Raw genomic sequence first — 144,179 nt, forward strand, 5'->3', positions numbered from 1 at the left:
CCTCTCTTTGGAAGTCACACCTACTCTCCTACATACATACTTGGTCTTACACTTTGGACATTGCAAGTACACCTCAGATTCATTTACATTCCATCCAACTCTAGGTCTTCCATACTTTTTCCATTTTCATCTAGTCTCACACATCTCGGTCAATACCTAGTTCATGGTTGAAACCCGTCTTCAAAAATCTAGGAGAGAAACTAAAGAGGCTCAAGAGTCTGCAAACATGAGTGTCTATGAGTATGACAATGATGTCTTTTTCAATACTGATCATAACACATTACCTGACATGGATGCCTATAGAAACATTCCAAATGTTGAGAAGATGGACACTACAAACAACAATGATACACACAATGATGATATGGACAACTTTTCAGTACATTTAGCAGATGTGGAAGAATCCACTATGGACCCCCACTTCAATCGATTGATTGACGAAATAATGAGGAGGGATAGACAATACTTCTTACAAATGATGGCACAAAGTGGAGCCAAGATACCTCATGATTTTGACATGTCTCAAATAATGGAAAATCGACCTTTGCAACAACCTTAATCCAACATGGATCAAAGGAGGCCTAATAGTGGAGGCAATAGACGACCACATCTTGTGCTTGAATCACCATCATCTTTGTTTCAAAAACCAGAGGTCCCACATACACATGGTCAAGCATATGATACTCACCTTCGCAGACCATTATGGAAGCCTTATGCAGAGAAATATGCTTAATCACATATCAATGCTCTAGACCAACCACCAAAGCAATTGGATATTCAAAGGCATGCTCAAAATTTGGACACAAGGAAACCCCGTGTCAAATTTGGGGGCAACACATTAGAACATGACATGCCTGTAGAGTATGGTATACATGGACAAAATAGATATTGTGTTCCTCAACATGAATCTATACCAAGTGGTCCATATATGCAGCATCACTATAGACCTCCTCCATATGAACATGTGTATGATCAATATAATCCATATATGCAACATGCTCCTCCAATTGGTGCCTCAAGTATAGGGTATGGTCTAAGAAGTTGATCTCCACCTAAGAACAATTTGGAGAAACAAATCAGGGACTTACAAAAGAAAATGGAGGACATAAATACACCGAAGCCAACATACACAATGAGAGACATATGTCCTTATCCATTTGACAAGAGCATTCCAATGCCTCAATTTCCTACACACTTTGTGATGCCTAAGTTTTATAAGTATAGAGGAAAAGGGGATCCTAAGGCACACATAAGATAGTTTTTCACAGCTTGCATTGAGGTAGCAGCAGAAGAGACATATTTGATGAGATTATTCCCACAAAGCCTAGGTGATCAATCTATGGAATGGTTCTCCCAATTCCCACCTGGTATTAAGTCATGGGGTGACTTAGCAGAGGCATTTATTCAACATTTCTCCTACAATATAGAGACAGACATATCAGTCACTACTTTGTGCAACACCAAGCAAAAAGAGGGAGAGTCTTTTGCATCATTTTTACAAAGATGGAGAAATCTAGCCAACAGATGCTCTTGTGAAATTCCACAAAAACAAATGGTAGAGATGTTCACCCAAAATGTTAACAAAAACATTGGCTATGATCTAAGGAAAGCTTGTTTGTCCACCTTCAAGGACGTCATTGAAAAAGGCTTAGCAACAGAGAAGGTCCTAATTGAACAAGGAGTTATTAAGATATCAAGGAAAACAAAGATGACTTTAAAGGAAAAGACAAGCCAAGATTTTGGAATAAAAACAAGAACACAGTCAATGATGGTGTTGTTGATGCCAACACAATGTGACCCAAATTCATCTTTTTGGGATCAAGTTCTACAAACAATCAAGTGAATACTCAAACAACTTCCAGATCACGAAGGAAGTACACCCCATTGGGAGAACCACTTGAGTCAGTTTTCAAAAAGCTAGTGGCAAACAAGGTAATCACTATTCCAGATTTTCCTCCATATGAGCCAAAGGTCAAACCAAATTGGTGGAATGATGATGAATATTGTGAATTTCATAAGAGCAAGGGTCATAAGACAGGAAATTGCCATCAACTGAAGAACATCATACAAGATCTTATTGATAGAGGTGACATTGAGATTGAAGAACACTCATCCAATCAAGAACATGAGATGTTTAAGGAACCATTCCCAAAACATGACAAGGGAAAAGCTAAAGCCACAAATAACCAAACCAACTATACTAGAGCAACCTATAACTATGATTCAAATATCAATCACATTTCGATGGACAATTACGTCTCTACCATTATCATCAAGGACAAAAACCCTGAGAATTCTACCCGGAGACCCAGGATTGTCCTAAAAGGTGTTGGATCTTCTTCCGAACCTACCTCTGAATGTCATGTTACAACCCGTCGAGGTAAATTCACTTTGCAAGATGCTCCGGCCAAAAACACCATCTCTTCATCAACCAAGCCTAAGTACGACGTTGTAGAACAGTTAGGGAAGACACCCGCGTTCATCTTCATCCTTGAGCTCTTACGCATATCCCCCGCACATAAAGCTATTCTTGACAAAATCTTGAGAGACATTGTCGTTCCTACTGATCTAAACGTGGACCAGTTTCAAGCCATGGTGGGATACCTTTCCATTCCACACTCTCTTACATTCACAGAAGTTGATGACACCTCCGCGAGCCAACCACATAATGCACCATTACACATTGAAGCCTTCATACACAAACATCGAATAAAATGAGTCCTGATAGATGGAGGAGCTGGTCTAAACATTTGTACATTGAGCACAATTAAACAATTGGGATATTCTGATAAAGTTGTGAATTCTACAAATAAAATCACCATCAAGGCATATGATGATGAAGAGCATTCATCCAAAGGCACAGTGACCTTGCCTCTCAGAGTTGGGCTGGTTACGAAGGATGTGGTTTGTCAAGTCCTAGACCTAGATCTCACATACAACATATTGCTATGACGTCCTTGGATTAGTGAAATGAGGGCAGTCCCGTCTACATATCACCAATGCATTAAGTTTCCTCAAAATGGAGTTGAGACAACAGTTAATGGTGATCCTAATCCATTCATATACTTCAATAACCTGAGATCAAAAACTGAGACCATCATTCCCAGTAATTGCGAAGTTGTTCCTTCTTCGGCATATATTGATCCTGAGTCATTAAAACCTTCGACATCAAAACAAGGTGAGCTTAAAGGCAAATTTCAGGACAAGGGCATGGAGGAATACACTTTAAATCAAACCATGTACTTATAACAAGTCATGAGTTCACCAAAAGAATATGAAAGACCACATCCTAACAAGCAAGTATCCATCATGGTACTCAAATGGGACCCTACTACCTTTCAAAGATGGGGCGAACTGGAAGAGGAAGACTTATACAAAATGCTTTACAAAGATCTTGAAGATGATACACAAGATCATATCATTCTACCATGTGAGAAATATGGCAAAGGTTTCAAGATTCTGCAAAAATTCGGGTATGATGGAAAAAGCCCTCTTGGGTTACGAAAGGAAGGCATCATTGAACCTTTACAACCTAAATTGACATTCCAAAGGGAACGCTCGAAGGGACTTGGTTTCCTGACTTCCAAGGTACACACTAAAATGACAAAAGAAGCCTTACAAATCAAAGCTGCCAAAATTCAACAGGAGGATCGCTATTCCACAGACTCCAACGAATGGGAATGGGGTTCAGATAAATCCTCTAGTGACTACGAGCTTACCAAGACATTCAGAGAGCCAGATGAACCCACAGAAGAAGAGGAATTTTATAAAAGATTCAAAGTTGGTCAAGAAACAACCCATGAGGATTCCACACAGTCCTTGTCTCAAGGTCCTAGGTTGAAATCACATAGGATGAGAACACCTGTCCCAGAATGCGCAACTAGTGATGATAATTTGGATTCATTCGCGATCGAGACTGATCAGGAGAGTGCCATCAATGACCTCGATAATTACCTTGACATACCCGAATATAACTGCATCATCACTCTTAGTCCCGCTAACTTTGAAGACATTAAAGGCCTTCCCCTTGTTCACCACCAACTCATTGACTGGGATCATGAAGGACCTACACAATTTGACACATTCCAAAATGATGAAGCTTTTATTGACTATCTTGGCATACGAGATGATCTTCCCCCTGGGGACCATAAAGCTGGATACACTATATAAGTCAATAGTGTGGCATATTTTGGTGAGGGCGTCGAGCCTTCCAGTCGCAAAAATGTGAAAATAAGAACAAACCAAGGGTCTTATGGCGAAAACCACACTGTGGCGCTGTCTGACCCCAAAAAAGTAAAAACAAAGGACGTATCTGAGGGCGAAAACCTCTCTGAGGCACCTGAAGATGGAAGGCTCGACATTCCCCCAGCATCATATGAGGAAAAGTCATCCATGTTGGTAGAGGAGACTATCAAAACAAACATTGGTACAGAAGAAGTTCCACACAACATATTCCTAGCCCAATCGTTGACGGAGTCAGAAAGGTCAAAATTCATAAGTTTCTTCAAAGAACGACAAATCAATTTGCATGGTCATACGCTAATATGCCTAGATTGGATCCGGATTTGGTAATGCATCATTTGACAGTTAAACCGGGGGCAAAACCAGTGAAACAGAAATTAAGAAAGATGCATCCACAAGTGGCATTACTAGTCAAAACAGAACTTGAAAAATTATTGGATGTTGGATTCATACGCCCAATTGATTATCCTGAATGGATCTCCAACTTAGTGCCTGTCGGTAAACCAGATCGCAGCATGAGAATATGTACAGATTTGAGAGACATCAATAAAGCTTGTCCTAAGGATGACTTCCCATTACCAAACATAGGTTTGATTGTAGATCTTACAACAGGCCATGAAATGTTATCGTTGATGGATGGATTCTCTGGTTATAATCAAATAAAGATCACATCTGAAGATCAACACAAAACATCATTCACTTGTCCTTGGGGAACTTTCTGTTGGAATGTCATGCCCTTTGGGCTAAAAAATGCAGGCGCTACATATCAAAGAGCCATGACTACTATCTTTCACGATCTCATGCACGTAACTGTGGAAGATTATTTCGACGACCTCTTGGGCAAATCAATAGACAGAAATACACATTTGGACATACTTTCAGTCATCTTTGATTGGTTGGAAAAATACAAAGTAAGATTAAACCCCAAGAAATGTGTCTTTGGAGTAACCTCCGGGAAGCTTTTGGATTCATTGTATCAAAAAGAGGAATCGAAGCTGATCCAGCAAAAGTCAAGGCCATCCTGGAGATGCAATCACCAAGAAATATCAGTCAACTTCGGTCTTTACAAGGGAGACTCTAGTCCATATGAAGATTCATAGCGCAACTTGCAGATAAGTGTAATCCTTTTCAGCACTTACTAAATAAAAACATCAAATTCAAATGGGATGATAACTGTCAACAGGCTTTCCAGACACTCAAAGATCATCTTCTGAATCCGCCAGTTTTGATGCCACCAGTTCCAGATCAGCCTCTGTTACTATACATATCAGCTACTCCAACAACACTGAGGGCACTCTTAGCACAACAAATTGCTGAGGGCAAAGAAAAAGCAGTATACTATATCAGTCGCACATTAGTGTGATATGAGCTAAACTACACACCAATTGAGCGTGCATGTCTCGCTGTGGTCTTTGCTTCGCAGAAATTATGACATTACATGCTAACTCATAAGACTAAGTTGGTTGCAAGGATAGATCCATTGAAATACCTTCTCAATAAAGCAATGCTTACTGGGCAACTAGCCAAATGGGTAATGATCCTGAGTGAATTCGACATCGAGTATGTGGACAGAAAAGCAATAAAAGGACAAGCCATCGCAGATCAATTAGCAGATGCTCCCATGATAGATGATGTTCCTCTAAGTTCAGAATTTCCAGATGAATCCATTTTAACAATGTCACATGCGAAGCCATGGCAACTGTACTTCAACGACTCATACACATAGCATGGGGCAGGAGCTGGTATCCTCTTTATAACTCCTCAAGGGGATTCTATACCAAAATCATACTGCTTATCATTTCCTTGCACTAATAATATAGCGGAATATGAGGCATTAACAACTGGATTACGGATTGCAGTTCAATTGAAGATCTAGGAACTTCGTGTTTTTGGGGACTCTCAACTTGTAATCCATCAAGCAACTGATGATTACCAAACAAAAGATGAAAAATTAATGCCTTAGAAAAAAATGGTGGATGACTTGAAACAACATTTCACAAAGATAGACTTTGAGCAGATACCAAGAGAGCAGAATCGAGCCGCAGATGCCATGGCTACAATTGCTTCACTGATCGATCTACCTCCAATTGAGACCCGCTATGATTTCTTGGTGGATAACCTGTTGGTTCCTTCATATGAAATCATTCCTACTGATATGATATGTGTCGTCGATCTTGAGTCCCAGTTATATGGTTTCATCTTCACATACCTTCGTGACAATACCCTACCTCCTAATTTATCCAATAACCAACGTCGCACTTTCATTCGCCAATCTTCTCGATACATCATTTTAGCTGATATCCTATACCGGCGAGGTCTAGATGGCACTCTTCTTAGATGTTTAGAAAGTGACAAAGCTCAGATTGCGTTACGTGAAGTACATGAAGGGATATGTGGTCCACATTCTAGTGGTCCTACCTTAGCCAAGAAACTCATCAGGACTGGATATTACTGGCCCAATATGGAAAAAGACTCATATCAATTTGTCAAGAAATGTAAGCAATGTCAAATTCATGGAGACCTCATACATGCGCCAGTGCAAGAACTTCAACCAATTGTGTCTCCTTGGCCCTTTTGTCAGTGGGGACTCGATCTCATAGGCAAGATTCACCCCCCTTCTTCCAATGGTCATAAATTCAGTATCACTGCCACAGAGTATTTCACAAAATGGATTGAAGTCGTGCCTCTCACACAAGTCACTGGAAAATAGATTGCTACGTTCATCCTCAACTATATCATTTGTCGATACGGTATTCTTGTTTCCATTATCACTGATAACGGGCGTCCCTTCAAAAATCAGGATGTTCGTGAACTTTGTGACCACTTCCATATTTCCCATCGTTTCTCCACACCATATTACCCCCAAGGTAATGGTCAAGCTGAGGCGTCTAATAAGACAATCCTTAAAATCCTAAAAAAGACAGTCGACGATGCTGGTCGTAATTGGCATATCCAACTTAATCCTGCACTTTGGGCATACCGCACAAATGTCCGCACACCTACAGGAGCTACACCCTATTCACTTGTCTACGGCGGTGAAGCCATCTTGCCTATTGAGGTTGAGCTACCCTCTTTACGAGTCTCTTTGCAAAAAATTATCAGTGATGAAGACTATAGGGTCTCTCGCTTACAAGAACTTGAACTACTGGATGAACGAAGACAAACTGCTTTTAATCATCTCAAGGCTTATCAACAACGAATGAGTCGCAGCTACAATCACAAGGTCAAGCCTTGCACATTTGAGGTAGGTGATTTGGTTCTCAGAGAAAATCCTAAAAATCAGCAAGACAGAGAAAAGAAGGGCAAGTTCGAACCAAATTGGCTTGGTCCTTACATCATTACAGCAGCATATGGATCTGGGGTATATCAGCTCTCAAGTACAGAAGGTGAACCTTTGGAGGATCCTATCAACAGCATGCACCTTCACAAGTTTTACACATAGCTCCTCAAAGTATCCTAATTCAAAAATACAAAAAAATCAAAAAATTCAAAAATACAAAAAAAAATTATAAAATAAAAAATCGTTACTTGGTGAAAACCTGGCAAACAGGCGCCTTGTGACACAAAAAACATTGAAAAAATCAAAAAAGTAAAGAGAAATAATTTCGTCCAACAGTGAAAACCACTTCGGTGGCACCCTGGGCAAGTACCATGGTGAAAACTGGGTCACCAGCACCATGCGTAGAGACATTGCTCCTCCCTCCTTCAGGATTCACTTTCATCCTTTCACTTTGCACACACTCACAACCTATTCGTTCATAATAAACTTACCCATTCCCATCATGGCTTGTTATTGATCTACCCAAGATTGGTTCGCCATTCATAATAAACCTCCCTTTTCACATCCCTTTCCATCCATAATAAATCAGATCCTATCTTTGGCTAAGGCAAATCCTACGTCTAGTGATGGGTGTGGAACTAAGAACATCACATGTTTCAAGGAGTACAATTTCTTCCAGCTTCCTTCAGTCTATCCGCACACAATCCGCAATAAAGCAACATTTGCATCACAGATCCGCAATAAAGTATCAGTTTCATGGATTCAGACAGTTTCAGATGAGACACAGCAGCAACAATGGGCTTCAACAAATCAAATCTTTCAACATACTCAGACAACATATGGTTCAGTGCTATCTATCCTTTCTGTGAAAGTAAACATTGTGACCACAATCAAATAAGACTTGTAAAAGTGACAAGAGACACCAAACTTGAGGACTACAGTGGATGTTGGTGTCGAGTCTTGGTTTTCTTTTGATTTTATCTTTTGGTGACATGCATTTTAGCTTTTCCGGGATGTCTCTGACTAGAGATTCTATCTCCAGGATGTCTTTGACTAGAAAAGTGAGGATGGGGTATTGTCACCTATTTTCTTTGTTGTCTGTGGATTGACTCTTAGTAATGCTATGACTTGTCCAAGGATATGAGGACACTGTGAGTCTAGTATGAACTGGGGCATTCCTTGTTTGTGACTGTCTTATCTCCATTCAAATGGGTACAATGACTTTCTGGGTCGAACATATGCCTCGATTGTCATAACCTACTTGCCATAATAAAGCTCAATGATGATAACGCACAAGAATCTCTTTCACTTTCATATCTTCTGTCTTTCATCCCCCTTTCTTGATTGACCTTCATCATCCTTCTTGAGTCCGTGTAGCCTGCTATCACATGACTAAGTATAATGACACACCAAAAACATTTGCATTTCATGTAGTTGCACTTGCATTACCACATGTTAGCATTTCATACATACATATAGATATCGCATTTGCATTTTCATCATGAAAATAGTCATTTGCATTATCATATTCATCTGCATTACATACATTCACATTTACATCATGCATACACATATAAAACATAAAAGAGCAACAATATTGCATTTCATTATGTACATATTTGCATCCATATCATAAGCATCACATAAGAACATCTCATCACATAGGTACACATGCATATAGCTGCCGCAAAGATGAATCATCTCATATATATAATCATAAGTGTCATGATACAATGATGTCAAAATCATATGGCTACAATCACCCAAAGGTGTCTACATCATCATACAAAATGGTACAAAACTGATACAGAGGAACCCACTGATCACTCCTGCCAACACTGTTGGTAGTGCTAATCCTGTCCATGTCATGGTATCCCATGCCACATATCCCACCCTCATCTCCAGTCTCGGATCCTAGAACACTTGTCTAAGGGCATCCCTGTCTCCGTCTCGATCGTACGAAATCAACTCCCCATCGATCGGTATCCGCAGAATCCTGTATACATCCTCCAGGGTGACTATCATCTCACCCATCGGCAAATGAAATGTGCAAGTCTCGGAGTGCCACCTCTCCGCCAGTGCAGTCAGCAGTCCCATGTTCGCCCAAAACTCAGGCACATACAGAATATGTCTCAGACCCATAGCCTCAATAGCAGCTCTGTCCTCGAAGGTCAGCTCAGGTCGCAACCTCTGCGTCGATGGGAATCTCTCTTGTGACTCCAGCATAGGCAAATACTCCTGCAGTCAGGCAAATCAATCACGTCAGTCATAGTGGCATTCACTGTTCATCACAAAATGCTACTTTTTATCTAAGTGCATACGGTACTCTATCCTAGTGACACTCATTGTTCATCACAAAGTGTTGCTTCTATCCTAGTGACACTCACTGTTCATCACAAAGTATTGCTTCTATCCTAGTGGTACTCCCTGTTCATCACAAAGTACTACGTGTTTGGCACTCCCTGTTCATCACAAAGTGTTGCTCACATTTGCACTCACTGTTCATCACAAAGTGCTGCTCATATTTTAGTACTCCCTATTCATCACAAAGTACTATATCTTGGTACTCACTGTTCATCACAAAGTGCCTAGATCTATCCTATCCTAGGGCCTCTGCTTGAGTGAATCATTTTGAGTAGTTTCCTGATTGGCAACGTATGTTCTATCACAGAATTGTCAATCCTACCCCTATTTGCAATCCTAGTCTTCCCTAGAAGACCTGCTTGAGTGTATCCTCTCAGCAGCTTATCCAATCGACAGCGTATGTTCATCACAGAACTGCCGATTTGACCTAGAAGACATAAATTCACATTTTTTGACACAAATGCGCTTTCCTGACATAAATGTGCTTAGAGACTGCATAAATGTGTTTGTTTTATACAGACGCGCCTAAAGCACACAGACGTGCCTATGCTCTGCATAAACGGGCCTGGATGACACAAACATTCCTGCCTAGCACAGACGCGCCTGCACAGTGCAGACGCGGCCGCATTCTGCACAGACGCCTTTTCCCGCACAGATGTGCCTGGCACAAACACAGACACGCCTAACAAGCACAGACGTGCTTGGCACCAACACAGACGCGCCTAGACGTTTTTGACATTTTTTGGACCCTAACCTAAAGCGCATTTATTACCCTATCTAGCATGCATTAATGACAACAATAAATGCAACAAAGTATGAGGAGGTTTTGTGGTACTTACCGACTCTTCTGCCTCTGCTGGCCTCTGATATCGCCGAACGCGATCAAATCTATGAATCAAAGCCATCGTTGTTGACTGTTGCTGCTCTATTTCGCTCTGCACTCTGGTCTCGTGGAGGTGTAGATGACAATGAGGATATATTTCTCTCATTGTCTATCTTATAGACTGCCCTAGCCCTCTTTTCCCGAGTCAGTTTTCTTTATCCCGTGACTTTGTCACTTTATCCGGTTAGTCCATTCTATCCCGTCTTTCTTATCAAGAGATTGTCTGCGATCTTTTCAGACATTTTTTCATCCAATCTCTCGAGGGGGCATATCATCCCCATCTTGGGGCAACTCTGTATCAATTCATCTTATCTTCTTTGAAACAACGCGACAAGCCGCATTGTCTCAAAGAGGGGCAAAATGTAGACACCTAAAATTGTCATGTCTAATTAAATAAATATTTTATTTATTTATTTAATTATCTAAGCTTAATTCTTCTATTAATTAAATAAATCTTTATTTATTTAATTAATTCATTTATCCTCTTCTAGCCTTATTTCTCATTTAAATAAATTCATTTATTTATTTAAATTATCATTTTCCTAAATTAAATAAATATTTTATTTATTTAATTGATCTCACTTCTTCTATTAATTAAAGAAATCTTTATTTATTTAATTAATTCATTAACCTTTTCTACCCATGACACATGTCATTCATCTCTTAATTCATACACTACCTACCCCTTTCATTATTTTATTATTTCTTTTACCTACCCTCTAATCATAGCCAACCTCCTTTTACACCTCTCAATCTTATCCCTCAATTTCATATAGTGTCTTCTATATAAGGAGATGCTTCCTTCATTATCAAACCCTAATCAATCATCCTAACTACCCAACTACTTGATCAATTTGACTACTTGGCATATGCGATCCTACTTGCAACCACATTTCGTTCTTTGTTGAGCTCTTGTGCACATAAAATCTGAGAGCAAATATATCAAGCAAGATCAATGGAGATAGGAAGAATGGAGATCCAAACCCTATTAGACATGTGATGGTATAATTTTTGTGATTTCATTTGATTTGCATTGTCTTAGGTAATCTTCATATGTTATGGTGGATCTTTGTTGTTGTTAGGCTAGGGTTTTGTGGTTGAATTCATTTAGCCTTTCAATATCGTTATTATTGTTATCCATTTTCACCATATACAATAGCAATATCATATTTTGACTTGTTGTGGAAAATACCTCCTACTTATCAATTGATGAGCTAAAGGGGCTCTGTAATGAATGTTTTATAAGGCACAACACTAGCTAAATGTTTTTCAAATGGGGTTGCAAGCTAAGTGGGTTTAACGTTGGAGGGAACTCTGTGGTTAAGCGTGCTTGAGCAGGAGTAGTAATGGGATGGGTGACCTCTCGGGAAGTCCCAGTGCTTCACCCATGTGAGCATCACCTAAATGCAATGAGTGCTAAGTGGACCATTCATTCTCATGAGAGATGGGTTCTTGTGAACCACTACTTGTGAAATATGGGTCAATGAGTTTGACTCAAAAACTACACAGTTGAACCCTAATAGCAATATCATAGTTTGACTTGTTATGGAAAATACCTCCTACTTATCAATTGATGAGCTAAAGGGGCTCTATAATGAATGGGTCATAAGGCACAACAGTTGTTGAAGGTTTTACAAATGGGGTTGCAAGCTAAGTGGGTTTAACCTTGGAGGGAACTATGTGGTTAAGTGCACTTGAGCTAGAGTAGTACTGGGATGGGTGACCTCTCGGGAAGTCCCAGTGCTTCACTCCTGTGAGCATCACTTAGATGCAATGAGTGCTAAGTGGACCATTAATTCTCATAAGAGATGGGTTCTTGTGAACCACTACTCGTGAAAATGGGTCAATGAGTTTGACTCAAAAACTACACAGTTGAACCTTGATAGCAATATCATAGTTTGACTTGTTGTGGAAAATACCTCCTACTTATCAATTGATGAGATAAAGGAGCTCTATAATGAATGGTTCATAAGGCACAACACTTTCTTAAGGTTTAACTTGGAGGGAACTTCATGGTTAAGCGCACTTGAGCTGGAGTAGTACTGGGATGGGTGACCTCGCAGGAAGTCCCAATGCTTCACCCCTGCGAGCATCACCTAGATGCAATAAATGATAAGTGGACCATTCATTCTCATGAGAGATGGGTTCTTGTAAACCACTACTCGTGAAATGTGGGTCAATGAGTTTGACTCAAAAACTACACAGTTGAACCCTGATAGCAATATCATAGTTTGACTTGTTGTGGTAAATACCTCCTACTTATCAATTGATGAGCTAAAGGGGCTCTATAATGAATGATTCATAAGGCACAACACTTGTTGAAGGTTTTTCAAATGGGGTTGCAAGCTAAGTGGGTTTAACCTTGGAGGGAACTTCGTGGTTACGCGGGCTTGAGCTAGAGTAGTACTGGCATGGGTGACCTCCCAGGAAGTCTCATTGCTTCACCCCCATGAGCATCACCTAGATACAATGAGTGCTAAGTGGACCATTCATGCTCATGAGATATGGATTCTTGTGAACCACTACTCATGAAATATGGGTCAATGAGTTTGACTCAAAAACTACACTGTTGAACCCTGATAGCAATATCATAGTTTGACTTGTTGTGGAAAATACCTCCTACTTATTAATTGATGAGCTAAAGGGGCTCTATAATAAATGGTTCATAAGGTACAACACTTGTTGAATGTTTTGCAAATGGGGTTGCAAGATAAGTGGGTTTAACCTTGGAGGGAACTCTATGGTTAAGCATGCTTGTGCTAGAGTAGTACTAGGATGGGTGACCTCTCGGGAAGTCCTAGTGCTTCACCCCTGTGAGCATCACCTAGATGCAATGAGTGCTAAGTGGACCATTAATTATAATGAGAGATGGGTTCTTGTTAACCACTACTTGTGAAATATGGGTCAATGAGTTTGACTCAAAAACTACACAGTTGAACCTTGATAGCAATATCATAGGTTGACTTGTTGTGGAAAATACCTCCTACTTATCAATTGATGAGCTAAAGGGGCTCTATAATAAATGGTTCATAAGGCACAACACTTGTTGAAGGTTTTGCAAATGGGGTTTCAAGATAAGTGGGTTTAACCTTGGAGGAAACTTTGTGGTTAAGCGCGCTTGAGCTGGAGAAGTACTGGGATGGGTGACCTCCCGGGAAGTCCCAGTGCTTCACCCTCGTGAGCATCACCTAGATGCAATGAGTGCTAAGTGGACCATTCATTCTCATGAGAGATGGGTTCTTGTGAACGACTACTCGTGAAATCTAGGTCAATGAGTTTGACTCAAAAACTACATTGTTGAACCCTGATAGCAATATCATAGTTTGTCTTGTTGTGGAAAATACCTTCTACTTATCTAGTTTTTAAGCTGGCAAGGCGATCCCAATGGACAAATGGACAAGGATGGTGGCACATGACCTTTGATGACGTGATGGAAGGCACCATTTGTCTCGTTGAGTTGCATAGGCCATGATTTTTTATATTACAGATCTAAGACACACTCTTCTAACAAACCAAAATTCCTTTGGGATGAAGCTATAAATACAACTATGTATATTTTAACTAGAGTTTCTGCAATTGTTTTGCATCTTTCAACTCCCTTAAAAATTGTCAAATCATAAACCTTATATCTCTCATCTTGGAATATTTGTGAGTCTAACATATGTTCATATCCCTAAACAAAAGAGACAAAAACTTGACTCCACATCTACTCAATGTATATTTTTTGGGTATGGGATAAATACAAAAGGATTTATACTTTATGATCCCTCAAAGAGAGATATTATTATAAGTCAAAATTTTCACATTTTAGAATCCCCCTGGTCTAACTCAATTAATAGTATTGAAGAAACTTCCAACTTATGACAAAAATAACCAATTAACATTTGATGCTCATCTTGATCCTCCTAAAAGACCTAAGCGGGTGCAATCCTTAATTTAAGATTTATATATAGATTCATCTCTTCCTAAAATGGCGAGAAGTCAAACCACATATTTTAACTTAATGACACTATATGAAATTGAACCCAAAAATTTCGAAGAAGCAAATGAAAACCAAAATTGGAAAAATCTCATGCGATTAGAATAAATGCTTTCTTTAAAAATAAAAAATCGGAACTTGTTCCTCTTCCCTCTAATTGCAACATTATTAACTATCGTGTTGGCTTTATAGAATTAAATATGATGCCAAAGGAAACATTATTAATAATAAAGCCAGATTAGTGGCTAAAGATTTCTCTCAAAATGGGCAACCCTAAACCTAACATATTATCCTATGAGAACCAACTGCATAGGTTAAAGGTCTACCAACTCAACTAGTTAGGAAGGGAACATTGCAATCCAACCCTCCCAAAATTGCTTGTCCTCAAGCAATCTTAACTCTAGATTTTGCAAAATCTATTCATTGTTCTACGTGACATCCTATACTAGCAAGTTCTTCTATTTGACAAAAATTTCTTTGATGACCCTCTTCCGGAGAGTTTGCTCTTTGGTATCAATGATGTTCTCTAGATTCAATATCAACTTCCCTTCTTTATCCAATGGTGGCAACTCAGATGAAGGAATCACATTATTCTTGAGTGCCTTCTTGAGCTTGGATACACGAAGAAAATTGTGAACTCTATTACTAGATGGCAACTCAAGCTCATAGGCAACCTCTCCTACCCATTGACACATTTTGAATGGACCATAAATTTTGGGTTTGAGCTTCTCTACTCCACTCTTATTAAGAGTATAATGTATGTACAAGTGTAATCTCAAATAAATCATTTCCCCATCCTCAAAACGAGGCTTTGTTCGATGTTGGTTAGCATAAAACTCCAGATTTTGTGTATGTTGTAAGTTTTCTTTGAATGAATTCATGATGTCCTAAATCTCTTGTAGTAAATCCTTTGCCTTAGGCACTCTCATATCCCCAAATAATATATCTATGAATTTGGGAGCCTCATATCCATATAAAGCCATGAATGACAACATCTTGATAGACATGTATTAAGTAGTATTATAACAATACTCACCAAGGTGTAGCCATTCAATCCAAGCTCTCGAATGCCTGGAAACGTAGTTCGTGAGATATCTTTCCACTCATTTGTTCACTATTTCTATTTATCCATTTGTTTATGGGTGGTATCTAGTGCTAGGAGTGAGCTCAATCCCACTCAATCTGGAGATATCCCACCAAAAGATACTTAGGCACTTGTTATCCCTATCACTAACAAATTCTTAGGCATTCCATGCAACCTAAAAATCTTTCCTACTTGTGTCATTATGGAAGTCATTGAAATGGAAAATAAGTGTGCAAATTTGGTTAACCTATCAACCACCACATAAATGCAATCTTTACCCTATACCTTAGGTAGCCTTGTGATGAAATCCTAGAGATAGATTCCCATTTCTAATTAGGAATGGATAGGGTTTGAAGTAGACTAGCTGGATAAGTATGACCATTCTTGTTCTGCTAGCAAGTGGGAAACTCTCTAAATACTTAAGGACTTCCTTTTAAGCCCCTTCCAAGTAAACATCTCTCGGATTTTCCTTTAGGTGTTAAATAACCATGGGTGACCAGCCATAGGTGCATCGTGGAAAGTCCTCATTATTGCCATCTTAAATTGTGAAGAAGGCACCAAATAGATCATATCCTTGTATATGATCAACTCATTAATCATTGTGTACCTATCATCATGAAATGTGCCTTCTATAACTCCTACAACCCATGAATCTTTAGCATACTTTACTGCAATTAATTTTCTCCAATCAATAAAAATCTCTATCAAAGAACATTTGTAAGGTCTCTTCAGAAAGTGCATCAACAACTTTATTCTTCTTTTCCTTAATATAAAGAATGTCAAAATCATATGCTTGCAATCTGATGACCCACTTATGCTTCCTATTATTTAGATACTTTCAATTCATGAAGTACAATGCAAGAGGTACTCCTTCCTACAAACTCACAAAACTCACAAATAAATAATAAAGGGTGCAACAAAACGAACCAATTTATTTATTCATTAAATGTGATAAAATCTATAACATCTTCTCTTTGTGTTCACTCTCACACACCTAGATATCTTCTCATTCCAATTCATCCTCGTTAACTCTATCTTCTCTCTATTATACACCTTTTTGTTTACTCTTCCTCTTCTCTTTTCTTCCAACCTCAAAACTTAGACTTGCCTCCCTCCCCCTTAGTCTTCTTTTCATTCTTTCAAGCTATGCCCCTATCCTCTCCACACCAATTCTAGTGCAACATAAGGTATCTATATGTGTTTTGTCTTGCTAATTAAATGTGTAAGTTTGTTGATTTGATTCTTCTTTCCTATCTATTGGTAGCCCTACTATACATTTTACTTCTCCTTAGCTCACCCTTTCCCTTTGAGTTTTGATCTACAAAAATTTAATTTTCCTCTTCTCTCCACCTACGCATAATAGTCCCCCTTTTTTCTCTTCTATGCACTCACCATCCATTCTCTCATTTCCTTGTGCACCCAATATCTTTATTTTTGCATTTTCCCACATTTCACATTGTTCTTTTCTCTTGACTATGTTCTTGTTTTGTCCTATTGTTGCTTTTCTCTCTTTCCACCATTTTTTTCGTCCTTCTCCTATTGTGCATCTACACCTCTTCCAACCCTTCACTTCTACACAATACATAAATTGATCTCTCATTCTTTTCTACAGTCAATGCTTCAAATTCCATTTGGTGTTATAGTTTCTCCTCCCTAATTGGCATTTTTCTTCTCTTACACTCTCTATACAACCCAATACCATGGCTCAACTTTTCCAATTAACTTTCTAATATTCCTCATATGGTATCCAAGTCTTCTTACCTACATGGCCTTTATCATTTCCAAAACTCTTCAAGCTGCTATGTACTTTGCTTTAAACTTTCATCTCACATATGTCCATCATTCTCTATGTTGCATTCACTTTCATTGAAACCTCATTATGCCATGAGTTTCATTTTATTGCAAATAGTGTTTATATATCTTTTACCATGACCATAATATCATAACAACCTTTAGAAATGAAGCTCTAGAGTAAGTAACAAAGAGACATTTTGTCAATGAAATGACAATAATGTTCGATCGTATTACCAACTGAACACTAAAAAAGAAATTCAAAAAATCAAATCAAAATCAAACCGTTTTGGTTGATGCCAATTGTTGTTTACTTGGGATTCTCCTATGTCAAAACATCAGGTAGGAAAATTTTGTGAGTAGAACTCAAAAAATGGAGTTAGGTAATTGAACTACCCTTTCAAGTTGTAAACAACCTGCAAGAAACTCCATCGTTGTGTAAGGTGAATGCATGCAAATGTATTAAATGGAATATGCATAGAAACTTAGCCTATTCAAAAAAGCACATGCAAACCTCAAAACTATAAGTATGTTGATGATTGGTTTGATGTGGTTGCTCATTGATCCAATGACATGATGGTGTGATAAGGGTGATTGAGTAATGAAATGGACAACATAATGATAATGTATGAAGAGATCCTGAAAAATGGGAGAAAATGCCTCAATTTGTAGATTTTTCATGAGTAAAATCAATGGACAAGATTCAATGTCAAATGGATAATTAGGATTGAATGGAGTGTAGTACTAGATTTGGAAGCTTAGCGTTCTGACAAGTTGTCACAAGGAGAAGTGAGGTGTAAGGACTATGTGTGCTTGAACACATGTCTAAGCATACATGGGGAAGCCCGTGAAAGCGACATGTCTATGACATGTGTAAGAGAAAGGTTGACTTGTGAAAGTGACATGTGTAAGAGTTAGAGAGCTTGTGAAAATGACATGTAAGAGGAAGGGTGGCTATAAGGGAACTTTGTAGGGACACTTGTCAAATGATGACAAGTTTAGATATTGATCCATGTAAATGGATTCAAGGGCTAGGATTGAATGGACAAAGATTGAGGTGAGGTGGAATTTAATATTAGGAAAAATGGTAATGAGGGTTAATAAGATTATATTAAGTAATTAAGTAGGTGTTAATTAATTGATCTAGTAGGAGGATTTGTGGGATAAGGTTAAGCATAATTAAATAAATGTAAATTTACTTAATTAAAAGTGAAGGTTATTATTAATTAAATAAATATAAATTTATTTAATTAAGGGTGGGGGTAAAGATAAAAATATAATTAAATAAAAAATAAATATTTAGTTAATTGACTAGAATGGGATAAAGGTCAAGTGTGGACAAATTTAGGTGTCTAGACTTTTTCCCTCTTTGATATAGCATCATGAAATTATGTTATATCAAAGAAGAATAAAACATAGTGCATAGAGGCTTGTTCATGGGCAGTCTAAGGTTAAACTTAGTGTAGAGAGAGACAAGGTTGATGTTTGGACAAAACCGGAGCACGGGTGCATAAAAATTAATTTTGATGGAGCTTCGAGGGGTAATCTGGGCATCTCAAGTGCAGGGTGTGTTGTGTGTAATGAGGAAGGCAAAATCCTATTCAAGGGTGCACTTGCAAAATGGAAGGAATGATGAATTCAAGGGTGCGCTTGCAAAATGGAAGGAATGATGAAGCAGAAGTGCAAGCAACACTGCTTGCGGTAGATCTGGCCAAGAATTTGAAGGCCCCGAAGGTTCGTGTAGAAGGGGATTCACAAGTCGTTGTTGATGCAATTGCTAAGGGGTCCTCCCCATGTTGGTGAATCAATAAGTTCATGTCTATCATATGCTCAAAATTACGTATATTTTCAAATTTTGCATATTAAAAGAGTAGGAAATGGGGTGGTGGATTACTTGTCCAACATGGCATGTGAGCTAAACCATTATGTAACCAAGTGGTGGGGGAATGTAGATGAAAAGGTACATTGCGTTGCTTAGGTGATCGTCAATGATTCGATTGAAATTTTATAGAGAAGATGTTGAAGTATTGGAATTTGTAACAATTGAATTGTACGAACACTACTTGCCAAGGAAGTGGCATTTATGGGGAGATTTGTGAAAACTGTCTATTGGCATGTTTCCTTCCTAGCGCAAGTACAAGCTTTTAATGCAGGCTCCTTTTTAACTCCTTGGGAAGCATGTGAACATTCCTATCGTGCTTGAAAGGTGACGCTCTGAGCATAGGGCATTTATGGCTTTAAATGACCATTATTCTATTTGTTGTGATTTGGTTTTCATCTTCTCTGTTTCATTTGAGAGTGTGCATTTTATTTTGTGGCAAGTTTTGTAGCTAGACCAGGTAGCCATGGAAGCTAATTTCACATTGAAGACTAAAAAGCAACTTTTCCCATTCCTTGGGTTGTTCTCAGAGAGGAGATTGAATGGTATGTTTTTGTACAGAGCTGAGAGACTGGTAAAATGCATCAAGAGGTTATGTGTGAGAATATTGGGGTGGTGGAGCATCAGTACAAGAGAAACATGGACACATATTCCCTTATTGTGGCATGGGGTTTAGAATTGGAGCACTCATTGAAGTCGGTTAAAAAGGTGGTGGAAGCCATTATCCCAAAGGACTACAACTTATGGCTAGAAACCGTGTATGAATGGGTTGTTCCTGGCATGGGATTTGATCTTTGCAAAGGAATTTTGAATTTCCATCGAATCTTAGGACAAAAATACACCTTTTTTAAGGTGGCCAGATTATCGACCAAGAGATAACTTTGGGGAAGAGGCTCGAATTGGGTGGGAGGTGTTAAAAATCTGTGTTGATTTAATGGAGGTGGAGGATCTCCAGTGAGCCATTGAAGAGGCCCGAGCCATGGAAGAGGGAGCAAATGATGATGCAGAATGTCGAACAAGGAAGAGGGAGCACACGGACCCTTGCTCTTCATCTGGGTAGTTCCTTTCCTGGATTTTTTCACTATGTTTCTAGTTTGAGGGGTTAATCCCTAATCTTGGTCTTTGAATTTCTATGCTTTAAGTAGTTTGTATTACTTAGACTTCATAATTTGGCTACTAAAATGAGTCAGTTTTGAGTGCTCGAACTATAATTTGCATGGCGGTTTGCATAGATGGGTTAGTGGTTTTGTAAAATAGGATGGTTTGTAGTTTTTTGGATGGTGTTTTGGTACTTTATGGACAGTCAAGAATGTAAATTTTCTTTAATTTAATAAAAATAATACTATTACCGATGAAAAAAACATAGTGGATAGAAAAGGATAAGGACTATTAGCATTATGTGCCAATCATTGGTAAGATGAGGAAGGATGACAAGGAGCTAGTAGTATGCCCCCTCAAGAGGACATGTGGGTTCCAAGAACACAGACCTATGCTCTCAAAATGGATAGGAGGACTATAGGATAAAAGGGAAAAGTGTAGGGATGATGAAGGTGCAAATGAGAGGTGAAATGGAGGAGAATCATGTTGCAATGATACGAGCAAACTAGATTCGATATTGTACTTGAGATTACGCACCAAGGTATAAGGAACTGAGGTGACGATCAAAAAGGTCAAGTGCAAATATCGGTCTTATGACACCACGATATGGAAGACCATGATGCCTTTATGGCAATAGGATGCAAAGACCATGATAAATGCAAACAATGATAACAAACACAAGAAACAAGTAAGAGTGCACAACAAACCAAAAGCAAACCAAAATTTTCCCCTAGTCAAGCTAAAACCCAATTGATTAATTGAAGAGGATAGCAATGTTGATGATAAGAACAATGTATACCCCAAGGATTGGGAATGATACATCCCATGATGATTATTGGATTGAATATGATCAATAGATTCTCAGCTGATTTGGATCAAGATGATGGATTGATTAAAGATGGGATTGATTACAAGATTGGATTGCATGGATTAGGATTGATTGTATTTAAGTGGTTGGACTGATTTGGGATTTTTTTATTACAGGGGTAAAAGGAGGATAAATTGATTGGATAGGATGGGAGGAGGCTAATTGGCTATAATAGGATTAGATGGTAGATAGAATGGGAACCAATGACAAGGGAGAACCAAGGCTTGGTAAAAGGATGGGAGAATGGGGAGATTGCTTGGATAGGATATGGATGGATTAAGTGGATGAATAGTGATATGATATGGAGGAATAAAGCATGAAGGATAGGTAGATGAGGATCCAAGGACTATGTTACAAATGAGTAAAATGCCCCACTCTAAGAGTAGTGCAATTAAGGATGGAAGGACTATGATTAAAGGTGTATGGGATGGAAGGATAATGTGCAAGGGATGTGGATGTTTGAGGAATTAAGGCTTGTATTGTCCAAAGCATGCATGGATATTATTTTGCCTCTAGCTTAATCAAGATCATATGTAGGAATGGAGTATAGATTTAGATAGGATGAGGGATATGATATGGAGGATATGGATAGGCTAGTCAAAATCAAATATAGGAAATGAGAATGGAATTATATAGGATGATGGATGAAGGATAAGGGATATAGAGAATGTGGATGGTAGGATGGCATGGATGAAGCTTTCCCCCAAGTATAGAGTGTAGGAATGGAGTATAGATTTAGATAGGATGAGGGATATGGTATGGAGGATATGGATAGGATAGTCAAGATCAAATATAGGAAATGAGAATGGAATTATATAGGATGATGGATGAAGGATGAGGGATATAGAGAATGTGGATGGTAGGATGGCATGGATGAAGCTTTCCCCAAGTATAGAGTGCAAGAGGATGGTGGATTGCACATGATGAATTTGGCTTCTTACTGAACCATGAGACTAATCTTGCCTCTTATCGAACCATGAGACTAATCTTGCTTCTTACCGAACCATGAAACTAATCCTACTTCTTGCTTCTTACTGAACCATGAGGCTAAGTTTCCAAAGTACAAAGCTTAGGTGAGGCTTGATGGCAAGTTGATGGCAAGTTGGGTGCAACAAACAAGAAGGGTGACACTTATCATAAGGAACGAATTTTGAATAAGATCAATGCTTAAGAGCTCCTCAAATTTCCTTCCACATGACATGTGGCACAACTTTGACTTATCCTTAAACACTAATTTGAAAAGATTCTCAATGGAACCAAATATTCCACCCAAATAGACTTGGGAGTAAAATAAATAGTTCTAAATTGTCAAGAGGCTTGTTTATCTCATCTTCGACGCCTTGAGCAAAAGGAAGTTAATAATTACATTCGTAGGAACATTGAAAATATACGCTTTTGAGAAGTTGCTCCTTTTGGCATTGTAAACTCTACAAATATAGGGATTGCTAGAGGATTTGTATGAGAGGAATTCATTTCACGAATGATATGTTGTTTTTCTCTATGATGAAGCAAAATGTAAATCTCTATGTAAATGTCTAAATGGATAGAACTTGTGATTCTATTGTAACCATTGTCTGTTTTTGGAATGAAGATTTTTACCTAAAATTGTTTTCCCCGCGTAAATTTTGTGTTCTTGTTCTTTTGTATTATTCTTTCATATTTTAAGGATTTGTTAATTGAATCTAAATGTATACATGTTGAAACTGTTTAATCTAACAAGATTAAAAATTGCAATCACTTTCCAATAGTGGACATAGCTAACTTTGTACACATAGAACTCTCAAACCGTATGTCGGATTTCAATTTTTTTTGTCTCCGTATACAACTTAGGCAATAGTAATGATGCGCACTGTGGAAATCATCATATGCATAAAGGTCAAAAAATGGTCCTTTTGATATGCTTTAATAGTCTTTGGTTTGAGTAGTTCTTCCTGTTTTTCTTTTTCTACAAAGAATATATCCATGCATCTATTGTTTCCTCAGAGACTTCTTTTACTCTACTTTCCTTTGCTGATGATAAGGAAAGCATTGAGAACAGTGTAATTTTACACTTAGATATATACAAGAAATTTTTGATGGAAGTAGTTCATTAAATTCCAAATGATCTGTATAGGAGACTTGAAGCTAAAAGGTTAGCCATTGTTGAGCTGGACAAGAAAATTAAGATTGAAAAACTACTTGCAGTACATCTGGACAACCAGACAGTATTCTCCTAATGGACAAATGCCCCAATAGTTATACACAAATGCCCTAATAGTGGTGCACAAATGGGCCAATAATGGTGCACAAATGAATTAATAAAAGACAAAAAAGCTGAAAAATTATCGACTATTGGTACATGTGATATTCATTAATGAACTTTTCATTATCAATTTTTTAGGCTCCTTTACAATCTACTACGGGAAGTTGGGTTGACAGAAAGGTGTCCACTATTGGAACTATATCCACTACTCTATATATTATGGAAATGGATATGCATCTCAATCTGGAAAACAAATCGTATCTCGCAGTTGGATACTCCAGTGAGCCCAACCAAGTCCAGTGAACCGAACTCGATGCATCTGCTCCGTGCCAACTATCTATTCTCGGCCCAGGCATAGCCTATCCTTCAGAGCTAACATTAGGTCCCTCCGGTTGGCAGGATAGGGATAGCGGAAGGAAGTTAAAATTCTCTTACAATTCTCTATCTGTTTAGTGAGCACCACCTTCACGAACACTACCCATTGAGGTTTTAACAAGATTCGCCAAAACTTTATAGTTGCTTTTTTAGATGCCCAATTTCCCTCACGCTCCTATCTGAAAGCGGTTTCTCAATTGGCGTATATACTATTCATTTTATTACAAATATTACAAATCGTATGTTCTCTGAAGTGCGAGACTCCTGGTGTGGCGTATGAAACTCCTCAAGACGTCGTCCCTTTCCCTTTCTCTAACGTGGGACATCCACGCTTGGACATTGCCTGTGGTGTGGTTCTTATTTATTCTAGTGAATCATGGCGGGAGCTTCAATTTGTTCTAGTGAATCATGGCGGGAGCTTCAATTTGCTAAGTGTTGGCCTCTAATTATATCACTCATTGAAGGACGATTTCTCTGAAGAATCCTTATCCTAACTCGAGCATCCTTGCTTTGGTAGATACCATATCATTTTCGGTGTAGTGCTCTGTTTTGAGGTCGAATCCTTATCCTAACTCGAGCATCCTTGCTTTGGTAGATATCATATCATTATCGATGTAGTGCTCTTTTTTGAGGCGATCTCCCTACGCTTTTAGCAAGCATTTTTGTCGTTCTGTGTTAGTCTCCCGTTATGGTGCAAACCGATAATTTCTTGGTACGGGAAATGTAAGATTGCCGATGGTCTCTAAGATAATGTTTAAAAAGGATCGATTCAGTGAACAAGAAATCTTTCTATTTGGCTTATAGGATTTCTGAAATTGGCGTTCAATACCGACTATTGGTGTTCCTGAAGATTATTGGCATAATTGAAGATTACTGCCGGCTGCCTGGAGAGTCAGAAGGTTCGTGTTTGAAGACAGTAACATGAGTTTGGGGAGGATTGTGTTGGGAAAAGCATCATAAGGAACCAAGCTTGTGAAAGGATAGACTTTCTATGACATCTGGAACTCAGCACTCGACAGTGTCTTCCTTGAAAGAGCTGTGGATTAGTTGTTGCCACGATTCTTATTTTATATGGGTTCTACTGACATATGAACTATTGGAGTTTGTGAGGTCGATTAATACTACATAGCTCCATCTTTGCTAATGATAGACTAAGGAGATATTCAGAAATTATATTTGTTGTAAGCAGACTGGTATTTGAATAATGTCACTCTATTTTATTCCAATCAGTAATATATTTTCCATACACATTTGGATGCCAAGACATTTAAAACTCTATTGTACAATGAATGTTTCTGCATTTCAAAATCAATCTATTTGAAAGAAATTATGTTCACTGAGTTTTGAAAGTAAAGTGCAATTAAAACTGGTGCAAAAATTAGGCAAGGCACTTTACAGAAACCCTATCGTACAAAAATACCAATTAGTAACAACAATTATAGATCTCCCAATAAGTAACAATAATGATTTGCTTACCATCTTTACACAAATTTAGGGCAAAATGAACGAACTCGGTACTTTTAGATTTATTTAATATTTGACCCTTCATGGTGGAACACTACAGCCAAAGTATTTAGAATTATTTTAAAAGAACTATGACCAAAGATAAGATTAGAAAATGACCAAAGGTGGTAATACAACCGTATTTTAAAAGAATTATGACCAAAGATAAAATTGGTAAATGCCCAAAGGTCGAAATACAAAGCGTATGATGGATGGAGACAATAGCATGGAGACGACCAAAAAAGAAAAAAAAAACCCGTAACATATGGCACCCAAATTCTTAATTAGAAATCGGAACCCAATTCTGAAAATAAGGATCCACAAGGTAAATATAACATATTCCTTCCATCTACAATAATTTTTTTATAATCCACTCACAAACTTGGGCAGAGTCCATTTTGACTTCATTATTTCCCTTCATTTATACTATCAAATCCTAGTTAAAAATCCAACAGCCCAAAAATGAGTCCACTAAACATTCTATCATAAGCTCATCATAATCCAATCACCAACTTGAAAAATCCATTTTGGTTTTCATTTTCATTTTTTCAAAGATGTCTTATAACATAACACGAGACATAACACGTCATATGTTGGTCAACAAGTGTAATTCATTTACAACTCTTATCAACCAAACATGAACACTATAGAAAACCCCTATAATTTATATAGTATGCCTGAGAGAAACCTTTGTAGGAGTTCTCCAATTTTCAAGTGATGCTTCTATGAATGATATAGAGAAGCAACCCTATAATTTATATAGTATGCCTGAGAAAAACCTTTGTAGGAGTTCCCCAATTTTCTAAGTGATGCTTCTATGAATGATATGGAGAAGCAATTTAAATATCTCTAGACTCCAAATGTTTGGGGACATCCCTGTATGGGTTTCTAAGATTAGGTGTACCTATAATTAGTTTGAGCACGAGCCTTCATTATAGAAAATAATTTTATAAAGAGAAATTTTCTTTGGAATCTAATGGTTTCTTAATCTACCTTGGATGGATAGTATTCGAGATAGTTGATTGTTCTGTAAGTTGAAATGAATCTTTCATTTCTGCACTAACTATGAGATTTGCTATATAATAACAGCATTTCTGCGCTATGAGATTTACTATATATTAACAGTCGATTCAAGTTGTTTTCCTTCACATCTATACCAAGGAACAAACAAAAAAACCTTGAAAAGTTGAATAAATACACAAAAAGAAAAAGGGCAAAACTGGTGCATCCAGAGGAATTTGCAACAGAACTTCACTTACACACTTGTCCATATGTTGATCCTAGTTGAGAAAAAATGGCCACTGCACAAAATTCAATTTAACCAACGATGATAAACTAGAACTTCTGAAAAATGACTCCGACCACAAACCAGAAAAAATATTCATGACTAGAACAACCAATACTATTCTTGTCTTTGGTAAGGACGAACCTCAAGATAGGTACTGGTTGATCAGTGTATCATAGAGATACGAAGACATTAGGAGTGGAAACTAAATAACATAATTCCAAAAGGCGACAAAACATACAGATTCGAGATTGTAGATTGTTCTTTAAGTTGAAAGAGTAAAAACAAGCCACTGTGTTAAAAAATTATTCACTTGAAAGTTGGAACAGTACACATTAATAGCAACGAATTATTAGTTACAAAGATAAGTACAACAAATACTCAGAGTAAAGAAATTTGGTAGTGCATGGCATTACATTAACTCAATTGCCCACGTACTCACAGGAAATGCAGAATGAAAGAGAATCGAAATTGCCCACGTATTCACAGAGAACATGAAAAAGAATCGAACAGCCCACACAACTCAAAATTCATTTACTTCAGAGAGTGCAAAGTTACAAACTCAATCAGTCCTAGCTAAAACAAACCAATTATTGAATACAAAAATATCAACAAATGCTGAAGAAATTTTATGGTGAAGGACATTACATTGCCCAGATCAAGTTGTAAAGAAGAAACAAAAGGATAGACATTTCAATTGTCGTGTGTTCACCTCCATATGACTCATTTGCCCACATAATCACAGAAAATGCAGAATAAACCCACTTGAGAAAGAATGAACATGACATAAAATAGTACACTATCATTGATGACCATACTTCAAGACTCCAAGATTCTTTGAAGGAAGCCACTTATGTCAAAAATTTCAAGAAAAAAACAAAAGCTCAAGAAAACACATCTCATTAAACCTAATGATATACAGAGAGATCAGAGCCATTCCTTGAACAGGTTTCTATTAGTGCTCATCTTCACCTCCCAGATTTTTCTCCTCAGCGGCAGCAGCCATTAATTCATCAAATTTGTCAGCTTTTGCTAAAATTATTTCAACCTAACCAGTCAAACAAAACGAAATACTTAGCACATTTCAATTGTTATTGAAAAAAAATTTCCCCACAAATCTATAAAAATACCTTGGCTTTCTGGATGGGTCTTTCCCTTGTTTCATCTTTCATGTCAACAGTAGATGTCAAGATCCCTGAAAAGAAAACAAAGAAAAACACACATTGTGAAAGTAATACTTTTTAGTTTTTAGTCATGAGTATGATGTTCGAGAGGATCAATTCGTCTATCTTATGAACCAAACTCAAACTGCATACAGATAATTTTATTTACAGGACTAACAGAAGGTAATATGTCAGACGACATATGTATGCCAAAGTAATTCAAGCACCACACGCACATTATTGGCTTCTAGTGACATGCAGAAACATTTATGAACTTTGAATCTTGAAGCAGTTCGATCCAGTTGCGATGTGCTCATGACATGATTTAATTAATATACAGGTGTACCAATGGCAGGCTATGCCCTAACATGTCAAGGCAGATTTTGGGAAACCGGCATCTCAGTCATAGTTGAAAAACTCGGACTCGCCACGGACTCGGCAAACCAAAAATTTGGACTCGGACTCGGACTCGTGAAAGACTCGTGAAAGACTCGGCAAGGACTCGGCAAAAAAAAAAACCGTAGTTTTACAAAAAAACATAAAGAAATTAATGCATTTAGAGAACATAAGAGCCATAATTGAAACATTACACATGTCACATACTCATAGTTTCAAACTTTCAACTCTAAAATGTATAATACCAAGATTTCTTCAATGCTAATTATGCTTTTATATGGAGCCTAATCAGACTCGGAGGTTAAATTTTCCCTACTTCCATCGGCGCAATTTCCCCCCATATTTTTCGACGGGGGTTTCGGGGCAACGCCCCCAAGTTGGGGTCAAGGGGCATCGCCGAAAGATCCTAAAATTTGACTAAGTCTGGAAAATTGAAGAATCCTCCAAAAACTAGATTTTGCATTATAACTCCTGGAGGTTCGAAACCACTCTCAAACATCCTGACAGTATGTATGGAATATAACTTAAAGTCTGGAATGTCATCTTGATCTTCAAATGCCCTGAAATTTGGCTAAGTCTGGAATGTCTTCCTGATCCTGAAATCTGACTAAGTCTGGAAAATTGAAGAATCCTCCAAAAACTAGATTTTGCATTATAACTCCTGGAGGTCCGAAACCACTCTCAAACATCCTGACAGTATATATGGAATATAACTTAAAGTATAAGAAAGAAGAAAGATAAAAGGAAAAGGAAATGTCACTTATACTTAAATGTTATATTCCATATATGAATCCTGACGGAGAGACCTAATTTTTTCACATGTTAAACTCAATTTTAAAGCTTGCATGACATTTTCTCTGGGTCGCACGAGTCCATCTGAAAGACTCGCGAGTCCATGCAAAAGACTCGCGCGAGTCCTTGCAAAAAACTCGCGAGTCTTTCAGATGGACTCGCCTCGGCGAGTCTTGGCGAGTCGACTCGTGGCTCCCATGGACTCGCGAGTCCGTGGCGAGTCCGTGGCGAGTCCACGAGTTTTAAAACTATGATCTCAGTCAAACGTATAGTCATTCAAGAAGAACCCAAAAACATGATTCTAAGGAAATTTTATAATTAAAAATGAGATTCAAGGTACAGCTAATGGGTGAGGTCAGAAGATTAAATTAATTTGGATAGAAAATGGATGGGAATTAAAGCTCAAGAATTTCTACAATGATGATTTAGTGGCGTACATAAATAGCCTAGGCTTATGCTTTTATCCAAAAGAATTTTTATGTAAACAAATAAAACCATTACAAGCAATTACTATAATGTATTTCCTCACCAAAATCCATTGAAGGTTTTACAAATGTCATAATCGAAGAAGCGTACGGTTGTATGGCAAGAACTTTGAGTCCAAAGAATATAGTCCCTTGCAAGAGAAAAAAGGCAGCAAGAAATATACCCATGCAAAGAGGGTCAATGCTAACACAATCTTAAATATAGCAGAAAGCACTAGCATAGATATTACATCATCTTTTGTTTGTTAGCTTATTATTAGAAATATTGTTTGTTCAAGCTATAACAGCTAGTATTATATTTAGATTTTCTAAAATCAAATTGATTGTGCATAATAACGAGTATGATGTCTAAATAAGACTGTCTTCTATAATGAAAATAGAAGAAGCTATAATTTCAACATATAGCATTAGAGCATGCATTTTGAGGGTAGAACCAATTATTGATGACGCAAAGTTCAACCATTGGATGCCAGTAGATATAATATATGCATTAGCTAGTTAACTTGGTGCAAACTTTATGATTGCATTTGTTAGGATATTTTTTTGTGAATAAAAGCTCAAGAATTTCTACAATGATGGGTGGGTGACCTAGTTTGGGAGACACTTTCTCTTCCTTAATTAGACATAATTAAGTACCCTTCATCCTCATTAGGTCAGCCCAAGGAAATAAAAAAAAATAACAATTGGAAATATTAAGGTTAAGCAAGCAAGCCACAAGTGCTTAACATTTAACACATGCAATTCTAGCTAGATTAAAGACCACTTCAAGGAGGTGTCCACCTAGTTTGGGAGAGCCTTTCTCTTCCTCATTTATAAACATAACTAAGTAGAGATACACCCTTCATCCTGATTATGTCGGCCTAAGGAAATAACTAGCAACAAATAGAAATATTAAGGTTAAGCATGCCACAAATGCTTAACCTTATTAAACTAATGACGATAAAATATTAAGGGCATAGCATGCCCATCCCCTTCAAAAAAGAAGGGCCCTCAACTCAAGATGCTTCTATATGAATTCTTCATCTTACCATGTTGAATATTCAGCTGGCAAATTCTTCCACTTCGATTAAAAATTCAGAAACAACTCATTTTCACAACTACTTCACTCGTTTCTCAGTCACTACCTCATGTTTCGAAATAAACTTCCTTCATTTAGCTCACACAATTCTAACTTGGGAATACTTCAGCATTCAGACACAAAATAATTTTTTTACCTCTAAATGAATTCGATTCCAAATGCCCCTCTAATTTATAAAGATTTTGTTACAAGTGGTTTCAACGAACAATATGTTTAAGTTGGGGACTTAACAAACAATAAAACCCAAATATGCTAAGAGACCTAAAACAAATTAACAAACTCATTTAACGGGCAATAAATTCCCCATAAATAGTGGGAGAAATTACACATTTCAACGGTCCCCCATAACTGCATCCACAATGCCCAAATTATCTCTTAGATATTCAAAATGATATTTTGGTAATGCCTTTGTGAAAATGCGAAAATATCTGCCGGTTGATCTTCTGATCTGCAAAATTGCAGGTAGAATTATCCATTGTTTACTAATTCTCTGATGAAATGGCATATTTGTTGATATTCTCCTTTTGTGAAAAACATGGTTCTTTGACAATGCAATTGCTGATTTGTTATCAGCATATAATGGAGTTGGTCCTTCAAGGTTATGCAATAAATCTGTAATAACTCACCTCATCCAGACTGCTTGGCATGTTGCTAATCTTGCTGCTACACAATCTGCTTTGACTGATGAAATTGCCACTATAGGTTGTTTCTTTGATGCCCACGAGACGACACCTGATCCACAATGGAAGACATATCCAGAAGTACTCTTCCTGTCATCAGCGCTAACTACAAAATCACTGTCAATATACCCAATCAAATAAAATAAAAAACTGTTGTGGAATACAATATTCCATGTCCTGTTGTTCCTGCTACATATCACAAAAATACTTTTCCCAACTTGACAACTTGATATTAGATTGACATCATACATGAAATCTGGCCCCGTGGCTGTGAGATGCATCAGACTTCCTACAAGTCTTTTGTACAATGTTGGATCAACATTGGATCCCTTGTCTTCTTTACTGATTTTGGTTCTTGTTGTGACGGGATGGTGCTGGTTTGCAAATCAACATCCTAAATCGTTTCAACACATCCTTAGCATACTAAGTTTGACCAAACAACTTCAATGCCTAAGAAATATCCCATCAATCCTAAATCTGTTGTTTCATATTCTTTCTTCATGGCTGATTTAAACATACCTATGGTCAAATCTCCAATAAAAATCAAATATTTGACATATAATGTGGACTCACTGATAGTTCTGCAAAATCCATTATTAATCATGTGTGAATCAATTTGCCTATACCATGCTCTTGGTGCTTGCTTGAGACCATAAAGAGTCTTCTTCAATTTATATACCTTGTCTTAATGCCCACAAACTTCATATCTAGGTGGTTGTTGCACATAAATTTCTTCCTCTAAAAAACCATTCAAAAATGTTGATTTGACATCCATCTGATAAACCTACCGATTATTTTGTGCTGCTATGGCTAGAACCATTCTAACTGTATCAGACCTTACCACAGATGCAAATGATTCATTGTAATCAATTCCATATTATTGTACAAAACCTTTTTGCTACTTACCTGGCCTTGTGTTTCTCCACTTTACCTTATGCGTTGAACTTGGGTCTCATAGACCCATTTGACTCCTATGCATTATTTACCTTCAAGAAAATCTACTAGTTCCCATATTTTATCTCTTTTAATAAAACCAATCTCTTCATGCATAGCCTTAGACCCGATTTTCTTACTTCATTGAATCTTCAAAATATACAGGATCATGAGTAAATAAACAAAAAAATTGCACATAAATCCAAGTTACCTTATCTGTTTTCTCCGTGCTCATTAATCTACTTCGAGCTTCTTGTTTTCCTTAATCTTCCTCTACATTGATTTCTTAGCTGGGCTAGAGTAGGATCGGAATCTTCACTTAGTTGTGAGTCAGATGATTCACCTTGTAACAAATTTCTTGGTGTTCTCTACTCTTCCAAGTCATCTCCTTGGACATTCCTTGTTGGGGGATCGGAGCTTCTTGTTTTCCTTAATCTTCCTCTACATTGATTTCTTAGCTGGGCTAGAGTAGGATCAGAATCATCACTTAGTTGTTAGTCAGATGATTCACCTTGTACCAAATTTCTTGGTGTTCTCTACTCTTCCACGTCATCTACTTGGACATTTCTTGTTGGGGAACCGGGTGTACTTGTGTTTGTGTTTGTGTACTTGGTTGATTACTTGCACATGATGATCTTCATATATTCTTCTTCATCTTGTGGTATTATGATTGTGACAGTGATTGACTTCTTCCATCTCATGCTTTTAAAATGAAAATCTCTATTGATGATAGGATTATACAATTTATAGGCTTTTGATTCCTCACTATAACCAATAAAAATACATTTCTCACCTTTGTCACCTAGTTTTCTTCTCAATTCATCGTACAAGTACATATGCTACACATCCAAAAATTCTTAAATGAGAAACACTATGTTTCCTGCCACTCCACACTTCTTGTGGAACTCTATCTTTGACACTATTTGTAGGACATCTATTCACATTACAATACATGCTACTGCACATAGATCAGTATGAACTTGTTGGCAGCTTATTAAAATCTTTATCTATGTTGCTTCGCCAAAATACAGCTTTCACATGAACTAGTTGGCAGCTCAAGCAGCGGTCATCCTTTTACTATCTGCTGCTTCTACAATAAACTCAAACCTATTAAATGAAAGTGACCAGACCTTAGATGCCAAAGCCATGTTTGGTCTAAGTTTGCTGTCTTGTATGCAACTGAAACACTTCTGACTTTCACTCCTAATTCTTGAGTGGCAACATTTGGCAATAAATTGTTCGCTAGGTGTATCTAATGTGGTACAAATATTATCTTCAGAAGATACTCTATAACCCTTTTGTACAATCTGTCCAACACTCATCAAATTATGTTTTACGCTAGGCACAAAGTAAACATCTGGAATAAATCTTTTTTCACCATGTTTTCTCAAAACATTAATGACACCCTTGCCTACTACACACACTTTATAATCATTTCCCAATTTAACTTCTGACTTCATATAACTATCTAAAGCAGCAAACAAATCTATATTTCTTGTCATGTGATTACTACATCCACTATCTAAAAACCAAATTTCACTTGAACTCTCTTGAGAAACATGGCAAGTGATGAATAAAAATTTATTAAAATATTTATGTTTCTTTAATGGTCATCTTAGTTGCTTTAGGAAGTTTCATTTTCTGTCTTCAGTTCACGATTGTTTCATTTAGAAACATCGTCTTTGTAAATCTATTTAAGGAGTCTCTGTCTCCTTTGTTTAATATACATTGATCTACCATAACATGGTATCAAAACGGGTCAATGAGGTTTTTATTTGTAGCCTCTTCGTACGTGGAAAAATATTCCAGAATTTTTTTTTAAGTGTTTTTTTTCAATGAAAAAAATCTGGTTGTTGATTCCAAATCCAAAGGTTTTGTTTGGTTTGTGGCTCAGAGGCAAGGGTTTCTGCAGGCATTTGAGGCATCAGTTTGTCTCTGTGCTGCTCGCATTTTGGCAAAACCTACGTCCTCCATTCTGCATTTTTGGCCCACGCGTCTATGCATTGGACGTTTTTTTTTTTTGCGTTGTCTCTACATTTTCAACGGATTTGTAGATTTTTGTGCACCGTTTTTTGGGAGTTTGGTAGCGCCTCTGGTCAAGGGTTTCTGCACCTGCAACGACATCGATGGCGACAACTTTATTTCTCTACAACTACAACTCAAGTTACTCACGATTTTTGCTCACATTATGGTTGTTTTGTTACTCGCGCGATCTGGTTCATGGTTTCTGCTCCTGATCCCGCTGCATCTAAGGCTCGCGTTTTTCCTTCCACGCGTTTTTAAGTTTTGGCCACTAATGGAGGTTTGGTTTCCACAATTCGGGAGAGCTCTCTAGTTTTTTGGTTTTCTAATTTTTGTCTTAAAAAAATTATTGTTCGGTTTTTTAATTTTTCTCCATAAAAAATTAGTGATGGGTTTTTATAATTTTTTTTTTGCTCGGTAATGATGGGTTTTTATAATTGTTTTCTCCTTAAAAAAACAATTTTTGGGTTTTATAAATTTTGTCCTTAAAAAATTTTCTGTTTTTTAATAATTTTTTCCAGAAAGAAAAAAAATCATTGGAGGGGTTTTATAATTCTTTTTTATAAAAAAATATTTTTGGGTTTTGTACTTTTTTTTCCACAAAAATCGTTTTGTGTGAGGGTTTTACCATTTTTCCTTAAAAGAAATGAGGTTTTCTATCCTAATCCATGTCTCGGATTTTGTGCCAACTACTCTTCGATATTTCAATGTCTAGGTTTTCACAATTTCACAATTTTTTCCTAAAAAAATTGTCTGTGGGTTTTAACTGATTTTTTTCCGTGTTTGATTTTGATCGATTTTTCTCCTCAAAAATTGTGTTTGGTTTTGATCGATTTTTTCGGATCGCACCTAAAGTTGCTAGGGCAACAATCCGCAAAGCTGTTCTCAATATCTTTGGCAGAAGCAAAGAGGATCTCAACAAGAAGCTCATTTTGCAAAGCGTTCTAAAGAGAAGGGGACAAGTTTCTATATGCATTCGTATTTGTGACCAAAAGACCTACGGATTGTCTTTTGTAGGGTAGTTAGAACGATGACCATTAAGGGAGGGTATTAAAATATTGTAATGTTTCTTTAATGGTCATCTTAGTTGCTTTAGGAAGTTTCCTTTTCTGTCTTCAGTTTCATTTACAAACATCGTCTTTGTCGTCTCCTTTGTTTAATACATCAATTTACCATAACAAAATTAAGATTTATTTTCAGACATTTGTATAATTAGCATTCTATTTGTTGAAGGCTTTTTTGACATTCATTTGCATAATGACAAAAAATTTACAATTATAACATTTAACACCAACCAAACCTATGAGAATGTTGTTGAAACTGATTGTTGTCATGCCCTCTTTTAGTGTAATTTTGGTTCATTTGTTCTCCTTGATCGGAAACCTGTGATTTGAAAGCATTCTCTAAAAAAGAATTGTTATTTCTATTCACTCATCTACAAATAGCTATGACATCCTTGCATTCTTCAATGGCAACTACAATTGCATCAAAATTTGCTAGTTAAACTTCAAAGCACATTTTCTACAATTTTTTATCAGTTAACTGATCTCCAAAGAGATCTAATTTGTTGGTGTAAATAATTATTCATCATGGATATTATTACACTTACTTAAGTTTACTTAGGATAATGCATTTCATAGTAATTTGGATATGAGACACTTGGGTGTTTGTGCCACATTGGGATAGTGTGTGTAGGAGAAATTCCACCTCTTATGGTGTTGATCTTGCTATTACACTATCATATCCACTTATTGTGGAGTGATAATTCCACCTTCGGTGGGTGATCCACCTCATGTGGAATATTATATTATCACACCTATTTCCTACCTACCCTTGTTTCTTATTGAGCCACATGTCATGTTTGTGTGCTCATACATATCCCTAGCCTTGCCTATATAAGCAGGCTCATCTACATTGTATGTAATAACGATAATCCAGTTGATTATTGATCATTTTCTATTGATGAGAATACAGTTTATTCTTATCCCATATTATGTCTCTATCTTGTACATTTCAATGACCTCTTGATCTTGGCAAAATCCAACATGGTATCAGAGCTATTGGAGCTTCATTGATTCGTCTTGAAGAGACATTATTGTGACGTCAAGAGGCAGATCTGAGGAGCATCGTCATTTGGAGGCGTCCTAGACCAGATCCGACCTCACCATTGCGTCCGGAAGGCCATTTCCATGAATTTTGGTTATAAAGTTGGCCTATTTTGGTGAGAAAAAAATTTTCTCCATTTTTGCCTATATCGTACGGATTTCGAAATTTTTTTAATTAATATTCAGAAAAAATTTATTTTTCTTTCTGAAAAATGTTTTGAAAAATTTAAAAATCAAAAAAAAAATCAAAAAAAATTGAAAAGCAGAAAAAGATCAAAAGTTTTGAAAAAGAAATCAAAAAAATTATATTTGTTGGGGGGTCCGCAGACCCCCCGTACCATCCGTACCCCCGTTTCCGCAGGTTGCAGGTTTCCCGCAGAGAACGTCCCTGACCGCTGTGCCATCGTACTCTATCAGCGCCTCCGTGCCAGGTCCTCCACGCCGCGCGTACCCGTTCCGCAGAAAGTACCTGTCGCAAACTGTACCTTCTGCCGCTGACACCCGCAGTGCACCGAAACCCCGTCCGCCGCTCCGCCAGCGCCGCAGCTCCTCCGGCAGCTCCCGTCTCCGGCGCTCGCAGCGGCCTTGGCTCCCTCCGCCGGCGCCTCCCCGCCTCCTCCCAGCCGCGCCGCTCGTCTCTGGCTCCTCCGTCTGCAGCATCCGCCGGACAGAGTTTCGCCACGTCCGCCCTCCGCTCCGGCTCCTCCCTCGCGCTCCGGCTCCGCCCATCCGCCAGTTCCCGCAGACAATCTCCGCCCAGTCAAGTCGATCAGACAGCGCCACGTGGCAAGACACAGAAAACCGTACGACACATCGTTTGCCACGTCAACAGTACGAACGATACAGTCAGCATGACCAGTCATCAATTCCGTACGGTACGGACGTACAGTCAGCACGCCACGCCACCTGTCCGTACGATACGGACGCCCAGCCAGCCAGAGAGGTGAAGTTTTGATGACGGTCATACGGCCGTCAAATTTAACACAGTGTTTTACTGACGTGAGCGCCACATCAGCAGGGTTTGAAAATTTTTGGACCCCCTCTCATTTGCATTTTTGATTTTGCAGTTCAACTTCAAATGGCCATAAATGGCCATAACTTGCTCATTTTTGCTCCTTTTTGGGTGCAATTTTTTTTGAAATGGGCTAGAATTTCGTGCTCTCCGCAGTGGTGAAAGAATTTTTTGATTTTGATGCACGGATTTTTCAGAAAATGCAGTTTTTGGTGACTGTCCCTGAGTAATCCCAATTTTTGCAACTTCAAAGGCTTCGTTTGGGGTCATACGACCTCCTTTTTAGGTGCCGTTTTTTTTGAAAGTGCGTATTTTTTCGTCTACTTTCACATGATGCTATCAGATTGATGTCATTGTAAGTAGAAATTGTACTTTCAGATCTTGGCCTTTTATGGCTCTTTTGGTACTTGTATATTTGCTTGAATCTCAATTAGATTCATTGCACTATTGATTGAAGTCTCTTGTATCTCATTTGAGAAGTTGTAAAATTTGCATCATAAGCCCACTTTGCCTTGTTTTGCAAGTGGCTCATTGTAATCGCACTAAGTATAAAGTGCCAAAATCATCACTTTTGGGGGGGTACTTTGATTGATTGAATTTGGGGGGTGTCTCTTGTGTTTTTGTGCTCTTGTGTTCTTTCCTTTTTGCTGCTATGGGTTCTTCTAAGTTTCCTCTCTTAACTCCACATAATTATGCTACTTGGAAAATTGATGCATGGAGTAAACTTATGGAAAAAGGACTCACTCATTACATTGATGGAACTATTGTTGCTCCAGCTGATCCTAAGGCTGATCCAGTTAGTCACTTAGATTGGCTCACTAAAAATATCATGGCAATTGGTACCTTAAGAAAGTATGTATCAAAGGATCTCATTTTTCATATTGAGAAATGTACTCTAATCAAGGATGCTTGGCAAAAGTTTCAAGACTTGTATGGTCAAGTTGATGAGATTAGGGGATATCAAATTGATAGTGATCTCACCATGTTAGATCCCAAGAACTTTGATACTATACAAGATTATGTCACTAAGGCAAATGAGTTGAGGGCACAACTCAAAGATTGTGGCATTGATAAGAAGGATACTCAATTGATATTCAACTTGATAGGGAAGCTTCCACAAGAATATGCAGCATTTGTTTCTAGTTTCCAAACTCATAGGATGACAATGGGTTCAAGCTACAAAATGCCTACATTTGATGCTTTCAATGAAATGTTGATGATGGAACAAACTAAGTTGATAAGCATGGGCATTCTTAAGGCTTCTTCTAAGTCTCAAGCATTAGTAGCAAATCAAGGGAACAAAGGAAATCAAGGAAAGGACAACTCAAACAAGAAGAAATGGCAATCAAAACCTAAGGACAAAGCACCATCTTCTCCACAACAAGGAGATTCATCTTCTTCCAAGAAAGATAATTCACCAAAGAGAGAGAGACCTACTTGTGCTTATTGTAAAAAGATTGGTCATGAGGAACATCGTTGCCATACTAAGAAGATTGATGAGCTCACACATATCATCAAAAAGCATAACATTGATTTGCCTAAAGTCTACAAGAAGGATGATTCATCAACTTCCACTTCCTCACATTCAAAAGGAAAAGGGCAAGCATTCATGGCTTCTACAAGTGGAAAAACTCACTCTTTTGGAACAAGAAAAGGAAAAGCTCTATGTGCTACAACAAATCATACTTCAGAGAGATGGCTTCTAGATTCAGGGGCTTCTCATCATATGGCATCTTCACAGTCTATGTTCTCTACATTTGAGCCTTGCACCATGCCACAGATTTTGATGGGCAATCATACATACATGGATGTGATTGGGAAAGGATCTATTGACATTGGGGATAACTCCTTCAATGATGTGTTGTGTGTACCCCACTTGACAAACAATCTCCTTTCTATCTATCAAATCACACATGGCGCAACTAAGAAAGTTGTGGAGTTCACACCTGACTCAGTTTTTATTAGAGACATGGAGACTAGAGCTATCATTGCAACTGGGGTGGTTGATCATGCATCTCGGTTATACTCCTTTTCAGATTTTGTTGATGATGATGATTTCACATTTGATGATTCTACACATGTTGATCACACTTATTGTGATGATTCAGATTTTGAGGAGAACTTTGGACACTTGAACATGGGGATTCTCACATGTAACCCCATTCTTGAGTCTTGTACTTCATCTCCTCATATTGATATCACATCACCTATTGCACCTGATGATGCAGATAGTGCGACAGTTTTGCCTTCATGTGATTCAGTGCAGCAGGATATTCATTGTCTTCCAGCTTCAGATTCATGGGATGATTACTTGCCAGATATTGCAGGTTTGTTTGTGGAATCCTACATTGCAGATTTGGGAGACATCATTGATGACATACATCTTCTCTTTGATGAAGATGATCCTTCTTCGATTGTTGCGAGGGCACAGTCTGACCCTCTTGTTCATTCTCTACATGATCATTCTTTCGAGGTTGACATGATTGTGGATACTTATGTACAGCAGTTGGAGGAGGTCTCTTTATTCTTTGAGGAGACACATGAGTCTTTGGACATTGTTCTACATTCATCTTCACTAGATGTTGGAGTTACTTTTTCAGCAGTGTGGCACAGTTTACCATCTTTGGAAGGGGTATCTTTCAGCATCGACATGGGGACACGTGAGCAGTTTTCAGAGATTCCTTTCATCATGAGTTTTCTTCATACATCTTCCCTTCATGATTGGGGAGACTTCATGGATACACCTTTGGTTTTGTTTCTTCCTAAGGGGAGGAATGTTGTTCGACGTTCGTGGAGCAGTTTCTTCATACATCGAGCTTCTATCATTGGTGCAGATTCTTCATTGAGGGAGGATCACAGTTTGACTTCTCTTCTTCTCTCATATGGGGGGGACTTTTTCCTCACATGGGGTTTTGTTCCTCACATACTTCTTTGAGAGTTCTCTTGTATAGCTTTCATCTCTCTTTTGGGGGAGGGTTTTTTCCCATTGGGTTTTTCTCTCTTTCCCCACTTTGTGAGAGATTTCATTGCATTGGTTTGCATGCATTTGCATTTGTGCATGGGTACCTAACATGGCCTCGTAGCCGGGACCCATCTTGCATTGCTTAGTTGCATTGTAGACTTAAGTGCATTCCCCTAAGTTGCACTTAAGGGGGGGTGTTGGTGTAAATAATTATTCATCATGGATATTATTACACTTACTTAAGTTTACTTAGGATAATGCATTTCATAGTAATTTGGATATGAGACACTTGGGTGTTTGTGCCACATTGGGATAGTGTGTGTAGGAGAAATTCCACCTCTTATGGTGTTGATCTTGCTATTACACTATCATATCCACTTATTGTGGAGTGATAATTCCACCTTCGGTGGGTGATCCACCTCATGTGGAATATTATATTATTTCTCCTACCTACCCACACCTATTTCCTACCTACCCTTGTTTCTTATTGAGCCACATGTCATGTTTGTGTGCTCATACATATCCCTAGCCTTGCCTATATAAGCAGGCTCATCTACATTGTATGTAATAACGATAATCCAGTTGATTATTGATCATTTTCTATTGATGAGAATACAGTTTATTCTTATCCCATATTATGTCTCTATCTTGTACATTTCAATGACCTCTTGATCTTGGCAAAATCCAACAGATTACCAACATTCATGACTGATTAATTTGCTAGTTAAACTTCAAAGCAACATTCATGACTGATTAATTTGCTAGTTAAACTTCAAAGCACATTTTCTACAATTTTTTATCAATTAATTGTTCTCCAAAGAGATCTAATTTGATTACCAACATTCATGACTGATTTATAATCTATTTTGATTACCAACATTCATGACTGATTTATAATCTAATCTATGGACTCTGAATCCTTTATTTGTAAATTTTCTAAATTTCTCCTAAGAGTTTGTAATTTAGCTATTTTGACCTTAAACGTTCCCTGATAGACTGTTTCTAGAATCTCCCATGCTTGTTTAGATGTGATTGCTGCTGCAATTGTTGGAAATATAGATTCATCTGCTGCTTGTTGAATTAAAAGCAAAGTTTTTGCATCCTTTTTCCTATTTTCTTTGAGATCATCTTTCCAATTTCTTGATAAGGCTTGATAAGCTGCCTAATCCGGGGATTCTGCAAATCCATTTCTTACGAGATCCCAAACTTCTAACCAGCAAAATAATGTTTTCATTTTTATTGACCAAAACTCATAATTCTTGCCCATAAAAATAGGAATTTGAGGCTAAGGAATTGCTACTGGATGCCATAATCCACTACAGAAATTAAGTCTTCTACTTACAGCAGCTGCATGTGCCTCCTTATCTGCTTCAATGGCCTCCTTTCCATAATCTCCCTTGTTTGGCAGATTTTCCTTGGAGCAACAAATTCTACTTGACTATTACGACAGAAATGATGGTTGGACAGATTTCTTTCAATGACCTTGTTCTCAAATCACCGACTGAAAAGGAAATATTAAAATGTTTGTTTTGAAAGCACCTTGATGTAGACTAATTGAAGTATCATGAGTGAGTGCTTATTTTCAATTCAGCTGGAGTTCTTACCTGAAGCGTTTACTGTCCATGATTGTTGCTCCCATTTGTTTCTATTCCATTGTTTATTTGTGCTAGTTAGTTTGCAATCGTTAATGGTCTATTAAACTAAGATTTAAATCTATTGTTAATGAACAAGCGTGCAGAATATCCTTCCAGTCTACAGATCATGTATAGTTCACAAATTATAAGCAAGTCATCTCAAAAACAATCTGGATTTGTAGAAGTTAATAAAGCGAGGGTTGCAGATTTGCTAAAGATACTAAAAATTGGAAGTACAGTCCAGGTTGGGAAATCTAAATGTGTGCTGAATGGTGCAGTTGTCCTCCTTAGTTGACCCAGTTCCAATCTGGGCTGAACTCAAAGTGATATAGATGACAAATTGCTTGATTATGTCTGTTGTGGCAATGCCAATGACATTGGGCATGTGATGCCCCATTGGATGAGATGGTTTGGAAATATTAAGTAATTAATTTGGTCAGATTAGAATGCCCCCTAATACCTCTAGACTGATTTCACAAAGCAGTCTGACTAGGAGATTCTGGGTAAAATTGACTGATAACCGACCCCTCTAAAGTTTGTGTAGTGTCCAATGATTATGCCAAATGTAAAATGTAATGAAGTGTCCAATTATTATGTCAACTGTAGAATGCAATAAAGTGTCCAATGATTACACCAACCGTACAACTCATACAAACTATAATCAACTTCAAGGACACATTAAGGTAAAGAAATAAATTTTAGAAAATTAGTTATGAAAAATTCTAATTGGCAAAGCTATCATCACATTTGGCTCACTATAATCTATTGTTGATATCATCACCCTTCCAATTGGTTTTTGTCCATGGATACACAAGGACACATTTCTAGCTGCCATCACTACTCTCTAATACTTGACCAGACTGTATTAACCAATATCTCCATTACAAGCCCACAAATGTCCAGATGAATGTCAGTACAATTCGTCTCAGCAAAATTCAATATCACAAACCCATAAATGTCCAGATAGTTTCTACACGCCAATGCCAATACAAATTCACTAAGCAAAACTTAATTCACTTTTGTTCAATAAAGGAACAAGAGCCTAAAATTTGATATGAGAGACTTGAACACCTCCAAATCAATAGAATGATCAAAATCTAACATTGAAAATTTGAAAGAGTTATGTGCACTTTCAATCTCTCCACTCATTCTACAGTAACATACATACTGAAAAATGAAGAGAATAGGAAACAATGGCAAAATTCAGAAAGAACTTCTAGATGCAGAAGAACAAAATTGATTAATCTCAAATTCGATGCACCCGATGATGCGTAAGAATTGACTTGTCTGAGAAAATGATTTTGAAAAGTTGCCTACAGAAACAAAGGAGATAAATAGAGAACGAACTGTTAAGCAATATTTTCTAGAACTAAACAAGATTGAGTAGCCACAGGTGTTATGATAGATGGAGACTAGTACAATTCAAATAACCATTCAATCAAAGATCTGGAGGTTAAGAATAAAATATTAACACTAACAAAACCTGTAAAGATTTTTACGGTTAAAAGGACCAAGAACTAGGAAATGTAAAACAGAAAAATATTTCCCAAAGATCATTGTAAACCATCCCTAAATATTTCCTCACTCAAAAGAAACAGTCAGATGTGTTTTACTTCTTTTTAAGTAGTAAAAGTGAAAACAGAAAATTTATTTATTGGCAATATATATCTGATATACTATGACATACCATAAGACAGATATAGCAGTATTCAACACAAACAAATAGGGTCAATGTAAAGAAGAAACCTAAATAGCCAAGATCTATAAATGAATTAGATTGTAACATTCCAATCATAGACAGTTCCAGGCAAACGTACCATGCCACCTATTCCAATTGATATTCATCAAATGCTTTCTTCAATGCTTTTTGTTTACTATATTATCATGAACCATCTAGGATTGCCATAATCAAAGGTCGTTCTTAACACAGATTGGGAGGAGCCAAATAATTTAGTCTTACTTTTAACATCTGTTGTTATTAAGACTACTGCATATGTATGCGAAAACAATCTCAACCAAAAACAATAATGTCATTTCACCTAAAATATATTCTACTCAAAACTAATGCACTGTATATATCAATATATATGAGAGAATATATACAAAAAACTAACATATATAAAACAAATAAAACTTACTCTTCTCTATGGCCAGACCATTGTTCTTTAATATTTCAGCAACTGTGACAACTGTAGCAATAGCTGTAGCAAATATACGGAAAATTAGTAATGTTCTACTTTTAAGCATTCTGATTACAAATGAAAGTTCAATTTTGAAACACTAATTCAAGAAATATTAACTACTTCACTTTGAATGATGGAAAGAAATGCATTAAATGTACTTAAATCTTATTACTATGATAGTATAAATCTCATTTCATCAAAGATAAGAAGTACATGATAGAGAATTTACAATGCAACTGATCCAATTTGCATTGAGCTTACCCACTTAGGAGGCTTTTGGCATCATTTCGATAAGATGAAAGAACAGCTCTCCAATATTCTACTTGGAGTACGCCTTTTTTCTGCATGGAAGTTGTTCCTCCTCTCTAACCTACTACAGATGTTATTTTGTCCTTGTATTCCTCACTCTCTACAAATGTCCCAAGTCTTCTAGCATAGGGGACACAAAATTTGCATTTTCTTCATCCAACATGGAAGGCTCAAACAAATGTAAGTTCTAGACAAGGATTCTCATATACAGTCTCGTGAAAAAAAACTTACTTCCTTAAACAAATGTAACTTCATTACTATGGAACCTTATCCTTATGATCCTCACTTAAAAGAAGAAAATGACAAAGAACAAGAAAGAAGTTTGATATTACTCTATTTTAGAAGATTATTCAACTTGTCAATCTATTTTGTATATCATTGATGTTCATCATTGCCCTAATCTTTCGCAATATGCATATGAGGGCTTCTCCTTAGATGAATCCCCTTTTGAGGAAGATGTTTAATAAAAATTTGCTCAAATGATGATTGTGTGTTATCTTTTATACGGTGTTTTATTTTTCTTTATTTCTTTTTAGAATTCTCTATTTCTATCTACCCCTTACGTTGACTAGTCATTAATGTGTGTGGCTCAGAAAACTTCATGATTTGCATTTGAATCAATTTGAAGACTGGTCAGTTTTGTGACAGTTAGCCTATTTCTTGATTTCCCGTAGGCTAGGGAGAGGGGACTCCAAAGTTCTTGGAGAATGCACGTTCAGCATTTCAGGATTCCTATTTATAATTTATAACAATGAGCTTTGTGGGCAGGATGGATCGCAATAAAACTTTTAATGTTTTATGGCATTTGGGGTAATCACAAGCTTCTTGCGGAGAAGTTCAAGTTGGCTCAAGTCATCACCCCACTTCCTCAATTTCATCATGGTGCGATCAAAATGAAATATTTAAAATATGCACTTAAGTTTCTAATGTTGAATTGATTAAATATTTGCCTAAGTGTTATATTTTAATAAAGAGATTATGCATCCCCTCAAAAGTGGAGGCCTGGGGAAAAGGACGGAGTTTGCACATGAAAAGCTATTTTATGATTCAAAAAGAACTTTTGAAAGATAGATGCATTACTTTGAATTCGCAATTGGTTATTTCCCTTCCAAAAGCTATAAAAGTAGGTTGAGAGGGCTCATTTGCACATATGCTGATGAATGTTACTATTATGTGAAAGATAGATGCATTACTTTGAATTCGCAATTGGTTATTTTCCTTCCAAAAGCTATAAAAGTAGGTTGAGAGGGCTCATTTGCACATATGCTGATGAATGTTACTGTTATGTTGTCGGATTGAACTTGGGTTCTTCCACAATATTCTAAAAACAAAAACCCTCTTAAGATTTATAGTTTCAAGTTTGAAAGATAATCCCTAGCTAGACAGGTGTGATTTCAATTTCAATTCAGCAAACGGAGTTTCGAATTTTGGTTTCCAAACATGGAGGTATTTGATGTTTTCTAGTTGCAAATATATGGGTGTGATTGAAGATTTTGCTGAGTTATTGGAAGATTTGTGGGTGATTGAAGAAGGGCTCATTTGCTGGGTCATACCACTTCTATTTATAGGCCATACCATAGTTGAAAAACTCGGACTCGGCAGGCCCAATTTTTTTTAAAAACTCGGCAATAACTCAGCAACTTTATCAAACATTTGAAAATACATTTTTTTTAAATATTAATCAAAAACACACATTTACACCAAATTTATAGAACATATACTAATTTCCATGATATATAAATCAAAGTTTGAATTCAATACATAGCATAAACCAAAAAACAAGTGGATTATGCATAAAAAATTAAAAATGACTATTATATTTTGTTTAAAATTTTAATTATAAAAAAATGACTGTCAATATTAAGCAAGAAATGGCTGTACATTATTCTTATGAAATAAATCGATGCTATTAATGAGAAGTATATAGTTATTGGGTGTTGCGCTAAACACCCAAAAGTGTCTCTGTAACGGGTTGAAAAGTGGGTTAAAGATTAGGTTTTCGCAAGTTTGTTTTTTTTCCATTTTTTACTGACAAGTTTTACCCCAATTTCATGCAAGTTTTGGCAATTTAAAGCACAAAAAATTGCAGTGAGTTTCAGAATAACTCGTCTGCGAGTTATTGGGCGATTGACTAGCGGTGATGAAAGACTTGCGAGTCTTTGAAAAAAGCACAGATTTTTTCATCTATGGGCCATACCATCTCTTTGGATGCCATTGAGGGTTCGGGAAGTGTTTATTGCTACTGTTCAGTCCTGAAAGTCATGATTTCATGCCAGTCGTACAGTTTATGGGCAGACTTGTGAGTTTTTCCTTAAGGCCGTACCTTGTCTGCTCGGAGTGAGGATTTGAGGAAGATCCGCTACTGCTCTGGGGGGCACCCATCATTGGTAAGTGACACCTTGGCTTGGCGTATGCATTTTGGCCCTTTTGGGAGTGGACATTTGGTTTGCTGTTAGGCTTGGAGTTGTAGATGTCTCTGCCATAAGTGCTCCAGCTGCAAATATATTCATTTTCGAACCTGTACTTAAGTTCTCAGACACCATTCTGATATAACTCCTTTTACAAGGCATTCTGGAGTAGTTTGGGTAAATTTTGGAGGTGGCATTACAAGCCTATATTCACATTGTGTGTGTTGGATGTAGGCTGGCGGTGTTGCTAGGTGTTTTCATTGCATATCAGACATGTTAGCAGCAAGCTACAGTTGTTTCCAGACCTGCAACTTACTTTATTTCATCTATCTGAGGTATATGTGATGATGAGTGTCTGCATGACTGCTATATCTTTGTCATTTAGTTCAATTTTGGATTGTTGCAGCATTCGTTTATGATATCACAACTTTGTATAAGCAATCAATCCTCTTATTTCGTGTCTGTAATGCATATGAGCTGCCTTGTAATAATTCGGATGGTTATACCGCCAAAAGTTTGTAATTTCATGCATATCATATTGTAAAACTAGATGGTTTACCACCAGTTCTTGTTCCATTTCATGATCCACCATTTTAGTGTTGATAGTTGATACAGACCCTTTTGGCATTGAACAAGCTGGCATATCAATCAATTTGGTTAGAGTCAAGCTCAAACATTCTGCCAATGGCTTTGATTGATTGTATTCATGCACTCCACCCAAAAGGTGTAGATAAGTTCGGCTATGTTGCCTGTGTGCTTTGATTGGCTTGATGCCAATACTTTGTAATTCCATACTTTGAATAGTTGTGTGGTTGGAAGCACCGCATGCTCTCAACTTGCCCATTTGGGACCTAGGCGACCAGAAAAATGTGGTAGGCATTGCATTGTATCTCACTTTCACTTGATGCAATTTTCAAAAAAAGAAAAAGGGGTGGTTACTACAAAAAGCAGATGTAACATGTGCAGCTCCTATACTCAAAAATTGAATATTCACAACCAAGCTTAGATAGCAGATTCAAAATCAATTGTAAATCTTCTTTATCAAGGTTGCAAGCACTTCGTTCCCCTTAAATAATACCATATCGCTGCTTTCTAGGTTAAATAATTGTATGTAATTAGGATATCAACACTAATTTTCCCATTGCAAGAACACACAAGTAGAAAGTACTGAAATCAAAACAAAAAAACTGAAAAAGGTGACTGTTGCTGGACCAATTCTACCCTAGTTGATCAAGCACCAAGTCAAGAAATCAAGAAAATGTTTAAGTGTTCTCTTGTCATGAGGCGTACTTCGGGCCTACTCCCTTTGTCCTTGCATCTTGCCTTCATACCTTGGAGTCCATTGGTCCTTTCTCCTTCGCTTTTCAATCTTAGAAATTCCAAATTTCAGGATTCGGGGAACTAGTCTACTCCTTCCCTCTTTCGGAAGAGGTATCCCGTCTCCCAGAACCCTGGACCTTGAAGCCCGAACTTCCCTTCATTTTCGTATTTCGGGATTCGAGGAACTAATCTACCCCTTCCCTCTTTAGGAAGAGGTATCCTATCTCCCTGAACCCCGAAATCCGAACTTGCCTTCCTTTGCAGATTTCGAGATTCAAGGAACTAATCAACCCCTTACCTCTTTGGGAGGAGGTATCATGTCTCCCCAAACCCGGAAACCTGAACTCCCCTTCCTTTCCAGATTTCAAGATTCGGGGAACCAATCTACCCCTTCCCTTTTGGGAAGAGGTATCATGTCTCCCCGAACCCCAAACTTCCCTTCCTTATCAGATTTTGGGATTCAAGGAACCAATCTACCCTTTCCCTCTTTGGGAAGAGGTATCATGTCTCTGTAAACCCCGAAACCCGGACTTCCTTTCCGAATTTCAAGATTCGGGGAACCAATCTACCCCTTCCCTCTTTGGGAAGAGGAGAGGGAAGGGGAATCCTATCTCCCTAAACCCCGAAACTCGAACTTCCCTTCCTTTCCAGATTTCAGGATTTGGGAAACCAGTCTACCCCTTCCCTTTATAGGAAGAGGTATCTCGTCTCCCCAAACCCCGGAATCTAAAGTCCTCCCTCTCATCCCTTCAGACTCTGGGATTCCCAACTCCTCTCCCTTTGCCGCAATTTCTTGAGGGCTCGATCTTCAATGACAACACTTCCAGATGGCGTGATCAACACTCAAGGCTCTTAATGCTCCACCAACTCTTGCGACTTGCCTACTTTCATTCATGGAGCTACAGGGGCACATTTAATGTTTTTTGCAAGATTGTCATCAAGTATCCAAGGCCATGCTTATTTATGGTTACTTGATGGCCTTCGTGTCAAGTATGCATGCTTTGACTTTGGAGTGTTAGGCAATCTACCTTCTAGTACCTTTCTTCTTGGGATTGCCTTTTCAAGGTATGGATGGGTTTCTTGCACGCACAACCATGTCAAATCTGTGCACTTCCCTACCCCGAACTGACATTCTCTACGCCAGGGTCAAGGTTTCCCCTTCTTCACCATTGGTCTCTTCTCTACGACCAATTTGCTATATATAGGTTGTTAAGCCTCATTGTAAAGAGTTCTCTCCCTGCTAGCTTGAGCTACTTTCTGCTCTTTCATTTCTCCCTACCCCAAATTGACATTCTCTACGCCAGGGTCAAGGTTTCCCCTTCTTCACCATTGGTCTCTTCTCTACGACCAATTTGCTATATATAGGTTGTTAAGCCTCATTGTAAAGAGTTCTCTCCCTGCTAGCTTGAGCTACTTTCTGCTCTTTCATTTCTCCCTACCCCAAATTGACATTCTCTACGCCAGGGTCAAGGTTTCCCCTTCTTCACCATTGGTCTCTTCTCTACGACCAATTTGCTATATATAGGTTGTTAAGCCTCATTGTAAAGAGTTCTCTCCCTGGTAGCTTGAGCTACTTTCTGCTCTTTTATTTCTCTTGGAGCTACTTTCTGCTCTTTCACTTCTCTTGGAGATTTGAATATTTTCTTGCATCTCAGCAACTGTAAGTTTGGCCATTGGCCTGTGAATGAATTAAAATTATCCTTCTTGCCTCTCTTCAACTTATGCATGTTGTGTATGTTTTTTTACCTCATCATAAGTGTATGTCTTGTGGCTTTCTCTCACATATATGTTGTGTTAACTTGTTTTGTGAGTGTGACTTGTGGGAAACTTCTCTTTTGACATTCAGCAAATTCTAACCTCCATTCATGTGTTTGGAGTCATTCATGCAACTTAAGTTTGTGCATCTCCAGAGTATTTCGATTGATTCTTTGTGCCATTTCGAGGTGGGGAGAGGAACGTCTCTTATCTTGGTGCATCACCTCCTTTCATTTTAGGATTTTCGTCTTCCCTTTTCCTTGTAAGTTGTTAGAATAGTTCTAGAAGTAGAATTCAAAGTGTTGGGTTGGTTTAACCAAAGATGAAAAACTCTTAATCGGCAATAAATCTTTTGACCGAAAATTTTTTTAAAATGGGAATTGGGAAAAAATCGGGCAATAAATCGGCAAATTTATCGAACATTTGAAAATATATAATTTCTTAAAATATTCTAAAAAGCACACATATACATTAAATTTATAAATGTTATTTTAGAGTCTATGCTTTGTGACATTTATATTTGTTCAACAAAATGGAGATTATTTTATCTTTATATTAGTCAGGTCTGGGTCTTACGACCTCCATGCTTTGTGAGGAATAAATTTGAAAGACCTAAAACCAAATTGCGTTCGACTATCAAAATCAAAACTCCTGGGGTATTGGCCCCATTGTCCTAGGCTAAGTCACAAAAATCGAATTCCAGTTTGAGTTTGGCAAACAATAAATTCAAATGAAGCTCAATAAGGGTAAAAAAATCAGAAAAAAAATTGGATTTAAATTCGACTTATATAAATTTTATTTTTTAAATATAAAAAATATATTCACAAAATAATGAAAATAGTTTAAAATTGATAAATAGGTTTAGATTTGTTCATACCAAAACATATAAAATTAGTGTAAGATTAAAAATTAATTTAATATCACATACATAATATATATTATATAGTTAACAAACAAATTCACCATAAAAAATAAATTCATAATATATAAATTAAATAATATTAATTTTAAATATATATAATATTATATTTGTTAATTACAAATATTAAAATTTACATATATTAATTTTGGACATAAATAATATTATATTAATAAATTAGAAATATTTAACTATAAATATAATTATATTAAATTTTGAATTATCCCCTACTGTGCAAACTTTGTCATATCCCTGAATCAGTATACCACATTTTTTTTAATGTCATTTTGCCAAAGAAGTTTGGAATTTGTTTGGTATCTCACTTGATAACAATTGTTTTTTTGTTGAAGAGATGGTATTTGGTTATGTTAGAGGTGGCAAGAAATATGCTAATCTTTTCTGGTCTGCTCTCTCCTTGGAAATTTTGTGGATCATTTGGAAATCTAGGAATGATGATGTGTTTAATGGAAAGAGTAGGAACCTCGCCGAGTCTCTTAGGAGACTCATCTGCTACCTTGTTGCTATGCAGGTCACAGTGGTACTAAGATTGGAGGAAGACAAATTTGACAGGTGGCTAAAGAATGAAACTACCCTAGTATTCATTAGAGAGCTCTCACATGGCTTCACTTGGGATCGCATGGGAAGCAACAAGACTCATTTTGAACAAGAAGCCTTCATTGAGCTGGAGCTGGAAGGACTACCCTCCCACCCCTTCAGAGATCAGTTTGCCGAAGGAAGTGTGCTGGTTTGGTGCGAGGGAGAGCTAGGTTGGACTGCATGGCTCCCCCTCGTGGGCGACAACAATGACCCAGATTCCTCCTTTGTGTTTAGCTAGCTGTATACCCCATGATGCATTTTGATGTCTCTCATTTTGTGTAATTTTGTAACTCAGGGCCAATGCATATGATCTTATATCATGACTCGTGATCCCGCCTAATATAGCTCCTGCAATTTATGTTTTAACTCTCTAGCTGGTATCCAGCCAAGACTCTCGAATTTTGTAACTGCTGTTTATATGATGCTTAATACAAAAAATTCAATTTTAATAATTTCATAATCTAATAATAATAAAACTATCGCTTAACATAAAGTTCGAAGCTACATCAAAAGTAAAACTGTCAAATCACTCAATCAATCTAGATCATTGTAGAATCCTTTGCTCCCATATCCCAAATCGTCGAAAGATCACTAGGAAAGCCTGCTGCATAATATCAAAATGCTATTCGGCACAAAATTGAAGACATAATAATTTTAAACTTAGACGGAACCCTAAAACGGTAGAAGATTATCGCAAACTCAGGCGGAACCCTACTGAAATTGCTTTAAAGGCGTTTTTTTTGTGTGTCTCGCTATTTTAACACATAAAAAGTACGTGATTTGAAATCGCTTTGAAGGCGATTTTTTTTTTTCGCATCTCGCAATTTTAACACAAAAAGTTCGCGATTTTAATGGAGATTAAATCATTTGCCCTAATGACTCGCGAAAAATCGAGAATCAAACGATTTTTTCACAATTTTTTCATCTATGGGTTTAACACTTGCACCTTGATGAGAAGAAAGTCGGCCTTCTCCAAAGATTCAACCCCTTGCGCAAGGTCCTACACTTCAAGGTTGTTTCCATGTTTCACAAGGTTGTTGGGTTGATAGCTCAGCAAGAGTGCAAACTTTTGTGACAACAATATAAAAAAATAAAATTCAAATCTTCATTTCTCAATTGCTCGAAATGCAATGGTGAGCTCTAATTTGATTCAAAAAGCACCAAAAGCGGATCTCTCCATTGAAGCTTCAATCTTGAAACCCTCAATCTTTAGAGGACACAACAAAGCTCCAATACCATGTAACATTCAATGAGAATTCAAACACGAGCCAAAATTTAAGTGAATGAAAACAAGTTACAAAGGATACAAACAAACACAAACAATATAGAATGGAAATATCAATATTCTAAGATTGAGGGCATGAAAAGATGCAATACCTTGTATTGTACACAAAAATAAATAAGCATCTTGGATGCATGAATCAAGGAGATGACATGTCCACAAGGTCATGAATTTAACCCAACCACTCCCACCAAGAGGTGAGTTAATTCAGTCTAAGTGAGAGGCAAAGAGTTGAGCCACCAATTGTAGATCGATTTAACTCAATCTAATTAAGACAAGTGATGCTAAACTACCATTAATCAAGGATTGATGAGGTAGTGATGGCACTCGTGTACCTGAAGTCAAGGTGAACACATGAGTCAATGGGGTTTGCCACCAATAATGGAGATGGAGCTTGGGATACAATTGCTACCCAAATATCCTCTGCCAAACGCAGGTAGAGAATTAATTACAGAGAGAAATGTAAGACAAGAAACAACTTCAAGAATGACATTTATTATATTGTAATATATGTAAGATAAGTATACAACATTATAAAAAAATGGCACAAAATTAGTGCAACGCAAAACAAAAGGGATGGCAGAAATTGGTAATCCATAAAAAGTTGCGCAACTCCGAACATAAAACAACTGCAGATATATTTGGCGGTTGTGTCCAATGTGCATCTCCTTGTGATATTGGTGTGTCATCTTTTGTCGATAATGTGGCTGAAGCGTTTGAGAAGACTACAGTTATTGGTAAGGTAATTGGAAGACTCGTGGAAGACTCGTAAGCAACAGCAAATCAAAGATTGGATGGAGGCAAAGAAGATGAATGCAATGCAAATCATTGGTATACATTAAAAAGTGGACAAAAAAATTTAACCCTAGAAATATGACTCCTTGCAAACAACCCTTCTAGATCAGACTATATAATTTACCATTTATTGGTTTGGGGAAACTATTAGGAAGATAGATTCACGTTTAGGGCAAATTCTTGGAATTGACATGGGCAAGGACGATTGGCATTATTCGTCTAAGTTAAAATGATATCAATCCATCCCATTTTCACACATCGCCCCATTGCAAATGGGGACCCCCACTTTTTCCCTTTGCTTAGGGTTTTAGATTAGTTGTCTTGGCTTAGTGTAAGTCTCTTTGTCGTTAGCCTTTGCTTGTTAGGAGGTTGGATTCTATTAGTCACCAAGGTTTCCTTTGAAAGCATGGATAGGTCCTAGGGTTTTGGTATGGCAAAGGTCAGAATTGAGAAATCGATGTCAAGAATTGTTTTCAATAATGTGAAATATTCAAATGATGAAGTGTAAAAAAAATTAGGCTTATCAAAATCTTGGAGGTGAACATTTGACTAAGTCTCAATTTTGCTCAAGTCATGCCCCTTTAAGTGCTTCCTCATCAAACAAGCTGATCTTGTGCAAATGAAAGGGAAAATTCCACCAAGGTTGTGCAAACCAAGCATGAAATGTCGAACAGCTTGTACACATGAGACATTTCCTTTAAGTGCTTCCTCATCAAACAAGCTGATCTTGTGCAAATGAAAGGGAAAATTCCACCAAGGTTGTGCAAACCAAGCATGAAATGTCGAACAGCTTGTACACATGAGACCTAAAATGTCGACATCCTTGTGCAATCAAGGTCTAAATGCCGCCCTATTTTGTGTAAATGAAAGCTTAAATGCCGCCCAACCAAGTTGTGTAATTAAACATAGGAAATGTGCCCTCCTTGTGCAATCAAGCATGAAATTTGCACCTAGGTTTGTGCAATTCAAGGCATGAAAACTCACCCAAGCAAATAGGGCAGGCCTAATTCAAACGTGTAGGCCTAAAATGCAACGAAGGGGCCCTAATTTGAGGCGTGTGAAGGAGAAACAAGCATGAAACATGTGGGGAGAGTAGATAAGTCTTGACCTAAATCATGGCATGTTGATGGATACGTCTTGGCTTAAGTCAAGCGTGTAGACTCAAAGCTGAAGCATGTGGACTTAAATCAAGGCATGAAGGCCTAAGTAAAACATGTAGACTTAAAAGCTAAATCGTGTAAACCTAAATGCTAAAGATGTGACCCAAATCAAAACGTATAAGGTAAGGTCCTGGCCTAAAAATCTGACACGTGTGGATCTAAAGGAGGTTATAAAACGTGACAGATAAGGAGGTCCTAAAGGAAATTCGAATTAAGGGAAGCCCAAGTTGAAGCGTGTAGATCCTAATTTAGGCCTTGACCTATATTCAACATGTTTGTGCATGAAGAGGGGTAAATACAACTTGTGCAAATGAAACATCAAAAGCCGATCAGGTTGTGCAAATGAAGCACAAAATCCCACCTGACCTAATGGAAAAAAGTGATAAAGAGGTTGACCAAGCAAGTTATGCCTGTGCAAATGAAGCCCAAAATACCAAAATCATTGTGCAAATGAAGAGTTTAAAGCCAAATTTATTGTGCGAATGAAGGGTTTGAAGCTGCCTTCATTGTGCAAACCAAGGGCTAAATGCCAAATTAATTGTGCAAATGGAGCACTAAATGCCGACCTCTCCAAGACATTTTCAAGCATCAATGCTAAGTCGGCTATCATAAATGAGGATGAAGCGCTTAAGGAGAGGAAACAAAACATTTTGTTTGCTGAGTCAAGTCAGCCTAGGACTTGAAAAGACACCTCCCTCCTATCAGCACCTATATAAGAGGAGTGCTTTACCTCATTTCAAGCATCAATTTCAAACAACAGGCGATTTTGATTTAGGATAAAAAGCAGAGCAGAGCGAAGTTGAAGGCAGCAATTTTGATCATTTCATTGATCAAAATTTACCCTAAGGTGTTGCGATTTTGTTTAAGGCTTGGACTTGACTTGGACGCATTTTTCATCCACTCTTTGAGGGTGATCTGGGCAGACTTGCACGAACCTTCATACACCATCAGACCTGTAGCACTATCAAGGACAAGGTTAATCAAGATCAGTTCTAAGATCAAACCCAGAAAATCAGCAATCAGACTTCAATCGAACCTTGAAACATCATTTGATCAGACAAAATCAGACATATAGAGATGAAGGACAGGTAAAATTAATATGTACTTTATGATGTTTGATATCCTCTTGGTTGTTTTGCAGGTGAAAATAGGAAGGACTAAAGTGAAGATTGGAAAACTCACCCAAAACATCAAATGCAGATCCTTCAATGCGAATTTAGTACACAGAGCAGAAAAGTGTGAATTTTAGCAAATCCTTGTAGCAGACAATACACAAAAGGGCTGACCTGCGAATTAAGGAGCAGACCTAAGGTTTTCATCAGCACACCTGTGCGAATTGGAAGGGCAGACTTGCGGATCAGATTAAGGAGCTGAGGGTCAGACTATCTGATTTTGGCAATTTTGTATCAGAAATTCAGATTAGGTTAAGGGCCAGCCGTAGGATAAATGGAATAAAGAGGTAAACTCATCAATATGAAAGGCTTGAGGCAACAAAAATTTACACCAAGGTCATTACAACTTCAGTTGTGTGGAGTGGGCAAGCAGCAATGATGACGAATTCAAAGATCATTATCAAGACAATGTTCACATCTCAGCAAGAATTCAAGAGAAACACACCTACATTATAAGGTGCAAACCTGACTGTGTATGAGGTGCAATCAGCTAGTTTACTAAAGAAGATCTGAGCAAGTCAAGGGGTAGGTTCGCCCTCAGGCTTGTGCATAACCACCTACCAGATAGGCCGTGCAGAACTGAGCTTTATATTCACTCAAAGTGAAAGAGTTTAATTTAGAGCAAAAAACAGATCAAAGAAGATGAAAATTGAACCTGGGAGCATTAGAAATCAGAAATCAGACATGTAAACAATTAAGGCTCAGTCCTAAAGGCATAAAAAAATGCGGCCTTAAACACAAAACTTAGACTTGTAATCAGCAATCAGTCAGACCTTAAAGAGACTTGGGAATCAGAAATTTGGCCTAAAGAATGCAAGGATCAGGTCTATTAAAGGAAAAGAAAGTGGATGATAGACAACAATGCAAGGAAAGGAAGGCATTCACACTTCACAAGAAAGAAACACAAGGAGATGAATCAAGCAAAGTCAAGGGCTTGAGAAGCAATTACTAAAGAAAGCAAGAGTTTATTAACAAGCAAGATGACATCATGAAATCAAGAGTTTAGCAAGAGAAATCACCAATGAAGGAGGTGAGTCAGCATCACAAGGAACACTTCAGCAAAGCAAGGGCAAATCAACATAAGGCAAGACAAGCAAGGAAGGATAAGATTTGACTTGACCAAGGTGATGCCTTCATCATCATCACACCAAGCTTGGAGATGCTGAATATCAAGTCTACAATGAGGTGGCATCTTGTCACCACTCAACCGATCAAAGGATTCCATGTCAGCATATCCAGATGCAATGTACCTAATTCACCCATGGAGGCACAAAATTCAAGATACCTAATCTCATTTTCTATTGATTCACATTCAATGAGGAACACATGTCAAATCAAATGTAATTTTCTGATTGGCCAAAAGGAGTTTGTTGTTACAAACCCTAACTAGGGTTTTATTGTTGAATCTTGGCCATTGATTGTGAATCAATCTGAGCCATTGAATTGTATTGAGAGCACTATAAAAGGCTCAGTTTTCTCATTTGTAAAGGGGAATAAGACAAGAAGACAATAGGAGAAGACAATAGTTAGAAAGCAATTAGCTGATAGTTAGAGTAGGAGGAGGAAAACTTGAAGTTGTTGCAAAGGGCTTGTTGGAGTAATACTTAATTTCATCGAAGTTATGGTAAATTTAGTGTTATTTCCACTTGTGGCATGGTTTCTTGTCTACTTCTCATAGTTTAATTGAAGCTCATTGATTATAATATGTGCTTATGAAGATATTTTGATGAACTCCTTGGTTCATACTTTTTGTCTGTAGCTTGCTGATTATATGCTACAGTGCAAAGTTGCAAAGTTAGCCTGAACCTTACACTTCTGTTTAGTTCAATTGTGGTTGCTTATTCAAGTCGCGTCATGTATGGGTATTTGCATGAGTATTCATGATATGAAAACCTTTCTCATCCTTAGAAGATCGCATCAATCTTGTGTAGTTGTTGTTATCATGGCGAAGCAAGACTTGATATGAAGGAGTTTGTCTATCCAAGTAAAATTCAATATTATCTTTGATCTTAGGAGTAGCGTAGTCTTCTTAAACCCTATCTCTTTTGCCCTTTATTTCTAAATCAAGTTAATTTCCACGTTCCAGCAACATCCAAACGTTCAACATTCAAGCATTCAACGTAAGTCCCTTGAATCCAAACCATTGAGTTATGCATACGTCAACACCTGACTATAGAAACCTTGAAGTCATCATGGTTGATCACATCATTTAGCATCCAAGGAGATTTTGATCAAGAGAGGATAGAATATATTTTGTTTAAGATGTGGAAGCAAAAATCACATAGAAGGATGCCCTAAACCTCCGACCAAAAAATGGGTTCGAAAAGAAAAATCTGACAATGCATTACCGGAGCCTATCACAATGCTAGATCAACCGATCTCCCCTCCAAATGACCGGAGCCAGTCACAACGCTAGATCAACTGATCTCCCCTCCAAATGTTGTTGAAGGAAAGCACACATGTTCTTCTAGCATTAAAAAAGGAGAACAATGTGCAAATCGGGTTGAGAGTAAAAGTGGAGAACAAAGACGATGGGAAGTTAACCAGGAGAGATATGGATGCAACACAAGGTCGGGTGAACCAAAAAGTTGCAAAAGAATAAAGGAATGAGATGGAGGGTGAAAATATGGAAGTAAAAGGTGTGCATGGGAGATTCATTGAGGAAGATAATGATTCAGACAATTAGGGTCAGGAAGGCAAATCAGATCCAAACAAACGGGGAATCATAGATCAAAGGAGCATTAGCCAATCAGCTTCAAAGGCTATTGGCAAAATGAAGAGAGGTAAAGGTGAAGGTATGAAATAAGAAAAACAAAAAAAGAGGGGAGGAAGCTATCGAGAAAGGATTCACAAGTATCAATAAGTATATGACAAAACCCAAGGGAGGAAAGCCCTCCCTTGGAGAGAAATGAATTTGTATCATGGAAAATCGAGGGCCTAAACACCCCTGACAAAAGATGCTTGATTAAGCATCACTTAGAAAAAATGTCAATAGATATAGTAATGATGCAAGAAACCAAAATAAGTTTGGAGGATGCGAAAAAAGTTAAGTTTGTTAGATATTGAAAGAGATGTGGTTGGGCCTTTTTCATGATGCTATTGGCTCAATAGACGGAATTAGCATTCTATGCAAAGGTTATAGTGTATCGATAAAATTGGTGTAGTATCAAGCAAATTGGATGGTGTGTCACGTGCTAAGCTTATATTCTAACATTGCTTTCTATTTGTTAATATATATGGACCAATCAAAACCGGGGAGAAATTAGAAACATGGATAGCAATAAGTAACAAATTGAAGGTCATGAGTGGTCAACCTTACATATTGGGTGGAGATTTCAATGTGATCATTGATTTGAACGAAAAAAGCGAAGGACTCAATAAGTTTGATAGGACAATCCAAGATTTCAAGAACTTTGTGGACGAACTAGGTGTAGTAGATTGTGCCACAACAAATGGACTGTACACGAGACTAATAGACATATTGAGTATACAAATATATCGAAAAGACTCTATAGGTTTTTGATCTCTTCGGATTGGCTAGAGAGCTCAACGATAGTGGAGGCAAAGATACTTCCTATTTTTGTTTCTAACCATTTCCCAATCCCTAGAGAACAAAATGGGAGAAAAGCCAACAAATAGCATCTTCAAATTCGAAAGCATGTGGTGGAGACAAGGAAATCTGGTGAATGTCTTGAAGGAATGGTGGAAAGAATGTCAGACAACTAGTACAATAGCTACCAGTTCACTAAACATTGTGATTTCTAAAAGCAAAACTAAAAGTGTGGAGTAAAGAAGTATTTAAAAACATCTTTCAAGAAAAAGAAAGGATAGGGAGCAAGATAGAAACATTAGACAATAAAGTCATTCAGTTTCAAATATATAAGAAAGATTTCAAACTTGAACAATTGAAGCATAACCACAAAGAAGTTCTAGCATGCAAAGAATTGTATTGGAGGATAAGGTGAGAGAAACGTATCTGAAATTAGGTGATGCAGAAATGAAATACTTTCATGCATCCACAAAAGAGAGGCAGGCACAAAACAGAATAGAGGAGATTGTCAGAAATGATGGCACAATGGCTAAAGGTAGAGAGGAAGATGAAAAGGAAGCTATTGCGTTTTTCAGTTCATTGCTAGGAACAAAACCAACGTTAGATCTAAAGCATGTGTTCCGATTCTTTCATGCATACTAGAATGATTACGGAGGCAGTTAATCAAATGTTAAATGCTCCAATCACTTTAGAGGAAGTGAGAACAGCCACCTTTCAACTTCATACAAAAAAATCCCCAGGATCAGATGGATTCCCAACTCTCTTCTACCAAAAATGTTGATCATTTATTGGGTTGGATGTCTAGAAGGTGGTGGAGGATTTCAAAGCTAACAAAAAAATTGTAAAGGATATCAACGTGGCAATAGCCCTCATCCCAAAAAAAACAGTCTGCAACTATTTTGGCAAACACAAAACAATATCTCTATGCAACACAATATACAAAATCATTGCAAAGGTGTTGACCAACCGTCTAAAGAAGACGCTCAACTCGATCATCTCAAAGGAACAAAAAGAATTCACCCGAGGTTGAGAAATAATTGACAACATAATTGTGACTAATGAAATCATTCATATTATGGTTTTAAAAATGATAAAAAGGCATGTGAATATTTTGTCACCAGTGTACCGATGACAAAATATGTATTTCACACACAGCTATGATAAGACAAAGTCTTTCCTCTCATCAAGAGGAGGTTCCCTATTGGAATTTTGGGTGCTTCAACAACTTATAAAAACAAAATTTGGGTGTAAGCTTAGGGCATGTAATTCTCTTTTTTCAGAATTAATGTATTTTCCCTTCACTTGATGATATTTCTTATAACTCAATAAACTTAACACTTAAATAGAACTTCTTGACAAAGATTCTTAATATCTAAACAATCATGTAATCTCAAAGTCTTACGTGAGTGTAATTACTTTGCTAAGCATAATAAAAGATAAATATTTACAAATGAGGTTCCTCCTTTTATAGGAAAAGAAGTTGAGAAAAAGATGGGCACAATTGACTAATTCAACTGCACAGTCCCACTTGACTACACTTCATCAACTCGCTACTCACCTCTCTTGGGAAAGACAGTTTGGGCCTGGGGTTTACTTCGCCCAGCTCCTCGCCTACTGCATAAAATAAAAATGCAACTGCAAGAAAATCATTTTCATCCCTCTGGATTTACTTGGAAAAGGATCAGTCATCCGCCAGAATCTGCAACATTTTCATCATGTAAATCAATATTCACCATCAAATTGTCGGCTTCAAAGACCCAGAATGATGTCTGCAAGATCAAAATTACAATTAGAAAGAAAAATCAGCAGTTCGGGTTTTAAAACTTGATTTGCACTTGGGCAGGCCAAGACTAAACCCGACTTGCATATGAAAGTCTCTTGCAAGTCGGGTTTTAAAATCCGATTTGCAGTTGGGCAAAACCTAGGTTGCATGCAGAAAATGACCTGCACGTCGGGTTTTAAAACCCAACCCGACCTGCAACTAGGGAAGACCTGCAGGTCAGGAAAAATTTCTCGACCTGCCAATAGATAGACCTGCAGGTCGGGTTTTAAAACCCGACTTGCACTTAGGAAAACTTGTAGGTTGGGAAAAATTTCCTGACCTGCAAGAAACTGACATGACTTACGAGATAAGTCAACCGACCTTAGAGGACATGGGCTACGAAACGGACAAATTTCGTAGGGGTTGTCTCACGATTCACGCTAGTTGAAATCGATGACAACAGTAAGCAAGGCATATGACATGGTGGACTAGGGATTTTTAAAGGCAATAATGAAATAGTTTGGATTCAACAATCCCTAGCTAGAAATGATATATTTTTGTATCTTGTCCACTAGAAACTCTTGTTTGGTAAATGGCTCTTTTTGTGGCTTCTTTGAAGCCACAAGTGGACTACATCAAGGAGATCCCATCTCACCATTCTTATTTGTGATTATGGCCAAGGTGATGGGAAGATCTTTTACACAATGGAGGGAAAGAAACATGTGTAGAGGCATTAAGGTGGCTGAGAATGTTAATCCAATCACGCATGCCCAATTTGTAGACGACGCTATGTTATTTGGTGAAGCCAACGTGAAGGAGGCTGAAATTATAAAAGAGGCACTTGAGGAACATTCAAGCTTGTCAAGAAAAATCGGAAATCATTTTCTTTAACACAAAATGGGTAGTTCAAAAAGAATTGCAAACTATCTAAGCTTCCCTATAGCCTCAGTCCCTTCAAAGCATCTAGGAGCACCACTCTTTTTTGAGGCATGCAACTCAAATCACTGGGAAGAAATTATTGAGAATTGCAAAAATAAAGTATCCACCTAGAAGGGCAAATGGCTCTCCTTGGCGAGGAGAATAAGGATGATAAGGTATGTCCTATCTATTGTCCCAATATATGTTATGTCATGTTATCAGTTAACACATAAGACAAAGATCAATCTAGAAAGCTTCCTTAAAAAATTCTTGTCGGAAGGATCAAACAAGGAAAAAAGGATACCTTTAATACATTGGGAAAAAGCATGCTTAACTAAAGTCGTTATATTCCAAAGCAAATACTGACTACAATTTATCCTAGCCAAATTCTGACCATTAGCGATACAGGAGGTTCGACTATGTGGCAATTCCTTTGGAAAAAGAGGAAACTAACTACAACGAACCTCACATGGAAGATTGGTTGATTTTTGGGTAGAATCTTGGAATGGTCATAAGCCCCTTAAAGACATTGAAGGTATTGGGATCCATGTAGAAACCATCCAAGCATTATGTGCATCAAAGGTTGCAGATTACATTACTGAAGTATTGAATGTCGTGGGAGGAGCAATATGAGTGGATTGATGTGACTAAGTTACTGATCCTGGATACACCAAAAATGACAATGCGAGCAGAGCTCAATTAGAGGATATACTCATCATTTCGCAGGAAGATGATATAGTTTGGTGTGGGTCTAAAATGGAAGAATATCAAAATCAAGTATGCAATACAAACAAACCAAAAATGGCCATCAATCCTATATTGGTGTTCCTCAAAATTGCCCAAAACTAGAGCAATCCTACGGATAACACTTTGCAAACGTGTCCTCACAACAGATAGACTTGTGACATTCGGTATCATTGGACCAACAAGATACCCACCATGTTGTGCAGATGGCAAAACAATCAACAACTTACTTTTGCAATGTTCCTTCACAATGAAATGTTCAGAATGGCTTCAAATGTCATCGGGCTAGAAAGGGCCATCACAAGATCTTTTGGAATTCATGACCAGATGGCCAAAGATACAAGCTTTATGGGTAGACATCTAGATTGTTGCTCCCTCTCTATTAGTATGGCAAATATGGAAAAAGAGGAACAGGATCTTCAATGATTCCCAATTGCAAGTCGAGGAAGTTAGTAGGAAAACCAAGAACATATGCTAAGTGTCGAATGCAAATTGTCACTTGAACACTGGGCCAATATTCTAAGGATAATTTGAGGACGTACAAAAAAACTAGATGGAGCTCAGAAGGCCTAAGGCAGATCTAAAAGATAAAAGGTAGAATAGGCCAGGCGCAAGATGGAATGCTCCACAACACAAGAGACTAAACTAAATTTTGATGGGGCTGCAAAAGGCAATCCCAATCCTATTGGTGCTGATTGCATAATCAAAGACAATAATGGGAAATGTGTCTGAGCCCTCTCAATAAAGGTTGATTTTCTACAAACAATGAAGCAAAAATGGAGGCGCTAGCTCTTGGTTTAGGTCTATGCAAAGAAAAAAAAATCTAAGAAATGTTGATACAGAAGCAGATTTGAAGCTTTGTAACCAAGCAATTATCAAGAAGGATACACCCAACTGGAAACTCAAAAGTCGGGTTCAAAAAATATGGGCATGTCTGGACATTGTAGGAAACTTTACAATTTCACATGTTCAGAGAGGCCAATAGGGCGGCAAATAAGTTATCATATTTCTAATGCCAACATTCTTTGTACACATAATATTTGTTGTCCTCAAAAAGGATTTTGGCCTTCATATCGGCCATCTTTTGAGTCAAAATCAAGCCTTTTATCTCCTCATCATTAGGGATTTGAATGTTGCATCACAAACTATAATGGCACTATTACATTTTCTACTAAAGAGACTTAAAATAAAGAAAATAAACAAAATAAATATTTTACACTTGAAATTTAATTTGTAAAAACTCCTAAACTTAAAAATTCAAGAGACAAAAATATCAATAAATGTATTATAAAACAATCAAAAAAATTAATTTCTTAGTTGTGTGAAATATTATGGAACTATAGAAACAAGAGTCTATGATTGCACTTTTTGTTGCATTATGCTTGACCTTGTTTCAACCCATGCTCTAAGTATTGGTAATGAACCTAGCGTACTCCATAGTACAGCAATATATGAATCCAATCTCAATTCATGAACTCGAGGCCCGACACTAGCACCGCCAATACCAATGCAAGTAGTGCTTGAAGATCCAAGGAATGGAGGAACAACAAGAGTCTCCATGAATGGCTGTCATCTCTTCTCTTTGTCTTTCTTTTTAGTTCCTTTTTCTAGTCAAACTGTGTACCTAATGCATAACATTAATATATGCATTTTAACACTGAAGGAAGATCTTGGCACATTTGTGCCAATTAAAAATTTGAATTTATTAATGTTTCCCTCAATAATTTTCATTTTGCAAAATTTGCAAAGCAACTCCCTTTGTTTAGGCATGTTTCCAACAAGAGTACTTTCTAACTGGGCACAAACATTAAAACAATGCCTAAAATTGAAGTACGCTGCTTAAATAAATATTAGGCTTTCTAAACATTTAGGATTTCTAGATAAAACAAGATTTAAAAAATCAGAAAAAAGTGAATAAACATTAAGGTTTGTAGCCAAAAAATAGATTAAAATTTTAGGGAAAAAAGCAAGGCACAAGAAAAATGAATTTCTTCAACAAGCACATAAAGAATATATTCTTATCTAATCCTACACAACCCTTTCAAGATGCAACCATCAAATAACGTTAGGACTCTGTCTTTGATGTTATTTTATGTTATTTATTACAATTTTAGCAATATTCATGTCTTTGATATTCTACAACAGTAGAAAAACTATCTAGCCTCACTGCATCTTTGTATTGTACATTATGTTGTATGACATCAAAAGAAGTACCACCTCCTTCCTCACACAAACAAAAGATAATTGAGAACCAATGCCTGAATTTGCACAAGAACACCATAAGGTCCTCCCTCTATTTGCATCAGCCCAATTGATGTATCAGGTTCAGAACAAAACCTGAAACCCTGATTACACTGCTTATAGACAAGATGTCTTTGGTACCTTGCAACCCAAAGACCATCTTATATTTTACAGTTGAACCTATAGACCCTATAACTCTCTTCAGTAATGCTACTTTTTCCTATAAATTTATTGAGAGGATGATGACTCTTCTTGCCTACACCACACCCAAGCCCTATTGCATCTGGACTTTAAAGCTTGCAGTCCCCTCAAGGCAAATGCAGAGAACTTAGCTCCAAGCACTAGCACCTGTACTTTATCTAGACTTGCTCCACCTCACCTTCGGGAGCAATTGCAGGCTCATCTAAGACACAATTTGCAATTTCTCACCACTGTGATCAGCCATAAAAGTGCCAAAACCCCAATAAATAATGCTTTTGTAAAACTTTGTTCTACCTCCAAAGCACATTCCTTGGCCCTTCCACATGGATCATTTTTTTTCTATGCTAATCAAAGAAATGTGGGTATCAGAATCCCTGTCGCTGCCAAACCATTCTTTTTACATCTCATTTTAAACCCTTCCTAAGTTCTGCAGCCTTCGGTAGCATACTCAATGAGACAATAAGCAGCAGTCATTAGCTTCTTAGGCCCAAGGCCTCAAACAGGCTCTGATACAGTATAGGATTACTTGATGGGCATAACTCATAAATAGCTAGGCAAATAGTAAAACATCGTTCTACTCATATCACGTGAATATCCAAATCCTAGAATAACCTAGTTGTAACAAACTAGCAATTTGCCACATTCTAGATTCTAACAATGACATATATAACACTTGAATAAATTTTAATATATCTACAATAATTAAAACAAACTTTTGTACAAAATAATTAACCACTGATGGAACAAAGAATTATACTCTTTTCAACAAAACCAAACGAGCAATAAAAAATCAATGCATACCCATTCCCAAAGCAGACAGCTCAACTTCATCATGCTGCTGCAGATATCTCTGCCAAAACAAAGCATTGAAGAGTATGTGAAACATAAAACCTTAAAAATTTTAACCAAATGAGCTTGCTTCAAATATTAGAAATTTAAAATCATGTCTAAAAATTAGAGACTGAACTTAACATATATGATTGATCCAATTAAACTGAACTTAACATGTACGATTGATCCAATTACATGTATGTACTTAGTAGAATTGATAGTTCCAAATGGATATTTCAGAACCCAATTTTATAATATCTAAAATCAGCTGAACAAAAATATATCCTTAAATCTAAATTAGATCCGTGGAAGTGCTGTTAAATTAATAAAGTTCCAAATGGATATTTCAGAAACCCAATTTTATAATATCTAAAATCAGCTGAACAAAAATATATCCTTAAATCTAAATTTGATCCGTGGAAGTGCTGTTAAATTAATAAGACTCCATTAATTGTCGCAAGTCAATCGGTTAAATTGAAGGTTTAAGTTAGTATTCCTTGACAAAGTAACAAACTTATATATTCACTCATTAATTGTTGGAAATCTAAAAAGAGACTGGTATCACAGGTTCAAGTCAATCAGCCCAAAAGTTTTATGTGTAATCAAATTTACATATGAAATGGTGGTTATGTTGCCCAGAAATATACTTCTACATAACCAATGTTGTATAAATAAGCTAAATCTATTCTTTAGAATATTCAATATTTATTAAGTTTACTGGAAATATTTGGTCCTTATCTTTGCTGCATTAAATAAGTTGAATCAATTCTTAGAAAATTAAGTCCTCTATCAATGCTGTGAAAGGGAAAATTAGAACAACCACAATAGCTCTTTAGAATGCAAGCCTACTAACCATTAGAAATGAATTAATTAATTGCTACATATATTAATTTATTTGTCATTACTGCAACATAAATAGAAATACATATGTATATACATACATGCATATGTATAGACACATGAATACACATCCGTATATATGTATGTATGTGTGTGTGTGTAGATATATACATGTTTATGTATGTATATATATATATATATACACACATGTACATCTATATATATACAAGTACATGTACATGTACATATGCGTATGTGAACATGTATATTATATATATGTATATATATATATATATATATATGTTTGTTTTTATGTATGTATATACATGTCTATATATCTACATATATATCTATGCATATCTATGTATATACATATATATGTAAATATATATATACACACATACACATTCACACAATAGCATAACTATCTTAGAGGAATATATGTAAGGTATGCCAGAAGATATTGTATTTAAAAATTTATTATATTATTATATTATAATTAATATTAAATTATTATAATATTGTGGTATTGTTGATCTCTAAAATTGCTTCTAGAAACACAGCCTTATGTAACCTTCGAGGTTTTAGAAGCCGTCTCTTCATTCATTAAGACGGGAATGAGAAAGAAGGAACATAAAAAACTATCTAATCTAAGGCTATACGCACAACGAACTTCAAATACACGCAATTCTATGGCCCATTCAACAATCTACATGCCTTACGAACATTTCTCAAGATACATTTTGTTGGTTAACGGATTTATCACTTACTCTATATTCTCACGCCCACAAAGGTGACAAATGTAACCACAGTTGAACCAATCCAAATAAACTAATTACTGACTGATTCTCTGCTTATTTGGGATGATATTCAAAGAATAGAAATTAACTAAAATGCTTTTAACCAGAAAGCAAATAAGGAAAGAGCTTTTAACCAGAAAGCTTTGAAAAGGCATGCATAAAATACAAATACTTTTTAGGTTTTCCAAGATTTTGAGACAACTAGGTTGCTACAAAATACCATTCAAAGACAATATTTTTGTAGCAATAGAAAATTGAAACCATAAACCATCTCAAATATAGATGCATCCATTGATAACCATTCAAAAGAACAGAAAGCATTCACACACCATAATTCAAAGATTACGAATATCTGAAGCCACCAACAAATTTTCTATATTCAAAATAGTAAATAGAAATATGCTTAAAGAAGTTTTGCTCTTAAGAGTAAAACAAAGTTTGCCCAAAAGATCCCTCAAGATCAACTAATCTACTTATTTCGTTTTCAAGAAACGGTTACTAAAGTAACGGTCTTGAAAGCGACCATTTCAAAACAGAATTCCATACAGCATCAAAATATAAACCATTTCACAACAGATAAGGCTATAGAGTCACCGAACTCAGGCTCTAGCATCGGGCATCGAGTTCTACTCTGCAATCCATCTATCGATCCCATCTACCTTATCTTCTTCTTCAATTAGCGTCAACGGGATATCTTCAAATTCTTCCTCATCAAAAACAATAGCTCAGAAAAAGTCAGGCAGGTCCAAAAGAATATGTCCCTGCAATGTCTCAACATCTAGTTGTACCAGAGGACCTTTCTTAGCTTGGAGCACCATTTTGTCGAAGTTAATTATTCTGGTTCCTTCCTACTGTGAGCTCGCTCTGTAAGCGTTGTTCGTGATTTTCAGCTTGTTCTGCAATCTTATCTAATATGGTGACGGCCTTCCTATATTCACTGAAATCAGTTAGTGCTTTCCATGCAAAAGACAATAACTGTCGGACTATATCCTCCTCTTTCTCCGGCCAATTCAAATCTGGGTTGTGAAACGGCATCTCACCGTCATGAGGCAAAACCATTCTGATACGTGCAAAATCATGACAATTTCCTCCTTTAACTATCTTTAATGTTCTCTGCAAAAATATGGCTTCATCAAACGTAGTAACGCATGCCACCATCTTTTTCGTATCCTTGGTTGCTTAATGGCCATTAATGACAGTACTTCGTAAATCTTCCCTTGATTTATTCCTTGGAAACAGTACATAACGTGGCAATGGACGCGGCAGAGAGGAGAAAGGCAAGAAGCCATTACTCTTATCGGTCGGACAGACTCATTTAATTCCGTCAACGCCCAAGCATGACCTATCTTTACCACAACTCATGTGTCACCTCAATAGGGTACTGAAATAACTTGAAATTACATCACCAGAATGTCCTTACTTGGAATTGGAGATGTCCCTTAAAATCTCGAGGAAGCTCAACATTAACGACAACATGAGGGATGCCGGAAAGTCGGGAGATCAGGCAAATTCACAACCAACAAACTCTTTCAAAAGCAACCGCAAGTCCGACTTCCTAAGGGCATCGACTTTAGGCAAACTTCCCTAAGTTGGTCGGGTGATCAAGCAGTTCTAAAAGTTAAGAATCCCACAACAAAGGTTAAGACTCAGACAAGCCACGACAAGGGAGGAAAAGGAGAAGAGTCAATAAGGATTTACTCCCTACCCAAAGTTTAAAATTTTATGGGTAACACATTCAAAGATCCTTAAAACATGAAGCAAAGCACACATGAAACGTCTACTAGAATGAAAGAGTATATAACATGATTCAATTAGTAGAGTTTAGGCATACATTACTAGAGTTAAGACCGAATATGAAATTGCACAGAAAAACTATTAATGCGCACTGAACAAAAATAGCCCAAAAGGCCTAAAGCACAGTATGATTATTCTAATTTAGAAGAACAATAACAGTTGAGGCTAAAATCCTATCTAAAAAATCTTCTTTGTATTCTCTCGAATCCCCCAATTCAAAACCTTTGCTCTTACAAACATTTCCCCTTCTTAAAGAGAAAGGCCTAACTGCCCGCTACATGAGAAAACAAGAAAGCATCATGAAAAACGCCAGCTAGCACCAAGTCATCATTCTGCAAAGTGATCAAAAACCGTGAAAGTGATGATTGCTTCCGCCTATAGCTCAAAACGAGCCCACCTTTTTGTTAATTGGATCAAAAAGGCAGTTGCTTTGGAGTGACACGCGGCGGCAGGACAGGGAACCTCGCCTTGCAATAAAACTGCAACCTCAAAACATCCTGCGAGGCTACCACGTGTCCCTAAACATTTATTCCTTCAAACTGAAGATGAGCTCGCGAGGAAAAAGAAAACGATGCCATGTGGCGCTCAAGCAGGGCTTCGCGGCTTAGAGAAAAAGAGGCCAACAAAAAGGCGCGGTGTGCCAACACGTGGCGGGCACAGGCGAATTGCAACCCAAAACATCCCCGACCGAAAGGAAAGCCGCGGACTTGGACAAAATGACAAGGGGAAAACTTAAAGAAGCAATGTGAATTATAAATCCAAAGATATTGTAATTAATATTAAATTATTATTAAGATATGATTATATTATTATCATTATATTACCAAATTATTATTATATGTTTATTTTATATTCCTTCTTATCCTTATACTTTGACAAAAAAAGTGGACTTTATATAGGTACACCTTCAATCCCCCTTAATGCTATTAGATTGAGATAATTATGAAATTAACTGATTGCATGATGGAGATACATAAATTGATTGATTAGTTAAACTCACAATGAGTGGTAGTTGAGAGGTGTGTTGCTAAACAAATTTGTCACTGCGATCAATTCTCCAAATATGACCCTCTTCGCCCAAAGAGCAGTGACAACAGTTCCAAGAGTTGGAGAGATTGCAATCAAACAGCAATTTTCCTCTGCGTTTGAAAGGGATGGGAGTATTTGATATTTTTGTGTACTTTTTACCTGAAAGTACAAAAAGGAGACAAAACTAAACTAAAGAAAGATGAATAACAAAAACCCCAATGGTAGACATACTAACACCAAATAGGATTTCACAAATGATGATAGATACAAAGGGGGTTTAAGCACAAAACAAGTTTTAACTTGCAATGATGATGAAAGAAGGGTAACATATCTCAACATACGAAGAGATGGGTGACTCTAGCACATCCAAACCAAGATACCAGAGCTTGATTGTGTTCCATTACATCAATTGCGTGAATTATAAGCATTCCAATAGATGACTAATGATTTGCACATAGACAAAACATATCACCAATTTGACACACGAAAAACAGTGATAATAACTCAAGAAGCACATCTAGAACATACGAGCTAAATGCATCCTTTATTATTTCCATAAAAATATACAATCTCAAGAACTCTTCTATACAAAGTGTAAACACAAAAGTCATCAAACTATTTCATTAAGAGTTTCTCCATAGTCCCCCCTCTATAAGAGTCCCCCCTTTACAATAAAAAAGAGCCTTGTATTTATAGGCTTGAGAGAATAACCACCACATAACCACTTAGCCTAACTACTTAGGATAACTAACTAGTGTAATCACTTAGATAACTACCTAAGTTAATTGCTTAAAATAACTACCTTTTTGAAGACAAGTTAGGATTAACCTAACTTTTACAAAAAAAAAGCCCAAATTCAAACTTTAATTACATGAGTGACATAAGTCACTTTTATGAAAAGATAATTTGGAGCCTTGTAACTTTCCAGTCAGGATTTACATTGCTTATCTAGAAATAAGGTCCATTCTAACTTTCACTTACAATGAGTGACATAAGTCACTTTTTAAAAAAGTGTAACTAACAACTTCTAACTTAACGGAAGGACCAAATCATTGACATTGTTGAGGTAGTTTTTGATATCCATCTGCTCCATTTGTCTTTGTAACCATCTCACCATCAACTCTATGAACAAATGATCTTGAAGCTTTTCATAAGGATGAAAAAGTTCTTTGCTTGCACCACAAAGTGTCCTCATATATTGAAACATTTAGGCCAACAACCTTCAGTTCTCTTTCTTCTTCCTTTGAAAGCATCATAAACCGCAGGCTTGAAAGCTATCATATTGGAGATTGCATCATGAAATGATCCAGTTGTAAGGATATTGTTTGGCTATCGTAAATTTTACCACACCCACACTTTGAATAGCAAATTCAAGTCCACCAAGCTTGTTATGCTCCTCCTAAGGAGAAATGCAAAGCAATATTCAATTGATCAAAAAGAAGTCATCATATACAAAATTTATCACCATCCCATTCAACATCTCGATCGATAACCTATTATCATTCTCATGTGTTTCTTTCTCTGCTTTTGTCATGGTTGGTTTCACTCGTTTGATATCAACTTCTATTCTCCAACATCCTTCATTTGTGTCGATGCCTTCTTAGTAACAACCTACCATGTAACCTTGATGTTGGCTTCGAGAGTGCTTCATTAATTCCAAAATTTTGAGAGTTTCCTCGCAAAATCATTCTGCAATCATTTCATGACATCCATGAGAGGATCTATTATGCGCATATCCTTCTTTCATTGCAGGTTGCGAGATGGTATTCATCTAAAGGCATCTATCAAATGGTTTGCATGTCGTCTATGCCTCCATTTCTTGCTTTCGAACGTGCAAGGAGGATGTTGATGAATCTATCCTTACACTTGCGAATGGCATTTCTTTGTACATTTCTAAAGATTTTTCAACGAATCTACCCTTCGGTGTGATGATATCTCATTGAAGTATTTGACAAACAATTTGCATGCCTTTGTGTAAGCTTCCACATTTTACATTCATATCTAGCAACACATTTTCAACTATAATATCTAACATTTGTGTTAAAGCGTTTAGAGCAATTTTCAACAATTCCATTTAGTGCAACTTTTGCACCTATGCTGCAATCATGGCATTCCATGAGATGAAGTCGCTTTGAGGCATTTTGTAAATTGTTTGAAATGCCTTGCTAATGCTTCAATGCATGTCTTCACGAGCAATTGCAACTCATATTCAACAGAAATCTCAACTTCTATAATACTTTGATGATGTCCATACCGTTCCAAAGTTCTTAAAATCATTGCCCACTGGGATGACATCTTTTCATTTGGTGGTGGAATCATCTTTATGTCAGCCATTGCATTTGATTGAAAATTTATGAAAGCCATTTCGCCATTTTGTTTTTCCTTGTGTATATCCCATAGTCATTGCACCCTATCTATGCTTGCATCTGCACAAGAGTTTCTAAAGTCTTTTCAACGCGAATCTTGAAATCATTGAAATGCATGAGATGATATCTCTTTTGACGCGGTCTCTCAAACAATTCGGTGTTACTGGCTAAGACTCTTGTGTGTGTCTACCCACACAATTGTTGTGTGTGTCTACCCACACAATTGCATTTCATGAGATAACGTCTCTGCAACACATTCTCTCAAAGTGTACATCTTGTGCATTCATGTTGTGCAGACTGTAATTGTGGCATCGATGAGACCATTTCTCTTCAAAGCAATTTGTCCAAACCTCACGTCCCTTGTACATTTTGCATGCATAATCATAACCTGTATGAAAGTTTTGTTTCGTGTCAGTAGGGAGGATGTTCACAAAGGTTTATGGAATTTGATTTTGCTCCTACTAATTACATCAGGCCGAAGATTTTTGTAACCTTTTCAACAAACTTCCTTTGTGCAGCATGGAATGCCATTTTCTGAGGCAACGTGTTAATCTTTCTATTGATTTTTTTATGTTAGTTATGATAACTAACATTCCTCCTTTGATGCTATTGCCTTTTTGCTAAACTTTCACAACTCACCAATAGATTACGAGCTAAATATATCGGTCACTTTGGAAACTAACATAACTTATCGAATGATCACTGTATGGCAACTTTGAAGTCTAAGGCATTGATTTCTGTAACCATTCGTGCTCATTCACCACCAACTTGAGTTAGTGTAAGAAGTTTCTAATTTGACCTTTTCGGCTAGTCTGCATTCTTGCCAGTCGCTTTGTAAAGTGACCCAACTAACTTACTGATAATGCCAAGAGATTGAATATACCAGTATCTTTCAAAACATGCCCAACTTGCCGATACATAAATCATGATAGTTGGCTCTTTCATTCGGTGATTGAACTTGTGAACTTCTACAAACTTGCTGACAAATGACGGCCATCAACTTTGACTCAATGAAGTCTTTTTACATGAAACCGTATGACAACCAATCTTGAATGTTCTTGAGAAACATAAGTATTTGACTAGCCAAGTGATAAATTTAATTCAAAAGTTCAAATTTTGACTAGTTTAGAAATAGGGCTAACAAGGTGGAAGTGAAGATTTAATTAGCATTGACCCGTTCATGGGTTTTCAAGGGTTAATCCTTCGGGTGGGGTGCATAGGCAGGAGGAGAAGAAGTGGTCTAAGTCGGAGCCGGGGTGGGTTAAGATAAATTTTGATGGGGCAGCTAGGGGCAACCCGGGTGTTTTTGGGGCGGGTTGTGTTGCGAGGGATGAAAACAAGGTGATCCTTTTCAAGGGAGCGAAGAGACTGCAAGACGGGACTAATAATGAAGCGGAGGTGCAGGCTGCATTATTAGCCGTTGAATTGGTCGTTAACACGAAGACCCCGAAGGTGCACTTGGAAGGAGATTCTAAGGTTGTAGTGAATGCAATCATGAAAGGAGTAACCCCGAGCTGGTGATTAAATAAATTTATAGCTCTGATTTGTTCGAAATTGAACAATTTTCAAGATTTTTGGATATCTCACATTAAGAGGGGTGGAAACAATTCAGTCGATGCCTTATCAAACATGGCATGTGAACTGGATAAAGGAGTGATGAGGTGGTGGGATAAAGATGACGTCTTAACACAATGGCATTTTTGAAATGTCTTGTACCATATGGTACCAATGAGAAATTTGAAGTGTGTGAGAGCATGTTTTCATTCTTTGCTCGCAAGCCTAGGCTAGTTCGGCTGACATGGGCAATTAATGTCGATGAACTCTGTAGTGATGGTGCAGACAGAGTTAGACTCATTAATAGAAATAATGAGAAAGAATGGCCATTTAATGCGGATGGGAGTTTTCTGAGGACTACGAGAGTGGTTTTTGACAGAGAAAGATGGTTTTGTGATTGGCAAGAGTAATGGAAGCCAATTTCATGCTGAAAACAAACAAAATGATGTCAGCATTTTGGGGGCCGATTCCAGAGAGACGATTGAAGACCATGTTTAGGTCGCAGGAGCCTTTGTTTCTGAAGGCAGTGCAATTGGTTCTGGGAGAAGAGGTGGCGGTTATTAGCCATAGGTATAGAACAAGGGCAGACATCTATTCTCTGATGATGGCATGGGGGCTCGAATTGGATTCCTCATGCACAAAGGTTCGGAGAGTTATGCAGGCAATAGTGCCACACGAATACTTGGAGAATATGGAGTCTTTGTTGGAGTGGGCGGTGTTGGGTTGGGGTTTCGATATGTTGGAAGGAATTCTGGAGCAGCAGATTGAACTTAGGGGTCGACATATGCACATTCCCTTCCTTAGACGAAGAGAAGAAGTGAAGACTCAATTTCAAGAGACGGCGTAACAAGGATGGGAGGCTTTGAAGTTGTACGTTCAAATTATGGAGCTAGAGGAGGTCATCAGGCAGGCGCGGACAAAAGCAGGGGATGAAGAAGTGGATGGAAGGAGGTTGCGGCCAACGACCAGGCATTTATCTACAGAATTGGCAGAGAAAAATGTGCCTTTAGCAATTCTCCCGAATGATGGAGGTGCGTGATGCAGTAAGCCCTACGGTTGTGCAGGTGGCAGAGGCAGAACAAGAATGACCTGGTTGTGGCCCCGGGTACCTCTGTTTTTTCATCTTAGTCTGTTAATTTGAAAACTTCATGTTTTATGGTTTATTTCAAAAGTGTCGTTTGAACTTCGAATTGCCAGTTAATTTTTTTGTATGGCAATGATGTAACGAGCGATTTTTTGCACTCGATAACTATTTTTTGGGTGTGGGATGATGGTTTGGTGGGTTTATGGTTGGTGGGATTGATTTCTGGGTTTTGACGAGTAGTATGGTGGTTCTGGTAGGTGGTTTTGGGTGGTTGATGTGTAAAACCTTTGTTGAAACTGTACTATTTATTTTATAATATAATAAACATACACATTACCGATCAAAAAAAAATTAATTAGCATTAAATAATTAAAAATTAGTTAATTGAGTGCATTGGAGGAATAAATAAATTAAATTAAAAACATAATAATAAAATATTTTTTTGCTCTTCATGCATTTAAGTGTCACAAACACATCAAATTAAATGATTCTAGTTTTCATAGAAGAACGTTTTTCATCCATATGTGAGTATAATATGCCTTTAGCATAATTATATATCAATGTTCGTGTAACCTTTGGACTTGCCTCGACTCGACGAGCTGATTTTTGACTCTGACTCTGACTCAACACCTAGACTCAGCTAAAGACTCAACAAATTGAAAAACCTAAGAAATTCAAAGATTTTAAGGATTTAAAACTTGTTTCATGCACAATTTAATAGATAAGACATAATAAACTCATCAAATAGAAGCTACTTTGGCTGATTTTTTACTCTGACTCAAACTCAGCACCTTGTTGGTAAACAGATTTGCCATTGCGGTCGTTTATCCGAACTGACCCTGTTTGCCCGATGAGCAGTGTCAAACGTTCCAACAGTTGGAGAGATTGGAGTGAAACCACAATCTTCCTCTACGTTTGAGAGGGGCAGCTCCCTTGTATGATAGGGGTATTTAGGATTTGTGTACTTTTAACCTGAAAGTACATAAAGGAGAAAACATAGAACTTAAACAAGATTAATAACAGAAACCCTACTAGAAGACATACGAACACCAAGTAGGATTCCATAAATGATAACAATCACAAAAGGGGTTACATCAATAAGCCTCGACACACGAAGAGATAGGTTGTACTAGCACATGCAAGACAAGATACCATGAAATGATGTGTTTCATCAATAGATTTCACCATTACATAAAGGGATTACTAATTCAACATACGAGAAATTAGTAATAATAACTCATGAATACATTCAAGACACACGAACTCAATGCATTCTTCATTATTCTTTTTGAAAATATACAAGTTCAAAAACCCCTTAGTACAAAGGTATGAACATCAAAAGATCTCACTTAGTTTCTCTACAAAATTCTGCAGAGTTTTCCCCCTCTGTAAGAGTCTCCCTTTACATTACAAATAGCCTTGTATTTATAGGCTTCCCAGAATAACCACCTTAGTAACTAACTTTGGATAGGTTAATAACTAACTCATTCTTATGCAACAAGAGCTTAGTTAGAAACTACTTCACTTTTGCGTGAATAAGGTCCACTTTCTAACCTTTAGTTACAATGAGTAACATAAGTCACCTTTACAAAAATACAAATTCAAACTTGTAATATCGATGAAGAACCAAGTCATAAGCTATGTTGAGGCACTTCTCCATCTTTATCCACTTCATCTGAAGTTGTCATCATCTCGCCATCTAACCATTTGAAATCACAACATGTCCATACATCCTTTCGAGAAAGAGACCAATGAAATGATCTAAATGAAGTAGGCACGGAGCCTTCTCTCGGTCTAAGAACCATTGGTTTACCAACAACCTAACCTTCAGGAACATGTTCTTCAATTGTATTTAATAACCATCATTCCATTCCACAACCCTTTACAATAATGCGTAATGGCATTCACATCCTCAGGAATGGCCGATTGAAATAATCATGCATACCATCTAAAGTTGTCTTCACATATAAGGAGTGTATGAAAGGCGCAACAAAATCTAAATGTGCAATAATTTGATATAAACTTTTGAATAGAGGAAACAACTCCATTTAGATGATCCTACAAAAGATTTTCATCATCATAGAGTCATGATCATTTACAACTTTGTATACACATTAAATCTTTAAGTGTCAAATTACTCTCATGGTAAGCGATCAATATAACTTGAGTCTCCACTCTTGTGCACATGTTCGCTAGTGTCATCAGTAGAGAATCATATTGAATAATCCATGCCATAATTAAAGATTCCAAGCTTCTCCAAAATTTGGTACTCAAGTGAAATTCGCTTATCAAAGAATAAAGAAATTTTATAAATCAACCACTCCATTTCTTTCTTGTATCTTCCTTCTTAATTATAAAGACTAGAGTGTCCTCAAGATAGCCATGACAGTCCGTGAGAATGTTGGAAGAGGTTGTCGAGTCAGATTGCATCTGGAAATCGTATTTGCTTGGAAGATTCCAAAGTGTTTTTAACCGATCTGTCAAACACATTGTGCATATGCCGCAATCATTACATACAATGGGATGGCGTTGTTTGAGGTATTCTGCTGAACAGTGAACATGTGGCACATTACTATGCCTCCACATTCTGCATACATGTCTACCAGAGCAGTGGCAATCACGACATCTGAAGAAATTCCTCTATATTTATGATTTGATGAATGTCTATACCCTGATCTAAAGCTCCCATTTTGACACGGACGGAAAGGATGCTTGTAAAGGTTGTGAAGGATGCTTGTAAAGGTTGTGAAATTTGGTCGTACACCTGCCAATTACATTCCATAAGGCGACATTCTCTTTGAAGTATTCTGTCAAACAATTCACTTGTCGTGACTATGCTCCACGATGCATATAAGTCTACCAAAGCAGTTGCAGCTACATGACTGACAAAATTCCTCTATCCTCTACGCTTTGCTGAATACCGTGACTGGTTTTGTGCATATTCTGTGACCATTGCATTAAATGAGACCACATTTCTTTAAGGCATTCATACGTTTTTGGATTCATTGTGACAGGGGCTCCTACTCATAGAGCCTCGGGGATCGGGGTCCGGAACGGACTGGGGATGATTAGCAGGAATGGGCATAAGGGAGAGATCAATTTTGATATCTCACCCAAGTCAGTTCATTTGGGTTGGGTGGGGCTTGATAGTTCCCCGGAACTTTCAAAGAGTGATCCAACGTTACGCTCCCGTCTGTCCGGAGATCCGCTCGATGGATGCAATCTGCCTGCCCATGGTAAGGCCTGTCGGTCCCGGTGTACCCTTATCCCCAGCAGATGATCCTGCACTTGATGCAGGTGCGGCGGGTTGGTCAAGTGCTATCAATGATGATGGAAATTCACTTTTTCTTACGATAAGACCTAGGGGCTAATTCATCACATTATCGCTCCGGGTTCTTTTTTCACAACCGCCTCCTCGGATGAGTCCCGATTGAGCATTTCTCTCTCGAGATTCTAGGCCAATGGTGCCTAATGATCAATACAATAGATTCTGTCAAACAATTCACTTGCCGTGTCTAAGCCTCCACTATTGTGTACATCTCCCACAACCATGGCATCCTGTTAAACAACTCAATGTGCTTTGTCTATGCTTGCATATTCTGCAACATTGCAAATGAATCCAAACAGCTCATGTGCATTGTCTATGAAATCACATTCTTTGAAACGTTCTGTCAGCCAATCCACTTGCCTTGGCTACGCCTTCCACATTTTGCATACATTTTAACAACTCATGGCATGTCTATGCTTCCATAATCTACAGTGCAGTTATGTTTACCAGGGCAATTGAAATTAACTCCCTCAATTCTTTAATGCCTTGATGAATGTCCGTACTGTTGTTTGAAGCATTTTTTTTTAAATAACTCTTATGGAGGAGGTTAAGAATGCTCCAGAACGGAGCATTTCTAACCTTCTTGAGAAAGCGGGCCCACACAAGGTTAGGAAATAAGGTTAGAAATGCTTCGTTTTGGAGCATTCTTAACCTTTTTCTTTTAGAGATTATGAATATGGGTTAAAAATGCTCGAAAACGAAGCATCTTTAACCATTTCTTTCAAAGACTATGACCTTGACCTTTAGAAACCATCGATCACGGAGGAGAATAAAGGAGAAATGAAAATGACGTTTTTAAACAATTTTTTCCCACAAATGACCACAATATTAAAACAATTTAAAATATTAAATTATTTTTTTGAAAAATAATTTAAAATATTAAATTATTTTTTTGAAAAATAATTTAAATATTTTCAATTTAATGCCCAAACTTGGGAAAAATGGCCATAACTTTCAAACGATAAAGAATTAAGCTTTGAAATTCGAAACACATGTTCATGGTAGGGAAACGAGACAACATCATTATTTATTCTTCATGACAATACCTAGGATGAGAGATTTTAATCATTTTCGGGCGAGGGACATGAAAATTTGAAAGTTTAATATATGATAAACTATGAACTGGGTTCAGGCAAAAATTGGCCACATGACACAAAATGATGCTAAGAACATGTCTATCAAATGATTTCTCTCAATTCTTGGTAATTTCCAAAATTCATCCATTTTTCATATTTTGATTGGCAACGACCTTGGATCACGTGCTCATTCGTTATGCATAGACACACATTTGGGCCTTCATTCAACATTGGGACCAATTTCAAGTTCAAATTTTGGGTATGTCAAATATGGGACAACACACCTAAACTCATCAAATAGAAGCTAATTACCTGAGTATACATTGATCACACAAGGATAAATGCAAATTTTAGTTGAAGGAATAACACATTTAGATATATAAATATTGTCAAATGTATATAAAACTCGAGGAACATGAAATCCATGGCATCAAATGTTAGACAGTTCAAATAATTGGAGGACAACTGAGAGGGGGGGTGAATCACGAGGAACATGAAATCCATGGCATCAAATGTTAGACAGTTCAAATAACCGGAGGACAACTGAGAGGGGGGGGTGAATCAGTTGTCACCAGATTACCGGAACCTTAAGCAATTAAAAATTTAATAGCGGAACCCAAAAGATCAATACCGAAATACATAAACCAATTACCGAAATAGCAAATATACCAATTAAGCATAAACAACAATTAGAGAATAGATACCATCCACGACACAAAGATTTGTACGTGGAAAACCCGATAAAGGGAAAAACCACGGTAGGAAGCCTACCCACGGTCAGATAGTACTTCTACAGTAAGTATGTGATTACAAATTGAAGGGCCTGCACTTGCAAGAAGGCCAACAGCCTAGAGCACACTGCTCATTACAAAAGAAGTCTCACTGACTACATAAAAATCCAAACTACAAACCGGAAGGAAGAATGAACTGCAATAATAGCATCTCCTATGCCTGAGTACAATTCCAGTTAAGCTCGGTACCAGAGGACTTAAACCTCTTGCATAAACCCAACTCGATAACCTATGATTGACCAAATCCTCAGCATGAATGATTATTACATTATTTGCTTGCATACCATACCCATCATTGATTGATTGATCTACAATGAGATCATACACATATATATACAAACCCTAAACCTTAAACAATAAGGTCGGCTACCAGACAATAAATCAATTACATAATTATAAAACATGTCGGCCTGAGACCAAACAAATATCATCCAACCCATAAGTCATCTTGGAAACGCATCGAGAAGACCAATCAACACGTTACATTAAGCTGGTCCATAACCTAGATAGTACCGTACCCAATTTAGGTCCACACATGCTAAAGCAATGATCTCAATCAGTCGAGGCTCGAACACGATCACCATCAGCATCCTGAACCCCTACTAGAAGCCACACCAACACCACTTATGCATAATATCAAAAGATCTTCAACAAAGCTTTGTCGGTGAAACCCTCACCAGATCAACAAACCAGGCTTACCAGCATATAGGATAGCATCCGATCACCAGATCGATACCAACTGATTGAACATATATCTCAATAGCATGAGTAGCAAATCTAAGCCAAAGCATACCGGAGTATACCAGATCATACCAACCAGAAACCAAACATCCTACCGGGACCAAACAGATCCCGGTAAACAACCAAAGCAGCTAGTGTTGACATCAATACAACACATAATCAATTCCATCAAATTGCCAACAATCTCCCCCTTTGGCATTGATGGCAACACTAGATGTGAAAACCATCCAAGTGCCAAGAAATGCCAAACAAATCTCCCTCACAAGAATATAGCAATGAAGTTTTGATACATACTCTCCCTGTAGATGATATCTCAGTTAAGTTCTGCAAATTTCTCCCCCTAATGTATATAACCCTTGAGTTTTTCACATGAATATCTCTCCCCCTTTGACATCAATGCCAAGAATCTGACATAAATATCAAAGCAAAATCATAAACCACTAAATCACAAGGCTAACTACTCCCCATGTGTAGTAGCATCACCACATCAATCCGGAATGAATAATAGCTTTGATAATGCATACCGGACTGATGCCAAATAGCATCAATTAGGTCTCTACCAGAGGGGCAGAAACCCCTAATCTGTCTCTAAGGTACTCAAATGATTCTTTAGGCAAAGGTTTAGTGAAGATGTCTGCAATATGCTCTTTAGTGTTCACATAAACCAATCTTACTTCATTTTCTTCCACCTCCTTCAAAAAGTTATACTTGATAGATATGTGCTTTGTCTTAGAGTGAAATACTAAATTCTTTGATATGTCTATAGCAGCAGAGTTATCACAGTGAATAACAATCGGTCCATTGCAATGCACTTTTATGTCCTTTAACATTTGCTTCATCCATAGAACTTGTGTACAGTTAGTAGCAACAGCAACATACTCAGCTTCAGCAGTAGACAAAGAAGTACATGACTGTTTCTTGCTGATCCATGAAATAAGTTTCTTTCCAAGAAAGAAAGCTCCACCAGAAGTACTCTTCCCGTCATCAACATCACCTGCCCAATCTGCATCTGTATATGCACATAAAGTAAAGTCATCATCTTTAGGATACCACAAACCATATTCAAATGTACCTTATAAGTATCTAAAAATCCTTTTCGCCGCACTCTCATGATTTTCTCTGAGATCACTTTGATATCTTGATGCCATGCAAACTGCATTCATTATATTTGGTCTAGTCTGAGTCAAATATAGCAAACCTCCAATCATAGATTTGTATCTTGTAGGATTTACCGGTGCAGATTCATCTTTCTTTGACAATTTATCACTTGTAACCATAGGAGTACTAACCGGTTTAGAATTTTCAAGACCAAATTTCTTCAACAACTCCCTAACATACTTAGTTTGACAGATGAAAATACCTTTATCAGTCTGAGCAATTTGCAAACCTAAGAAAAATTTAATTTCCCCAATCATAGACATTTCAAATTCATTCTCCATATTTTTAAAAAATTTCATGCACAACTTATCTTCACCTTCAAAAATGATGTCATCAACAAAGACCTCAATAATCAGTATATCATCATCAATGACTTTATAATATAAATTACTATCAGCATTACCTTTAGTGAAACCAAGTTTTAAAAGATATTTGTCCAATCTTGCATACCAAACTTTAGGTGCCTGTTTCAATCCATATAAAGCGCTTTCTTTAACCTGCAAACCATGTTTTTATCATCTGAAAGTGAAAAACCATCAGGTTGCTCAATATAAACTTCCTCATCAAGATCCCCATTTAGAAAAGCACACTTAACATCCATCTGATAAACCTTGTAGTTTTTATGCGCAGCATATGCAAGAAATAATCTTACAGCTTCAATCCTAGCTACAAGTGCAAAAATTTCACCATAATCAATTCCTTCCTTCTGAGAATATCCTTTACAAACCAATCTAGCTTTATTCCTCACAACTTGTCCATCTTCATTTAATTTATTCCTAAAAACCCATTTAGTTCCAATAACATTCTTATTTTTAGGTCGGGGAGCTAAAATCCATGTGTTATTCTTTTCTATCTGATCTAATTATTTTTCCATAGCTTTCATCCAACATTCATTTTTACATGCTTCAGTTACTAATACCGGTTCAATTTGAGAAATTAAACATACCTCATTAGCTGCCAATCTTCTTCTTGTCATCACTCCTTTGTTCGTATCCCCAATGATCTGATCTTCTGAATGATTCAACCTTACATACCTAGGAGTCTTTTGACTCTCTGTTCCTCTTTCATGTTCTTCAATTACTGTTGAATTTTCTGATACTGCCGGAGTAACTGGTTTTGCATTCTGTTTCGGTAAAGGTGTTACCGGTTCAGTTATGATCATTTCCACTGTCAATTCTTGCTCATAAACTCTAATTTGACTTCTATTCAGCTCATCCACCTTGACATTAACGCTCTCCACAATTCTCTGCAATCTTTTGTTATAACATCTATATGCTTTGCTTTCATTAGAATAACCAAGAAATATTCCTTCATCACATCTAGAATATAACATTTATTACCAAAGATTCTGAAGTACTTAATTGTAGGTGTATTGCCAAACCATAACTCATAAGGTGTCTTACCGGTTTCTCCTTTGATATGAATTTTGTTGAATGTATAAACTGTTGTGCTCATTGCTTCTCTCCAGTAGATATGAAGTAGATTAGCTTATATCATCATGGTTCTAGCAACATCCAAAATAGTTATGTTCTTTCTTTCCACAACTCCATTCTATTGAGTTGTCCGGGGAGCAGAAAATTGTCTCCTTATGCCATGCTTCTCACAAAAGTTATTAAACTCACCGGAAGTGAATTTTCCACCATGATCTGACCTTAAGCACTTAATCTTCAATCTTGTCTCAATTTCAACCTTAGCTTTAAAGATTTTAAACTTTTCAAAAGCCTCAGATTTCTCCCTTAGAAAAGTAACCCACATCATTCTAGAATAATCATCAATGATTAGCATAAAATATCTATCACCATGAAAACTTTTGATTCTAGCTGTACCACACAAATCAGTATGAATAAAATCAAGAACATCATTAGATTTGTCTTGTATACTCTTAAAAGAGGTTCTAACCTGTTTTCCCATTTGACACCTATTTTCCCATTTGACATTTTTTACATATCGGATTATATGGCTTCACAATCTTAGGTATATCTCTAACTGCCTTAGTTGAATTGATCTTCACCATGCAATCAAAATTCACACGACATAGCCTTTTGTGCCAAAGCCAACTCTCATCAATTTGTGCAATCAAACATGTCTTCTCACCGGAATTCAAATGAAATATATTACCTTTTGTCTGAGTACCGATTGCAATCTCCAATCCAGATCTATTAATGATCTTGCATTTTCCATCCTTGAATTGTAATTGAAATCCCTTATCCACCAACTGTCCTACACTCAAAAGATTATGCTTTAAACCTTCAACATAATAAACATTATCAGTATTGTGCTTACCATGTAATGAAATAGTTCCTCTTCCTTTGATCATACATGCTTTGTCATCTCCAAATCTAACCATACCGCCATCAAATTCTTGTAAAGATAGAAACTTCATTTTATCTCCAGTCATTTGATGTGAACATCCACTGTCAATTACCCATTCATCCTTATCTTCAATTTTAGCAGCAAGGGCCTTTTCTTCAAGTACATTCTCTTCCAGTGTCGGATCATCTTTCTTGATAGCCAAGAACACCCATTTCTTTCCATTGCCGGAACAACTAGCAGAGTCTTTTGCCGGTTCATCATCAGAATCAGTCACACCTTCCTCATCCGCAAAGTAACATGATTTGTATTTGTTTCTCCTATTCTTATGCTTGTTTTGATATCCAGGGTTAGGCTTAAAAGATCTTCTAGCTCTTTCTCCAAATCTTGAATTCCTTTCAAGACATCTAGATGCAAAATGACCTATCTTATTACATGCAAAACATTTAAAAGGTGATTTTCCTTTATACTTACTTCCTACCGGTCCTTTAGGTACTCTTCTAGCAAATAGGGCTTCAAGGTGCTCAAATTCTTCATCTTCTCTCTTCATATCATCCAATTCCTTTGCATACAAAGCTTTCCAATCTTGCTTGTCGATTGATGATGTAAATGCATGAAAAGCAGGTTCAAACTTCACAGCTCCAGAAGGTCCAAATTCTTCAAGTTCAAAAGCAGATAATTTCCCAACCAAGGTATCTCTATTGACAAAAGTATTAGCCATTGTTCTCAATTCATTAATTGCAGTAGCCTTCATCTTACAAGTCAGTGGTAAAGCTCTCTGAACTTTAGAAACTATTTCATCTTCACTCTGAGATCCACCACAACATTGAATTCCCATGACAATTTCATTTACCCTTTCCATAAATGCAGTAATCTTTTCATCTTCTTCCATCTTCAAATTTTCATATCTCACCCGATAACCATCAAGTTTAGCAATCTTAACAGTAGGGTCACCTTCATTTAGAGTCTCCAACTTGTCCCATATAGCCTTTGTTGATGATTTGTCAATTAATCCCATCAGAAAGTGGACACAAGAGGGCTTCTCTAGCTCTACAATCATTCTCAAGCTCCTTACCCAAGTTTGTCGAAGGAGGATTGCCAGATGCCGGATTAAAAGGAATAACCGCATTCTCAGTGATCTCTCAGATTTCCTCACCAAGACATTTCAGATGAGTCTCCATCCGAATCTTCCATACTCTGTAATTTGTTTCATCAAGCCTAGGAATTTCTCTCCGAAAGACAGTTGCAGATGAACTAGATGAACTTGAACTGTTAGATGTCACAGGATCTTCCTCAAGCGGTTAAGCTTCTGCAGAGAGGACCAGAGCTCTAATACTAATTGTTAGACAGTTCAAATAACCGAAAGACAACTCAGAGGGGGGTGAATCAGTTGTCACCAGATTAACGGAACTTTAAGCAATTAAAACTTTAATACTGGAACCCAAAAGATCAATACTGGAATACATAAACCAATTCCAAAATAGTAGATATACCAATTAAGCATAAACAACAATTAGAGAATAGATACCATCCACATGGCACCAAGATTTGTACGTGGAAAACCCGGTAAAGGGAAAAACCACGGTGGGAAGCCTACCCACAGTCAAATAATACTTCTGCAGTAAGTATGTGATTACAAATTGAAGGGCCTGCACTTGTACGAAGGCCAACAGCCTAGAGCACACTGCTCATTACAAAAGGAGTCTCACTGACTACATAAAAATCCAGACTACAATCCGGAAGTAAGAATGAACTGCAATAATAGCATCTCCTATGCCTGAGTACAATTTCGGTTAAGCTCAATACCGGAGGACTTAAACCTCTTGCATAAACCCAACTCGAAAGTAAGAATGAACTGCAATAATAGCATCTCCTATGCCTGAGTACAATTCCGGTTAAGCTCAATACCGGAGGACTTAAACCTCTTGCATAAACCCAACTCGATCACCTATGATCGACCAAATCCTCTGCATGAATGATTATTACATTATTCGCTTGCATACCATACCCATCATTGATTGATTGATCTACAATGAGATCATACACACATATATATAAACCCTAAACCTTAAACAATAAGGTCGGCCACCAGACAATAAACCAATTACATAATTATAAAACATGTCGGCCTGAGACCAAACAAATATCATCAAACCCATAAGTCATCCTAGAAACACATCGAGAAGACCAATCAACACGTTACATTAAGCCGGACCCAATCAATCAAGGCTCGAACACGATCACCATCAGCATCCTAAATCCCTACCAGAAGCCAGACCAACACCACTTATGCATAATATCAAAAGATCTTCAACAAAGCTTTGTTGGTGAAACCCTCACCGTATCAACAAACCAAGCTTACCAGCATATAGGATAGCATCCGATCACCAGATCAATACCAACTGACTGAACATATATCTGAGTAGCATGAGTAGCAAATCTAAGCCAAAGCATACCGGAGTATACCGGATCATACCAAACAGAAACGAAACATCCTACCGGGACCAAACGGATACCAATAAACAGCCAAAGCAGCTAGTGTTGACATCAATGCAACACATAATCAATTCCATCAAATTGCCAACATCAAAACAAATTTCAAAACTGAACATATAATTCCATGGCTCAGAGGAGCATGCATTACTCATCCCAACATCATGGCAAGTCATATTCCTTGGCATCTAATAGGTCCATTGACTGAACATATATGCATACTGGAGTATACCGGATCATACCAACCAGAAACCAAACATCCTACCGAGACCAAACAGATACCGGTAAACAGCCAAAGCAGCTAGTGTTGACATCAATGCAACACATAATCAATTCCATCAAATTGCCAACATCAAAACAAATTTCAAAATTGAACATATAAGTCCATGGCTCAGAGGAGCATGCATTACTCATCCCAACATCATGGCAAGTCATATTTGCATGTGTCTTAGTGACTGGTGTGTATATTCAAGCAAGGATTGGAATTTATTATTAAAGTTTTCTTCAAGCCTAAGAATACATGTTTTGTTGTCAAGAATCATTTTTTCATTCTGAAAATCACATTTCTTACCAACTATGAATTAGCTTGTAATCAATAGTACAATGACAATTGCATGCCAACTCTGCCTATGGCATTCCTTGTTTACTAAACAAGTTGTCCAATGTATGAAACAAGATAATTCTTGATTGTGACTTTGACTATGAAACAAGGGATATGTAGTTTGTAGATTTTGCAATCATGATTCATCATTGGCCTAGTACTTACTTAGACTTATAGCTTGATGGGAGTTCATTGGCCTAGTACTTGCTTAGACTTATAGTTTGATGGGGGTTTAGGGGCAACATCCCATTGTGGGGGTTTGGGGGCAATGAGGCTGAGGGATATGGGGGCAATGAGGCTGAGGGATATGGGGGCAATGCCCTTTGTGGGGGTTTGGGGGCAATGACACCTATTTATACTACTTATAATGAGATGCATGAAAATAAATAAAAAAATTCAACTAGTACTTCTTCTATCCTAGGAATAGTTTATAGCATGAATGCAAGTTTTATCATAAATTAACCATAGCCACTAAAAACAATTCTAAAACAAGCAAAATATCAACTAAATTGATAATTGAATTTTTTACAAAATTAATAAATTATTATCCAAAAGTTTGATAAAATTTGCATGAAAGGAAATCTAAGAAAAGATTTGCTTCAAAGATAGGAATCTATAAATTAGACATTCCTTAAAATAGTCAACTTTTTGGTTTCTTTTTATAATTGATTTAGAAGGAGGTGGAAGTGTCTTTCCTATTGGTCGCTCTATAACTAGGGTTCTTATCATTTAGGACCTCCAAAAGAACTTGATATGTTTCAAAACAATATCATCGATCAGCCTTCTCAAAGAAGGAACAATTTCTAGCCATCTAAGAATGATTATAGGCCACGGTTGAACTTCACCAAATAGACCAACTATTGAAGTTCCTTCAATAGCCACATATTATTGTACTTTACATGTGATGCAATACTCATAAATGGAAAAGCATACCTAAGCCTGAAAAATTGATTGCTCAAAATAATCGGATCATCTATTCAACGATATACAACCATATATAAAGAGTTTACAAGACAACGTTCTAAATTAAGAACTAGTCATTTAAGTGAAAACTAAAAAGCTAAAAAGCTAAATAAAGCTGAAAAGCTTAAAACTAAAAAGCAAACTATGCATTCTTATAAAAGAATGCAATAGTTGACTAATGACTAACTAAATGACCATTAATAGAACCTAACCAATAGTTGACTAATGACTAACTAAATGACCATTAACAGAACCACAAAAGAAGGTAACTGACTAAAAGAATTAATTATTCTAATAAAGCCATGGTCAACGCTATCAAGAACTTTAGTGTATGCATCTTGAATTCTTGCAACAAGTTTTAGTGCCAAATTTGTCAATAAAAACCATTCTTGCTGCACATTCGATGGGCTCCAAAAGGGTAACTGGATTAAAAGGGTTGAAGGAATACAATCTTAAATGCAGGAGAGGATTTTGTCAGTTTTTGTCAATTAATAATTAAGAATGGAGGAAAAAGCAAAGAAGACACTATTGATTTCATTAAAGAGGAAACCCCTTTTGGCATAGGGACATAGCATACTACTTGATCTATGGCAATTGTCCAAGCCACACGGATAAACAACAAAGAACTTTGAAGTTAAGAGCTCTCAAGTATCTACTATGGAAAGATGTATAAACATGGTGTCAATGGTAACTTGGTGCGTGACTAAACAGCAGCAACAAAATTTGCTAGGAGGCATTCATGACAAAACCTCTAGTGGTCACTTTTCGTCATGAATTATAGCTTTCAAGAATTTGAGATCAATAGTATTAGTCAACCATGTTTCATGATGCATAAAAGTGGATGCAAAAATGGCGTGTTTGTCAAAATTTCATTGGAAAGCTTAAGTTGTCAGCCATTCCACTAAGACTGATTATTATTGCAGCCCCTTTTCAGAATGTGGACTATATCGAACCTCTCAATCTGAATTTTATTAAAGGACATGTGTATGTTGTTCCTGCTACAGATTTTTTCATAAAGTGGGCTGAGATCATTCCTTCAAAGTCGGCTACTTCAAAGTTCATGTGTGACTTCCTAAAAGAACACTCTTTCACAATTCAGAGTACCCCACAAGATGGTGGCAAATAATGCTTCAAATTTCCCTTTAGAAATTCTTTTCGAATATGAGATTATCTTGTCTCTCTCATCAAAATTGAAATAAATAATAATAATAAATTAAAATACAAAGAATAAAAATAAAAATTAAATTAAAATATAAAAACAATATAATTAAATATAAAATTTGATTAAAGTTGATGAATGGTCAAAAGGCATTAAATTATAAATTGTGACTCCCCAAATATGAGGTATAAAAGGGAGAAAAGAACTCATTTGAAGGGGGGATACTTTTGGCAATCAGAAGTGCAGATCTGATTTTGAAAGGTTGTATCGCAAAGGGGCAGAAATATTGAAGAGTTGCACTCTTTCGAAGGGTGCTAATGGTGAAAGGGTGAGTCTCTTGCCAAAGGGCATATGTGATGAAGAGGTGTGACCTCTCCCTCACATTGAGTGATATAAAGGAAAGGAATCAAAAGCATCCACGGGGATCACCATCGATCAGGTCAGATCAGAACTGTTATTAATGTTACAGGCAGTAACATCCTTGTTCTTGGTGGTATGCATGGGGATGTGCTTAATATGTATGCTTAATATATGAGCCTGATAATGTTCTTATGCAGAATTTAATAGTAATATTAATATAGACTGCAATATGTATGACAGTAAGAAGAGGTGTGGTGTTGTTAGGGAGAGGCGGAGTAAATCCATCACAAATTAGGTGAGCCCCAGGGGTGGTCTGGGCGGATGTTCCTGAAACCTGGGCCCAATTATGGAGGTGGTGTCATCACACCCTTGCCAAGTATATCCCATCCAAGCTTGAGGATTAGAAAGGAAGTCAAAATTGGGGCTTGAAAATAGCCACTATCAATAGTACTATGAATAAATATGGTTATCTAGTTTAATAAATTAATTTAAGGCATGATAATATTAAGTAATAGGTGTTGAATATTGGGAAATTAGCAGCCTACAAAGATTACTCCAAAGAGGTGTTGGGTCATTACATTAATTAGATAATTTTTACATATGTTAGTTTAAGTTTATAGAATAAATAAATAAATGTTTAGTAATAAATAGAAGTAAATTATGAACAATTACAAGACAATAGGGGAGGGAACTTGGATTTCTTGAAGACAGTTATTTGCAGTGGAAACGTATAAATATGGCATGCCAAACCGTTGTTATTTCTATGCTTCCTAGGGTTGAATCTCTAGAAGAAAAAAAATGTATTCTTTGATCTTCACAGAATTATCAAGAGAAGATGTATTTTGAGGAGTAAATGGGATGGGATTGAATCTCAGTTTGGTTTATTCAATGATTTTTAAAATGGGATACTGTTTTTGAGGGTTTGGATATTGGAGAATCGAATCTGAGTAAGATTATTTGTGTGAAGTTTACAGATTCAATCATGACAGAAATGCATGTTTAAGTTGGAGGCATTGGAGGATTAAAATACAGTAGCGAAAAAGGTGTTTAAGCCAGACAGCCAGGGATTAGATATCATTGGATCCAATTGAGATTACACATGGATCTTCTTTAATCACACCAAGTTAATATTACATTTTCTATAGTTTGTTGCAGTCCAACTAATAACAAGCAACATGTTCACTATCTTGGTAAGTAGAAAGTTTATGCTTGGTGGTTAGCATGTGACAACCGCTTACATTGAGCTTGATATGGTAATTTAAATGCAAAATGCATGAGATAAAAGGATTTAGTGTAAGTGGATCTTAAGTTTTTAAGTCACATCACACTTCTTCCTTGTTATTTTGCATAAAGGATTTGTTCATTTTTTGTTAAGTGGGGTTATAAGGTGTGAAAAGGGAAGCTATTGAATTAAAATAAGAGTGCATTATCGAAACCGATACTCATTATTTTCTACATTTCAACTTGGTCATAATTTTTCATGTGGGCAGTGTACATCAAAATGAAAACTTTTTCACAAATCATGGCTACACATATTGCTTCCATTTGTGCTACACTTGACAAGAGTTTGAAAGTTGTCAAAGGCTCACATGTGAAATCAAGTGGATAGAGTGTAATAAGGTCATATTGGAGTTTGAAGGATATTGGAGTTTGGAGGACATGGAAGCAAGAGAACATCTATCATCCCAAGCTAGCTTCTCGTTCAGGGGTGATTCATTGCATGCGAAGCACCTTTATCTACTTTGTGTCCCTTAGAAAATAGGGGGCTTGGCTTTTCTTGTGGGTGCATTTGATGTATCTACATTTGGTTGATGCTCCTTTGTGCAGCAAATGAGCATTATTTGGTTAGGATTGGTTTATACAATAGAGGACGGATTGTTTCCACAACGACGAAGAAGGGATATTGACACGCTTGGAGTAGATGTGTACTCTCAGAGGAGAACTGTCCTCTCATGTGCAGCATTGAGGAGGGATTTGACACACTCAAAGGAATTGTGGACTTAAGGAGGAAAGTTGTTCTCTCATTGTGCAAGGAGTATGTAAACACTTTATGTTATCTCATGTTCTGCGAAGGTTTAGAGGTTCTACAATCAAGAGATTAGCACCTCTAAACCAAGAGATTAGCTAATGGTGTTTCCTGAGTGAGCAAGGAGGATTGGTGAAGATGCTTCATCAATCTCTCCAAAAGGGTTGCGTTCATCAAAGCCTCTAGATCTCTAGCAATGTTCCACCATTGTTCAAATTAATGTAATAAGGGGGGGTACGTTGGGTTATTAAATTTATTGGATAATTTTTATATAGGATAGTTAAGTTTATAGAATAAATAAATAAATGTTTAATAATAAATAATAGTTGGTTTTACTTGGGAGTTATTCCCATAGGTAAGTTGGTTTTATATGGTAGAAGCCAATGTATGGTAATGTAAGATCATCCAAAGAAATCAATACTCTATTTCTATGTCATTTTATTTGCAAATATGGTTTTAATCTTCCAATTGTGTTTGCTCTACCATTTTAACTAGAGGGCCATTACCATGTCACCATTTATCATTATGTATGGGGCACACACAATTTTGCGAATCACTTCATAGATATTAGAATTGTAGTCAACCACAATGGTTGATAACAATAAATTCAAGGAGCCTATTGAGAAATGGATGGCATATTTAACCAAACTTGAAGATAGAATTCATTTGAAAGGGGATATGGAGGAAGGAAGAAATATAGAATGGAGCCAATGAATCAAGAAAGAATTAATAGAAGGAAAAAATGGGAAGAAAATAAGGAAGTGACTCCTTCAAAAGGCGGAAATTATGAAGCTTTGTACTCTTTCAAAGGATGGTAATTGTGAAAGGTTGTGACTCTTTCAAAGGGCAGAAATGATGAAGCATTGTGCTCTTTCAAAGGGTGGTAATTGTGAAAGGTTGTGACTCTTTCAAAGGGCAGAAATGATGAAGCGTTGTGCTCTTTCAAAGGGTGGTAATTGTGAAAGGATGCGACTCTTTTAAAGGGAACAAATGATGAAGGGTTGTACTCTTTCAAAGGGCGGTAATTGTGAAAGGTTATGACTCTTGCAAAGGGCAGACATGATGAAGAGGTGTCTCCCTCAAATTGAAAGATATAAAGGAGAGAATGTTTCATTTGAGGAGGACATCCAAGGGAGATCCATTTGGAAAATAATTTATTATTCTCAAAATGCAGCAATGTAGGGTGGTGACTCAACTCTTATGAAAGATGGTGACCCTTTCACCAATAAAGCATAAAGGAGAAATCATTCCAAGCATTCAAGGATCACTTATCAATCATCACTCACCAATACATCAAATCAACACTCACTCAATCATCACTCATCACTCATCACTCTTATGAATTCAGCATTCATTCAATCATCATTCACTAAAATATCAAATCATCAAATCAAAGAAAATCATTCAATATTAATCATTCAAAAATCAACAATTCAAGCATCAGCCATTCTATGATCAAATCATTCAAGTATCAATCACTCAAGAATTAATTCATTAAGTATCATTTAAGCATTCATTCATCAAATCCTTCAAGAAATGATAATAAAGAGAAATCAAGTAATCAGTGTACTCTAGAAAACTCCTTGAGCAATCAGTTTTGTATTTAAGGAAGTGTCTTGCAAACAAGGACAGCCAGCATATCAAGTGCCCTACCCCGAGATGGATGGACCAAAATTCCTACCATGCTCGTGGGTCCGGAGTGTTGAGGACCAAAAATCCAATCATACCCTTAGGCTTGAGGATCTTATCAAGCATGCCACCCCAAGATGGATGGACCAAGAATTCTGCCATGCTTGTGGACTAGGAGGCAAATGAGTGCTCTTGGGCTTGATCAAGGAGGATGGCTGGTCCACCCCAGAAATGTTGCCATGCTCATGGACTGGGAGGCGAATGAGTGCTCTTGGGCTTAATCAATGAGGATGGCTGGCCTCCAAGGTGCACAGAGGGATGGAGTGGACTCAATATCCTACCATGTTTGTGGCCCAAGAGGCAAATGAGTGCTCCTGGGCTTGAGGGTCTTCTCAAGTATGCCACCTTAAGATGGATGGACAAAGAATTCACCCATGCTCTCACAATACAAGGACAACCATCCTTGAGATTGTAGCTTGCAAACATTTCCAACAAATTCCTAATATGGTTGACTATAAGGAATATGTCATGATGCATTGATCCTAATATTAATGATGCTATAGAGTCTGAAGGAGATTCATTGCAAAAAATCAAGACAAGATAAGTTCTATCTTCTGAATTATTCTTAGAATTTTAAGTTGAATATTATAATAAAATGTCTTCAGTTTTGATAAAAGTATATTTATAAATATATTGCAATTCTCAAATTAAGTTGGAATTGTTGTTTTAGGTAACAAAAAACAGGACTAACCCGAGAAGGGACATTACATTGTAGATATTTTTTATTTATATGCTTAATTGAACAAGTAGAAAGAAAGAAAGTGTTTCTTTTACTTTTTATAATTATATACCCTTAAACTTCTTTTTCTTTCTTTTGCTACCTTAGGATTATTGATAACCAAAAAACAGGTACAGAGAGGAGATACAGATGGAAATTGCTACTATACTCGCTAACAATCTCCAAATGATAAAAATTGATTATGTTTCTCCTAATTTTGATCACGACAATAGTCACACAACCTCCAAAGACGCAATCCGACCCTCTCAAGCCTTTAATAGATGCTAGAATATCCCCCTCATGCACTAGAAGGATTAAGTAGTGGAATTGGAAGAGGAAGAATCCAACTACTCACTTCAATGTCTAAATTTCCAGATTTCTTCTATCTTGATGAAACTGTTGATTGTCATTAGATGGTGCTTTCAACTTTGCAAAGGCAATTTTGTTTCCACTGCATTAGTTTCACAGCTGCCTCCTATGACTTCGAGACAAAACCATGTATTTTCTACTGCTGATCATTTTTGGAAAGAGTCATATTGATGAATTTTTACATTTACAGTTCATCATGGATAAATATGCCAGTGCTTGAAATTAGATTTATGATTTCTATGGGTAGATTCTGCAAGTTCCGAAAGGCCAAGTCAAAGGAGAAAACCATTCAAGGTGGTCAGTTGGATGCACTGCGTGCAAGGTTAAATATCAATCCAAGGGGATATGAAACAATGATGGATAATGATCCTAGGCTTACACAAGATTTGGCAAAGTCGAAGGTTGATGAGAAGGATACATTCAAAGGTCCTACATCTGTTTCCAATGAGGAAGCAATGGATACTAATTCTTGACAATTTAAGAGTACGTTGCCACTTTTTTGTACCAGACATCGTGGATAAAAGCTTTTTATGCCAACTCGAGCAGCTTCTCAATTTCCAAAAGGTATCTAGATGCAAGTTAATTTATGTCGGATAGACTAGCAGCTGGTAGGTTAACAGCCATATTTTCGTTCTTGGCCTAAATTAGAGGATACTGAATTTTGGTGCCCCTGTTTCCAGATAATGTACTAGCTATATGTGCGGATCAATCTCCTGTAGGTGATGAACTAATATGACCAATTCAGCCCACCTGGCTGCAATGATATAGTTTAACTAGGTGTTATGCTTACCAGTTAGGTTAATGATTGTAACACTGCAACCCAATTACAGTCTTCTGATCCCACTAGACTACCCTAATGTTTTTTAATGAATAAATCTATTCAAAATTTGTGGTAGTATATTTGGCAGTTATATGATAAACCGTTGGTTTGTTGCATTGATGACTTTGGTGTCTCGTGTGCATAACCATGGAATACCATTTGTTTGTCAGATTGCTGCCTTATAAGTTATATTTTGATTATCGTGATGCTATTTAGAAGTGATTAGCTAAGGAACATATTTCATATGTTTCCAGATCAACGGCTTCTTCCTTATATTCTGATTATCGTGATGCTATTTAGAAGTGAATAGCTAAGGAACATATTTCATCTGTTTGCTGTTTAATGCAATTGACAAGTAATAAATTTCAACAAAAAACAAACATAACGAAATCATTTCATTCTTGAACCTTTAACACTAGCCTGATGTGCGTAGTTTGAAAGAAAAGAGCACAACATTATCAAATGCAAGAAGCCGAAGAAACCCTCAAAATTTTAATATTAATAATCATAAGCAAAATAAAAAGACCATATCAATTGTATAAAGAACGTATTTAAAACTAGACAAGAAATTTCAGTCAGAGCTTCAGAATTACTGTAATCCTAATTAAATATTCTGCTCTACCTAATCATTTGAGAAAAGGAGCATTAATTTCACAGCAAAGAAAAGTTAAACCACTTAAAACCAAAAAAAAATTATAGCAAAAGGTATTCTGAATTATAAAGAAAAACAAACCCTTCAAAGAAAACAGGGGGAACATATACAGAGGGAATATTGATGACCAACGCAATAAAAGATAGATAGATATTATATTTGAACAAGCCTCTCAACTAATGTGCTTGATCTTGAATTCAAATAAGAACTATTTTAATATATCTTCAATTAAAACACGGAACTAGAAATGTCGAGACAAATCCTCGATTAAATTGACTAACCAAGATTTGTTGCTACTGTTTTAATTGTTCAATCTCGAATATACTTGAAATAATAAATTGCTCAATCTCAGACACTTGAAATTATACTGAAAACCAAGATTAACTAAAATTTTTATTATGCAACTCTTACAGATTAATCCAGCGTATACTCACATTTTATTCACATTCTCCATGGGAAAATAATGAATCCAGAAAGAACTACAAGGCAAGTATTCAGAGGAAAGGATGCCAAGGTTCGCTAAGAAAAAGGAAAAACCCTTGAAATAAAATTAGAAAACCCAAAAATTGAGATATAGCAAGAAAATAATAAAGAAAAGAAAAGAAAACGAGCAAGAAATACATGAGAAGAGCCGGTCAAATAGAAAAGATACCTTGGCGAGATTGACATAGAAGAAGAGAGGCTTCTTGGTATTGGAGACCTGAATCCTGTTCTTTTTATGGTTCTCAGTGCCTGCATTGCTATTGGCAGTGACATTGTTGGTATTGGCAAGCTTTAGCTTCTCTATGCCTTGACTTACTTCCTCTACCTGTTCCTGTGCCTGTCCCTGAGCCTGTGCCTGAGCCTGGGCCATCTCTTCTCCTCTTTACAAACCCTCGCTTTCTTGAAAAATGCGTATACTAATTAATAGCAGCAGAACCTGCGTATAACCCAATCGCAAAAGCAATAAGAATAAGAGCATGTAGGTTTTCCTCCTTTTAAACTTCCAGAGAGGCCGTTTCAAGTTATTTCAAGATTGATTTTGGATGTGTGCGGTATGAGGAGGAGCCACCGCTTTATTGACTGCCAAGTGCCAACCGTTGTCGCTGCTGACTGGAATGGTGTCACGGGTAACAAAAGAGAGCTATCTACCTTAATAAGGAAAGACCACGTACGCCGCCTCATCTTGCGGTGCGGCTTATTCACATTCATAAACCCTAAACCCTACAACCCAACTTGGGGGGCCGGAGCGGAACGCTGGCTTCGTGCCGCTCTCGTGAATCGATTTTATAAGTTGTATAAGTACAATCAGACAATTGCGAGCATTCATAAAATTCATGGGCAAGTCTATATCCAAGAAGACTAATTTTTATTTTATTTTATGTTTTTGGTTAACTAGATCCTTGTTGTCAAGGAAAATGAAATTTCCTTAGGTGTGAATCAATAACATGTACTATATGTTATAGGTTATAGGTGTGGGTGAATGAATTTTGAAATTAACTTTTGTCTTCTAATATATGTAAAGAAAAAAAACTTATTTGTGCACTAAATTTATGTTTTTGTTTAAGACCAAGTTAATATCTACATGTCAAGTATGTGATTATAGATTTGTCTTTTATGTCTATATTTAATCTTGTTAAGGTATATCTTTGCTTTCTTGTCTATTAGATTTATCTTTACTTTGTCTTTTTTCTATTTTGGATCTAGTAATCGATAGAGCTCTATAAAATTTTAGCACTCTCAATCTACTTAAACCCTAGCAATAAATTGGCTAAGTATGTAAAGCTATTCCCCTTGCCTTAAACCCTTAAGCTTGGTTTTTAATTTGAAATTGACCTATTAGTCTTGGTTGTGTGCTCTTAATTTACAACTTTATGTCTCTAGCATCATGTTAAATTGGGCTCGTGTCTTAGTTATCGACTAGTCTCGTCCTATTTTATTTTTTCTAAGTCATGGGCTTAATTTTATAAAGATGAAATCAACAATTGTCACGCACCCATGGGCTCCATATGATCTATTAGAGTTATGAAGCTGCATGATCTGTCAAGCGTCTGGTGGGTCCATATTTGTTTACTGAGAGTTGTAAGCCTTTTGGTTTGAGCTAGCTCCATTCTAATTAGAGCGCACCATTATAGTGTCAAAACTGTCAAATGTCAGTTGAATGCTCATTGTTGCAATATCACACCACGTGGAGGTGGGCCCAAGTAGTCTATAGAGTAAATAAAGCTTATCACGATAGCATGGTGTTAGAGTGGTAGCTCTCATTTTCATCTATGAGTGTGTGATATGTTGACACATGGCACTAATTATTGAACATGGTGGAAAATTGTTAGGACTTAGGTGTCATCAACCTTGTACATCCTTTAATTTATTGTTTTCCAAATGTCTTTTGTAATTTACCCATAAGAGGTTAAACCATTTAACCAATAAGTGGTGAAAGAGATGATGTAAAGGCAAAGTTATTTTTATTGTTGTCCTCTAGGAAAAGGACAAAATAGCAAGTGTCCCCTCTTGGAATATTCTATTTTGATGTGTTTTGACACTTGTTAGGGGTTGTAAGAGTATCTATGATGGTTATAACAGATGTCATAAGATTCTATGACAACACCTATGATAGTTTGTGACAAAATCCTTCCACAAGCACACATGCATGAGAGATGCCTTATGACAGCTATAATAGCATCTATAAGTTGCTATTTTGGGTGGATTTGACTCATTCCAAGGAGATATGCATGAGTTTTTCCAAGTGATTCCATAGTATGTTGTTTGGTGATACCACAGTGGCATTCATCCTCACAAACTCCTATAAATTGGTGCCTTAAGCTAGAGTCATTCATTCAATCTTGTTCAGTTTCCAAGGTAATGAAGTGCTACCGAATTTTACATAGGTCTACAAAGAAGTGTATTGTTGTTTTATTCTTCATTGGATTAGTAATATAGTTGGTTCTCTTTCTGTGGTTGAGTTTTTTTCTTGAAAGGATTTCTCCACATAAATCCAGTGTTTCATGTATTATGGTTTTCTTGTTCTTTCTTTGATTCTACGATCACTTTGATAAGGATTAATCTTAGTTTCATATTTGCAATAATATTCAATTTAAGTTCAAATTGCAAGCTTTCTTCACCTTGTTTTACAACAAAAGTGTCATCCTACATGTCACATTTTGACTACTCCATGTCTTCTCAAGCATGTAAGAATATTTCCAAATCTGATTTGACCAATCTCAGTTGTTGATCTTGTCAAATGAACACGTAATAATGGCAAAATGATTGTTTTGGGTCAATTTTTTGCTTGTTTGATCAAAATAAATATATCACTTGGATCATTTTGACAAGTAATTTCAATTATATAATTTGATTTCCTTAGCGAATTGTTCTCTCTATGTTAAAAGTGATAAAACTAGGGTTTCTTGCAAGGTGGTCTATAAGTGAAAGTTTTGAGGTCATCTTCATTCAAATTCATTGAATTTCATATTTCTAAGCATGCAATAATTGTTGTATTCTAATATAAATCCAATTTTGAAGTGAATTGTTTGAAAAATTGTTATAAATTGCAATACCCTAACCATCTCTATAAACCCGAAGTCTGAGAAAATGGTCGAATCATCTGCAACTAAGAAAGGTCTTAAGGAGGACTTATTTTTTCAATGTCCTAGGTTTGCTCAAAGGCCTACATATTTTTATAATTGACGGTTCCAAATGACAAATTGATTAACTACCTTCATAGATGAAGAGATGCAAAATTGTCACTGTTGAGTTAGTCATTATTTGAGCATTCGTATAGGAAGGGATTAGCATACTTTCCTCTCAAGAATGCATGGGTGTTGGACATGGGTAATGTTGTCATGAAAGTTTGCACCCTTGTTGAGCTATCAACTCAACAACTGTAGTGTCCACCTTTGATTTGACCTATTTTGACTAGAGTTGACTTTTATATTATACTTGATAGACTTATCTAAACTATATTTGATGATTTGGATGATGATTACTCATGTGCTTCAGTTACTCATTATTGATGATAGACACTATTGGACATATGCTATTTTGATTATCTATATGGATATTGATACTATTATTATTTATCATGTGATTTGATGATATATGTGCTCGATGGATTCCATATGCTTACTATGTGATGGATTATTGATAGATTGGATTTATCATGCTTTTGATGATGATTATGATTATGCTAACCCTATTCCATGATTACATTTGATGAGATGTTTATGAGATGTGTTTGACTATTGTTTGATTGTCTTCGTGATAGAGATGATTCCACATCATTCATTGCAAGAGGGACGTGTCATCACGATTCTCTATCACTTGCTTGTTGTATATATGTATATGTATATATTGTATTGTTGTTTTGTGGTTGCAGGTACCAGACATCGACTCCACCTGGCTTCACAGGTCTGAGTGTGTCTTTAGTTCCAATGGCTTATGTGGTTCGGAGATGACATGAGTTCCTTTCACATACTCTAGGTCTAAGATTGTCACTAGGCACAATTTGTCATGTCAGTTGTCAGCTTGGCTCTTTCAGTTTGTGAGTATGGTTGATCTATTTGGCTATGTGGTTATTTTTGTTGTGGTTGACTATTTGTTTATTTGATGCGTGATTTAATAGTTAGTAATATTTATTTTAATTATTTAATTTTATCTATTTGAACATTTGATTATTTGATTTGTGATTTTTAGAATTATAGTATCTATTTAATTAATAATTTTGTAAGGATTATTTAATTAACATTTAATATTTTATTGGTTTGAGTATTTAACTATTTAGTTCCTGAATTATTTAATTATGTTCTTCCCTTGTGATTTTTTTATTAAATTAATTATAGCCTATGGTGGATTAAATATTATTTCCTAAGTAGACTATAGTTTGTGCATTAATATTTATATAGTGGAATAATAATATACTTGGGATATAAAAAAATAAATTAATCCCACTTATATCTTATATTAATTTTTCATTTTCCTCACCTACCCTATTCTCCCATTGGTGGATTTCAAATGGGAAAATGATTTTAAAAACTATAGGGTAGGGGAAAAGTATTCCAAAAAGGAATAATCCTATTGGTTGGAGGATTAGGGTTTCTAGAGCTTTTCATGTTTTTAATGGAAGCCCTGTGACTGTTCACGGGTTCCATTCTTTTGGCTTGAATTCTTGGAGGCTTGTTTGGGCTTGGATTTGAAGGGGATTTGGCTTAGAGTGGGATTGCAGAAGCTTGTGGGCTCTCCTTCAGCTACAAACCATCACATAGGTTGCAGGTTGGAGGCCTCTCCATTGGTTTCTTGTTTTGCTTTCAAAGTTCTGAAACTTGTTTGCTCCGTGTTTGATTTGTTTGGGAAAAAAAAAGATTTGGTTTATGCATTCTCTTTATTATTGTTAGATTTGGAATGGGTAGCCATGGGATTCTAGATTCTTTTGCTTAGTTTATAGTTCTAGAAATAATGCTTCCTGTGCATTGTCGTGAATGTTCGGCATGAGGAATGTCTTGCAGATTTTGTATATGTCTTTGTATGCATTATATTAATATATTTCTATTGTTTATTAAGGATATTTTAACTTGGTAGATGAGTTCTTATGGAGATTGTGAATCTAGGAAAGAGTAGAGTCTTTGTGAGCTCCCAGTCTGGCTCTGTTGTAGGGGAGACTCACATGACATTTTCCCTTCTCATTTTCACTCATCCTCTTGTGTATGGATGTTATTTGTTATGTGTAATGTCATTTTAAATGTATTTGAGTCATATATTATTCTTGCTATGTTTTAGATTCAAGGTTGTTGAGTATTGTCTCAGTTTTGACTGTGTTGGAGATGTTCTTCCTCCAAAAGTCTGCATTATGTTTTCAATTGGAGTTCCTTGGGTGAATTTTATTATTTTATTTTGTTCACATATTTGTAAATTTTATTTTGTGTCGATTCCAACGAGTATAAATACGTCATATTTGGCTCATTATGTTTCGAGCAATTTTGATCCCGCACTTAAGCAGTTTTTTGCCCAAATTTACACTTTTTTCCCTATGTGCTAAAAGAATGACTATATACGCTAAAATAATCACCATGCGATAAAATATCACCCATATGCGCTAAAGTATTAGTCATATGTGCCACTTCATATAATATATGTGCCATTCTATGTATTTTTAGGGTTTTGACCAGTTCGAAGTCTATTTGATGTCAGTTGGATTTTGGCCCGTACCAGAGGCTTTTTGAGGGCATTTATGATGTTGTCTAATGTTGATTTGTGATTGGTGATGTATTAATATGATCTATTTTTGATTTTTGTATGTGTTTTACGCCATTTGAGTTGTTTGTGCTTCCTCTCTTGTTGATGCGCCGAGAGAGAGATTGAGATTCTTGTGATTTTGCACCAACAAGTGAATTGGCCTTGCCGAGACTATTTGATGACTCATTTCAGATTTGTATGGCTTTTCTTATGGCCCTTATGATGTTTCTTTGGCCAAGAGGCTCACTGGTTTTGGTTCTCATGTGTGACCTTTCACATGTTTCATGCTTATGAGATGAGATTGTTGGTTACATATGGATTGCTTATGATTTCAGATTCATGTATGTTCTCAGTTTTGATTATGGTTTTGGAGCCTCTTGTGATTATTATTGTTTGGATTCATGTTAGGGGGAGTGGGCTTCATTGTGATGACTGGGGTCATGAGAGATAGGATTGCATGAGGTTTCTTGTAAGGATGCATGAAGTCTAGACCACCAGGGCACATTGGAGTTTACCTTAATTTGTAAATAAGTGATAACCTAATAATTGATGGGTTGAGTAGCTAGATTCGTTAATAAGATAATATATTGATTTGAGCCTCATGACTTAGTCCTAGGGAGGATGTTTTAGGATAAGCATGAGAAGGTTGTGAAGACGGTAAGCTAATCTCCCTTACTCTCTCATAGGTTGAGATGGCTCCACATGTCCATCAGGCTAGTGCCTTATGTTATTATGCTATTGAGGATGGTATGTGATGACACTCCACTCCTACATGTGATTCCCTTGGTGATTTATGATTATGCCTTATTGGATGCATTTCATGTCTTGTTGAACTGTAAGCCTCTGGGAGTTTATTCTTGTTGTATTGTGTGAGTTCTTGCATGAGAGTCCTTGTGTGGTTAGTCTCTTTGGTTAGGGTGCCAACTTAGGTTTAGAGTGTGTGTTGGGACCTTGTGTCATCTCCTAGCATGGGGGGTGGTTCCTTTGGTTCCACATGGTCAAGTGGTTGGTGCCTTTTAGCCATTGGGATGTTCCCTTGGATTCTTCTTGTGTGGATGTGGATTCTTCTTCATGATGGACTATGGATGTACCTTGTAGCAGATTTATGCAATGGATAAGATGGAATACATGTAATGTAATATTCTTGTTTATAGTAAATGGAGTCTTGTAGTAGAAAGAGATATGCTCATGATGTATTTAACGTACTTGTATTTATAAGATGGATTGTAGTTGGAATTAGAATTAAGTCATATTTTGTAATGGGAAATTAGGGATGTAATTGTACTATTGTAGAGATGTGATCTTATGTATCATGGAAATTAAATGGATTATGATTGATATGGAAATGGACTTGCACTGTGGTTTACCTGTATTATTCCATAGAATGTTTAGAAAGAAAGATGGAATGTAAAGTAACCTTGGAGGAGGAATGTTCATAGAGTAAGAAATGAATATGTTAGAGGATGTTAATTAGATCTAGTGAAGATGAATGATTCATATAGATGCATTGACAGAAAGGAAATTATGCATATCATGAAAGAATTGTAAGTAGGGTTAGAATACATTTGGTTTTGGTGCATAAAATTAATGTAGGATATGGGAATTGTTTTACATTTTTAAATAGGAATTTATTATGTTAGTACAATAATATAATGGCATGCATATCATGAGGGATAAATAATGTGGTAGGTTGCATATATCATGGTTATGGAATTAAATATGATGCATTAAATCAAGATGGAGCATGCTTACCATGTGTGTAGGATGTCATTATGACAGTGAATTAAGTAATGATGTTGAAGTAACCTAGGGAAAGGTTAATGATGTTATGTTATTTCCGCTTGTGTTATTTTGATGAAATGTGCAATGATGTATGTTCATATTGGTTAAATGGTTAACGAATGCAATTAGATGGAGTAGTTATGTGTTACATTAGTTGTTATTAGATGTTAATTAAAAAAAAAATCTCTCCATTTGCATGTTAGATATTTAGTTTCTCTAGGGTATTTTGTCGGGCATTACATTTGGTATCAGAGCCCATGTTCAAACACTGGGTACTCTAGTTTCAATTGAGCCCATTGTGCATGTTAGCATTTAGCATGGGGTAGCCCAATGGTTTTATCCATACTATTTATTTTCTTGTTATAGTTGCCCTAGATGGTTATCTTATAGTTTCCTATGTGTCTTGCATAGACAAGATGCCTGCTAGGGGTAGAGATCGACATTGTGGTAGTCAGATGGGTACTCGAAGGAACCCTCGTCCTGAGGTTTCTGAGGAGTCACACCATGAGGAGCAGGAGCGGGAGCAGCCTAGAGATGATGTGATTCCACAATTGGTGAATATGCTTTAGGATCTTCTTGGCTGCCTAGGACTGAGACTGGAGGAGAACCAGCAGGAGGGATCTCGTCATTCAGAGCATCAGGAGAGAGAGCGTTCGCGTTCTCCTAGGAGGAGAGTTGAGGTGGATCAAGAAGCACTTGTAGCTAGTCACATGAGAGATCCGAATAGGACTCATCCTCCTACCTTTGATGGCTTAGGAAGTGGCATGGAGGCAGAGACGTGGTTATTGGACTTAGGTAGGTGTTTTACTATGCACCAATGTAGCAGAAACACCAAGGCGAGATGTGCAATTATGCATCTTTGTGATTTTGCGACAACATGGTGGCACATGGAGGAACAAAAGTTGTATCTAGACATAGTGACGATATCTTGGGAGTTATTTTTGGAGCGGTTTCATGCTAGATTTCTTTCAGATCATTGGAGGCAAAGTAAGGCCAATGAATTCCACGATTTGAGATAGCAGAGGATGACTATGGAGCAGTATGAGCATAGGTTCTTCGAGCTTAGACAGTATGTTGGGTATGCAGATTATGAGCCAATGTTGATTCAACACTTTGTGAGAGGTCTCAGTGATCGTATCAGTGGAGAGGTTCGGATGCACGAACCTAAGACCTTGGAGGCAGTTTTGGAGAAGGCGAGGCTAGTGGAGGAGAATCTTTCCTTAGCATCAGGAGGAGCGACTGGAGGACAGACAACTAGTGCACCTGTTACAGGATCTATTGTGAGAGGATCACAACAACAGTCTTCAAGATATGCTAGGAGCCATCCTTCTTCTTTCTATGGTGGTCAACGATCTAAGAAGAAGTTTTCTCAGGGGCAGAGCTTTATACAAGGTTTCAGATTTCAAGGTGACGAGAGTCATAGTCGTCAGCGTGACATGAGACCTACTCTTTCTCAGCTAGTGCAGAGTTCTCAGCCAGCTTCTAGTAGAGGCAATGTTCAACAGTCGAGTACAACACCATGTAGTAGAGTGTTTGGCAGGAAGGATTGTTTTGCATGTGGACAACCAAGACACATTGTCGTTCATTATCCTCAACGTACTTCTTAGATGTCAAGGCAACAGAAGCCAGCTACTTCTGAGCCTATAGTTGGAGATGCAGACATGTCTCATCGGTTATTTGCGATGGTTGATAACTGTCAGGTTGAGCATTAGACCACCATTATGGAGACATTAGGTGTGATAGGTGGTATCTCTTGTTCAGTGTTATTTGATTCTGGAGCGTCAGACTCTTTTATTTCTCCTTTTCTAGTAGAGCGATGCGCACTTGCTACGACAAAGCAAGACGATAGGTGGCAGGTAGAGTTAGCTACGGGGTCCAAGGTGGTAGTGGATTCCCTTGTGCTCAGTTGTCCTCTAGTTTTGGGAGATTGCCATACTTCTGTGGATCTTTGTGTTATGTCCTTGGGATCGTATGATGTGGTTCTTGGTATGGATTGGCTTGGATCTCACCAAGCACAGATAGATTGTAGAGGTGAGAGAGTGCAGTGTGTGGATGATAGTGGGAAGAGTGTGGAGATTGTAGGTATTCAGAGACCTATCTCTCTTCGCATGATTTCCGCTATGTAGATGAAGAGGTGTGCGCGTAAGGGTTGTCAGTTGTTCGCAGTTAGAGTGAAGGATGTGGATGAGGGAGTTAGCTCAGAGGATTTATTGCAGCAACATCCCATTCTTCAAGAGTTTGCAAATGTTTTTCCTAGTGAGATTCTAGGTATGCCCCCTTGGCGGGATATTGATTTCAGGATTGATTTGGTGCCATGAGCTGAGCCTATCTCTAAGGCTCCCTATCGGTGACCACGCAAGAGTTGAGTGAGTTGAGGGTCCAGTTGGAGGAGTTGTTGGAGAAGGGGTTTATTCGTCCTAGTGTGTTCCCTTGGGGTGCATCTGCAATGTTTGTGAAGAAGAAGGACGGATCTCTTCGATTATGCATTGATTAGAAGCAACTTAATAAGGTGACGGTGAAGAACCGATATCCCTTGCCTCGGATAGATGATTTGTTTGATTAGATCAAGGATGCAAAGGTTTTCTCTAAGATTGACCTTAAGTCTAGGTATCACCAGTTGAGGATTCAGGAGGCAAACATTCATCATACAACTTTTTGCACTAGATATGGCCATTGTGAGTTTACAGTGGTACCTTTTGGTCTCACGAATGCACCATTGGTTTTCATGAGCTTAATGAATGGTGTATTTAGGCTGTATTTGGATATATTTGTATTGGTATTTTTAGATGATATTTTGATTTATTCGAGATCAATTGACGAGCATGAGGATCATTTGAGGCAGGTTTTGCAGTGTCTTAGGGAGAATCAACTATATGCCAATTTGGCGAAGTGTGAGTTCTTCCAGACTAAGGTGAGATATCTTGGTCATGTGATTTATGGAGAGGGTATCACAGTTGATCCCTCGAAGATTCATGTGATTGTTGATTGGCTAGCACCCACTAATGTGGGAGAGGTGCACAGTTTCCTGGGTTTAGCAAGATATTATCGCAGATATGTTCAGGATTTCTCCAGGATAGCCCATCCTATCGTTTCTCTTCAAAGGAAAGGGAAGAAGTTTGTTTGGACAGAGTAGTGTGAGATAGCATTTCGGATCCTGAAGGAGTGTTTGACCAATGCACCAATTTTAGCAGTGCGAACCCTTTAGGGAATTTTGTGGTGTGTACAGATGCTTCTTTGGAGGGTCTAGGAGCAGTGTTGATGCAAGATGGTCATGTGATTGCATATGAGTTGCAAAAACTTAAAGATCATGAGTAGAATTATCCCCCCAATGATCTTGAGTTAGCGGCAGTGGTTCATGCTTTGGTTAGATGGAGACATTTTTCTCCTTGGACATAGATTCGAGTTGCACAGTGATCATCGCAGTTTGTAGTATATCTTCACGCAACCGAATTTGAATGCTAGGCAGAGGCGTTGGATGGAGTTTTTAGGTGAGTACGATTTTGAGGTGAGATACATCTACGGTAAGGAAAATGTGGTAGCAGATGCATTGAGCTATAGGAGGCATGAGATTTCATCAATGTCTCTTAGTGTGGATTTGAGGAGCCCTATTCTTAGAGCCCTTCCTTCAGATGTATGGTATCAGGAGGTTGTTGCAGAGGTTGCCACAGGTAGAGCTCTTGAGCGTAGATATGCAGGTTATTCAGTTGAGTCAGATGGACTTCTTAGGCATTTGGGATGCATTTATGTTCCACCACCAGATGGTCTTTGAGATTTGATCATGTCAGAGGCACATAGTGCACCTTACTCGGCACATCTAGGTGTCAAGAAGATGCATGTAGATTTGAGACAGATATATCATTGGTTTGGTATGAGGAGAGATATTGTAGATTTTGTGGCATGTTGCCTAGAGTGTCAGCAAGTGAAGGCAGAGCATCAACATCCCGCAGGATTATTACAGTCACATTTGGTTCCAGGATGGAAATGGGATATTATATCTATGGATTTTATAGTTGGTTTACCTATGTGTTCACGTCGTCATGATGCTATTATGGTCATTGTAGACAGATTGACCAAAGTAGCACACTTTTCTCCGATCAGATCTTCATATACATCAACGACAATAGCTCGGGTTTTCTTGGAGAGAGTTGTGAGGTTGCATGGTATTTCTCAATGGATCATATTAGATGTGATCCAGTGTTCACATCAACATTTTGGACAACTCTTCAGCATGATTTGGGCACACAGTTGAACTTTAGTTCAGCTTATCACCCCGAGACATATAGACAGATAGAAAGGGTGAACCAGGTTTTGGAGGACATGTTGAGGATGTACATGATGGATCAACAATCTCATTGGGAGGATTACTTCTATTTGGTTGAGTTTGCATACAATAATGGTTAGCACAACTCTATTGGTATGTCTCCTTACCAGGCATTATATGGTAGACCATGTCGTACACCCCTGAGTTAGGACCGTTTGGAGGATAGAGTGCATATTGGATCAAAGATGTTGCAGGTGGCTCACATTAGAGAGCATTTGATGGCCGCACATGATAGACAGAGGAAATATGTGGATGCTCATTGACTGGACAGGCAGTTTTTTGTTGGTGACAGGGTATTTTTGAGAGTTTGACTGCAAAAGAGTCTGATCCATTATGGAAAAGGCTCTAAGTTGGCACCTCAATTTGTTGGACGTTTCGATATTTTTGAGATTTTGGAGTGGATTGGTCCTCGCCTTGCCTTGCCGCCTAGCTTGTCCCGCATCCATGATGTCTTTCATGTTTTAGTTTTGAGGTTATATCATCCCGATATTTCACATGTGTTGGATTGGAATGCTTTATAGGTCAAGGACGGGCAGCTTTCTACGAAGCCCGTGCACATTCTTCAGCATAAAGAGATGTCCCTCAGAGGTCGGAGCGTAGAGCAGGTAAGGGTCCAATAGGATCCGATTGATGATTCTTCAGCTACTTGGGAGGATGCAGCGCGAATGAGAGAGCTATACCCCTATTTGTTCTCGGGCTTCCAGGAGTAAGCCTAGGCAAAGGGGGGAGGATGTAGTGTCCACCTTTGATTTGACCTATTTTGACTAGAGCTGACTTTTATATTATACTTGATATACTTATCTAGATTATCTTTGATGATTTGGATGATGATTACTCCTGTGCTTCAATTATTCATTATTGATGATAGACACTATTAGACATATGCTATTTTGATGATCTATATGGATGTCATTATTTATCATGTGATTTGATGATATATGTGCTCGATGGATTCCATATGCTTACTATGTGATGGATTATTGATAGTTTAGATTTATCATAGTTTTGATGATGATTATGATTACGCTAACCCTTTTTCATGATTACATTTGATGAGATGTTTATGAGATGTGTTTGACTATTGTTTGACTATCTTCGTGATACAGACGATTCCACATCACTCATTGTGAGCGAGATGTGTAGTCGCAATTCTCTTTCACTTGCTTGTTCTATATATGTATATGTATATGTTGTATTGTCGTTTTGTGGTTGTAGGACTTTGCAGGTACCAGACATCGACTCCACCTAGCTTCACAGGTCTGAGCATGTCTTTAGTTCCAATGGCTTATGTGGTTCGGAGATGAGATGAGTTCCCTTCACATATTCTAGGTCTAAGATTGTCACTAGGCGCAATTTGTCATGTCAGTTGTGTTGGTTAATAGATTTGCCTTTCCTTTAATATTTATATATTTTTAAATAATGACTCGTGCATACCCTTCATGAAAAAGCAAATGAACCAACAGTTGGGTGAACTGAGTTTCGTTTTACTCTCTCCATAAGAGTGCAGCTCCTCATAAGATTTTCAATGAATTTTTATGTGAATAACTCAGAAAGAAACACACTTTTTACCAGAAAGCGAGAAAGGCTTTCACATTCATTTGTCAACACAAAATAACACTACAAGATGATTATCAATAAATGTAAAGCTCACAGACTTTACTCCTGCACATATCCATTCAATATAAAAACTTATTCCACCAAGAATACTCAATGTAGCATTAATACTGATCGATACTCACTCATGCCTCACAGGACAAGGGGGATCATAATCATTCAAACAACAATGTAGCACTTTTTAAAAAAAGATCAATGAATTCACAGACTTATAAAGAACTGGCAATGAAATAAAATATTATGCACATAAGCATACATCCCAATAGAGATTGCTCTATCTTTCAAACACACAGATTTGAAGATCGTATCAAAATATCATTCCATTCATGTACTAGAAATGTCTACATTGAAATTTAAAGAAAATTAAGTATGTTTTTCAATTCAAAGTTTTTCGGACCTTAAACAAAGCTTGCTTAATTACATTTATAGCCCCTAGACCAATAGTTCATTTGAAAATAACTCTAAACTCTTAAACTCTACCCTAGAGTTAAAAAAAAAAATGTTTGCTTTCAACTAGATAAAACTTAAATGAGCAACGACCACAAACAGGATGACAACTCATCCATAAACCGGTCATGACTCCATCGTGGAAGAAGCGGCTGTTGATTTGTCCTGTTTTGTCACAGCACCAAGCACATTTCACCACTCCAGATGTGCTATTGAGAAATTCAAGATACCCTGATAGTGTAGGAGTCCAATGTGGAGGATGTGCTGCTTCCAAACTTCTTTGTCCATGTTCACCTGCATAACTTTCATTTTATGCACTTCCAAGTGATCGAAGCAGACTGCTAACATGGATTCTATCCTTGCCACTTTGCGAAAATCGTTTGTAGTTAGAGACTTCATCACCTTTACTAGCTGCACCCTTTCTTTAAAGGTTTTCACCATCTCCGCCACTGGTTCAATCGTCTATCCATCCTCCTTCAAGAGTTGAATGTCGATGCATTTTAGATCTTTCTATATCGTATCAATTAGTTCTTTTAATCCTTTTAGTACCTTGACAAATTCTCCATGGCCCTGTTTAATGATAGAATTTCTCCATTCAACATTCTTCCTTGAAACATACAACACATTGTCATCCAGGTTTTCCACTAGCTTCTCAGTTAGGAATTTCATAATGCCAAATTTTTGCACATCATTCATCTGCGCCAAGACTGCTACCCATTTAGTTCTTTCTTTTTCCCATGCGATAGCTTCTAGTTCCAGCTCTTTACTCACAGTTATGGTGTTATCATATACCTTAATCAGGCTAGCAATATAGTTTGTGCCCTCCTGCACTATAGAATCAAGCCACTCATCAAAAACTTTGGCTATCATGCGGCTTCTCTGAACTTGATCTAACAGTTTCTGATTCACTGGTGATTTGGGGTCAAAGGACAATGTCATCTGTGTCTGGGGCTGAGGACTCGAATGATGTATAGCGTTAATATACTCTACCATCTGAGTAACAACTTGTTTCAACTCCCGTTTGTAGAGGATTCTAAATGTTTGGCATCTACAGCCCTTGAAGCAACTCCTAGGTCAATCTTTTCCATAGTAAAATCATTCTCAGTGGCTTTTTTTGGATCTCTATCTGAGATGGGCTTAGCTACTTCCGCTACCCAATGACCTATTTCATCATCAACTTCCATCATTGCCTGCATTTTGAGCTTCTTGGGTTTAGATATTTTCCCAAGGCACTTGTTGACCATATCCTCCATGGGAATTGTAATAGGGACAATGATGTGTTTCTTTCCAATCGAAGCTCCAAGCCATCAAGAAGTACTAGAAGTTTCTTTAGGCGGCAGAGGTGTTTGAGCATTAGGTGGGTTGACAAAAGTCATAGTGCTCATCATATTCAGCTCTTCTTCAGGTTCTTTTCCTGCATCTGTATCCTGAATTGAAGGGTTGTTTAACACTTGTTGATCACTGATCGCTTGGGTTTCTTCATCTGGATCCAAGTCCACAACAATTTGATTCACCACTAGTTCTCTGTTCTTCTTTTTGCTCCTTGAGTGAGTAAATTGAATTATTGAAGACCTCAGTGAGGACCTCTTTGATCTTCTTGATTGAACCTCTCCAATAATAGACCTTGTATCACCTTCAACATCAACAATTTTGTTAGAGGAGGAAGTGGGAATCTGAGTTGTAGCAAGTGGATCAACTATTAATTCATGAAGAGTGACAATCGAATCCTTTCTAAATTTTTGATCTCTTAACCACTTCTCCATCCTTCTTATGACATTGAAGGACTTTGCTTGAATATTTTCCTCTTCCCTTCTATCCCAGTTAATCTCAAGAATAGGTTGCCCTTGAACCCTTTCATTGAATTCGGGATCCAACACATCTTCCCCTTCTTCTTCTTGTACTCTAGACACATTAATGGACAACCTCGTTGTAACCACCTACTGCAGAGTAAATCTGGACCACAATCTCCTCCTCACTTCAAACTCATTACAAAAATTTTCCCAGTAATCTTCTAATTGAGGTTAATGGGAGAAATGGTCATCAACATTAAGATGGTCTACAACATATCCCCTGCTATCAAATTTTTGTCTAGCAATGTAGGGCTGCATATTCATTTTCTTGAACTCTAATTCTAGGTTCAAGGCATCAGATACAAATTTACTGCTATAGTAACCAAGTTCAATCGGGAAGACAACTCCAGATTTACCCTTTGTCCCTAAGCTTTTGTCAATGTCGGCTAAATGCCTGCAAACCTCAATAAGCACATAACTGTTAAAGGCATATCTGGGCAATTGGAATGGTTCACCTTCAAAGCCCCCCACTCTAATTTAAGTAAACTTAGGAAACTAGATAAAGTAGCTTCCATATATATTAACCAACTCCATGGCCTCAGCTGACATTCTTTTATTTATGTCTCCCTATAATTCAAAGGCAAGCCTTCCTACAAAGACATCATTCCACCTTGTGAAATTTTCTGCATGTCTCTGTTGTTGCAGGTAAGGGTAATAATCATAGACCTTCATGTCATCCACCCAATGCTCATTATGCAACCCCGACCATTCTCTGGTACAAGCCAATATATAAAATATATACGAGGACATGTAAAAACTAGACATTCCAACAAAGTTGCTCAAACCCTCATGGAGTCTTTCGGCAATAACCTGCACCTAGTCAAGGTATTTCTCACCAGCTAACAACACCTGAATACAGAAGTACATCCAATCCTCCCAATAGAAAGAGTGTGAGTTCCCTTTGAGTTTGTTTAACAATATTACAATGTCTCGCACCTCTGTGATGAAATGCTCTCTCTTAAGAGGCTTGGGTAACCAAGATCCCTCTTTCTGAACCTTCAGAAGCCAATTTCATGCAATGACTCTTCTGTATGTGCTTTTCTTCTCAGAGAAAAACGCATATGAGGTTCCAATTGACCAGTCTTCGTACGACTATTTATGAGGGATTCCCATTGCAGCCATCATTGCCTCTCTATTAATTTCCACTAACAGTTCGCCACTGCTGGTCCTAATTCACCTGCTATCAACATCATATATGTTCATACATGCTATTACTAGATCTGGACAAGGAGCGGTAGTTGGGAAAGAAACAGCTTTGATCAGGCCACTTCTAACTATTCTCTCCATCATCGAATCTGCCCCAGGGTTTTTACCTCTTTCTAAGAAATCTCCCAAGTCAGCTTGGGCCAAAGAGGTGTCATTCAGCTCTGGGAGTATACTAACTAGGCATGATGTGCGACCAAGTTTTGGAAGAGTCAGCCTCATAATGGCCGCTTTTACATTTATCAAACAGTTCCTAAACAGGACAAAATTCTATTCCAAAACAAAAGAATTTTCCTACATTGACTGACCTTCTGAGCTAGTAACACACCGAAGGGAAATTATCAAAACTCTCCTGTTACCACCATGAAATCTGTGAAACCCTCAGAAGTATGGAGTTGAAATTACCTTCGGTGTCTTTCGCTCCTTCAACAATAACATCTACTACTTTCACAATTTTGAGAATTCACATGTTAAGAAACGGAAAACAACTGAGTAACATCTACACATGTGTCATAATGATTCATTCGAATGTGTGAGATAACCAATGATTTGATAGGAAACTAACAAATTTCTTAATTACACACCAACTCCGCACAAATGGTTTACGTTTTCATGATTTCTTTCCAAATTTAGAATTTTAAATTATAAGATGCCGATAATATTCCTTTTGCCACACCACCTTTAGTGTTATTAATGTCCTCATGGCCAAACTTGGAATGAACCTTTGAACTTTGAACCAACTCGCAATGAGTTCAATGGTTTAAGTTCAATCCGAAGAAAAACAAAAGAACTCTCAACTTGCGACTCAACACAACACCGGGAACGAGCGAAGACCCTTAACAAATGTAAAGGAAAACTTTGAACCTTGAACCTTGAACCAATTTAGAAATGGTTCAAATTTCAAGTTCAAGACCGACTTAACACATTCACATTCGCTCGCTTAACAACATTACAAAGTTGCGACCCGTGCAAGGGGACCGGTTGAACCTTGAACCTTGAATCGATATGCAGGTTCAACCGACAGGTTCGATGGGGCAGAAAAGGTGAAACATAAAAGAACAAAAGGTGCATGATTAAAGACAGATCAAACCGAATGATGGAAACAAAATTAAATACACATTATTTTTTTCAAAACAAATAACAGGGTAACATCGGCTCTGACTGGGGACCGGGACTGAAAAGGACCAGGAAAGGAACTTAGAGTCTCTAGTTTTGCATGCAAGCGAGAAAGGACAAAGGTCCAAACGCAACAAACACACAACAAGAAAAACAAACAACACAACAAAAACGTATGTACAGAGTTGAAAAAGATATGCTTACAACTGATACAACTTTAAATCTTGCCCATTATAAGATAGGGGCAATGAAACTCCATTAGGATATTCAAGTTTGAATGAGTTAGGACCCAATGCCTGCATGATAGTGAATGGTCATTTCCATAGAGAATCAAATTTATTATGAGCTCCTTTCGATTTTCTACGTTTGTCCCAGAGTAAAACTTGATCTCCCAGCATGAACTGTCGTGGTCTGGCTCTGGGATCAAAAAAATTCTTAACCCTTGCCTGATGAGCAGTGATGTGATCTACCAATTCTTGCCTCTCCTCTTCAATTTTTGAAAGGTACACAATTCTCTTTTCTAGGGCACCTTGAAAGAACTCATCTTCTATTACTTTCTACAACCTAGCGGATGATAATTCCAGAGGTAAGGACAACTGAGCTTCAACTCCATATACCAATTCAAATGGTGTCATACCTATGGCCCTTTTAGGCGAGGTCCTTTTTGCCCATAGTGCTTCATATAACCTTTTATGCCAATCCTTTGCATTCTGAGCGACCAACTTTCGCATTATAGAAATTAGATTCTTTTTGCTGGATTCGGCCTGGCCATTTCCTTGCAGATAGTAATATGAAGAATGAGATAAGTAAATGCCATGATCATAACAAAACAAGATGAGTTCTTTGGAAGAGAAATTTGGGGCATTATCAGTCACAATTTTTCGGGGTACACCAAATCTAGTCATGGTATTTTCTTTCAAGAAGGTACAAACAATTTCTAAAGTAGTCTTCCTGACAGGGACTACTTCTACCCACTTTGTAAAATAATCCATAGCTGTGAGGATATGGGTATGACCAGCACTTGACGGAGGATTCAATGGACCTACAAAATCTAATCCCCATTGCTTGAAGGGTTCGTCTATGATTACCGGTCTTAATGGCAATGTAGCTAACTGAGGTCTTCCTGAGAATAATTTGCATTTCTCGCAGCCTGCAACCCATTTATAGGCATCTTTAAACATTCCTGGCCAATAGTAACAACTCCTGAGGATTTTGAATGCTGTTACAATGGATGAATAGTGTCCTCCGCATGCCTCATTATGAAAAACTTGTAAAAGTCTCTCCTGTTGTTCTTTGTCAACACACCTTAAGTACAACCCATCCAAACCTTTCTTATATAGGATATCATCAACAATCACATATTTAGCTGCCTTCAATCTCAAATTTCTCTTTTCTTTTGTAGTTAAATGCTTAAGGCATTCTCCACAAGTCAAGTAATGAGCCACATCAGTGAACCACTCATCTTGCAAGCTCACAAATAAAGTTAGTGGGAGTTTGTCTTCCTCTTCCTTGTTTTCAGCTATCAAATGGCATAATCCTTGCCCCCGAACTAATTTGGTTGGTCGGATATCCAGATCAAACTCTTGAACCTTTGAAACCCAAGTCTCTCTATTATTCATTCCTACCTCTTGCTGACTCAAGATACTTTTCATAGTAGGATTTGGTACAAAGACAATTGAATGGGAATGCAGAACATAATACATGAAATGCTTTACAACTTTAACAACTGCAAAGGCCTGCTTTTCTACCAATGAGTAATTCAGTTCATGCTTTTGAGCGGAATACTCATGAACGCAATAGGGACTTCTTCATTCAGTTCATTCTTTTGCAGAAGAATACCAAACATTGTGTGTTCAGAAGCATAACAATACATGATAAAATCTTTCTTAAAATCAAGATTTATTAATGTTGAAGCATGCACAATTGCTTCTTTTACCTCTTCAAAGGCTTTTTTTGCTTCTTGCTTCCACTTGAAAATCTACTTCTCACTCATCATCCCTACAATGTGTTTAGTAATTTTAGCAAAGTCTGGCATGAACCTCCTGAGGAAACTCACTTGCCCAAAGAATGATTTGACACCACTTCTGTCTGATGGTAGACTTAAATGCTGAATGGCTTTTACCCGATCAGGGTCTATCTTGATACCATATTGTGAAACTATATGTCCTAGTAATTTTCCCTCTGTAGCACAGAAAACTAACTTTTTCAGGTTGAGAGAAATACCATGGTCTCTGCATCTTTGTAACACAGTCTCCAAATCTCTTAAGTGACCTTCTTTTAGAAAAAACTATCGAATCATCAAGATAGATAACTATAGTCTTACCAATGAGGTGACTGAATGAGAGGTTCATTTCCCTTTGAAAAGTTGCTCCCGCATTTATCAGGCCGAAAGGCATTTGATTGTGGGCGAAAGTTCCCCAAGGGGTCGTGAAGGTCGTTTTATGCTAATCTTCTTTTGCTACACTTATTTGGTTATAACCAAAAAAACCATCAAGCATCAACATCATCTCTAATCCAGAAACAGTTTGGAGAATATGATCCATTGTTGGCAATGGATAATTATCTTTTAAACTAGCTTGATTCAAGTTTCAAAAAATCCACACAAATCCTTATTTTTCCATTCTTCTTGCAAATCAGAACAATATTGGCCACCCATGTAGAATGATGAATAGGATAAATGATCCTCACCTTAAGCATCTTATCTATTTATTTGAAAATAGCATCTGCAACCTTGGGATTGCAATTTCTTAATTTTTGTCTAAAAGGAGCTACTCCAAGCTTAAGGGGAATATGATCTTGAAACTGGCCATTTCTGAAGTCTTTCAAATCCTCATAAGATTAGGCAAAAACATCTAAATACTTCTGTAGCAATTTAACAAACAAATGTCTTTCCTTAGGATTGCAACACCTGCCTAAATTGACCATCTTTGGGTTGTTTTCATCACCTAAATTAATCTTTTCATATTCTCTTGATGTGTTAGCGATTTGAGAAAGATCTTCTTTAACATTCCTGTCATTGCGATCAAAGAGGAGTTCTAAGGATATAAGGCCTTTTGGAATTTGATTTCCCTTCAATTGAAAAACTTCCTTTCTAAGGCTTTCCCCTGTATTTGGACAAAATTCATTACATTCGTTCTCAGAACCTTCAAAGAAAGAGGAGGCAAACATTTCAACATTTTGCAAGAATTGGTTTATATCATTTCTAAATACTTGCCAGAAATTTGAATTGTCAGGTACATTAGGATGATATACAACTTCAATCTTATAAACGTATGTACCAAAGTCAGGATGTGGGAGCAACAAAGATGCTGACACTGCTAAAGAATTTGCTCGGGAATTTTGATCTCTAGGAATAGCTTCAATTGAGAAAGCATCAAAATATTCAATCTCATCCTAGAATCGATTTCTATAATGTTCGAGCCTTTCATTCTTTACCAAGAAGAGATCTCATACCTATTTAACAATCAATTATGCACCACCTTTGGCACACAACAAATTGATTCCCCTTTTCCTAGCTTGCTCTATTTCTAACAATAATGCCTCATATTTCGTGGTGTTATTAGTGTTCTTAAATTCTAGTTTGAAAGAAAAAGGAATCATTTCACCTCATGGCGAAATGAGCACCACTTCAGCACCAGATCCAGCCGATGCACAACTACCATCAAATTCCATCTCCCACAAGCCTGCAGTAAGATACACTTCAACTTCTAGTGTACTTTCCTTATCATCAAAGAATAGCAAGTAATTACCAAAATCACATTCATGATATAATATTTGTGATTTTGGGTCATCAGAGGGAAAAATAGTGTACTTGGACTTTGGTTCAGGTTGAAGAGCAAATTTTTGTTTACGAATGGGAATTATCACCTCAGACCAATCCATTTTAATTTCTCCTCCCAAATCCTTACAAAAGGTCTTGCTTAACAACATTCCATAACTTGCGAGAATATTAGCAACTATAATAGTCAACTTCACTCTTTTGTTAGGATGTACCACCAGAGCAACCTGCGCATCCTTGATTTGACCTAGTAAAGGAATTTGCTTTGAATCCATTGAATAGCATTTACCAAATATTTTAGTGAGTGAAAAGCCTAGTGCTTTAGCAACTATAGAAGGCATAATATTATCAGAGGCCCCAGAATCAATAATGAAATTATTAAGTTTAAACCCATTGATAAATAATAACACATAGAATGGCTCGGTCTTTTGGTCAAGTACTAATGGTGATTCAATTGGTTCATTAGCTAATGTCTTTAGAATAGTACTAGACAACTCTGTAGACCTGGTATCCTTTTCATCATGTGAAGACTCAAGGTTAATCAATGATGAGTTGGTGTATTGCAACTGAGTAGTTTCCCCTTGAATATATTTAATTGATTTCTCTAATTCTTCAGGATTCAACCTAAGATATTCAGCAGGAGAAATTTGAATTTTTGATGCCTTACAAAATTCAACAATATCAAAAGAAGAATCAGGGTCAGCACACTTCGACATGTGAACCTCTTGAACTCTTGAACCATTCTCTAAGTTCCGATTCTAAGGTTCTTTATCTTTAGCTACAGTTTCGGGAAAGGTTGTGGTTCCTATATTTTTAGATTGACGCTAACCTCTAGTGAGGATGGCACAAGAAGGACCTCCAAGGGTTACCAATATATCACCTCCTCTTTTTGAATCTGATTCATACTCTAGGAAGTGCATTCCAGAGTCGCCAGGTTGCCCATGGACTTCTTCTTCTAGACCAAGTTCACTTTATGGACTCTCTTGTATTTATCATTTGTGCATACTGCACCATCTCTGGACAAGAATTACCATCATGATCATCAGTGAGATGAAAGACACACATATTCCCCTTATGTGGTTGAGCTTCAATAGCTAATCTTCGTTGAGCCGGAGGCAATTGTAAGGCTTTATTCCTAGTTCCCATAGACTGATTTGTAATCCTCCTTGGTATGTCTTGATAAGGCCATGAATAAGACGTGCTAGCCTTGGGTAACTATATTTTGAGTGTTATTACATCATTCATCAATCTTTGAATTACAAGGTCTGAAGAGGTAGAAGGTTGAACATTAGCCACCTGCACTTTTGTCTTCCATTTTCTCGCAGTAATCAAGTCATCTTCTAACTCAATAGCGAGTGTTTTAACATCATTCAGAGTTGTGACTCTCTGTCTGCGAATCTAGAAACTTATTTCTGAGGGTGTAGAGTTTATAAAGAAACATTTCAAATTATCATCTGAAGGTTTATGATTTGCATGAATTTTATGAACAATTTTATCAAACCTAGCCATGAAATCTCTCATAGATTCAGGAATCTCTTTTTCTAATTGAGATAACTGGGCCAAAAGGGAATGCTCATCTTCTACTATTTTGAACCTAGCTTCAAATCTAGTTTTCAAATCTTGCCAGTTTGTTATTACATTGTTTGGAAAATAATAAAACCAATTTGCAGTGGCTTCAATTAATGTTTGTACAAACAACCTTACTGCAACATCTTCATGCTGGATAGCTATTATACCACATGCAACATTAAATGCATTCAAATGTTCATCAACTATGACCTTCCCATCACCACTTAATTTAGGCAAATGATCCCTCGCTCCTTTAGGTAAAGCATTCAAATTCAGACCAAGGTTCAATGGACCTACTGCGCCCCACCCAAGGATTGTTGGCTACCATCGGGAGAATGATATTAAGAGGTGTTGGGTTGATTACATTGGGTAAGGTAACACCATGCAAGGTTAAGGCTTGATAGACTGGAGATACATGGAATGAAGGGGATAAAGAAGGAGGTCTACTTCTTGCTCGTCTCTTAAGTGAAAAAGATGGCTGAAAGTTTAGGCTTTGCAATTCTTGAAAGATAGAGTCAACTACTCCTTCACGCCTCTAAGACCTAGTATACCTTCTTGGCTCTAACCTGAATTTTGATAGAACTGGATAGACTCTTAAAGGTTCACAAGACAGTTTTTTGTATCCCGTAACCAAGCAACCAATCTTATTTTTCGACTCCCTAGCAGAGTCGCCAAAAATCAGTTGGTTAACAGATTTGTCTTTCCTTTAATATTTATATATTTTAAAATAATGACTCATGCATACCCTTCATGAAAAAGCAAATGAACCAATAGTTGGGTGAACCGAGTTTCACTCTTCATAAGATTTTTAATGAATTTTTATGCAAATAACTCAGAAAGAAACACACTTTTAACCAGAAAGTGAGAAAGGCTTTCACATTCATTTGTCAACACAAAAGAATGTTACAAGATGATTATCAATAAATGTAAAGCTCACAGACTTTATTCCTGCACATATCCATTCAATATAAAAACTTATTCCATCAAGAATACTCAATGTAGCATACATATTGATCGATACTCGCTCATGCCTCACAGGACAAGGGGGATCATAATCATTTAAACAACAATGTAGCACTTAAAAAAAAAAAAAGATCAATGAATTCACAGACTTAGAAAGAACTGGTAATGAAATAAAATATTCTGCACATAAGCATACATCCCAACAGAGATTGCTCTATCTTTCAAACACACAGATTTGAAGATGGTATCAAAATATCATCCCATTCATGTACCAAAAATGTCTACACTGAAATTCAAAGAAAATTAAGTTGTTTTTCAAATCAATTTTTCGGACCTTAAACAAAGCTTGCTTAATTACATTTATGGCCCCAAGGCCAATAGTTCTTTTGAAAATAACTCTAAACTCTTAAACTCTACCCTAGAGTTAAAAACAAAACTGTCACGACTCCTCGGTCATGACTCCATCGTGGAAGAAGTGACTGTTGATTTGTCCTATTTTGTCGCGACACCATGCACATTTCACCACTCCAGATGCGTTGTAGAGAAATTCAGGATAACCTGATAGTGCGGGAGTCCAATGTGTAGGATGCGTTGCTTCCAAACTTCTTTGTCCATGTTCACCTGCATAACTTTCATTTTACGCGCTTCCAAGTGATCGAAGCAGACTGCTAACATGGATTCTATCCTTGCCACTTTGGAAAAGTTGTCTGTAGTTAGAGACTTCGTCTCCTTGACTAGCTGCACCCTTTCTTTAAGGTTTTGACCATCTCCGTCGTTGGTTCAATCGTCTGTCCATCCTCCTTCAAGAGTTGAATGCCAATGCATTTTAGATCTTTCTGCATTGTATCAATTAGTTCTTTTAATCCTTTTAGTAGCTTGACAGATTCTTCATGACCCTGTTTAATGATAGAATTTCTCCATTCAAAATTCTTCCTTGAAACATACAACACGTTGTCATCCAGGTTTTCCACTGGCTTCTCAGTTAGGAATTTCATAATGCCAAATTTATGAACATCATTCATCTGCGCTAAGACTGCTACCCATTTAGTTCTTTCTTTTTCCCATGCGGTAGCTTCCAATTCTAGCTCTTTACTCACAGTTATGGCGTTATCATATAACTTAATCAGGCTAGCAATATAGTCTATGCCATGTTGCACTATAGAATCAAGCCACTCAACAAAAAACTTCGGCTATCATGCGACTTCTATGGACTTGACCTAACAGTTTCTGATTCACTGGTGATTTGGAGTCAAAGGACAATGTCATTTGTGTCAGGGGTTGAGGACTCAGATGATGTATGGTGTTAATATACTCTGCCATCTGAGTAACAACTTGTTTCAACTCCCGTTTGTCCTTCTCATCTTTCCAAGACCTAGCTATCATCCTCTTTGTAGAGGATTCTAAATGTTTGGCATCTACAACCATTGAAGCAACTCCCAAGTTGATCTTCTCCACAGTAAAATCATTCCCAGTAGCTTTTTCTGGATCTCTATCTGAAGCTACTTCCACTACCCAATGACCTATTTCATCATCAACTTCCATCATTGCCTAAGTTTTGAGCTTCTTGGGTTTAGATATTTTACCAAGGCACTTGCTTACCATATCCTCCATGGGAATTGTAATAGGGACAATGCTGCGTTTCTTTCCAATCGAAGCTCCAAGCCATCGAGAAGTATTGGAAGTTTCTTTAAGCGATGGAGGTGTCTAAGCATCAGGTGGGTTGACAATAACCATAGTGCTCATCGGATTCGACTCTTCTTCAGGTTCTTTGCCTGCATCTGTATCCTGCACTAAAGGGTTGTTTAACACTTGTTGATCCATGATCACTTGGGTTTCTTCGCCTGGATCCAAGTCCAGAACAATTTGATTCACCACTGGTTCTCTGTTCTTCTTTTTGCACCTTGAGCGAGTAACTCGAACTACTAAAGAACTCAGTGGGGACCTCTTTGATCTTTTGGATTGAACCTCTCCAATAATAGACCTTCTATCACCTTCAACATCAATAATTTTGTTGGAGGAGGAAGTGGTAATCTGAGTTGTAGCAAGTGGACAACCTGTTAATTCATGAGGAGTGACAATCGACTCCTTTCTAAATTTTTGATCTCTTAACCACTTCTCTGTCCTTCTTATGACATTGAAGGACTTGGCTTGAATATTTTCCTCTTCCCTTCTATCCCAGTCAATCTCAAGAATAGGTTTCCCTCAAACCCTTTCATTTAATTCGGGATCCAATACATCTTCCCCTTCTTCTTCTTGTACTCCAGACACATTAATGGACAACCTCATTGTAACCACCCGCTACAAAGTAAATATGGACCACAATCTCCTCCTCACTTCAAACTCATCACAACAATTTTCCTAGTAATCTTCTAATTGAGGTTCATGGGAGAAATTGTTGGAGTTGAGAAAATACAACACCATAGGAGCCCAAATGATCTCTGCAAGCTGAAAAACCTGTTACAAGGAGAAGCAAGGAAGCAAATCACAGAAAAAAGAAATACACATAAAATATGCTCAAAAAGAGAGAGCTCAATATTCACAAAATGTGTAATATAATAATAAACCTTCTTCATCATCTTACAATGAAAAGAATGAACTCAACCTTTAATAGGTCAAGAAACCCTAAAAGGGAAAACCTAGGTTTGCACATAATAATTAATAAAAGAATTAATTATTATGCACCTAAAGTTAGCTTAAGTGTAAAAGAGATAAAGGGAACTTAAATAATTAAATAAATATTGTTTAATTAATCAAGTAAATACCCGAATACTCTAACACCCCCCCTTAAGCTAGACTTAGGGAGAAGCTAAAACCTAGAACAACTACTGAAAGCATGAAAGATGGGTCCCGACGACAAGGCTTGATCAGGTACCCAAATACAATGAAATCTCTATGAATTGGAGAAATAGAGAAAACCACGTGAGAAAAAACTTTACTCCAAAAAGAGATGGAAAAGAACACCACTGAAGCATGAAATAGATGCAAACACTGTCTCTGAGAAACTGCTGATCTGAAGAACCTCCACTGAAATAGAACATGACCAAGTAGAGAAGACTATAATCTGTATGAGTGCCCTCAAATGACACTACTCTAATTAGAAGGCAAACAAAACACCTGAAATCGAAGATACAGATGGCATGAGAAACCAAAGCCTGAAGAGCTGATCAATCGAACCACGAAAGCATTAGAACCAATAGGACAAACCTCCCCATAATGCTGAAGAGGGAGAGGGATAGGAATACTGAAAAGAACGGCCAAGAAGAACTGCATGACGAAGAACCAAGAACATCAGAGGTGCTGAGAAAAGTAAATGGTGTCATGGAAGGAACACTCACTTGACACACATCATGAGGTGAATGTCATGGAAGGAACACTCACTGGACAAAGGAAGATGGCAAACAACAGGCAAACATCAACCCCCTCATGGCACTTTATAAGTAGTGCATGTACAACAAGACACACAATGTGCAAGATCCCAAGTAAACAATGCATGATGGCACTTTATCTCAGTGTGTTTGCATATATATAATGTGACAATGATAACAAGACTGGAAATAGAAACGAGAACCAAAATAGAGACATCCTACCCAGAGAAGAGATCCCAGGACTTGAAACAACCAAGATATCCACCAAAGTGCTGAAAAGCAAAAAACTGAATAAAATATGCATGGAGCAGAATCTGGAAATAAAACTCATATGACTAGAAAGTACACAACACGCGCTTTCCAAACATATAAACTTTTCAAAAAATGAAGGTCGGATGCTCATTCTATGGCTCCCGAAGTGCAAAAAAGAGACCTCACTTTGACTGGAAAAAAACATAGTCAAACAGAAAAATTGGAAAAAATTACCAACACCATGAGGTCTGACTCAGAACCAGCTTTTCGATGCCTATTCATTTTCGAAAAAACAACTCTGTATGCCCAAGATATGGCCAAAAAACCAAACCCCCCTTCAAAACAAGAGGAAGGGGTAGTCTGGTGGCTCTGGCGGGCAGAGGTGGCCAGTTGGTGGTGGGTTGGTGGCTCCTTGGTGGCGGCCGAGCTGGGCGGCGGATTTCGACGGCAAGAGCCAGGCGGCGACGGTGGGAGCCGGAGGGGCCGTAGGGAGGCCGACGACGGCGAAGCTGCGGCGCGGAGGAGGCCGTAGGGAGGCAGCAGCGGGGCTGCGACACAGAGGAGGCCAAGAAGGCGGAGTCGGGGGCTGAGTGCGGGGGCTGCAGGGCCAGCGGCGGTGGAAATGGCCAGGCGGCAACGAAGTTGCAGGGCCGCAGGGAGGCCGGCGGCAGGGAGGTGCAGCGGGTGGCCGGAGCGGTGGCGGGGGCCAGGGGCTATAGCGGCGGCAGAGCCGGGAGGCGCTGCAAGCAGCAGATGGCGGCGGGCCAGGAGCTAAGCATGACAGCAGGGCTGCGGGGAGCTGCGACATGGAGGAGGCCAGGGGCTAAGCATGGGCGGCGTGAGCGGCAGGGGCCGCAGGAGTTGCCGACGGTGCCGCAGGGGCCGGAGGGAGCTGCCGACAGGGACCGCAGAGGCCAGAGGTTGCCGGGGCCGGTAGGTGGCCGGACTGATAGATCCGGTCACCATACGGCGGCCGGATTGTCAGCTCGGTACCCTACGAAAAGCATAACCCCAAAAACTTTCGTCTGGCAATGTAGGGCTTCAAATTCATTTTCTTGAACTCTAATTCTAGGTTCAAGGCATAAAATACAGACTTACAACTGTAGTAACCAAGCTCAATCGGGAAGACAACTTCAGATTTACCCTTTGTCCCTAACCTTTTATCAATGTGGGCTAACTGCCTACAAACCTCAATAAACACATAACTATCAAAGGCATATCTGGGCAATTTGAATGGTTCACCTTCAAAGCCCCCCACTCTAATGTAAGTAAACCTAGGAAACTGGATAAAGTAGCTTCCATATATATTAACCAACTCCATGGCCTCGGCTGACATTCTTTTATTTATGTCTCCCTGTAATTCAAAGGCAAGCCTTCCTACAAAGACATCATTCCACCTTGTGAAATTTTATGCATGTCTCTGTTGTTGCAGGTAAGGGTAATAATCATAGACCTTCATGGCGTCCACCCAAGGCTCATTATGCAACCCCAACCATTCTCTGGTACAAGCCAATATATAAAATAAATATGAGGACATGTAAAAACTAAACATTCCAACAAAGTTGCTCAAACCCTCATGGAGTCTTTCGACAATAACCTGCACCCAGTCAAGGTATTTCTCACTAGCTAACAACACTTGGATATAGAAGTACATCCAATCCTCCCAATAGAAAGAGTGTGAGTTCCCTTTGAATCTGTTTAACAATATTACAATGTCTCGCACCTCTATAATGAAATGCTCTCTTGTAAAAGGCTTGGGTAACCGGGACCCCCCTTTCTAAACCTTTAGAAGCCAATTTTTTGCAATGACGCTTCTGTATGTGCATTTCTTCTCAGAGGAAAACGCATATGAGGTTCCAATTGACCAGTCTTTGTACGACTCCTTATGAGGGATTCCCATTGCAACCATCACCGTCTCTTTGTTAAATTCCACTAATAGTTCACCACTGCTGGTCCTAATGCACCTGCTATCGGCATCATATCTGATCATACATGCTATTACTAGATCTGGACAAGGAGTGATAGTTGGGAAAGCATTAGCTTCAATCATGCCACTTCTAACTATTCTCTCCATCATTGAATCTGCCCCAAGGTTTTTAGCTCTTTCTAAGAAATCTCCCAAGTCAGCTTGGGCCAAAAATGTGTCACTTAGCTCTGGAAGTATACTAACTAGGCATGATGTGCGACCATGTTTTGGAAGAGGGGGCCTCATAATGAACGCTTTACATTTATCAAACAGTTCCTAAACAGGACAAAATTCCGTTCCAAAACAAAAGAATTTTCCTACACTGACTGACCTTCTGAGCTAGTAACACAACAGAGGGAAATTATCAAAACTCACCTATTACCACCATGAAATTTGTGAAACCCTCGGAAGTATGGAGTTGAAATTACCTTCGATGTCTTTCACTCCTTCAACAATAACAGCTACTACTTTCACAATTTTGAGAATTCACATGTTAAGAAATGAAAAACAACTGAGTAACATCTACACACACCTCATAATGATTCATTCGAACGTGTGGGATAACCAATGATTTGATAGAAACCTGACAACTTTCTTAATTACACATCAACTCTGCACAAACGATTTACGTTTTCATGATTTCTTTGCAAATTTAGAATTTTAAATTATAAGATGCCGATAATATTCCTTTTGCTGTGCCACCTTTAGTGTTATTAATGTCCTTGGGGCCAATCTTGGAATGAACCTTTGAACCAACTCGCAAGGAGTTCAATGGTTCAAGTTCAATCCGAAGAAAAACAAAAGAACTCTCAACTCGCGACTCAACACAACACCGAGAACGAGCGAAGACCCTTAACAAATGTAAGGGAATACTTTGAACCTTGAACCTTGAACCGATTTAGAAATGGTTCAAAGTTCAAGTTCAAGACCGACTTAACACATTCACACTCGCTCGCTTAACAACATTACAAAGCTGCGACCCGCACAAGGGGACCAGTTGAACCTTGAACCTTGAACCGATACGTAGGTTCAACAGGCAAGTTCAATGGGGCAAAAAACATGAAACATAAAGGAACAAAAGGTGCATGATTAAAGACAGATCAAACTGAATGAGGGAAACAAAATTAAATACACATTATTTTGTTCAAAACAAATAATGGGGTAACAAGTTGTCAGCTTGGCTTTTTCAGTTTGTGAGTATGGTTGATCTATTTGGCTATGTGGTTATTTTTGTTGTGGTGGACTATTTGATTATTTGATGCGTGATTTAATAGTTAGTAATATTTATTTTAATTATTTAATTTTATCTATTTCAACATTTGATTATTTGATTTATGATTTTTAGAATTATAGTATCTATTTAATTAATAATTTTGTAAGGATTATTTAATTAATGTTTAATATTTTATTGGTTTGAGTATTTAACTATTTAGTGCCTGATTTATTTAATTATGTTCTTCCCTTGTGATTTTTTTATTAAATTAATTACAGCCTATAGTGAATTAAACATTATTTCCTAAGTAGACTATAGTTTGTGCATTAATATTTATATAGTGGAGTAATAATATACTTGGGATATAAAAAAATAAATTAATCCCACTTATATGTTATATTAAATTTTCATTTTCCTCATCTACCCTATTCTCCCATTGGTGGATTTTGAATGGGCAAATGATTTTGAAAACTATAGGGTAGGGGAAAAGTATTTAAAAAAGGAACAATCCTATTGGTTGGAGGATTAGTGTTTCTAGAGCTTTTCATGTTTTTAATGGAAGGCTTGTGACTGTTCACGGGTTCCATTCTTTTGGTTTGAATTCTTGGAGGCTTGTTTGGGCTTGGATTTGGAGGGGATTTGGCTTAGAGTGGGATTGCAAAAGCTTGTGGGTTCTCCTTCAGCTACAAACCATCACACAAGTTGCAGGTTGGAGGCCTCTCCATTGGTTTCTTGTTTTGCTTTCAAAGTTCTGAAAGTTGTTTGCTTCATGTTTGATTTGTTTGGAAAAAAAAAAATTCGGTTTATGCATTCTCTTTAGTTTTGTTAGATTTGGAATGGGTAGCCATGGGATTCTAGATTCTTTTGCTTGGTTTATAGTTCTGGAAATAATGCTTCATGTGCATTGCCTTCAATGTTCGGCATAAGGAATGTCTTACAGATTTTGTATATATCCTTGTATGCATTATATTAATATATTCTATTGTTTATTAAGGAGATTTTAACCTGGTAGATGAGTTATTATGGAGATTGTGAATCTGGAAAAGAGGAGAGTCTTTGTGAGCTCCCAGTCTGGCTATGCCGTAGGGGAGACTCACAAGACTTTTTCCCTTCTCATTTTCACTCATCTTCTTGTGTATGGATGTTATTTGTTATGTGTAATGTCTTTTTAAATATATTTGAGGCATATATTATCCTTGTTATGTTATAGATTCAAGGTTGTTGAGTATTATCTTAGTTTTGACTGTGTTGGAGATGTTCTTCTTCCAAAAGTCTGCATTATGTTTTCAATTGGAGTTCCTTGGGTGAATTTTATTATTTTATTTTGTTCACATATTTTTAAAGTTCATTTTGTGCTGATTCCAACGAGTATAAATACATCATATTTGGCTCATTATGTTTCGAGCTGTTTTGATCTCGACAAAATTTACAAATTTTTTTCCTATGCGCTAAAATAATGACTATATGTGCTAAAATAATCACCATATGCGCTAAAAGATCACCCATATGCACTAAAGTATCAATCATATGCACCACTTCAGAGAATGTATGTGCCATTCTGTGTAATTTTAGGGTTTTGTCCAGTTTGAAGTCTGTTTGATGTCAGTTGGATTTTGGGCCATACCAGAGGCTTTTTTAGGGCATTTATGATGTTGTCTAATGTTGATTTATGATTGGTGATGTCTTCATATTATCTATTTGTGAGTTTTGTATGCATTTTATGCCAGTTGAGTTGTTTGTGCTTCCTGTCTTATTGATTCACCGAGAGAGAGATTGAGATTCTTGTGATTTTGCACCAGCAAGTGAATTGGCCTTGCTGAGACTATTTGATGACTCATTTTAGATTTGTATGGATTTTCTTATGGCCCTTATGATGTTCCTTTGGCCAAGAGGCTCACTAGTTTTGGTTCTTATGTGTGACCTTTCACATGTTTCATGCTTATGAGATGAGATTGTTGGTTGCGTATGGATTGCTTATGATTTCAGATTCATGTATGTTCTCAGTTTTGATTATGGTTTTGGAGCCTCTTGTGATTATTATTGTTTGGATCCATGTTAGTGGGAGTGGGCTTCATTGTGATGACCGGGGTCATGAGAGATAGGCTTGCATGAGTTTCCTTATAAGGATGCATGAAGTCTAGACCACCAAGGCACATTTGAGTTTACCTTGATTTGTAAATAAGTGATAACCTAATAATTGATGGGTTGGGTAGCTAGATTCATTAATAAGATAATATATTAATTTGAGCCTCATGACTTAGTCCTAGGGAGGATGTTTTAGGATAAGCATGAAAAGGTCATGAAGATGGTAAGCTAATCTCCCTTAGTCTCTCATAGGTTGAGATGGCTCCACATGTCCATCAGGCTAGTGCCTTATGTTATTATGTTATTGAGGATGGCATGTGATGACTCTCCACTCCTACATGTGATTCCCTTGAAGATTTATGATTATGCCTTATTGGATGCATTTCATGTCTTGTTGAATTGTACGCCTTTGGGAGTTTTTTTTATTTTTATCGATAATAGGTTTAATATTTGTATTGATTGAAAGGAGGAAATTACATGCCTTCAGCTGCTCTGCAACTTTTCCACTATCATAAGACTATATGGGGTCTCACCCATACAAAACTCAAAATGAAACCCGAGACAGAAAAACAACACCAGCTATGCCTACCACTAAGGTTACATTCCTTACAGTGAAAAACCACCGACCTACTAACAAAAAATTCCCACAAAACCATCCTACCGGAACCAGCCAAGGGCCTCCTCCTTGGGAGAAATTAGGGATGGCATGACTGGGTCCTACATTAGACCGCACCATCCCAACACTGGTCATGGTTCCCGACTGTCCTCCTCGCAAATCGCTACATTTCGTGATCTTCGCAATCTTCCATGGGATTTGATGTTGCACCATCGGCTGCCCATCCTCACTAATCGGAGCCTGCGACTTCACTGGGGTCTGCTTGACGCGTAGTTTCGTCCACTCCGTTGGACCCATCTTCCGCACAAAGTCCAGTAGATCCCGCCACCCTTTCCTTGCATCCTCCAACTGGGTTTCAATCGAGCGAGAGGTCGACCACACCACCAGAGGCTGCACTACATCATTCCGCCCGCCTAAGTGCCTCCATGGCCCTTGCTCCATTCGCAAACCCACACCAATCTCTGCACGTTCCACCAACTCCGCCAGGCCAACTGACCATTTTGGTCTCAGAACTAGAGATGCCACCCGTGTCACCTCCTACTTTGAACTTCTCGCCATCAACGTCGGTGCCACAAATAGGGACAATACGTCCAAATTAGTTCGCGGGCGATAGTCAGTGTCTAGGAATTCATCCCCAAACATCAAACGAACAACCTTCCAAAATTCTTCCTCGTCCACCCTAAATACATTCTTCAGACGATGGCTTGAAATAGGGCCTCAAAAGGTAGGCATTTGGCCCAGAATGAGCAGCGAGAAATTCGCTTCCATCGTTCCCCTGCCACATAGCCAAGAAACAACGCTCGCAAAGGAAATTGCAATCCCTCTTCGAAATGCCAAAAACTAAGGACCACAATGTCATGACACACTGCCACCCCTTCCATTTATTACACCACACACACCACCTCACACCGCACATCACCAACAATCCAAAGTTCCATTCATTGTCATCATTGCACCTACGCCACTATTTTCTCTACTTGCTGCCATTGCAGTGTACTCAATCCACATAAGCCTTCCCCACCCCTCAACATGCATATCTAAAATGGGTTCCCACATAGCTTTTCACAACTTCTCGGGTTCCCCTTTCATACTCAACGCATCTTCATACAAATTTTAAGGGATCCAAATCCCTTAAGTCTTCAAAAGAATAAAAATGTTCAACCAAGGAACCATTTGTACCTACATTTGAGAGCACATCAGATTTTGCATTCACTTCCCTTAGAACATGCGATACTTTAAAGTCCTTGAACCCATTCAGGAGGTCATGTATTCTTCTAATATGTTTATCTAGGTGCCAAGCATCCATCCTACCCCTAGCGATGCCATTCACCACTATCTGGGAGTCCCCTTCAAGGTGTAGTTTTTTCACCTCCAATTTTTTTGCCATAAGAATTGCTTCAATTGTCGCCTGACATTCAACTTCATTGTTAGTGCCATCCACCAATCTCTTTGCTCCAAATGCTAAAATACTACCTTTCTCATCTCGAGCAATTACCCTTGCACCGGAGATCCCAGGATTCCCCCTGGATGCCCCATCAAAGTTGATTTTGATCTATCACCTGTCTGGCGGCATCCACACATGAATATTTTCAATAGCTCTAGGAGGATAAGCCCTCAAAAGCCCATTAGCAAGCCTATGCCTTTGGGAGTTTATTCTTGTTGTATTGTGTGAGTTCTTGCATGAGAGTCCTTGTGTGGTTAGTCTGTTTGGTTAGGTTGCCAACTTAGGTTTAGAGTGTGTGTTGGGGCCTTGTGGCATCTCCTAGCACGAGGGGTGGTTCCTTTGGTTCCACATGGTCGGGTGGTTGGTGATTTTTAGCCATTGGGATGTTCTCTTGGATTCTTCTTACGTGGATGTGGATTCTTCTTCATGATGGACTATGGATGTACCTTGTAGCAGATTTATGTAATGTATAAGATGGAATACATGTAATGTAATATTCTTGTATATAGTAAATGGAGTCTTGTAGTAGAAAGAGATATGCTCATGATGTATTTAATGTACTTGTATTTATAAGATGAATTGTAGTTGGAATTAGAATCAAGTCATATTTTGTAATGGGAAATTAGGGATGTAATTGTACTATTGTAGAGATGTGATCTTATGTATCATGGAAATAAAATGGATTATGATTGATATGGAAATGGACTTGCACTGTGGTTTAGTTGTATTATTCCATAGAATGTTTAGAAAGAAAGATGGAATGTAAAGTAACATTAGAGGAGGAATGTTCATAGAGTAAGAAATGAATATGTTAGAGGATGTTAATTAGATCTAGTGAAGATAAATGATTCATATAGATGCATTGGTAGAAAGGAAATTATGCATATCATGAAAGAATTGTAAGTAGGGTTAGAATACATTTGGTTTTGGTGCATAAAATGAATTTAGGATATGGGAATTGCTTTAAATTTTTAAATAGGAATTTATTATGTTAGTAGAATGATACAATGGTATGCATATCATGAGGGATAAATAATGTGGTAGGTTGCATATATCATGATAATTAAGTAATGATGTTGAAGTACCCTAGGGAAAGGTTAATGATGTTATGTTATTTCCGCTTGCGTTATTTGATGAAATGTGCAATGATGTATGTTCATATTGGTTAAATGGTTAATGAATGTAATTAGATGGAGATGTTATTGTAAAGCGGAAAATCGCGATCGAACCCTAGTTGCTCTCCCCTCTTCCAACTCCAAGGAGAGAGAAGGGAGATTCACTAGGGTTGATGGTTTTCACTTAAGGGAGAGACTTTACATTCAAAAGAGGGGTTGAAACCCACAAGATCCAATCCCACACAATACAAGATTGGATGCTAAATGTGTTTCAAGGGTTAAGAAAGCAAGGCTACCCTCTTTTGTAAAGAATGTTGATAGAAGAATTAAGCTAGGAATGCATAGAAAGTGACAAAGATTCACTTATAAACTGAGATAGGGATATAGAATGAAGCTGCGGACCTGGAATTAGCAGTAAAATGTCGATACGGCACTGTCCTGCAAATTTGAGCAAAAGTTGTCGGGACGATGGCGCCCGGCGCCACGGTCCTCCGAAAAATCCGCAAAACGAAGGGGGATCTGTTTGTCTCTGCACAAGGATTCCAGATCTTCAATTTCAGCTGCGTACCTGCAACCTACACACAGAAAAGCAAAGATGATTGGGGGGTTAGGGATTAGGGGTTTGCCTTTAGGTCAAACCCCGATTTTGGAATTAACCAAGAAATGAGAAATGCTGTAAATGTAATGTAAAACAAGTACTAATACCTTGTTGTAAGGATGTTTGTATCCTTATGTGCGAAGGTATAGATGTTGTTGTTTGTTGTATTGTTGTATGTTGTATGTAGCATGTAGTATGTGATCTCCTCTTCAATGGTTGAATCCTTGTCTTGAATGCAACACTTAGCCTTGAATGGAGACTTGAAATGATCAATTACTTGAAGGAATGCTTGAATGCTTGAATGCTTGAATGCTTGAGTATAGTTTCCACACCTTTTCCATCATGTATGTATGAAAGAGGACAATGTCATTTATATACTTGTCAATTAGGGTTAATAGACTGATTTTCCCGACCTTAGGCCGACCAGGAAAGATAATTTCCAATTTGCAAACAAAAAGACCCGAAGTCCAAAAGAGACCGGGCCCAAAATAGGACCCAGGGACCAGGGCGCCCTGGTCCTGAAGGACCAGGGTGCTGGGCGCTCTGGTCCCACCTCCCGGGACAGCAGGGTGCAAAGGAGGTTCAGGCCAGGGTGCAAGAAAATGCAGTTTTTGGTGTCATAATCAGGTTTCAGGGTCTCCATTCAGGTTGCATGTTGCGTCGCCATCGTGAAGACCGAATGCAGTCAAAATTGCAAGTGTCACAATTTTAGGACGCTACATTTAGCCCCCACTTTAGCAGGAGTATAAGCGTACGCTCATACTTCCGGTAAAGTACAAGGAAACAACATTGAAAAACTTTCACCACGTCAAGGAGGCAAGATACACCAAGCCCCCAGTGGACTAAGGATCTTACGAATTCGATTGACAAAGTAAAAGGGAAGATCACGAGGGAGAACCATGACTGTCAGTAGCAAGGTTCCCTCACTATGAGTCATGCAAGAAAGATATCAAAAATTTTCAAGGCAAAGCTAAATTTGTCAAGAAATTTTCAAGTATCTTGAAAAGATATGAACGGGATGTATGCCCCCCTACGTTAAAGCGATCGCACACGCCTCACCAGGGGTGATTGCTTTAAGGTAGTGATACATATAAGAATGAGAAGGGAAAGGAGCACGTTATCACAAGGATTTAGCCCCCAAGTGTGAGATAAGCCCAAGGATAATAGACACAAAACACAATGCACAAGGTGACTTTGCTTTCCTCGGGGTCAGTATGCTGTATGATAATATCATATGTATGTATGCATAATTGTTCTTCATTCCCCAATCAAGGAAGGTCACCTAGAAGAAGGGAACACATGTGTCTTTTGAGTCAACATGAGAGAGATCGAGAGATCTCAATGCTTTGCATCGTCCTCAAGTAGACAACACTAAGGACAACAAATGGAAGAATGAGAGTACACATAGAAGAAGTGACAAAAGAGAGGAGGAGAGAATCTGCTATGCTAATGAAACTTGTCTAGCACGTCATCTACCCCCCGATCCTGCTGATCAATGTTTCGGGAAGGTAGGGAACACGCTAGAGGAGGAACATCCAACACAGCAGATGGAGCTATCACAAGATCCAAACAAGGGCTATGTTCATATCCCAAGCCGCGGTGTTCTTGTCTAGGAGCTAGGATGAGTGCTTTAGAAAATTCATTAGATAAATGGTTATCAATATCAACAAGTTCATATTCACTATCAGAATGAACAGGAGTAACATTTTCATCATGAATAACATTTTCATCTATATCATCATCAAGATTTATAAAAATAGGATCTTTGACTCGCACAGGATCAAGACCATCATGCATCTTATGTTTAGGAGATTTCGGCTCAATCGTCGGCTGAGGAGAAAATGGAATAATGCTTGTTGAAGGTGTTTTTGGGGATTGCAAAGTTTGAGAAGCAGCTGCTTGAGCTCTAAGATGACGCTTTCATCAGCGTTCACGTGCAGAACGATTTCGTCTAGTCTTAGTAGGAAGATTAGGAGATTGAGGAGGAGGAATTTTCTCATCCTTATCACTTGGGTGTTTAGGTTGTGGTCTCTTAGGCTGAATAATAGGAGAAGAGGAAGGTCTCTTCTCTCTATAAAAGGACGGAGGAGGAACTGCTCCATATAAGGGAGGAATATTTGGTTTAGGAAGGAGACCAAGTCCATCATGACGAGGAGGGATAGGTCTACTCTTAGGAAGTTTATTAGATATAGGCATAGTCACATCCATGGGGACGGGTTGGGAATCGTCTTGAGGAAAGATATTAGTTTTATCTTTCAAAGGAAGAACTTCCTTCTCAAGAACGATAGGAATGTCAAGTTTGGGTGTTCTAGGTTCACTTAGAGAAAGGATCATATCCTTTTTCCACTTTTGATAAGATTTGAAAAGATGATCACTTCGCGGAGGAAGAGATTGGAATTGTTTAGGCCAAAAATAATCAAAAGGAACGCTAGAAGTTCTTTCAGCTGGTTTAAAGAGACTATGATTGACAGTAACAACTTCACCATTATGGGGAAATTTCAAACACTTGTGAATAGGAGAAGCAATAGCTTTCATGGAAGATAGCCAAAGATAGCCAAGCTTCACACGAAATTGTTCGGAAGATGGAATAATAGCAAAGTTCACATCAAGGGATTTGTTATGGACCTCAATAGGTAATGTAATAGAACCAATTGCAGGAGAAGAAAATGCATCAAATAATTTCACAATCACATCTGTTTTGTCATAAATCACTTGATTCAATTGCAAAGTAAAAAGGAATTCTTCAGTAATAACATTAACCATGCATGAAGGATCAATAAGCACTCCTCGGCAAGGTGTATTCTTGACTTTTGCAACTATGTATAAAGGACCATCAGGTGCCCTAATGGTTTCACTAGAATCAAATGCGATGGAAGGTTCTTTAGGGATTTTCTGCTGCTCAACAAAGTTAATCACATTCGGAGTCATAGACATTAGATCATCAGGTGAGACAGAGGAATCAGTAGTGTCAATCGCATTAGAGGTATGAGAAGGTAATGGATCAGTAAAAATCTGAAGATTTTGGTTAGGAGGAGCTACAGATGTGTTGCCTTTATCATTCACTCCAGAAACAGAGATAGTATTATTATCAATCAAATCTTGAATTTTCCCCTTTAAAGCAAAACATTTTTCAGTATCATGCCCAGGTTGACGATGAAATTGACAAAAAGATTTGTTATCAAAATAAGGTGAAGTAATCTTTGCAGGATCAATTTGCCTTATAGGAGGAAGAGTAAGCACATTTTGTTCCAATAACTTATTCATAATACTATGCAATGATTCATTCAAAGGAGTAAACTTTCTTTCTTTCTTGAAAAACTTAGAAATAGGAGACACACCTGATGCTGCATTCACATTGTTGTTGATGATGTTTTCATTGAATTTAATGGACTCTCTGTTCTGTTTAAACTTCCCAAATTGTTGTTGACTACTATCACCCTTATCACTCGGAGCCATAGGATGTGATTGTTCCATTTGACTCACAGTCAGTTGATAATTGTGAAGAGTTGCGCACAACTGTTGGAAAGAAGTAAACTCAGAAACCAGGAGTTTGTCTCGAATATCTTTTTGTAAATTAGAAATAAAGATTCTTTGAATATCATTGTCAGGCACTGGAAAAGAAATTTGAGCATACAAATGCTTATATCTACCAATGAAATCAGTCACTTTTTCTTTAACACCTTGTTTACAATGCATTAAATCAATCAAAGTAACTTTAGGACTTATATTGTTTTGAAATTGTTGAATGAAAGCATTTGCAAGTTGTTCGAAAGAAGTAATAGAATAGGAAGGCAACGAGCAATACCATTGTAGGGCTTTGTCTCTTAATGTTCTAGTAAACAGTTTTGCAAGCAACCTTTGGTCATAAGCAAAATCGGTACATATTGTTTGAAAGGTCTTAACATGTGTTAGAGGATCACCTTTACCATTATAAAGCTCCAAATGCGGAATTTCAACATGTTTAGGGGGGATAGCTTGAACAATGTCAAGAGAAAGTGGGCTCGCAACATCAAATGTGGGCACACTAAACTTGGATTGATTCATAGAGGCAATTTGTTGCTGTAAAGAAGAGACAGTTTGTGCAAGATTGTTAATGGTCGCTTCAGTCGAAGAGTTCATATTAGACGTGTTAGATTGTGATGGAGGTGTTATGTTATTGAAAGAAGGTAGAGCGTAAGGTGGTGGGACACTATGATAGTTAGTCATAGGAGATGATTGGACGGGAGGAACACTACAAGGAGGAATAGAATGATTAAACGAATTGCCCCCTTGCGTCGTGTTTATTTGTGGAGATATAATAGGAACACTTACTGAAGGAATGAATGCAGAAGTTGGATTGAATGAAAGAAGAGGGTTGATTGAAGAAGAGGGATTGCCCCCATGATTAGTGATCATAGGAGGAATGTCTTGTATTGAAGTAGTCATTATGTTTGATGTAAAAGTAGGTATACTAGCAATAGGAGTCGTCAAAGGAATAGAATGATTGTCTTGAGTAGGAGGTTGTGTATAACCTAAGGTTTCAACACAACTCTTCATAGGCATCACATTTGAATCCACAATGTGTGCAATACCACGCAAAATATCAATTCCATTCTTATCACTTTGAAGCATACGTTTTAGACCCTCAATTAAAGGAAGAGCTTGACTATCAGGGTATTCTTGAGACATCCACTGTCGAAAATCGTCAAATTGGTTATCCAATTTTGAAAGTTGTTCTACAAAAACCTCATGGAGAGCTTCTTCATCATTAAGAGGATTAGAGGAATTACCCATGTCCTCGTTAAAAAGACCATTCAAATTAGGTTCCATCTCCTCAGTAATTAAACCTTGGAAGGACTTAATTCTAAGGCTTCGTCTAACGGGAATAGTGTAAGTAGGGCTTATTGTTGTAAAACTCATGCACTAGAAAGAGAGAGAAGATTTTGAATTTTAGAGGTAGCAAATTTCAGTAAAACTGGCCAATCTTCTAGATTTAAGCTGTTAAATACAATCAGGACAATCTCCCGAAATTTCGGAAAAAATGTCCGGGACCGTGGCGCTCGGAGTGCACACGGTCCTCGCAACTTTTTTCGAAATTTGCAGGGATGAAAGTTATGATGATTTTACAGCTAACCTGAAAAAATTGAGTGATTTTACGATCTGTAGATAGGCCAAATTAAAGTTGCAATTTCAAAATTGAACCTTACCAAGATTGTTGAAAAATGCAAAATTTGAATTTTGAAAAAGAGAGGGAAACTGAAATTTTGAATTTTATGATTTTAGAGGGAATACCAAAAGCAATGCAAGTTTTGAAATTTGAAAGTTGACTCAATTTCACGCAAAATTCAATTTTGAAAGCGGAAATCAAAGTTGTTGTAATTAAGCACTTAATTTCAAAAGTCACAAATTGCAAAAAATTTGAATAAATCACTGAAATTTCGAATGAATGATAACACACTTTTCAGATTTAGGACTGTAAGAAACACAATTTTGACACAAATTTCAATTTCACCAATTTTTGAATGATTAGAAGCCCTAAACCAAGCAATCGCTAGACCAACTTTGACTGTAATTTTGAAAGTGTTGTAATTGATAAAATCAGCCAAAATTCTGGATTTTAGCAGGAAAATACAGTAAGATCTAGCTCCCGAAATTTCAGAAAAAATGTCGGGGACGATGGCGCTCGGGGTGCACACGGTCCTCGCAACTTTTTTCCAAATTTTCAAGGATGAAAGATATTGTGATTTTAGTGCGGAATCCAAAGTTACAGCCGATTTGGAGATGTTTTGATCAGTGAAATTGTCGGACAAAGGTTGAATCAAGAGGGTTTCAAAAATTAGGGTTTTGACACTTAACCACTTAATTTTCAAAATTAAAGCACAAATATGAATTGATAATTTGTAATAGAAGGGCAGATCTGAAACAAGCATTAACAATTAAACATTTCGCAAGCTTAATTACTAAAAAGAAAATTTAGGGTTTTTATGCAATTAACCTCTAAAATTTTGCAAAAGATCAAACATGGAAATGTAATCAAGGAATCCAATTTTCAGATCTAACTATGAATAATCAGAAAGGATGTTCACATCGGGTTCACCAAAATGTAAAGCGGAAAATCGCGATCGAACCCTAGTTGCTCTCCCCTCTTCCAACTCCAAGGAGAGAGAAGGGAGATTCACTAGGGTTGATCGTTTTCACTTAAGGGAGAGACTTTACATTCAAAAGAGGGGTTGAAACCCACAAGATCCAATCCCACACAATGCAAGATTGGATGCTAAATGTGTTTCAAGGGTTAAGAAAGCAAGGCTACCCTCTTTTGTAAAGAATGTTGATAGAAGAATTAAGCTAGGAATGCATAGAAAGTGACAAAGATTCGCTTATAAACTGAGATAGGGATATAGGATGAAGCTGCGGACTTGGAATTAGTAGTAAAATGTCGATACGGCGCTGTCCTGCAAATTTGAGCAAAAGTTGTCGGGACGATGGCACCCGACGCCATGGTCCTCCGAAAAATCCGCGAAACGAAGGGGGATCTGTTCATCTCTGCACAAGGATTCCAGATCTTCAATTTCAGCTGCGTACCTGCAACCTACACACAGAAAAGCGAAGACGATTGGGGGGTTAGGGATTAGGGGTTTGCCTTTAGGTCAAACCCCGGTTTTGGAATTAACCAAGAAATGAGAAATGCTGTAAATGTAATGTAAAACAAGTACTAATACCTTGTTGTAAGGATGTTTGTATCCTTATGTGCGAAGGTATAGATGTTGTTGTTTGTTGTATTGTTGTATGTTGTATGTAGCATGCAGTATGTGATCTCCTCTTCAATGGTTGAATCCTTGTCTTGAATGCAACACTTAGCCTTGAATGGAGACTTGAAATGATCAATTACTTGAAGGAATGCTTGAATGCTTGAATGCTTGAGTATAGTTTCCATGCCTTTTCCATCATGTATGTATGAAAGAGGACAGTGTCATTTATATACTTGTCAATTAGGGTTAATAGATTGATTTTCTCGACCTTAGGCCGACCAGGAAAGATAATTTCCAATTTGCAAACAAAAAGACCCGAAGTCCAAAAGAGACCGGGCCCAAAATAGGACCCAGGGACCAGGGCGCTGGGCGCCATGGTCCTGGGGGACCAGGGCGCTGGGCGCTTTGGTCCCACCTCCCGGGACAGTAGGGTGCAAAGGAGGTTCAGGCCAGGGTGCAAGAAAATGCAGTTTTTGGTGTCATAATCAGGTTTCGGGGTCTCCATTCAGGTTGCGTGTTGCGTCGCCATCGTGAAGACTGAAATGCAGTCGAAATTGCAAGTGTCGCAATTTTAGGACGCTACAGTTATGTGTTACATTAGTTGTTATTAGATGTTAATTAATTTTTTTTATCTCCATTTGCATGTTAGATGTATAGTTTCTCTAGGGTATTTTGACGGGCATTACAACAACCTTGAAGTGTGGAACCTTGCTCAATAGGGTTGAATCTCCAGAGATGGTAAGCTTCCTTTCTCATCCAAGTGGAAGTGTTCAACCAACCCAACACCTCAAAGATTTTATTCTAGCCTAATATAGCAACTTTCTAAAAATAACTAAAACATGCAGATATTTAGATAAAAAGATGCCAAGATTCATTGAGAAAAAGAAAAAACCCTTGAAATAAAATTAGGAAACCCAAAAATTAATATGTAGCGAGAAAATAGTAAAGAAAAGAAAAGAGAAAATGTGAGAAAGAAATGAGAAGAGTGGTCAAATAGAGGAGATACCTTGACAAGATTAACATAGAAGAAGAGAGGCTTCTTTATATTGAAGACCTTAATCTTATTTTTTTAATGGTTCTCAGTGTCTGCATTGTTATTGGTCATGACATTGTTGGTAGTGGCAAGATTTAGCTTCTCTATGCCTTGACTATCTTCCTTTACCTATTCATGTGCCTATCCTTGAGCTTGTGCCTTAGCCTGAGCCTAAGTCATCTCTTCTCCTCTTTACAAACCCTCGCTTTCTTGAAAAATGAGTATAATAATCAATAGCAGCAGAGCCCGCGTAAAACTCAATCGCAAAAGCAACAAGAATAAGAGCATGTAGGTTTTCCTCCTTTTAAACTTCCAAAGAGGTCATTACAAGTTATTTCAAGATTCATTTTCGATGTGGGGTATGAGGGGGAGCCACCACTTTGTTGACTGCCAAGTGCCAACCATTGTTGCTAGTGACTAGAATGGCGTCACAGGCAATAAAAGGGAGATATCTACCTTAATAAGGAAAGACCATGTATGTTGCCTCTATTGGACATTGCTTTTGCTAGGATATGTTGTTGTCATTGATGTCAACATATTCCTGCTCTGGTGATTGCAAATTGGTTTATTAGGATCATGGTTTGGTGCATGGAATATTTCTAGTATCATTATATTCTTATGTATTGGTTTTGGTGATCCGGGAAGCCTAATTGATCATATCACATGATCTGGTTTTGCAGTTTGTTTTTCTGATTAGTGCTTTGCAAAGTTCAGAGGGCTACAACCCTTAGGGAAGTCTCATTGACTTACAACAATATTCAGACTACAATCCAGTAGAAATGAACTGAAAGAATAGCATCTCCAAATGCCTGATGATAGTGTTCCACATGGTTTTCTAGCCCCCCAAGTCTGAAATGAAATTGATGAATCATATGGAAAATCTAAAACAACATTTAGAGCATCTGTATCCAGAAAGCAGAAGTATGATCCCGAAGAATGTAGAATATCCAGTTATGAAAGAGAGAGAAGAGAAATGTAAGAGCAAGAAAGAGAACTAGATGAGTTTGAAGCACTAATTGCCCAGAGATTGCCTAAAGGAGCCGGTAAGTATGATGGAAAATTGCCCTTGAAATGTTTCTCTTGCAATAAAGTAGGACATTTCACTTCTAGATGTTCAGAGAGAATGGCTAAATATGATAGACATGATAAATTTGATGAGCATGATAGGAATGATAGATATGACAAGCATGAGATTTATGATAAGCCTTACAAGTCTAACCGGAAATATAAGAATCAGAATAACTGCTATTACGTTGTTGATGAAGGAGTTACAGATGAAGGATCAGAAGGAGATGAAGTTGTATTTATTGCTATCAAAGAAGATGGATTGGTTCTTGTTGATTCCACTAGCTATACTATTGAGGAGAAAACTTTAGCTATTAAAGTTGAAGAAAAGGATGAATGGGTAATTGATAGCGGTTGTTCACATCATATGACCGGTGACAAAATAAAATTTGTGAGTATGGAAAGGTATGATGGTGGAATAGTGAGATTTGGAGATGACAAAGCCTGTGTGATCCGTGGTAGAGGTTCTATTTCCTTTGATGGTAAGCATAATACTGATGATGTCTTGTATGTTGAAGGTTTGAAGCATAATCTTTTAAGTGTTGGACAGATGGTTGACAAAGGTTATGATTTGCAACTCAAGAATAGTAAATGCAAGATCCTAAATGCCTTTGGCATAGAGATTGCATCCGGAACTAAGATGGAATGTAATATCTTTCATTTGAATGTTGGTGAGAAAAGTTGTTTGATTGCTCAAATTAATGAAAGTTGGTTGTAGCATAGGAGAATGTGTCATGTTAATTTTGATTCAATGAATAAGATCAGTTCTATTCAAGTTGTTAGAGATTTGCCTAAGATTGTTAAGCTTGCTAATCCAGTATGTAAAGAATGTCAATTAGGTAAGCA

The 144,179-nt window shown here is 37.5% G+C and overlaps 1 protein-coding gene across 1 annotated transcript; it reads right to left on the bottom strand.

Moving 5' to 3' along the window:
• Window positions 1-27,373: 27,373 nt before the first annotated feature.
• LOC131077749 (uncharacterized protein At2g34160) lies at window positions 27,374-98,252 on the bottom strand. The gene is made up of 5 exons (XM_058015297.2): window positions 97,656-98,252; window positions 66,253-66,301; window positions 44,274-44,336; window positions 28,004-28,068; window positions 27,374-27,921 (listed from the first exon to the last, which is right to left on the bottom strand). Exons 1-5 carry the CDS (start codon window positions 97,854-97,856, stop codon window positions 27,829-27,831), a joined length of 471 nt encoding a protein of 156 aa, XP_057871280.1. The 5' UTR covers window positions 97,857-98,252; the 3' UTR covers window positions 27,374-27,828.
• Between the last annotated feature and the right edge of the window lie 45,927 nt (window positions 98,253-144,179).

Source organism: Cryptomeria japonica, chromosome 3 (genome assembly GCF_030272615.1).
Source record: "Cryptomeria japonica chromosome 3, Sugi_1.0, whole genome shotgun sequence".
In the NCBI taxonomy this organism is placed as follows: domain Eukaryota; kingdom Viridiplantae; phylum Streptophyta; class Pinopsida; order Cupressales; family Cupressaceae; genus Cryptomeria; species Cryptomeria japonica.

Excerpts from the sequence above, each read along its gene's own strand:
- LOC131077749 (XM_058015297.2), bottom strand. The coding sequence starts at position 97,856 with ATGGCCCAGGCTCAGGCACAGGCTCAGGGACAGGCACAGGAACAGGTA. Across the intron at positions 66,302-97,655 it reads TCTATGTCAATCTCGCCAAG|AGATATCTGCAGCAGCATGA; the intron begins GTATCTTTTCTA and ends TTGTTTTGGCAG. Across the intron at positions 28,069-44,273 it reads TGGTCTGGCCATAGAGAAGA|GGATCTTGACATCTACTGTT; the intron begins GTAAGTTTTATT and ends TTTTCTTTTCAG.